The sequence below is a fragment of the Episyrphus balteatus genome, chromosome 1 (genome assembly GCF_945859705.1).
Source record: "Episyrphus balteatus chromosome 1, idEpiBalt1.1, whole genome shotgun sequence".
Taxonomy (NCBI): Eukaryota; Metazoa; Arthropoda; class Insecta; order Diptera; family Syrphidae; genus Episyrphus; species Episyrphus balteatus.
Window position 1 is genome coordinate 160,700,982 of NC_079134.1, and position 144,179 is coordinate 160,845,160.

A 144,179-nucleotide genomic window follows, 5' to 3' on the forward strand; every position below is an offset into this window, starting at 1 on the left:
TCTGTTGAATACAATTGAATACGTAAAAAGCAATATAAAAAGATTAAAAAAGAAGTACATACAATTAAAATATTAGTGTCGTGTTAACATAATTTTTATAAAACTTATTCGGAATTAAATATTTTGTTACCATCGTGTTGTTGTCGTCCGAAATCGTTGTGCGGTCGCGTCTCGATTTTGATGTACGAGAAAAGGAATGTTTTCTCGGCTAAAGCTCATCAGTCCAATATCATTAAATATGGAACTTGCTCTTTGTCGTTTCCTAAGACACAACAAACAGCCCCAACAGCAACAATATCAACAGATGCAACCAGCCTAGCCCCATGTTGTAACTACGAAAAAGCTGTTGAAAAAAAAGACGAGGCTCTCATAGTCATCTGCGGCTGGAGTGGATTCCAAATCAAATTTGATTCATCACATGTCATATACATATGTTCGCTGACCTTCATCCAAGAGAACTGCTACAACCAACACATGGAAACACATAAGTCGCAAACACAAAAGAAGACCACCTCTTCAGTGTCTCTAACATGAACTGATTCAAGTGCGGGTGTGAGCAAAACATGGTCCAAATCATCGCCGAGAAAGGGTACAAGTGAATCCAGCGGCATGGTAATGAGCTCTAACAATGCTAACAACACAGTATCAATATTGGAAGCAGACATTGAGAGCATTTTTGAAAAAATGCATTCCGATAAGTCTGAAAATGATGTTGGAGGCAAAGGACAAGCTTCTGGTGGAGGTGGAGATGGAGCAGGAGGTGATAATCTTGTGATTACAAGGCAGGAGAATGCTGTCGGTGGAATTACCTTCAACATAATTATCCCACAACCAGATTCCGCTGAAGCAGGCAATAAGGTGAGTTTTTGATTTAAATAGTTAACCAAGATTTCTTATAAAAATATGTTTCTCTGTCAGGGTAATGCCAAGCAACAACAACAGCAACAAAGAAGTGGATACAATTCTTCAGCACCTGTATGCATTGACATGCCCGTATTAGATCATCCGGATGAAGGCGTCGATAAATCAGCAGATTGCGTCTGCTGAAATTACATTAATTTATATTTTTAAATTGAATTCTTTAAATGTACTATACTGAATGCTGTTACCCAGATTCAATTTTAAATTTAAATATAAAACCTTTTGCGATTACGTTAAATTTAATTTTTAGTTTTTTTTAAATTTGATTTGATAATTGAATTTTCTAATTAAATTAATTGTATACCATATGGATTGTTTTTTTTTTTGCATAAATTGTTATTGCATTGAGGTCAGTGGTTCTTTCAAGGAAAACTTGCCAATGTTTAAATGCACCACTTGAACTTGAGAGCAGATAATACTTACATAGATACTGCATGTATTTTAGGAAATAACCAGGAGCAGAAAAAAAAAATTAAATTATTTTGTACGTACATACAAATGTATATACCTACATTTTTATTTCAATGATTATTTGTATAGGTAAAGCGATATTATGTCTTTCTTCTTATAATTATAATTAATTATTAATATAACTTCTGCTACCATTTAATCTAATCGTTAGACTTTCATCTAGGTTCTAGGAGGTCAGATATGATATTCTGAAAGAAAGAATAAAAACAGAAGATTTTCATTTAATAAAAAATTCTTTTAAATGTGTAGCTGTGCAGGCTGCAGGATAGTTTAAAGCTCCATTGGCTTTATGTTTTTCTGACCAAATAGAACTAACCTACCTAGTATATGAGTTTATCTTTATTCCCCTGCTGCTGTTGCTGGTGATGACACTGCTGTTGTTGGTTAATTTGGCGGTTCTGCTTCATGTTCAGCCTTCTTCTTAGATCCTGGTTCGGTTGTTGTTGTGACTTGCCGCCAGCAGTTGGAATCATTTTGTTGTCTTTTTTGGTCTTCAACTTTTCACGCAAGGTTTTTTGTTTTTTTTTTTTGGTTCGATTTTGCGCAGCCCGAGATGCGACCGACAAAACGACTTCGAGATTGCCAAACACAACGGGGATAGAGACCGACGACAGAAATAACGACAAAATGTTAACTTCTGAATACCCTTTCTAAAATATACAAATTTATGCAAATAACACGACACCGCACTTGTTTACTTGAATTAAATGAACGTTTTTTTTTAACATTCTGATATTTAATTCACTTTTTATGAATATAAATGTCTTAAATGTGACTTTTTTCAAAAAATAATCGACCACTGTAATGTGAAAGAAAAGTGTTTGTTTACAAAAAAAAAAAAATGTCAGGCTTGACAGCTTGACATTTCTGTTGTCATTTCTCACAACAACGCGGCGCTAGTTCCTTCCGTCCTGTTTATTTGGTTGCAAATGTTGACCACCGGTAGCGCATTTCAACTTAACCAATCCCCAATACAATGTCAAATTGTAGTTAGTTTTAAAAATTCAAGTATAGGTGGCAGTAGTTATTGTAAAAAATGATGGCTGTATCCGGTAAGATATATATCCGGTAAGTGAACGTTATTTTTTGAAAATGAGTATTTGTTCCAGCATTTTGCATGATAAACGTGTTAAAAATTATTTTAACCCTACTACGGTAAAGCCAAAAGGATTCTAAAATACTTATTGTAATTTGACAAAATGGAGTATCGGTGAAAACGTCTTGCTCGTCCGCTTAAAAAAGGCTATGTGACGGTGAATGAAATTTGCCAATATTACGTAAGTCGTTTGTACTAAAATGATTAGAAAATCAATTGCTCTAAGAGCGCCAATTTGTGTTAAATTTGAAATTAAACTTAGCAGTTCCCTCCGCTCTTCGCCCTTATTCCCTATGCAGGAATGCAGGATAAATTGCTTCACTCAAACCTTAATTTGGGCGTCCAGAGCGCGTCGTTTTCGTGTCGTTTTAGTACAAACGACTTACTTAATAGGGGTGATTGATTATGTTGTTCTAAGTTCAGTTTTCAGTTAATGATTTTTTTTTTGTTTTGTTTTAGGGTTTAAGGCCTTTTATATGTATAGATATGTAGAAGTACAGTCAAATATGGCGAAAAAAGGAGTAAAACTCGGTATGGGTGCTAATATCTTCGTTTTTGTATTCTATAGCTTGTCTCAAAATTCTAGAAAAATAACATGTCGGTAAGAGTCGCAATTTTCAAAGATTTCCTAAACAAAGTGCAACAATGAAGAAATTCTGTATATTGTATAAGATTCCACCTTTTTGCCTTTTTTTACTGAATTTGCAATATTTCTTATGTCGAATTCCTTTTAAAAAATTTATCGATTTAAAATCGATTTTTTTGCTCAGTAAAACATACTCCCAGTCCGCACATTGTTTACGACACGTTAAACGCATTGAGATCGCTTTTAATTTGATTTTTTTTGGTGAAAGGAATTTCAACATTAAAATTTCTGTCAAAACAATCAAATTTGTGGTGTTGAAGAATTATGTTCTTAATTTGAGTTTGCTTCACGAAATAATTTATTTCGAAATAATTTTTTCACAATTGACTATTTGAAGAAAGTTGCAGTTGAAGTGTTGGATTTGAAAAAAAAAAAAAAATTGGATTCATGTGACAAACTTGTCCCACAAAATTATGCCCACTTTTCACGAGTCGATTTTAGCCACACGATATGTCGGTCGACTAGGATTTTTCTATGGGCATTTCACCTGAGACTGAGACTTACGTTCACACGAGTTGAAAAGCTTCTCCGCACGGCAAAAATCGACTCGTGAAAAGTCCTCATTAGCATTGTATATATATTTTTATAGTACTATCATGAAGTCGAATTTAGTATTAGTTCATGTCGCCACTTTGTTGAGGTGGCGCTCAGTGTGTTTTTTTCATACAAATTCTGCTTCTTCAAGTCACCACTAGAGTTCCTAAGATCGTTTCACTTCATGAAATGATAGTACTATGGAAATATATATACAATGCTCATTAGTTTGCTCTCTTTCAAAATGACATTTAACCCTCAGACATTTTTTCTTTGTGGGACGCGTTTATTGGGCACGTTCAAGCAGTTAACATAAAGCTATCGGATAGCTTTTTGTTGTTGTAAACAATGTTAAAAATTAGCAAAGAAACGAACCATTTCCTGTCAAAAAATAATCTGTACAGTAAATTTGAGCAAAAAAAAAAAAATAATAAAAAAAAACGCGTATGGCGTATGAGTGCTTTTTTTAACCATAGAAAAATATAATTCTTGCGTAGAAGATAATATCAGACAATTCTTTTTAAATTCAGCAAAGGAACTTTAAAATTATATTGGATATAAATGCAGAAGTATGATATTCTAAATTAAAACATGATAAACTATAAGAAAAACAATATTTTAATGTATATTAAGTATATTTAGGATACACTGTCCCCATCTTTCCCTTCCCAATTCCAGGAGGCTAGGTAAAATTCTGAAATTAAGCTCAGCTGCTTTTACCCACCCTTTATTCAGATGAATTAAGTTAAGTTAATGCTTAAGCTGCTCCACTTCTTTTTTTTTTAAATAAAACACCAACTATCCTTTTTAGTTCTTAGAATATTTTAATTGTTGCATCAACAATCAATTTGTCCTATACAAAAAAATATCAATACAAAAAATTATCTCATAAATTAAAAATTAAACATAAACATAATTACAATGTAATTTAATCAAAATAAAATAAAGAACTGAAAAATAGTAAAAAAAAAAAATACAAGAAAGATTCAAGGATATAATATTTAATAAAAATAATAAAAATTAAACAAAATTATACATTTACAATCATCATTAATTTTACGACTAGATCCAAAGAAATTTAATCATATTAATGTTTTTTTTTTATTGTTTTTCCTACTTTTTTTTTCTGTTGTTGTTTGATTATATTGATTTCATCTGTTTTATTTTTGTTGAATTTTCTTATAAAAAAATTTTCCATTTTATGAAAAAATATTTTTAAGAAAAAAAATTACAAAAAAAATTAGTTGCCCTTATTTATGATTTTATAAAGTATAAATTAAAAATTAAAAAAAAATTATATTTACATCAGTTTTTGTTTTTATCTGTTATGTACTATTTTCAGTATGAGTTTTGCAAAATACATTAATTGTAAAACGGAATTTGTTGCATGGAATATTTTTTTTTTGTTATATTATATTTTACAAAACAGAAGAAATAAATGGGAAATATATTTGAGGCAATTTGAAGCGTTTTTGAAATTTAAATAACAGAAAAAAACAATATATATTTATACTTAAGCTTTATTTATTTTTTAATTAAATTAAACAATAAAGTTTTGGGAAAAATATACAAAACTGCAAAGCAGTGAAAATAGTTGCAAAAAAAGTACCATTTTTAATTATTGTTTTCTATATTTTATTTAGCGGCCAAAATTTAGAACATAAATTTAATTTAAAAGTTAAATATGAATAGAATATATAACCACAATTTGATTGGGACAACATATAAAATCTGTTTCTTTTTATTTTCTTTTGATTTATGTACACAATTATGTCAAAAGTTTACATGTTGTTATTTTTTTTTTTGTTATATTTTTTGTTATATTTTATTCATACATACATTTATGTGTATAGTTTGCATATAGATGTTAACAATAATAAATAAATAGATAAATACATGGATTTTCATTTTTTCCTTTTTTAATATTTTTATTATTTTTTTTTTCAATGGTCTTTCTAGTTTTTATGATGTCATCGTTTTTTATAAATATTTTTAATTGAAGTAATTTCTTTATAAATTCGTTCGTTTTTTTATCCAGCTGGTAATGGTGATGGAGAGTTTGGAAAGTAAGATTTTTTTTAGCTTATTTCTTTCCAAGTTGATCACGCCAGTCGACGAATTTATCCATTTCTTCGTGCAATTGTAATGCTTGAATGCATGCCTCGAAGAATTCAGTACCAAAGCAGTCTTGCCTGTAAATTTTAAGAAAACAGTGTTAGAAAATTTTTAATGATATAGGTTTAGTTTAGCCCAAGCAAAAAAAGAAAACACTTTTCTTGGTCTACAAAAAGGTGTTAGAAAATTTTTTTTATCGATTTCAATTTGAGGTTCAAAAATTTCAAATTTCGGTTTTGTTGTCAAAAAATTGCAATTTTGCTTCCAAAATGTTATCAAAAATGAAGCAAACAAAAAAAGTATTTGAAGTGTAAAAAATTCCAAAAAATTAAAATTAAAAAGAAACTCTCGTGTACAAAAAAGGGACACTTTAAAGTTTTAAAATTAAAAAAAAAAAACAATAAATTAGCTTACGAAATAAAAAAAAATGTATTAATTAAAAAATAAATTTTTATCGATTTCAATTTGAGGTTCAAAAATTTCAAATTTCAGTTTTGTTGCTTCCAAAATGTTATTAAAAATGAAGCAAACAAAAAATGTATTTGAAGTGTAAAAAATTACATTAATTCCAAAAAATTAAAATTAAAAAAAAAACTTTCTTGTACAAAAAAAGTGACACTTTAAGTTTTAAATTTTTCAAACAAAAAAAAAATCAATAAATTAGCTTACAAACTAAAAAAAAATATTAATTAAAAAATAAATACAAATAAACATACCAATAAATTGAACTTAAGTCAAAATGAAAAGTTTAAAAATGAATGTATTTTTGTTGTGATAGTTGTAGGTAAAGTAGTGTGTTGTATATTGTTTAACTTCTTGAAATTCAGTAGCCTTCTTAGTTTCATTTTTCATCACCATTGCACTTTATCATTTAGTTTTTTTTTTTGTTCGCTATAACATCCGTAGACATTTTTGAAATTCGTTTTTTTTTAATTATAGAGTTTTTTTTATTTCTTCCGAAAATCCATTGAAATCCTTATGTTTTAGCTGCCTAGCATGTGTGGATACGCCATTCCTTTATTTTTCGTTTTATTTTTTTTTATTTTAAATTATATTTAAAAATCTCATAAAATTTTTTAAAGATTTTTATCAAGTTAATTAGTCGAGTAGTAGAGAGTAGTTTTAGTTTTTAGTGTTTATTTTTTTTTTTTTTGTAAAAATATAGAAGTAGTTATATCACTTTGTTTTCGTTTTAAACTAATATAAAAATACAATTGAATATTAAATAAAAATCATAAAAAGTAAAATCATAAAAAAATCATTTTTCGTATAATATAATAAATCTAAAAAAAGCTATAGATAAGTATAAAAATAAATACAGTTTCATTTTTGTTTGTATAGTTATATAATATTTATATATAATATGTATATACCCAAAAAAAGAATTATATAAATTATGTATCTAACAACAATTTAACAAGAATGTACGTTTTTTATTTTGTCCTTTTTCTTAATTTTCACCGAAAATTTTTTGCCTTTTCCTTTTTTTTTCGTTTTAGTTTTTTTTTCTTTCTTTTTTATTTTTTTTGTTAAGTCTACACTTAGTTTTTTGTGTGTGTTTTATTTCTGAGACACAATGCACTTAAAGGAAACAATTTTAAGTTTTATATATTTTTTTAAGTTTTAAACTTTGCACTTGATTATAACAAAAATAAAATAAAACATTATATAGAAACAATGATTTATTATTAAAAAAAAAAGGATTATGATTTTTTATAATAAGGAAAATTTAGTTTTTTTATTTATAAATAAATTAGAAGAATATAATAATTATAGAAAGGAAGCGGAAATATAATAGAAAACAAATAAAAAAGATCTAAGAAAATAAAAATAAAATAAAATAAAAAAAAAAAAACAATAATTTTGCTTTGTATTCTTATACCAATTAAACTACTGATTATATTGAATATGGCGTTGGTGGTGGCGCAGCACCATTTATTGTTTTAACATATGTTTTAAGTGCTTCAACTTCTTCGCCTAGATGTAGCGCTTCCACACATGCTTTAAAGTAATCCGTTGTAAAGCACTTTTGCCTAAATTGACGAAAATAATTAGGAAATAAATTAAAATAAAAATCAAAATAAAATAAATTATGAATAATAATAGAAAATTTGATTTGGTTCGAAAAATATTAAAGGACATCAAAAGGGCAACGGCCAGACTATGAATCTTTAATTAACTTGTAAATTATAACGATAAACATAAACATAGCCATAGAAAATAAAAATTAATTTATTTTTACTTTGCTTATTACTCATTAAATTAGAAAATAGAGAGGTATACATTTTCTGAGAGAATATCTTGTAAACATTTGATGGATTATTTAAATACCATTTAGTACATTTTTCATTGTCGATTCATCATACAATAAGTTTACTTTACGATCAGTTTGATGAGGATATTTAAAGAATTTCTAATTTTAAGAAATTCTTATAGCAGAAATCACATTCTTCACAAGAAAAAAAAAAAATAAACAACGATATTTTTTAAGATGAACAGTTTAAACATGCCAATAAATTCACAAATTATGCCAGAAAATGATTGATGGATATTAATACTGGTGGTCTAATTTTTTCTACAAGTGTGTTACTTGTACATTCATTCCGATCAGATATTATTTTTATGAATAATTTTAAAACGAACTTTAAAATTTAATATTTGCCAAGGTTGTACCTAAATATCAACGTGTTTAGTTGTCAAAATATGTATAAGTGATTGAAATAGTTAGAGGCTAAAAGTATTAGTAATACTCGAATCGCATCCCACTTGAATAAGTAGGCTGTTCAGATAATTTAAATTGTTTGTCTTTTTTTATTTGCAAAAGTGGCAGCTCTGAAATTTGACATTTTCCACTAGAATACTCATGAGTCATGAATCATGAGTAGAAGATAAGTAGATCTAGTACCACAATCGACACATAATCTTCTGGTCGTATAGATTAGAATTTGCAAATGATAACAAAGGAACACGGCTATAGTTGGTTTCATAAGTTAATGTTCTTAAAGCGGGGTTCACATTCACTAAATTTCTGGACAAAAGTATCGAATCGATAGTTCTGGTCATTTGGTCTGTCCGGTAAATTTGACAATGAGACCCTTAACTAAAGGGTGGACAAACATTTAAGAATCTTGAATATAATGGTCCGATTGCAGTACCAAGTTTTTGACGAATGTGTAATACATTGTTGAAGGCATAAAAATAAAAGTTCGGGTTATTAAACTTCTTATAAGTTTACTGTTTACTCAAATGAGTTCGCTCGAAAAAATGTATCATGTTATGGAAACCGGGAAACCGTTTGACATTAACGGTACAATCCTTGTGGGTCTGGCTAAATGGTCATAAAATGACACAGTGTTAATTAACTGTCATAAAAGCAAATAAAACGTCATACTCGTATGTCCTTCAAATTTACCATATTCACAATAAATGCTATACGCCGTTATATATTTTTTAATAAAAACAGTTTGTGAATCAACAAAAACATGACTATGTTCAAAACGTGATCATTTTTCAAATGGATGCATTGAAATTTTTCATAATATTTAATTGCATCAATAATGATAAATCTTAGGTATGGCATGGAATTTGAAAAAAAAGGAAGACAACCAAATCAAATATTATTTCATACTATTATTCACAGTAAAATTCTAAGAATAAAAACAAAATTAGTAATATTGTTTGTTTGGTTTTTTTTAAATCTTTACTCACTTGCACAATCGATGCACAGTCGTCTCCCGGAATAATTGATAGCAATCTTCACAAATACGATCCAGCCGGAAGAACATTGATTTATTGTAGACACCTTTACAATCCAGCTCGAAAAATGTGTTGCTTCTCTTAGACAAACTGTGATTGTGTGGCAGGGTAACGATAAAGGGGACCAATAGTAAAATTAGCACCACAGAGATCTTTAAGTTGCGGGAACACATCTGTAATAAAAAAAAGAAAACAAATTAAAATAAATCGAATATTGATGAATTTTGATGGGTGAAAAATTAATTTTATTTTAGTTTTTGGGTACCTACTGGAATAGAAAATTGATTTGACTGTATTCATTCAAAAATGGTTACCTCTTAAGTGGTTAGCATAGAAAGCTTAACGGATCGTTTTAAAACTTGAGTTTAGGGTCGGTAAGGTAGTACAAACGTAAAGATATGAAGTGTTACTTAAATTTTAATACTTGGCAACTTAATTACTGTCAAACTGGCTCTAAATTACAATTCATATTTAAAAAGGTTTTGTCTTATCACAATGGTTTAGGTGTAAAAGTGAATCTTTTTAATTGGCCCTAAATAAGGAAATCGTAGAAATTATTGCTTTACAACTTATTTTTTAAGGTGTGAATACGCAATACAATAATTTATTAAAATTCTTGTGTGAATCATTTAACAAAGAAATCTATCGGGTCATTTTATCGTTATATCGCACTCACGTAAATTGAATAAATTGATATAAATCTTTTACTGCCGGAAAAAATGTGTCTCCAATAATAATTTCTTCTATCATTTAGAAATGGGAAAGTTTTTATATACCTATGAATCATCATAAAATGTTTCGCTCATTTCAACTTGTTCAAAAGAAGAGATTCATTTTAAAAATTACATCATAGAAAATTAAATTTGATTTGTAATTTTAAGGTAGTAACAATCCAATTATTCACCAACTACTACTCCAAGGAACGCAGCTAATCAATGTCCAAGCAATTAATTGGCATCATCTGTTAAAAATAGAGGAGACTTCTCCAAATAAGCCGGCATACAGATAATGCAATTATGTATTTAGAAATCTAGTACTATTTTTTTTTTTTTTTAGGAATGCTTAATATCTAAACGTCAGAAAAATAATAAAATGGCAGGAGACAAATCTAGTACTACCAACTACAAGTCCTAACTACAAGAGTAGTAGATCATGTGTCAATCGCAGTATTAGATTCACTTATGATCTTAAAAGGAACGCGGTTATTTTTTGTTTTTTGTATAGGCCTATCTGTTTGTGATGCAAATGAAAATTTAATGAAAGAATTCAGCCTACCATCAGAAATTGTCAAAAACTGTTATTTTCCACCCATTTTAAAATTTGTAAATTTTCCACACACAATTAAAATAAAATCTGCTGCATTCCAATCAAATAAAAACCTCAATCATGTGTCATTGTAATTATTTTTTTTTCTGAAGTCGAATACATAAGTATACCAAGAGCTACTTAAATGCGATATGTGCGGCTGGGGCACTTAATGAATAGCTCAGTACATTCTTTTCGTCTTTGTTTTGTTGTGTTATAAGATTGATCAAAAAGGATTTTGGTTTTTTATTTCTCGTTGTTTTTGCTTCTGATTGACAGTCTAAATAGTTGTGATTGAACGTGAAGGAACACACAGTGTCTAGGCTTGTCCGCCAGTGCTGCCATATATAAGATAATTATATTTAATTCAAACATTTAATCGGCCCATTATACTTTGTCTACATCAACTACTACCTGTTAAATGGAAATTGGTTTATTAAAACAACAACCTAGGTAAACTAAAGAAGAAAAAAACAAAAAAAAAATTACAATCGCAATTTGCAACATGTGGGAAACAGCGATCAGACCTGGGCAAGCACATTTTACACGCACAATTAATGCCCACCCGGTGCACATGCGCACAAGCAAAGTGCACAGAAAAAATACATATAAATGAGCGACAATGCAACGATTCGCCATTATGATGCCTTCCTGACTGCTTTACTCTACTCTACTCGACCAACAGCAGCCTCTCCACTCAAACTCTCCTCAACAAGATCTTATCAATTAAATTTCCACCCAGAATTAAACATTTTGCCCACCGTGAAGTTGTATTAACAACTTTTTACTGACTCCCGGTGCAGCAGCACGCCACCTGCATTGCACTAAGTGAAGTTATAGCTGCCTACCTACAACAACCAGCTACAGCAGGCAGCACCAAACATCATGGTGGTGATAGCCAAGCTGGAGCTGTTTGGTCTTCAGATCTGTCTGCCGCAATGTCTGTAGAGTGTGTACATGTTTTAGACCCGATGGCATCATGAATTAGCAACCAGTTGCTTTTGAAAAGATACTAGATTGCCGATGGTTAGTTTTTTTCTTCTTTTTTTCTTCTTTTTTTTTATTTTTTAACTTTTGTTTTTTAATATACACCAGCACAGAGGAGGATGCGAAACTTGATTCCTGATGGGTTATGCTATTAATAACGATGTTTCTTCTAGCCAAGCTGCCGCTATTTTATTTGATGTTGCCTTCTGCATCAGTGCATTGATGTTCGTGAAGAGTGCATAGTTAGTTAAAGGCTGAAGTATAGCCTGGGGGGGAACTCGATCACACAAGAAACTTTGCAGGTCATAATTTAACAACTTTGTTTAATGACATTCTAGGAGAACTACTAGGTAATTTGTTTGTCAAAAGTTGTAAAAGATGGTAGGGACATTATACAATTTGAAGGAATATGTTATTTTGGAAATATGATAAAAGTTTCTTATAGAGAAGGAATTAGCTGAAAATGAAACCATTATGTGCACTTTGGTCAAGCTTGGATGAGTAGCTTAACCAAAAAAAGGTTGGATAACCGTGTTTTTATTGACATTTAGCTTAGCTGAAATTGTGGAACACGCCTAGAATAAATTCAAAGCGACACAGCTCACTTACGAACTTAAACATTTTTTTTATATCCATCTGTCAAATGCGACTATTGAGCAATTTTATTTAGATAACCCATATGTCAGATATGACCTTTGGACAATTTTAAATTTTCAATGCAGTTGTACTACTCATGATTAAAAATCTAGTACTACCAAACACACTTTCTATCTATTTGAACAGAATATCATTTGTCGATTGTAGTACTAGATCTATGTACTTATCATTTACCAATCAAAAAAGCGCAGCTAATAAATCAATCTCATTTGACAACTACATTGGATTAAAAATGATAACAACGATAAAATTAATGAAAGTTTAAATAAATCAGTTATAGAAACCGCAAAAATGGCGCGCAAACACTAATCAGCAATATTTTTAATCTTAATGGTTATTACGTTTTTGTTTAATTCGCATTGCACAAAAGATTCTGTTTTTTTTTTCCATTGTACTTCAAAAATTCCCGCCAAACTTTCACTCACATAATATTTATGAAAATAATATTGTTTATCTTTTGAATAAACAAATAAAAATTACTTTGCGGTTATAAAAATCTACATTAAATCCAAGACACCTCTTGAATCTGTTTGAAGGCCAAAATCTAAACTTTCCATTTTTGTATTGTAAGTTCAAGGTTGTATAGATTCTGAAAAATTAATTGGGAACCCCTTTATTTTAAAGTAGACACAAAATCAATTGAACCAGTTTAGGTGTACTTTTTACTTTTTTTTTTTAAATTTGTAAACATCTAATTATTACGTACAAATTGAATGAGTAAACTGAAATGAACGATGCGGGAGAACTGTTTTAAGTGCATTTTAGCCTATAAATAAAAGATTAATTGTGGGTTGCCAATACATCCATTTGGTGCATAGCTTGTTTTTTTGGAAGAAGTTTTTATTTCGCAAGAGTGGCCAATGTGCCAGTGCAGTAGTGCAAATTTCACTTAAAACAACCTGTTTCACAAGCAACACTAAAACGGTAATATGCTAGGGCAGTGCACATTATAAACAAAGTAGTGTTACTTAAGTATCCTCGCTTTAACCGTTAACCGTTAAGTTAAAGCCTATTCACCAGTTATAATACTAAAAATTTCCGCACTGCCTTAACTATTTTAGCCACGTTACTATGTATGATCTGATGATTAGAAGATCTAGTACTAAAATCAACATTATGATCTTCTGCGCGAGTAGATCGGAGTGTAAACTACACACTTGTACTAGATTTTTACTCATGAGTAGTTATCACCTCCAAAGAAACGAGGCTAGTGTTTACTATGTCTGCGTTCCTATGGAGGTATTAGTCTGCCCATGAGTACAAATCTAGTACTACAAACCACAATCTCTCTACTCGAGCAGAAGATAACGCGTCAATTGTATTACTAGATCTACTAATCATCGACTCATGAGTACTCCACCACTTCCAAAGGATCGCGGATTATGAAACTATACTTTTAAATATTTAGTAAAATTAATACATCTAGCTTGAATTATGTCGTCCAACTCTATGTGGTTAACTTTGTTGAACGACACTGTGAATCTTTATTAGCTCTAAATTAATCCTTATATTCTCTTTTCGTCCTTCTATAGTCTTTCGCCGCATAATATTTTCATATCTGATGAAGCTTACTTCTGGCCGGACCGCAGCATCAGAGGATACACAAATGTATCATTGTATTTCCCGTTTCCCTTTTGAAACTGTGTGTGGCAACAACTGTCAAATGGGTCTTTCGGATTCGGTTTCCATTTGTTGTCACAGAGCTAATGCTCGATATATCTGTAGCTCTTTAGTCGTTCCCATCCAAAGGTGGATATAAGTGAGTTGTTATTGCAATCAAAGCGAAGCTTTACAGCATTCGATACTATTATGTTTGCCGATCGTACGAAGGAAGGATGAAAAGATTGTGATGCTTCCACAACCACAGCATAACCGTTTAATATGCCTACAATTGCTCCATTAAGCGGGTCGTATAGAATTGCGCAGTGTTTTTTTTTTGATAGATTTTAAAGCTATAAACTTGTTATTTTAAGAAGACTACTTTAATTGAAGGAGACTACTCATGAGTAGATGATTAGTAGATCTAGTACTACAATAACGACATGATCTTCTGCTCAAGTAAATAGAATGGTTAGTTACTGGTAGTACTAGTCATGAGTTATCACCTCCAAAAGAACGCAGCTTATATACACAATTTGTACTGACAGCTGTCAAACTTATATACACAATCCACAAGCTACTCGTATGTTTGATTATAATACTTGACCCCTTAGCTAAATCAATCAACTATTCTCTATCTACTCTACAGGTACACATAATCAGTGCAGTGGCGGCAACTTCATATTGATGTTGCGGCCAAAACGTACTAAAACAAAATGCATAAAAACTTAACTACACACAATATAGTGTCCAAAGCTGAAAACATGAGTTTTTCATTGAGACTTTCATGTTGTCTAAAAATAGATTTTCTTATATGGTTTTTGTTGTTGTTGTCATTATTTCTGTCTTGCAGTCCTCGGTTTTTGTTTTCCAAAAACTATTTTTAACTCTCTTCTCTGATACTATTCCAAGGTGGGAAACGGCCAAACCATTTTTGCATGTGAGGTCTTTGAATTTCTACATCCAGAAGACGAGAGCAGAGCCCACACACATCTGGTGCATTCTGTATTATGCTATGCTTTGAAAATCTCCATCGCGTGTTTCTTTCCCACCGGCTTTAATGGCAAAAAGAGAGATGATGGTGGGAGGGGCACAAAACATAGGTTTCTTGACTTGAATTGGCTGGTGGTGGGGGTTGTTCTGGTCTTCTCTGATGATGTGCGCTGAACATGATCTCCCATGGGAATCTTGGCTCACTTATTGGCGCTGTGGTTTCTTTCATCTGGTTGTGGTTTAACTCCGTTGTGGTCGCAGCTGGAGAAGCCGCCTCCACTATTATTATTATCGGCACAACTGGAAATGAAGAAACATTATGCACTCGCACAAGGAGCACACTCTGATGTACACATTACAGAGTGTATACCTTTACTCGTAACAAGCTATACTTATGTGTATAAATATAGCTTAAAGGAATATGTGATTGATCTTGAAAAGCTATTTTTGTTCCGCGCGGCAATGTAGTGTATTTTTATGTGAACATATCTTATCCGCCAAGTTGATATCTGGAAAACGCGTACTACCATTAACCATCACCAGTCAGGCAGTCACCATCACCACCACCGGTTGCTCATTGTGCGGTGGTTTTGAATTGAATTATAGTCATGATGTGTTCAATAGAGAGGTTGGACTGTATCTTGGCCCACTTCCTTGGTGGCAATGCGCATCATGTTCAACCGAGCTAAGATATAGTTCTTAAATTAAATCGATGTCGTTTCGTGTTCTTGTTATACTCTGATTTCTGTATAAAGCTGTTTAGCTGTTTACAAGTCGGATTGTTTACGTATGGTTGCGTTGCGTTGACTCTTATAAATAATATTGAATCTGATGTAGTAACATAATCAATGCGGTAGGTAACATAATTATTTTCTTGTAATTAAGATATCAGATTTTATTCCATTGAATAAAGGAGAAGGAAAGATTCTTTTTTAGTTTTTTTCTCATTATTTTTAAAATACCACAAAATGTCATATAGTGTTCAATAGCTGTCAATGTCATTTTGTATATTGCTACATGGGAACATAACTTCAGGGCAACATTATGTAGTCGTACGAAACTATACTCTAGTAATTAAATGAACATGCCTAACGTTTTTTTGACGTTTCGTGCAGTATTCGATAAGTTTTACTTTTACACATTGTCCTCACTCAAGTCAAAACGATTCGGCGGAGTGAGGTCAATGGGCACGTTCAAAGAGCTAACATAAAGCTATCGGATAGCTTTTTGTTGTTGTAAACAATGTTAAAAATTAGCAAGGAAACGAACCATTTTCTGTCAAAAAATAATCTGAAGGTATCCCAGAATTTCTGGTATACCTCAGGTATCGGAGTGATCAGCTGATATACATTTGGTTTTTTTTTTTATTTTGATTACTTTTCGGGCTATTATTCAGCTTTAAAATAAAAAAAATTGCAAGAAATAAAGTCAAAGCGATTGTGCAAGTACTTTTCAACAATAAAAAAAATGTAATTTGCTCAAAAGAAAAAGTTTCCTCTTCTCAATATTTACATATTTTTTTAGTAGCTGCTTGGGCAAGCTATCTGGATACCTCTTTGTTCAAAAAGATATTCCAGATACGGGTATCCCAGATAGCCTATCCGATAGGTGTTTGAACGTGCCCAATGTAGACAATCTGTCAAAGTCAAAAAGAAAAATCTGAACTGGAGGGTAAACTAGTGTCAAAAATGAACGAAGCGTTGCGTTGACAGATAGTAAAAGTCGGAGTGCGACGAAACCCAGCGCACGCAAGAACTTTAGTGAAGTAATCAATACGGCCTATTTTTTTTTTTTTGTTAAATTTTCGTCCACTTACGTTTTCAACATCTAACAGGGCTGTCGACCAAACATTAAAAATTGCAAGGTGATAGCAATTATTGTTGATTTACAAGCAAAAAGATTTTTCATACTTCGGAACGCTACTTCTTTATTTGTTTTTTTTGGCATTAGCTTCCACACACAATCATAAAAATATCAAGCTGAACTCGCATTTGCTTGGAAAAGTTGCAAATAAAGTATCACTCATCTCTAAGTTAAGTGCATATTGATGAAAACACCACTTTGCTTTCGCAAAGCACACTTACTACTTACTCAGTAACAACAAAAAAGACTAAGAAAATTACACTTAAATAATTAAAAAAAGATCTACAATTTTCCGGTAAAATGTTAAGAAAAAAAATATTGTAATTGCGAAAATGTACTTCCGCTCGTAATCCTTACTCTTAACCCCTTTTTTTGACTTAAAAAATTCACTTGCTTGTTGCGCGCTACCCATATTCACACATTGAAATTTATAGCATCGAATTTGTTTTTATGGGAAACCATATATTTTCTTTATACAGATGGCGTGCGCGGACGTTATGTTAATTTTGTTTTTTTGCTTCATATATTTATACCTCAGTTGCGTATTTTTTCGCTAGTCGTCTTGTGAGGGAAAATTTAAAAATTGTATTAAAAAAAAAAAAATTGGAAAATTCCTAACGATGAAAAATTATGAAGGTAAACTCAAATTGGTTGGGGAGGAACCTGAATGATATTTGCATGGTCGGTCGCTTTACTAAATGAACAAGCAAGTATAGCGATTATTGTAAAAAAAATATACAAATTGCGAAGAAAATATTTAAATGATTTAATCGATGGTCGGTGCGAATAAAGTGTTCAAAGCTCTATCTTAGTCATAAGCATTTTTATAAAGATAAAGATACAAACACACTATAACTACTTTATAGAAGCTATAAGAAAACTTGTTTCTCTAGTTCCTACGGGGCACATCACAGGATCCAATTATTATCGCCTATTAATTTTCGCTGCGAATTTTATTAAAATGAACGCGGATCGGATGGTGAAGTAGTTTGGTACCAAGCAGTCTCAAGCAACTTGTGATACAAGTTTTTTTTTTTTATTACATTTAAATTTATAATTGCCACACAGAAAGGGGGCCGAGTGTCGATCGGATCGTTGGTTGGTTGGTAGCAACAGCAGCATGTATTCATCGCGGGGAGAATCTATCGCATATAGACGTAAATGCATGCATCGACTCAATTTAAAGACTTCGCACGCAACAAAAATTGCCGATAAAATAAGAGTGTTACAATAAATTATAAGCAAGTCAGCTACAGTTCAGAACGAAGACAGATGTGATGTATCTAGAATGTTTTTCCATTAAATCTTATATGAATTAAGTTTATATAGTGTAGCATGAGCAAGCATATTTGATAGCGTTTGGTGTGGCAAATAGGTTTGTTTAGACTTTGTTTTGAAACTGCCAGTTTGATGAAGTAGCTATTAGTTTAATTAGTCGTCGTGTGACGGCAAGGCAGTTTGAAATTATAAAAAAATATATACATATATGCAAACAGTTACAGCTTGTTGTCATATAAATAATTGAAGCTATATATATCTACTGCGGTCAGGTTGCATGAACGAAAAAATCCATAAAAATGTAAATTCAAAATAAGATAGTATGATGAATAATAATTTGAGCGCAAATTGTGACAAACTAATACTTGTACGTATAATGATGCAAAATATCAAACAACGCTCGTTTAACCAGTATAAAACCGACTCTACTTTAAGCGTTTGTTTGATTCGGAACCGATTTGGCCCTTATACTTTTATTTCAACAAGAGTAAATAAATAAATAAAATTTTTATTTGAACGCGCCTAAATCTGGCAGATAAAAAGTCAAATTTCAAAAAAAGTTTCTGTCAAATGCTGACAAATCTCACAAATTGACTTCGAATGTCAACACTGAATGTGATATAATTAGATCTGTTTGGGTACTGCATAAAACGGAAATAATTATACGTTTTTCAACATTTTTAAAACAATTCCTGTTTGGGTATTCTGGAACTGTGTAGTTTTGTACTGGTTGGGGTCAAAATTCTGTATGTTGCTAAATTCTGTATTCAAAATACTGTATGCCAAAATACTGTATGTCAAAATTCTGTATGTGCAAAATGCTGTAGGAACAAAATTCTGAAAGTCAAAATTCTGTATAGCTAAATTCTGGTTGGTCAAAATACTGTATTTCAAAATTCTGTACATCAAAATTCTGTAAAAATGCTGTAAAAAAATATCGTTTTGATAATGTAAAAAAGTGCGCGCGCACTTTGACAAGCAGAATTATGACCCGCTCCCGTTTTGTACATTAATTTTGACAAAAGAATACCTACTTATAAGAATTTGATCTAGAACATTTACTACAAAAACTGCCCTGCTTTTCTGTGGGGAGCATCTGGGAATTACAATGATTTTATTGAAAGTGGGTTTCGTTCGAAATCACTATAAGTGTTTTTTGGAGGTGTTACTTCTCGTACTTTAATAGCAATTTTATTTTCAATGCAACACGCTTTCAAAGAAATCAATGCAATTCCTATCTACTCAGGAAGAAGAGCATAAGTAAATGTACTAGATCATTTCCTTTTTTCTTCTATTCTTGTTTCAATTTTTGTTGCAATTGGATATAACATTTTTCGGTTTGTTCGAAAATAAATTCAAATTAATAGAAAGAGAAACATACACAAATTGGTTGAATCTCAATTCAATTAAAAAAAATTAAAAGTCGCATAATTTATCATCATATTCAAAAGCAATCACTGAGGCGGTATCTTTTTGTATATTTAATTTCAGTCGCAGGCGCCATCTTACTTTTTTTAAGAAGAAGTTTAAGCTGGCGCTCAGTTATTAATTGTTTTTTTTTTATCAATCAATTAACCAGTTTCAAATTTATTAAAAATATCGACCTTTGAGCACAATTTATATCTGTCAAAAATTTATTACTCAATAATGTAAATTAAACGTCATTTTGGCGCTATAAGCGTTTTCATGCATACAATTATTTTCAAAGTTCAACTCTGAGATTTTTTTTGCAAAAAATTACTGTAACAATAACTAACTGTAATTTTCATGAAATGAACACCTCTACCAATGTTATTTTATAATTTCTCGAGAGGTTTGTTTGTTTTTCGCTAAGTTAGCTAGTTTTTGTTCTGAAACGTAAAAAAACAAGAACATAATTTTGTTTTAAATTTATTTTCACTGACAACATCAATTGGTTAATTGAACAGCGTAGGCTATCAATCAAGCATTCCAATAATAGACTGTGATCGTCTTATTCTTTTCTGCGCCATTCTATTTGGTGAAAACGCATTTATTTCTTAAGATAAAATTTGAAGAAATTTCTTCAGACTAACTTAAAGATATATGAAAATATTTATATACACAATACATTTCCAGAACTTTCAGTTCTCAATGAAAAATTTAAATTGCCATCCAAAGATAAATGTATCGTGGTGACAATCAAAACAATTATAATGCTTTGATTCGTTTTATTAATTCATTCATTTTTAACAGACTGACGACAACGCACGTTCTCAAAAAAAAAAAAAAAAAACTCCCGTCCCTGCATCGTCTCCTTCAAATAAAATTCCTTTTCAATTAAAACGATATTCCTTGCCATTCACTATACCTACCTCTTATTCTCCCCACACGTTTGACAGTTCTTGGGTGAATAAACGCGTATACAATCTTCAAATCAAGTAACAGCACAATGAATGTATAGATATAAATTCTTTAGCGTGTGCTCTTGAAAAGTATACCCCAACAATACGCATAAAACAAAATCGCAAACTATAGCGCGATAAACAATTTGTTCTCCATTTGATTTTTAAATGAATGATGACAATTCAGTGTGGTGATCATCAATAAAATTGATAAACCATTCGTTTACGTCAAAAGACCAATGTCTAACTGGTCAGTTCGTTTTTCTGAAGTTTAGCCGACACAAGCAGTTTTAACTCACCACAACCACTACATTCATAGTCATACAACTTTTATAAGAACTGCCATCACACACAGCATCATCACCAGCATGATATTTTTAGGCCATTAATTTTGCAATTTGAAACCAATTAGCGGAAATCAATACCATGATACATCTTATTTCGACGGAAAAGAAACTGCACGCAAAAAAATAGTTGAGAAAGAAGTTAGAGGTGGATGGGAGAAGGAGTTGGTTAGTTGGTCTTGGTTTATATGGAACCCGAAGAAAAATAATTCGATGATGCTATCGATCTATAAATAACGAAAAAATTAAATCCCAGGATGGCAGTTATGAGATGCCGACTATATACGGACGCCGCCATCATTTTACTTTTTTTTTTTGTATTCCTCTTCCTATTTCTAAGCGGTTCATTCCACAAGCCGACATTCTTAGAATTTTGTATTAAAGAAACATACTCTGTATATAGAAAAAATTAAAAACATAACATGTTGGACACACGAGACAGATAAAAAAAAAAAAAAAACAATAAAGAAGCTTGAAAAAAATATCGGAAAGTTGAAGAAATAAATGAAAGCAACTTTGAGTTTGAAAGATTTCTTAATAAAACTGTTGCTAGGCAATGAAAATCGTAACGATGCGCAGTGCTTGTGTTGTGTGACAAGGTATCGGAAGCGAACTTTTGGTAGCAACATAGTTTAAGAATAGTAACTGAGTGAGTATTTTTTAGGTTTTCACTGACAGTTTCTTTAATGCTTGCGTATAGAGTTCCGATATTATACATATAGTATCAGCATTAAAGGACATAAGGGGTACTCATGCAACGGTGTAATCTCTGGTAAAGTGGTAAATGTGTCAACATTTTGTTTGGATTTGACAGTTTGTTTACCATATCTACTATTTTACCAGGTTTAATCAGAGTTTACACCATTGCGTGAATACCCCTATTATGTAAGTACATAATTTATCTGTCATATTATTGAGGATCCTGCTCTCTATATATGACTGATTACAAGATTTAGTTTGACCTCATGTAAATGAACAAACAGGTCTGAATGCACTAAGGGAATTTTCTTCTGTCAAATCCAAAAGTGACATTTATTGCTTTTGTGAAAATGACAACAACACAGATTCAGGATTATTTAAACAAACAGACCTAATATTAGCCCGGTTCGTTTGGGAGGTGCCAGAGTACTACTAGTACTTTACAAGAGATCTTATATGGAACGCACTTTCGATAAAATTAATGCTTTTTCCCTCAACTTGGCATAGGAGCACGAATTGTTCTAGTGGTAAATGTACTAGATCATCTATCCATGAGGAGTTTAAAACCTAGAAAAGAACGGAGCCATTACTATTAGCCGCGTTTCTTTAGAGGTGGTATACTACTCATGTATATTTTATAGTACTAGATCTACCAATAATCTACTAATGAGTATTTTACCTCCTAGAAAAAACGCGGTTATTAAAATCAAAATGTTAGTAAGATCTTACTTTTTTATTTTCTCTAAAAAAAACTTTTTTTTTTTAAAACTATTTTTGGAATATTTTGGCTATAAAATTTTAATTAAATCAAAAACAACAAATTTATAAACAATTCCCGTGTTTTTCAGATCGTTATATTTAACGCGCGTGCTAGCAGTCAATTTTTTTCAAAACAAACATTTTTTTGTATAGAAGACCAGCATTCTGTCACTTTGCTATTTAAAATATTCGCCCACATCATTAATCTTATAATTTATTTTTATTTTAGATGAATAGCTCAGGGCAATTAGTCAAAATATGGGCATGAAATCGCATTTTTCGCGGGACAAAATTTTTTTCATGGAATGTGTTCGGGTGGTTGTCCTTATCATAAAAGTCAATTTGTTGGGAAAATTGGAGGTTGGGAACAGCCGCCATCTTGGAAAAGAGATTGGTAGCGTTTTTATTGAATAGCTCCATTGTTATTCATTTTAACAGAAAATGACAAAGGTAGGACTTATTAACAATAAAATTATCTAAACAATGATATACAAAACAATTCCGTGAGTTGATTAAATAAAATTTTATAGTTGGTCAAAGTGCGGGTTTGTATCGCAAGGTTGGGACAAAATGACATTTTTTCATATATCTGACGAACTTTTGATTTGTTTGGATAATTCTTCAAGAATGAATTATAGTACTTATAATTACCTATAAAATGAGCCCACAATCGTTATTGTCACCATCGTATTGTAGAAGTAATCTAACTCCGAAACTCTCCATGTACTAGTCAAAAGTGAGAAAAAAGCTAGTTTTTTGCTAGTAGGCCGAGAAAATTTTGGGAGTAGAGGTATAACCAAAATATAAGTACGCAGTTTTGCTGCCATACTCGTGTTAATGTCGATTTCAAAGGTCTGACAACTCTAATTTTGGGCTTTATACGGGTTTTGGGGGGTTAAATAACGTAAGTTTTCCAGTTAACGTGAATGGGCTAAATTTATACTATTTGAAATTATAAATATACAAGCTGATTCCCTATTATTTTTCCTAAATCTAGACACCCCAATCTTGAGGATGTGACCAATAGAACTCAAGATATAAGCCGTTTATACGATTATGTTTTAGAGGCTTTTTTGTTTCGATTTTTGTTTGTTTATTTGAATTGAAAAGCCTGATATGGTTAGTTAAAAAAGCTTATATCGTGAGTTCTATTAACCCCATAGCCGAGATTAAGGTGTCCAGATTTAGGAAAAATAATAGAGCATCAGCTTTTATATTTATAATTTCAAATAGTATAAATTTAGCCCATTCACGTTAGCTGGAAAACTTACGTTATTTAACCCCCCAAAAACCGTATAAAGCCCAAAATTAGAGTTGTCAGACCTTTGAAATCGACATTAACACGAGTATGGCAGCAAAACTGCGTACTTATATTTTGGTTATACCTCTACTCCCAAAATTTTCTCGGCCTACTAGCAAAAAACTAGCTTTTTTCTCACTTTTGACTAGTACATGGAGAGTTTCGGAGTTAGATTACTTCTACAATACGATGGTTACAATAACAATTGTGGGCTCATTTTATAGGTAATTATAAGTACTATAATTCATTCTTGAAGAATTATCCAAACAAATCAAAAGTTCGTCAGATATATGAAAAAATGTCATTTTGTCCCAACCTTGCGATACAAACCCGCACTTTGACCAACTATAAAATTTTATTTAATCAACTCAGGGAATTGTTTTGTATATCATTGTTTAGATAATTTTATTGTTAATAAGTCCTACCTTTGTCATTTTCTGTTAAAATGAATAACAATGGAGCTATTCAATAAAAACGCTACCAATCTCTTTTCCAAGATGGCGGCTGTTCCCAACCTCCAATTTTCCCAACAAATTGACTTTTATGATAAGGACAACCACCCGAACACATTCCATGAAAAAAATTTTGTCCCGCGAAAAATGCGATTTAAATTACTAATTTCCCTGGGCTAGAAAGGAATCGGACAGAATAAGATGAACCGTACATCTTTTGCCCGACTGCCTCTGACTGTCTTAATTATTAAATACGATTGTGAAGTCTGAAGTTTATTACTTTTCATCAATGGGGATTTCTAATTTTATAAAAAAAATATAGGCAATATAGCCATCTGTCGGGTCTGACGGGAACTCGCCATCCGCACGTTTGTCAAAGTGACAAGTTGAACAATTTGTTATGCATTATGGGTTTCTATGTTTTTTCTTTTTTGTTGTTCTATGAACTCTACAACAACATGCAATTGTGTAGACAAGGGGTTGATCATTTTATTGTTGTTGTTGTTTTTTTTTCTGTTTTTTGTTTTATTTCAATTATATTATGGCTATACCATGGCATTATAGAAAAAGATGGCAAGATATAAAGATTACATAAGATTTATCATTTTGATCTTCCATTGATATGTCATATTGTGTATTTTATAGCGCATATCACATGACATGTTGACTCTGTTTTTCTATTTAATTGAGACCACAATTAGAATATTTTCTATTGTCATTGCGTTTGTTGTTGTTGTTTTGTAAATTCTCTACGGAACATTGATTCTTTAGAAGGATGGTGTCATTGTATTATGACACACATATACAACACCTAGCTAAACATTATCTCATAGAGCATGAAGTTGAATACCAATTGACTGACAGTTCTCAATTTAAATGTGATTCTTGGGTATTCACATTCACCAGACAGCTTGTCACCGATCTCTATTGCCCGTTCATAGAGTATTCAGCGTTTTGATCGTAAAAAATGTTATTTTTTTTATTTTAATGTATTTTTATTGGCTGAGACTTTGTGCTTGGGTAGGTTATTAATTTGTATCAAAAACAATGGTTTATTATGTTGGATTTTTTTGTTTATTGATTCGTTACAAGCATGATACAAGAGAATACTGACGTATGTATCTACAGATGGGGTATAATAATTATGGTAATTGTTTGAGTGTGCTCAATAGAATCGTTGTTTTTCGATGCTTAATGATTATCAATATTAAGTTTTCAATTTCTATGCGTACATGCACACATGTTAGAGGTAGGTATATCGTTTTCTAATTGAACATTTATTCGAAAAACGTTTGTCAAATAAAAAAAAAAAACAAAAATGACATCATGAAAATTAAATAAATTGTTCTTTTTTTGAAGCTTTAATTGACTTTATTTCTTCGAAAAAAAGGAACGCTAAGTTGAGAATTTATGTCCTTCTTATGAATTTTAATCTATATGTTTCACTTTGTGGGACGTGCCTATTTTGTTATGCTTGAACTGTCAAAAAATATTTTCTGACTTCCATTAGCCGCGTTCATTTGGAAGTGGTAGACAAATCATGAGCAGAAATCTAGTACAACGACTGAACACTCCCATTTGAGCAGAATGTGTTGGTTGTAGTAGTCTTCTTCGTTCTTTTTCCAAAAGAACGCGGCTATTATTAATACTGCATTTGACAAGTGAAAATCTAAATACGTTTGACTTAATACGTTTCCACTCAGGGTTGGATAATCGAGTTGCTTTATCTCGGATTTGTATTTGAAATTTTAACGAAATTTCCATCAAAATTAATGAAATTTCAATCTACTCTAAGAGAAAATGTAGTATTAAATGCACCAGATCATCTACTTATGAGTAGTTTTGAGTAGTTTGCCAAGAGCAAGTTACTTGTCAAAACTTGGAAAAATTCACAACAAAATTGTATAATGTAGTAGACTACTCATGAGTAGATGACTAGTAGATCTAATAATGCAATCAACACATAATCGACTGCTCGAGTAGAAAGGAGTGGCAGTTGTACTAGATTTCTACACATGATCAAGGAACCCGGCTATATAGTTAGAAAAGTAATAATTTTGATCATATTATTGGCGTGTCTGAAATTTAGGAGCGATGTAGTTATTGATCGTGAACGCATCCATCATGGGATTATTTCAGTATGGCTCACACTTACACAGTTATCCTACTTTTACTACTAAAGCTCCATTTGTCAATATAAAACACAAATACAAAATAAAGTGTGTATGTCCGAACTTAGATTTGAAGATAAATAAACTAATGATTCAAATACTTAAATGAAAATGAATGTCATAAATTTTGTGCTCGATGCGGAAAATGTTTTTCATTTTCATTTCCAATCTCTTTTTTCAACTTTTTTTTTTTTTGTATTTAATGTTATAAATGAGCTTTTAAATGCTTATTGATTGCAAAATTAATTGTAATATAAAAAACAATGTATGCCGTAGGCACACATCATGAGAAAGAGAAAGTTTTTATTTATTTTTTCAAAGAGTTTCTTCCGTCATTTGAAAAATTACAATGTCTCTCAGAGATAAACAAGTGAATCTATTTTTAAAATCTATGCTTTTTTATGTTGTTAATAATAATGTTAACAAGGCAGGTGTTATTTTTATTTTTAAGAAAAAATGTGTGAGAAAAAACAAGATTAAAAAAGAAAATAAACAAAATAAATATTTGTTTTTATTTCTGAAACGTAAGCAGCTATTAATCTTTTAATAGAAATTTATGACTGCAAACTTCATCACATGCCGATGTTAATTTTCACAGAGATTTTATTACTTAGTGTTCGTGGTAGAATGCACACAATATGCCTCTATGCGAGAGTGGGCGATGTTGAAGAGTCTAAAATTAACGGCAAATCACATTAAAATTTATTGTGCTAATTACTTATATATTCACCGTTTACATTTTTTACAAGAACAAGTTCTAGGATAATATTTCGCCCAATGCGAAATATCATTTTTTCTCTTAAAACAACAATCAAAATAAAAACGAAGTTAACCTTTATCGAAAGCTCACAATAAAACGTAAGTTGGTGGTTTTCAATTGTTCAAATTGATTGTATAAAAACGAGTTCATGGTCGCAGACATCGCAACTAATTGGAGTTCAGCGATGCTTATTTCACCGCAAATTAGCGGTGGTATTTCCTTGGGCTAAAACAACTGCGCGCGCAATGAACATATATAATTAAATCAACTATACGTGATCACAATGACCACAACTAACCACTTTAAAGAGTACCTACCTATAATCTGCTGATGCAATATTGTTCTCTGATTAAATCAATATAAAACCAAAAAAAATACTTAACATTTTTGTTACAAGACTTTACCTTAAATTAGTTTTTTCCCAAACTAAAAATTAATTAAATTTTGTTCAGCTTTAGGAATGCACTCCAAAATGCATTTTATATATCTAAATCTATACAGCTTATAAAATTACCACTCAAAGCATACTAACGCTCAAGAGTCTCAGTCGCCACATTGGCTGCAAGCAACAGAAATGCAGCACCATCATGTCTAACCAAGCTGACAGTCGGCCATTTTCAAAAAATTGCTATGTGCGCGATCACCTTGTGTGTACACCGCAAAGATATACGTTCTATGGCTGCTCGGCCAAAGACTCGAACAGAAAAAAAAAAATGATGAAAAATGGAAAACCCTGGGCTGGAAAAATAATATATATAAAGAAAAAATTCCAATAAATTGCCAACTGCAATTGTGTCTGCATTTGCAATGTTACTAAGGTGCGCGCGCCAATCAATCTGATGTAGCACCTCAAATTCAACATCGCGCTGCTGATACTGCCGCGCGTCGTCGCGTCGGTCGTCGTCGTTGCCATCACCACCGCGCGGCTATGCAATAAACGAAACGTCACGTTTATACTGATCCGCCACCTTCCGTCAGGAGAGGGGAATGGGTGCGGAGGGGCCTACTACATTATCATACAATGCTACATCGGGCCGTGCCTCCTCGCTTTGGTTACTGTATGAGCTACTCTATTCGATACCGATAGTAACGCAAAGCAAACGCTGCCAGGCCAGGCCAGCCACACCAGACTCTCTGTCGTCGTCGTTATCGTGTTTGTTGGTGTGTTGCTTGCTTGCTTTTGCTGGGTTGTATTTTTTCGCTTCTGCTGGCTTGCTTGCTGCTGTTGCCATAGTCGATGTATAAGTCGTCGCAATTAAGACTTTCATGTTGCGATCGTAAATTACATTTTAAACGACATAGAAAAAAATACGAGCCACGTATCTCTAAATTTAGCATTTTTCACATTGCGTTACGACGGCATTTTTTTTTTATTCAGTCTTTTTTTTATCTTAGCCTTCTATTTGAATTCTTTATTTAATAGATTACTGTATATAAATCTGCGTTTCTATAAGCACTTTGATTTTTGCTTGAAATTCGTTTAGCGTTTAGCAAAAAATACAAAAAAAAAAAAAAATAAAAAGCTTTTGGCTGACAACACATCGCTGTGGAATGATCGATTCAACTGTGATCTGAATGCCTAAGCAACAAGCCCATATTGTTAAAGAGATAAAACTCTGATATAGTGCGCAGCAGTGTGTTTCAATATACCTACCCGTCGTAGACATAAAACAACAACAAAATAAGAAAGAGATAGAAAAAATACCATACGTCAAAGTAGGCTGTAAAAATAATGACTTGGCAAGGCGATTGGAATTTTTTGTCCATTAAAATTGCTTTTTCAAGTAACCGTGTCGCGCGCCCTGTCACCATAATCAAAACCATAAACATTAATGATTTAAACATTTCGTAATACAATAAAAAATACAGAAAAAAACCCAACAGGTGGAGTTAATGTATATGTTTTTTGTCGTCACTTAGTCCGTTTATATCCTTGAATTAATGCAAATAAGCTCATGGTTGTCTCTCTCTTTCTTTCTCTGTCTGTCAATCTTTTTATTTGATCCGTCTATTAAATATCAAGTTATAAAAGGCTCTCTGTTAGGTAGCTGCTTAACTACATACTACAAAGTTCCATTGACAGAGCTATTGGTTTTCGTTTGACATTCCAATTGATTACACACAATACCTCCAATGACACCCCCTTTTTAACTGCAATTCTGGAAATAAGATATGTCTGTGGGATAAAAATAAATAAACGTGTCATCGGGAAAGTCTGACGTTTTTATAGAAACGGTAATGTGTTGATTTGAAATAAGAAAGGGTGCTTAACCGAACAGAGTTTATAACCAGCTTAAAGTAGTTTCAGCTTTTCTAAAAACAAATAAGGGCTGATTTAAAGGCATTTACTGCTATAAGCTTTACTCATTCAAAGAAGAAAAGGGGTCTTGACTTCCTGTTTTAAAGTGAAATGTTTTTTTTTTTCACCACGTTAAGGTGAAACAATAAATCGTTTGATGCTTACGGGGTCTATGATTAAGAAAGACAGAAAAGAATTTGGATGATAAGTTAAGGTGGTGTCCAATTTCACCAGTCAAGTCAAGTTAAGTGACACTTTCGATGTAAAAACTCTGAACTGCAATTCCTGATTTTTAAATGTTTCCAATAATAAAAGTGACGTTTCCGAAGGCACATCATAACTAACAGTTATTGTACTTCTGTAAGACTAAACAGAAGCAAAAATGTCAGTTCGATCATATTGTACTTGAACGAAGGAATGGTAGTAGAATTATCAACACAGAGACGTCAAAATGAGTCGGACGGCGAAGTCTAATGTGAACACCGTCTTTCATAGAACTCTAGTATTTTCTCTCAAAAAAATGAACAAACGTCAGTTGTGACATTTTAAAACTTTTTGGATTTCTGACACCTGAATTTCTTTGATATAGAAAAGAACAAATTCAAAAATTACATGTGGCAACAATCTGCCAAAATCCAAATCATAACAATACCCTGCCTAGGAACCTTTAATATTATTTCCACAAACTGAATGAAACCCCCAACATAATTAAAAGTACATAAAGGTGTATAGATCAAATTTCACCATATAAATTACCTTCATAAAAATATCATAAATCTTTTGTATTGCAAATATCTTTTTGAAAAAACCAACAGTAAAATAATGCAAAAAAATATTTCCAAATAGACAGACATAAGATTGACAGGGTCAAAGAAGAAGCCAGACAAAACCGCACAAATGTAAACAAAACAAGTTATACGCGGTGAAATTGAAGCACTTGTGCTTAGCTGACCATGATGCCTTGACATCTATTCTCGACTAACTCTGCGGGATGCTATTGAAACTATCACTTTGGATTAGATAAATAAACAAACATTTATAAACAACCATAAAGTATATATAAGTAGATAACATAAGAAACGGAAAAGTCAAGAGTTGAGACAAAATGAAAGAAAAAATTTATCTAAGCAATGAAATCCATCAAGAATTGAATATGCATGTGTGACATTTTCAATTAAACAAACTTAGCAATTGGCATCACTTTTTTTTTTTTTAAACGACATACTCTCTTGTCAGTTGTATATCTCAGTTTCAATGACGTTTCACCAACATGCTGAATTTTCCCCTTTTCTGATTATGAAATATTATTTTGTCTTTGATAATATTTTTTTTTTCTTTCTTTATATTCTGTCACATACTCATACTGATTGCATAATTTCACTCCATTTAACCGTCAAAGTGAGAGCGAAAAACGCCATTGCGGATTTCCGAAACCACACGTCATCCAGTTTTTTGGCTTGACACACAGGCTGCGCTCGCCATGCCTTGGATATCACATCACACAGAGATGTGATAGAGGGGGACAAAACTGCACACAAAACCAAAACTACCGAACTGACCAATTTATATGCGGTCATTAAGTTTACGTCGGTATAATTGAAAATGATATTGCCATCGTTAAAATTAATGGAAAATTAACCATAAAACAGCCATCATATTATCCACAGAATGCATATATACACTTTATATATTTGGGAGAAACATGAAGAGAGGGCGGGACAGTGGATTTAATTACACTCCGAAACTCTCAACAAGAAGATCATCGCGCAAAAGAATCACTGGTTGACTTTTATGATCGTTTATGAATGAAAAAGATGGGAATACCTATGTTTTTTGTTTTTGGTTGACGATGTTAATTTGCAGAATACAGAGGGAGATGGAGAGTAGACCAGAGAGCTGTTATGCGAGAACTTTTTTTTTGGGATGATCTAAATGGGTTTTTTTTTGTGGTGAAGCAACATAAATTATGTGCCATTGGAGTATGCAACTTTTTTTTGTTTCTTTTTTTTTTGACAGCCGGCGGCGAATAATTTTTATTTTAAGTTTTACCGATCAATGAGGGTCAAATTCATAAAGTTCCAGATTTATGTAGTTACTTTTATAATAATTGAGTTTTGGGCTCTCCGGATGACAAGCCACTTGCAAGTCATTATGTCAATGATTTGCTGTCAGTTGAGAAACATATTAAACAAAAAGGAATACGAATATAATATAATGAGTGCTGTGGAATGAGTATGGAGGCACGACAGGAAACAGGCTCTTTTTGTGATTTTAAGTTTTCTTTTCTGTTTCTTCTTCCTTTTTATGACTATGGTTTTTTTTCGTTGTATATTCACTCTTACAGCAGAAATTCAGAAATATGTAGATATGATGACGCATTGGGGTTTCTTAAGAGTTGCTGAAATTTTTAATGACTGTGCCGCAAGGTAGACGAATCTAATGGAATTCTTACAAAAACAACTTCAATTGGATTTAATGTTTTTTCACAAAAAAATCTTTAAGCTATTAGATTTTATTGTTAAATATGTATAAAAATAAACAATTAATCCGACAGCAACTAAATATTTCAACAAATACAGACATGAATACAGATTGTATTGGTGCCTTTATGTCTGCAATATAAATTCTCGATATAGTCATTGCAAACCTTGAACCAAAAAATTCTTGAAAACCACCGCCATTATCGAAACCATCGACTAATGAACTTATACATTATAGTTTTTAGTCGTGTGCTTTATATTCGACCATGTTCTCTCGTTCTTCTCAACTCGCGAAACGCGGTCGAACGTTTTAGAGGAAATTCTTGAACATACCCATAGCCAGCAGCACCAGGTGTGTTACAGTTTTAGTTTTATAAATAAAACTTAAGAACAAATATTCTGTATCTATACAATTAAACAAAACAAAAAAAAAAGAGAGCAAAAACTACAATATCTATTGATAAATTTAAGAATTATGTGGTAAATCATTATTATTTTTATCGAGAACGATCAGTGTTAACTTTTGTCTAGCATTAAAGTGGGTTGGGTAGTTTATTGTTAACCACTACCTTACCTGTTGAAAATGCGAACTATCTACGTAATGGAACTATAGTTACTTTTTTTTGTAATTTCAAGGCAAAACAGAAAAACCTTCTTGCAAAAGCCATAATTAAACTTCTCAGAAATCTGATGAAATAAACAATGAAAATCATAAAATTAAGTTAATTTCTTAAATTTACCAAGAAAATTAACAAGTTTTTTGTTGTGTGGTTTTCGTTTTTGACATTACGCCATTACGAAAGATGTGTTAAGTATATCGTTTTTCTTTAAAGACAGATACGTATATAAGATTTAATGGTTTACTTCTTTTAAAAATATTAGGTTTTTGCGTAATTTAAACACCCGGATTCTGGTTTTGGGTATTAATGAAATGAGGCATTTCTATTTATTTTTTTTTCTTGAAGTAAATGACGTTGGAAAGAGATATAACAGCATTTCTGTTTAAAAAAAACTTCTATTACATCGACTTATTTTCTTCAAATGTCACAAATGACCATACACAAAATTAAGTATAAAGTTATAAGTCATGAAGATGAAATAAATCTAAATATTTATGTGATGGGCAGCAATCATTTCATAAAATCGAAAACAACAAGAAAAGTTGTCGAATTTGATAAAAATTTTGTGTTGTAATAGTTTTTTTTTATAGATTAACCAAAACATTTAGTAGACTATCACCTCCAATGGAACAGGGCTATTATAAAAAAATGGTAGACTACTCATTAGCCCCGTTCCCTATGAGTAAATAATCTAGTACTTTACTACTAGAACTACTCATGCTCTTCTGTCCAGGTATATAAGAATTGCATTGATTTTATTAAAAGTGTATTCCATTAAAAATCCCTTGTAAACTACAAGCAGTAGGTACTTTGCCACCTGCCAAAGAAACAGAGCTTATTATGAGTAAAAAGTAAACAGATCTAGTACTAAAGTTAAAATATGATCTTCTGCTCGAGTAGATAGGAATTACATTGATTTCTTTGAAAGGCTATTGTCTTCACCTCAAATCCATTCTAGTTCTGGTATGGTTGTCAAAATTAATCTTCCTATAACTCTCAGTTTTTTGTCAAAAGAAACACCAATTTACATATACATACGTCAAACAACAAACAATATAATTTAATGTCATAAATCATAATCTTACACAAAGAGTCGAGTATTCCTCATTTCTAATTCCACTTTAATAACTTTGGGTTAAAAATAGAATCAAAAATATGATTTCTTTTATAAATAGAAAATCCACTTGAAGCGACGCACTGTTGTCCAAAATGACTTATCTCGTTGCAAAAATCATAACTTTTGAACGGATTGAGGTAGCGGTACAGTTTTTTTTTTAATTTGAAGGAAATTTCCAGGGCTGTTACACCAATGAATTTCAAGAAAATGGTTGTACAGGGTGTTTAGGAATCATCGGCCGAAAACCGATTTTCTTAAAAAAAAAAATATTTAAATTAAAATTGGTATGCCATTTTGTAGAAATCACTAATTCACATCTAAAAAAAGTTCAGATTACACTTTTCCATGATATTACGATTATAGAGAATGCCAAAAAAGTTGGTCCCGGAAGTCCGTCTGTCTGTCTGTCTGTATAAGGATCTACATCCTAAACGGATGGACCGATTGACTTCAAATTTGGTATGTAGCATTTTTTGGAGACCCTCCAGAGGTGTTTTTGGAATTAATTTTTTTGGGCCAAAAATAACGGTACTTGTCATACACCAATTTCAGTAAAGCTGTAATTGCTCAAAAACGGCTCCAACGATTTTGTTTAAAAAATTCAAATGTAAGTTTGAAAACAAGGTCTATCTTCTAATGAAAAAAATTTTTTTGGAAAATCATTATTAACGGTACCTGCCATAGAACGGTTTTTTTTAAATCCGATATTCTCCGAAACGGCTTATTCGATTTCAACGAAACTTTTTTTGAAGAAGCACTTATATAACTCAAATATAAGCCAAAAATAAAATTTCAAAAAAAATAATTTTTGGATTTTTAAAAAAATTTTGAAATTTTTTTTTGAAAAATAAAATTTTCGAAAACGGGACATTGTATTTTTTTGAAATTTTGTTTTTAGATGTGGATTAGTGATTTCTACAAAATGGCATACCAATTTTAATTTAAACATTTTTTTTAAAGAAAATCTGTTCCTTCTGCCTTCATTTTTTTTCAAAGTACAAAATCTCGGCAGTGCGCAAGCATGCGCAGCTAAATATTTTTATTTTGAATCAACAATTGATTGGTACACATACCCTATTCGGCTTAATGAATGGAACCGAATGGATTTTTTACGGTACCTGCCATAAAACCGTTTTTTTTCAAATCCGATATTCTCCAAAACGGCTTATTCGATTTCAACGAAACTTTTTGTGAAGAAGCACTTATATAACTCAAATATAAGCCAAAAATAAAATTTCAAAAAAAATAATTTTTGGATTTTTAAAAAAATTTTGAAATTTTTTTTTGAAAAATTAAATTTTCGAAAACGGGACATTGTATTTTTTTGAAATTTTGTTTTTAAATGTGGATTAGTGATTTCTACAAAATGGCATACCAATTTTAATTTAAACTTTTTTTTTAAAGAAAATCTGTTTTTGGCCGATGATTCCGAAACACCCTGTGAAATAATTTTATTGAAATTCATTGGTATAACAGCCCTAGAAATGTCCTTCAAATAAAAAAAAAAATTGTACCGCTAACTCAATCCGTTCAAAAGTTATGATTTTTGCAACGAGATAAGTCATTTTGGACAACCGTGCGACGACACACGGCTTATGTAAAACGTATTCATTTCATATTTATTGTCTGTCATATATCAAACAACCGTTAATATTGACTCATTAACAAGGTTCTAATTAAAAAAGACGTCAACATTGAACATTTCACTCATTCCAATCGGCATTGTGGTTATTTGCATTTGCACCCACAACTCAATTAGTTAAAATGTAACCTCTTGTCAGAATATGTAGTTTGGAATCACCAAATTCCACTGTCATTAGGGTCAGCCAACACCTACCTAGTTTTCAAAGAATTTAATTGTGTGTCGGTAAAGTAGGTTCATTTTTTCAGTATGTGCATTCTTCCGATCCAATTATTTTGTGTGAAACACATCTACTCAAAAAAAAAAAAAGGATGTAGAGGAACTGACAATTACACCTGTTGAACATTTTCCTTTAGAAAAAAAAATAAAACAAACCCATTGCATGACTGAATACCACAGCTAAAAAGAGAATTCTATTCATGCTTAACACAAAGTGTGTACGAAAATTAATTCTTCATAGTGTGTGTAGGTAGTTGCCAATTGCTAATTATTGCATTTCTTCTCACTCGGTTCAATTCAGTACTCACTCGCCACTTCACTCAAGTGGTAAACGTCAATGTATGCTTCTTGAAAAGAGGCAAACAATAATAATACAAAAAAAAAAAAAAAAAAAAAAACAATTATCGAATACTTTACGCTTCTTAGCATGGTCTTGTTAATGAACTTGAAAAAATAAAATTAAAATTCAAAGAACAAGAACATGAAAATAAAAATGTAGACGTCTGCTTCTGGCTTTTCTGCTGCTGATGGTTTTCTGTTCAATTCTCTGTGTTCTGGGGAAGTGTTGATTTTTTCAAAAAGTGATGTTTACTTTGATATCTACTCGAACGGAACGGAACAAGCCATACAAATAAAAATATATATTACTTGTTCATCTTCTTTACCGAATGATTGAATGTATTTTTAGAAAATACAAAAATGAATAAATAAAAACTTATTTAACACCATTAAGCCAACGAGTGTGAAGCTTACGTTTATTTAACTCATTGAAAGATGCAATGCATTTTTTTGTTGCGTTAAAGGAAATAAGTGCGAAGTTTTCTTATTGAATTTTTTTCTTTTTCGAACATCAAAATGTGAGTGTGCCAACATTTTAAAGAAGAAAAAACGTAATAATAGCGAATCGGATTGTAAATTAAATTTGAATGAATTTATAGGAAAGTTAAGTAAAGCAGACGATGTCTGTTGAGTTTGTTTATAAAGAAAAGTATTAAAATATATTTAAATCTGGGAACACCTGCTATTATCGAATTAAATTTTGCGTCATAAAAGTTTGAAACACGACAAATATCACGTAATGAGCATTTCAATGGCATTACTGCTCCATATACCTTATTATTTCGATCATATAAAAGAAAGGTGTAGGTTTACAATAATTTTTTATAAAATCATAAGCTTCAAGTTTCTTTCTAACGGTATTTTTTGTACTAACTAATTGTAACTAATATTGAAATTTTAAGTGACACTGTCTTACAGTCTTTCACTTAAAGAGTTGGCTTAATCCGAGTTTTAGTGCCATATTCACAGAGGACTAAAATTTATTTTCACAGCTAAAACTTGAGCTATGTGATGGTAATATCCTTTTTATACTAGAGCAAAAGCGCGGTTTTCGGCTAAAAGATTTCGGTTTCGGAATGGTGTTCACTAACATTGAAAGGCCACTAATGTTTTAAATATTGGGAACTTACTGATCTGATCCTAAGCGTCAATTACAAAGCCAGTATGTTAGCTTGATTGATATTTTAATTCTTAAATTCAAGTAGTATCTTCCATTCCATCCTTTTTTAGCTGCATAACGGATTAAGGTGACGGTAAAACCGGAAAACTTATGAAATACGCTCAATGCTTAACTTACTGACACTTATGCCGACTTTTTACAGGTAGATTTTGGCGGGAAATATGGCGCCCGACAAAAGTTGAATTGTATTCTTCTATAGGGAATTCAACTTTAGTCAACGACTTACGTCGATCATAACTCAATGATGTTTAACTATTTTTAACATCAAGAGAAAAAATTATATCTGCTCGAAAAACTTGCTCGAGGCCAGTTCTTCTTCAGTCCATAACGAAAAGTAAATAAAAAGATAAGGGAGAAGACAAAAAATCTTATTGGAAAAAAATATTGACCTCCGCCCGACAATTGGAATCTTTTTCCCAAACAAACTGTTTTCTTTTTTTAAAACTTATATTAAATAGTAGCCGTGTTTTATTGGTACTCAGTATTTTACTAAGTAAACATTTTATGCTGCAAACAACAAAAAACGATAACTTTTATTTGTTTTTTATAATCCTATATTGTTGAAGGGTCAAAAATGTATAAGTCTATAAAAACATTTTCTCTGTAAACCAACAAATACAAAACATTTGTTTATCCTTAGCAATCATTTGTTGTTGTTTCCTGTGTAAAATTTTACTGAGCTAAGTACTGAGTTACCAATAAAACACGGCTAGTGTTGTGAAATAGGATTACAGCGGAGGTGTCCTTGACTATACAAAAGGAAATGGCTTGGTTTCTTTAGCTCGATATAGCATATAGGTTTAGTGATTTGTAGTGGTTCTTGCACCTTAACATACATCAAGAAACAAAAAAGTCATGCTGGGACAGTTTTCAGACAACGATAACCGACGGAACTGTGGTCCTAATTATTTGATCACTTTAAAACAGAACTTGTTTTTTTGTTCGATGTTAATCTTTAAACCTTTTTCAAGCAAGCATTTCGCTACCTCTTCAAAAACGATTGTATGAGTTTCAAGAACTAGAGAACAAATCAAGAGGACATCGGGTTAAGCAAAGGCATTTTTCTTCTTACGAATAGGAATAATTTTGTCCATTAGCTTGCACATTCTTTAAGTTACAATACTTGTTTTAATAGTATACTCGGCACTGAACTGATACAATAGTCTCCTAGGAACTGTGAAAACAGTTTCTTGTTCTTTATTTGAAGTCTAGATATATTTTTGCTTAAAAGCTTATAAAGTGCTTTTCAAAATCCTATAAATGGTCAGAAGATGTACAAACTTGTTGCTTTATTTTCAGCGAATCCCTGTTTAATGCATGACTTCTGCAAAAGAAGAACGGGCTGGATGTCTATGTACTTTTATTTTTTTCGATTTCTCATAATTCTAGCTCAGCATACACATTTTTATCTTTTGTACAACAGGTGAGATCGGGTAATGTCTTTGTTTGATAGAAATAAGGTGGTTGTCCTTGTCAATGACATGTTCTTTCACCGAACTCGATACGTTCGGGAATTTCGTCCCCGAAATAAAATTATACTAGATCAGGCCTACAAAATTGATCGGATTAGTAAAAGACGGACGGATTATGCATATCACAAGGGCACTGCGGATTTTGATGTAATGAGGCCATTACCCTCCTAAGCGTAGCAATCTTCGGCGGTTTTTAGATTCATCCATTAAGGGGAAGATTAACATTTTCAGATCATACCATCTTTACCGAAACTCAGTTACCGTGGAAATCCTATAAAAAATGTCTTAAAAAAGATATGTTTCATCTACCACAATAAGAAAATGATAGATTGTCAAGAGTACTGATTTCTTTTGGAGTAGGTATTGGAATTCATATTTAATAGATCTTAGATCTTATTTAAACCCTAAAAAGCTAACCTTATTTTGTAGTACGTTTAAGCTAACACACGGATTACACTAGTTAAAAATGCAATCGGAAGCTCCTTTTTCCGAAAAATCAGAAAAAATAAAATTGGTGTTCGTCAAATCTACGAAGGTTAGCTTTCTAGGGTTAAATTTTTAGTTGTAAGTTTAATTATAATTTAAATTTATTTATATCTTTAAGTTTTACTTACATTTGGAGTAAATATCGTGTGTATATTTTAAGTAGTTATCCAAAAACGATTAATTTGTATTTATCAAAAAAAAATTGAAAATACTTGTTGTATTAAAAGAGTTGATGTGTTTTTTTAGTTTTTAGTTTTGTAGCTTAATTTAGCTTTGAATTATTGATGATTTATTAATTTACGATGAGTAGTTAAATAAAAATTAAGTACAGAAGCACAGTCGTTGTTTAAGTATATATTTTTTTGTTAAGAATTTGTAATTTAAATTCTCATTCGTTTTTTCTTTACTGTTTTTCTTGTCACTTTTTATATTAAAGTTATCACTGTTTTTTTATGAATATATTCGATTCACATTCACATGTGGATTGGGGTTTATGATATATTTACTTTATGATATACATTTTGAATGAATAGGTGTATATTTCTTTAAGTTAAAATATTTAAAAGTCCAAACTAAAATAAAAGAGTTAGATTTTCATTAGAAAAATATAATACATTTTAAAAAGTTTTGTTTTTTTCAAGATAGAAGAAAAAAAAAACTAATAAAAATGTGAATAACGTTGCTATGCAAGATTATAGTCAATCAAATTGGCGTTACCCAGACGAAAACTGTCGGAAGTAGTTCGTATATTGCAAATCGAATTAAAAAAAAAAAAAACTGTAGATAAAAAGTATTTCCTGATAAGTTGTATATTTTTTTTTTTTATTATTTGTACTTTATGTTTAAAGTTTATATTAATGTGTATTTATTTTTATCTTATCGAACAAAATTTGCATTCAAGCTCTGCCGCATAAATTCATTAAATACATATGCAATGCACATATGATAGGAAATAAGATAAGTATAAAATCATTTATTTATTAATAAGAATTTGTAAAAAGAAAAAATATCTTGAAGATAACAAAATCCTACCTCTACTCATTTATAAAAAAAAAAACTGAGTACAAAAATAAAAACCTAGTCTGTTGCGTATGTGCAAGCATGTCTTCAATCAAAATTTATTGCAAACGGAAGTTATCACATTAAGACAAAAAAGGAAAATGCAAAAAAAAAAAAAAAAACTCAAAAGCGGCAGAGCCAGCCAGAAAAAAAATAAAAAAAGTAAAGTTTCGACGAGTCCGGGGTAGAAAAAAAAATTGCAAAAGTAGGCAGTAGCAGTATTAAGTACAGTATCTTTTTTATTGCAATTTAAAATCCGCGTGTAAACACTTTTTTTTTCTTTTATGCACTGTTATTCCAATAGATACACTTTTTAGATACAAAGTTTACACAATGTATGATCATTATAGATCGTACAACAATGATCGCAGATAATACAACAACCAACCACAGCCACCATCACCATCATCACGACCGTCGTCGTCGGTCGTCGTCCACCTCCACCAAAACCGGCACCTTTTTTTTTATAATTCACAGTAGCTAGATTTATTGCTGCAATTTGTGTGTGGCTATATTGTTGCAGCAGCAAGAGTTCAAGATATGTATTGTATACACGTCCTAGAGTACAAAATTTGTCGCATTAATGGTCTCACACACTTTACAGTTATACCGCTGCTGTCGTTCCAAAGAGCCGACAAAAAAACCACTCAGTCCACAATCGAATTAACTCGAATGAAATTACATTTGTTTATTTAATTTAATTTAGTTGGATGGTTATAAGAAAATAGTGGAGGATAAACCCAGACGGTCAAATGATGAACTTCACTTGCATAAATTCACAAAAAACACCTACAAAAAAGGTGATTTAACATAAAAACACTCAAATTGAGTGGGTCTTTGAATTCAATCTCAGGATACACTATCTAATTGTACAATGCACAGGTACAAGTGTCCAGACGGATTAACAACACCACCAAAAAACTATTGTTCTTAATTAGATTTGAAGAGACCAAACAAAAAAGAACGAATCTGATTTGACCTTTTTTCTTTGGTCTCGTTTTCATTGAAAAAAAAAAAAAAAATAATAAATAAACCGCGCGCTTTTCATTCATTAATTAAAAAAAAAAAAAAAAATAAAGTGCCGCGCGATACAAATTCATAATAATAGAAACAATTTTTTTTTATAACAAAAAAAAAAAAAATACACAAAGTGTAAACACACCCTCGGCGTAAAAGTAATAAATCCAATGAACAAGTAGATTATAGTGTAATAGTTTTTTTCTTAAACCAAATTCACACTTCTTCGTTTATTAACTCAGATATAAATTTTTTGTTTTATTTTTCTTTCTTTTATTTTTTTTTTGTTTGCTGAGAGAATAAAGAGAGATGCTTACTTGTTGCTTCTTATTTAAGGACTAAACAGAAAATTACTGAAACGAATGTATTTGAAGAGTACATCCCCACTCTATGAAGCACAATAAAAATGTGAATGAAAAAGAAGAATACAAAAAAATTGTATACGAACCGAACAAACGATGGCCGGCGGGTGAAGTGATTTTTTTTTTTATTCTCAATATATGAAATTTTAACTCAAAGCAGCAACACTCGGATGGTTGTGTGGTGGCGTGGCTAGGCATTTGGCATTTACCAGCAACATAATCATAGCAGATTCCTGCTTGAATTACCAACCTTACCTACTTAGCAACATTTAATTTTGATGATGCAACATTCTTTAAAATTGGTGGTTAACGGTTTTTTTTTTCAACATTTATCCAATTATGTACTACCACAAAAAGTGGTTTAAGATATTTTAATTGGTTATTCTGCAATCAATTTGAAGTACTTCATCATCTTTCAGAAATTTCAGTTACATCGTGTTAGTTACATGTTGCTAAATCGGAGAACATTGAGTGAAAAATTGAGTGGATTTTTTCATTAGAAAATGTAGATAAGGTAGTTCAAGTGTATAGTGATCATGTACATGTTTACTCTCACTCTCTCTTTCTCTCTCTGTATCTTTTCTTTTTTTTTTCTTGATTAGTTAATGTTGCAATTTTACTCTCTTTGAATTAAGAGAAAATTCTTGGAAAAAAGAGTGATGCACCGCACAGACAGTAAATGGTATTTTATCACTCAACATTCAATATACGAAACCAAACAACAGGTACTTTGAAAGAATCGAACAAGTGAATGGATAATTTTGTATATGGCAATGACGATTAAAGAAATGTGGATTTGGGGATTTTCTTTATTCAACTTAGTAATGACGTTCTTAATTAGACGTATAACAGCTTGAGTTTTTAGTGTAACCAGATGTGTTGAAAAATAAAATTTCTTGGAATATTGAATTTTGATTTTATTTAATAACAAACAGTGTCGTTAAGGCGTTTTACAGTCGAGTACCTATACCAGTTATGTGGCCAATGTTCGATTGCTAGTTCAACATTTACAGGATTGGCTACTTGCTGGTTTGGCTATTAAAAAAAATTTAGGTAGGTACTTCGTGTAATTGCTATGTCATTTTGTATAAATCCTGTCAAGGCGTAGGGTAGCAACGCTTTAAAGTTCATTTTTTGAGTTTTTTCTACTACGCCAAACGCCACCCTGATATGGTAAGTCTTAGAGGTATGTACATTGTACAAGTACATATACAAAAATATTATGTCAGAAAAAATTTAATTTGAAAATTTGAATATTCAGGATTTTTTGAAATTTGAAATTTTAGTAGGGTTAACAAAGGTGAATTTAGAAAAAGGTCAAAACAAGATTGATATTGGAATCGATAAATACATCGCAATAAACAATATCCGTTCTATACAGCTTTACAAGAGCTACATTAACATCTGTAAAGCTTTATAGAAGCAAATTTTCGGGATATTGTAAATATATTAAAGTCACACATACAAAGCAAAAATGAAAAAAGCTGCAACTCGAGATATGGACGTTTGAAAGTCAAAACAGTGAAATTCGATGTTTGAGAAATAATTTGCCAAAAATCAGCATGAAAGGTATTGGAAACGGCTTTTATGTTATTTAAATAATAATGCCATTATGAGTTATTAATTAAAGATATTTTTGACATCGAAAGTTATTTGTATTACATTTTATTATTTATAGAATTACTATCAGTGCATTTTTTTTTTGAGCCAATTTTTTTAAGTATTTACATTCATATACATAAGTTAATGTCAGGGTTCAACGCAGACCAACTGAACTTAAGTTCAGAATTTTTAAAGGCTTTGATTGGTCATATGTATGTCATAAAAAGTTAGGTGTGGTTCTGTGCAATCAGAGCCTCCAAAAATTCAGATCCATGAATATACAAACTTTTTGGATAAAAACAGCTTGACCAGCACTGATGTCCATTGTTCAAACAGTTTTCAAAACTGGTTGCTTTCCATCGTTACAAGCGAAATGCAGAAAAGTTACTCAGTTTCTACAATGCAAATGCACACTAATGAATACATATAAGATGAATCAGGAACATTCCGCTTAGAAAGATAATAAACAGCACTGGGTTTTTGTCCAGAATTATTTGAAAATTAGTTTTGAAAATATCAAATGGCTAGTGGCGGTTATCGTTTCATTGATATGATTTAGCAAAGTCATAAGTCACGTTTTTCGAAGAAAACATAAAAGAGTTGTACAAGCTTCACAACTTGAATTCCGAGTATTGATATTTTTAGAATTGACGAAACAATTCAATTGTCATTCTAACGAACCACCCAAATCTTTTATGCATGAAATATTAAATCACCCGTTTGTTTTTTTTTTTTTTAGAGAAGTGAGTAGAAAATAATTTGGGCTCAACTGTTTCGTCTACTCCATTTTTGTATAACTTATGAGACAGACAAATAATTTGGAAATAAAAATGAAAATTTTTTTTACTAACGTCAACATTTTTGAAGAAGACACGCAGTTATGAATTAAGCCTTTTCATGTTCCAAGAAATCGGCATGATTTTATTTCATAAAATTATTGCATCTGACAGATATTTTTTTTTTATATAAAATAGAAAAATGAACAGACACCATGCCTAAAATTATATCCCACTTACATTTTGTTTTATATTGTGAAATACTTTCTCCAGCATAGCTGGAAACATGACTGGTAATAAAGATTTTAGGGAGGTATGTACATATTTAGGTTTCAAAAAAATAAAATTTTAAATGTCAAAATCGTTAATATGAACTATTAACCTTTATACTCAGCAGCCTTTGTTTCTAATTTTAGGTGACAAAATTTGAAAATTCTCTTTCTGTTCACAAACACATAATATGCAAGCCTAAGAACGATATGTAAAGAGAACTGTGAGTGGTGGCGTGAGTTGGTTTTTTTATTCGAGGATAACTGCAAAATATAAGGACAATACAAAAATATATATATTGGGGAGCTACGTTTTGTATGTATTTTTTATTTAATTTTTTTTATACGAAAAGAGGTGGTACAATCCATCACTGCTTACTTTTTGTTGCCGGTTTCACTGGAATAAGTGATATTTAAGATTCCAATAGGTACTGTAAATTCCATGTGCACTACCTTACCATCTCTTAGCTTTTAAATTTATTATTTTGAATAGTAAGCAAACAGAGCTAATGTCAGAGAACGCATAAGTGGATTTTCAATTCGAAGACATGTTCAAAAGTCTGAGTAAACAGATTTTTGTTATGTGAAACAACAAACAACAACTGTGTTCAGATTTCTGAAAATGTATATAACGAGTATCTTTCTGAAATTTCTGATTCACGTATCTCAAATAATTTAATTCTGAAAAAGTTAAGTTAAAAAATTCTGATCAAAATAAATTCAAATTTAACAGTGATGTTAACTCCTCTCTTAATACAGGTTTAGGTTGAAATATGTATATTAAAGAAACATTATCACAATGATTCAAAATTTTGTTACTGTTTAACTTGCTTTTATTTAATTGGAAAGTCATCTCTTTACAGACTAGTTTTCATTCCCATCGAAAAACTATTGTGCTGTGGGTGAGAATTCTTCGGAAACAATTAAAACACAAATTTTCCATACAAATTTATTATACCCGAACACTATAATTCACTACTTCCGTTCTCATAAATTGAAAACAATCAAATTCAATAGAAATAAAAAATCCCAAAGATAAAAAAACAAATAACTCATAGTTGCTGTTAAAGTTGCTAAATCATCTAAACAAAACTTAACAAAAAATGATATTGATCTATATTATCTCATCTTTATTCCTATATCTACCTGACTAATTGTTTTTTTGTTTTTGTTTTACCACCGACTAATTAGTTAGTACAGTAATTATACTAATTAAATATGTTAATATGACATACAGTGATAGTTTATATATGCAGTAATTTTTTATGGTTGACGTTTGCATTAATGTTTCTGTCACCGTTTAGTAGTTATTTTTAATTGATAAACAACTTGCGGCAATAAATTTAACAAAAAAATACAAACAAAAATTTTAACCTTTATTTAAGTTGACCGCTAGCCATTGCAATGGTTTAAGTACGTATTTAGATACAATAATAGTAAAGTATTGTAACAACTTCTTGTTCTAATAAATCATTTAAATGATGAAATAATCGCAAATCAAATCATGACGTGATTGATGTTATGTAATAGTTTTCTGTACATTTGTGGGATTTTTCTTCTATGATTTCTGACTTTTCCCTAGAATTTGATTTGGTTTTGTAAAGAATTGATTGTTGTTTGAATTTGCACCCGTAAAGCTATGATTACACGGTCAAAGAAATCGGCCAACGCGTTGACTCTCTGACGTCACGAAAAAAATCATACTCTCTCTGTCATCTCACCGTCAACGTTCACCGTGTCAAAGCATAAAACATTGACGATCACACGAATAACACTATTGGGTCAATGTTGTCCCAAAATACGTTGACGCACAGGAGTGTCAAGGGCCCGACCCATAGAATCCGTTGCGTCGAAGTTTTAAAATAAAATACACACGTTCTTATGGGAAGCGACCCATAAGCGACGGATCGGACGGAGACGGACTTCCCATAAGAACGTGTGTATTTTATCAAGCTGTCAGTCAAAAACTTCGACGCAACGGACGCAACGGATTCTATGGGTTGGGCCCTTCAACGTTACTTTTACTTATCACCGTCAAAACTTTGAGGATCACACGATTTGACACAAAGTTAAAGGCAATTTTTTACTTGCGATATAGGTACTATATATCAAGTTATGCATTCGTACAAAAAAAAAAAAGTTGAGATAACATTTTTCCATGACATTACGATGGTAGACAATGCCAAAAAAGTGGGTCCCGGAAGTCCGTCTGTCCGTCTGTCAGTCTGTCAGTCTGTCAGTCTGTCAGTCTGTCAGTCTGTCAGTCTGTCAGTCTGTCAGTCTGTCAGTCTGTCAGTCTGTCAGTCTGTCAGTCTGTCAGTCTGTCAGTCTGTCAGTCTGTCAGTCTGTCAGTCTGTCAGTCTTTCAGTCTGTCAGTCTGTCAGTCTGTCTGTATAAGAAGCTACAGCCTAAACGGATGGACCGATTGATGTCAAACCTGGTATGCAGAGTTATTTGGCGACTCTCCAGAGGAGTTTTTGGAATTAATTTTTTTGGACCAAAAATAACGGTACTTGTCATATACCGATTTTAGTAAAATTGAAATATCTCGAAAACGGCTCCAACGATTTTGTTTAAAAAATTCAAGTGTTAGTTTAAAGTTTAGGTCTATCTTCTAATGAAAAAATTTTTTTTTGAAAATCATTATTAACGGTACCTGCCATAGAACCGTTTTTTTCAAATCCGATTATCTCCAAAACTGCTTATTCAAATTCAACGAAACTTTTTGTGAAGAAGCATTTATATAATTTAAATATAAGCCAAAAATAAAATTTTGGAAAAAAAAATTTTTGGATTTTTAAAAAAATTTTGAAAATTTTTTTTTGAAAAATCAAATTTTCGAAAACGGTACATTTAATTCTTTTGAAATTTTGTTTTTAGATGTTGATTAGTGATTTCTACAAAATGACATACCAATTTTATTTTTAAACTTTTTTTCCAAAAAATTATTTATAAAAAATTAGTTTTTTAAAAAACGGCTCTAACGATTTTGAAAATTTTTTTTTCTAAAAATGCATGTTAATATATCAATCAAAACTGCATACTTGTTTTGGAGGGCAATTTAATTCCAGATTTTATTTTATTTTTTTTAAAAAACGAATTTTATTTTTTGTTTCCAAATTTCTATATAAAAAGTCTTAAAAATTTAAACAACTTTAACTCTAAGAGCAAGTTCGTGCGACCCCAGTCGTGCATTTTATTTAAAGGTGCATTAAAACAAGATACTGTAAATGGTAATTTTGGGAGGATGCAAAAGAAAACCAAAGAAGCTCTCAATCCGTCAATGCGTCCCAATGGCATTGAAAGAGAGATATCACAGTCATCGAATACAGTCAATGCGTTGACCCAAAAATGTGTGTCAACGCGAGTGTTCCCGTCAAACGACAGCAGTTTTTGTTGACGATCACACGATGTGGCACAGATTGTGACGTCATTTTTACATCAGAGAGTCAACGCATTGACCGATTTCGTTTGCTGTGTAATCATAGCTTAACTAAAACTCAAAAACTGACAATATTAGGGAACTCAAAAACTGACAGTGATAGATAATATGGTATTATTGTTTGCCAGAAAGACACGTTGTTCAAATTATCCGGTAAATTAGTCAACATGAAATGAACCATCTGCCACCTGCTTGCAGGGTCGAATTTTTAAAAGATTTTATGTTATTTGATAGCTCAACGAACAATATTGCTTCTATAAAACTTTACAGAAGCACCTGTAAAGCTTTAAACAAGCGAAATTGTTTGGTTTGTTGTGAGAAGCAGTCAAATAATTTCATTCTCATCCTTTTCTTCTACTGAATTAAAAAATCAAAATCCGAATTGACATGCAAGTAATAGAATTTGCAAGTAAAAAAGTTTGAGTGTACCTATGGCGACTTATTGTTAGTTAAAAAACCTACACGAGTTGCCCCGGTTGAGAAAAGTCGAAGAACGTCTTTAATTTGTACAAAATTAAAATGCACAAAAATATAAACAAATAAACGATGCTTCGTAGATTTCAATGTCGTCAGTCGGTTAAAAAAATTCAATGCCAATCCAAATTGGCAGTTTTTTTTCCTATACTCTTAAAGGCTTATACCTACTATCGGCGCACTTATTTATCATGACAAAAATATAGCAGTAAATTAAATTTATAATTCTTTTTACAACTCATTTCATCAAGACTAAATAACATTCTATGAAATAAAATGACTTAAAACAAAAACCGTTTAGTATTTATGACAAATGTCAAGTTGTCATCAAAGCTATAAGTTCCTAATCTAAATAAGTATGCAGCAGTACCTATAAATTCCATATAAGATCATCTATCCCGCATCTAATCTATAGAAATCAATAAAAAAAAAATGTATAATCTCGTTTATAAAGTAAGATCGTAAAAGTTAAACGATATTAAATAAAAATTTCTTTTTTGGCAAATCCACATTATAAAATTGACAGTAGTTACGCAAAGAAAACTCTCGTGTTAGACAATATTTTTTTTTTTATTTCAATCTACTCTAGGTATATTATGCGAATAGAAAACAACTAATTGACAGCTCTATACGTAATTTTCCATCCATTTACGAAAATACAAAAAAAAAGACGAAAAAAAAAAACAAATGAAAAGCGAATCCAGTTCAAGCTTCAAATAGACGACAAATAGTAGATAGACCGATGATGATGGTGGTAAATCAGCAAACAGAGTGAATACAGCTTAACCTGACTATATCATAAAATGATTGTATTACAAATGTCATTACTATTATTCAATTTAAACTCGATTCTCTGAGGGATGGTCGGAGAAAAGTGGGGTAAAATCTTGAAAAAAAAAAGAAAAATGTACTAGATGCAATTATCGTGCCATTGCATCGTTCTTATTCGATGGAATTTTCTTAAAGTGGAAAATTTGTTGCCCCCCCTTAAATAAACTCTGTAAATACAAACAATACAGCGGTTGTTTTTTTTTTTTAGTTTTGCGAACAAGCAAGTTGCAGGTAAAATTGACGCTATACGCCTCCTCTCATACCAAGGTCTTTACCACTCAACGGATAATTACATCAATCAGTTGAGGTTGTGTGTATAATAGTCGTAATAACAAAAGTGGAAAAAATTATAATTATAACTGCATAAACTGCATTTGTACTCGTATAAATCATTACATTCTCTGTGCCTACCTACAATTCCTTTTGGGTGAATCAGTTTCACTTGTTTGATCAGATGGATATACTAAAATAGGGAATTGTCTATAGTTTGGAATTTCTATATAAAAAATAGAGAATGGTATGGGAAATTTTCCAAAAGTGGGGTGGTTTAATATAGTTCACATTCACATAATATTGATATAACTTAAATGTTATATAAAAAATTATTGAAGTGTTATGCCATCTTAACGGTATGATGTTGTTATATTGTATGGAAACATTATGAAAAACCCAAAATGAAAACATTTTGGTAGAAAAGACTGACGTAAAAATTATTACGTAGTTCCCGAAAAAAAAACCAAGGCTGAAACCAAATTCTAAGAAAGATATTTTGAAAGGATTTGAAGGTTAATCTAAATTAATTGAAACAAATATAAGAAGAAAGTTGAATTATGAAACAAAGAAGTTACTTGTAATAAATGGCACAATTTTTATTTTTTTTTTTTTTTGAAAAAGAATATATACGTAAGACATTATGGTAAATGCTGAAAAAAGTTTTTTTTTTTTTTGTCTACAAAATAAAGATACTGATTAGACACTGTATACTAAAAGAGCCAGTTCTGTTTGGGTTTCTTACTACATTCATGCGTCATTTGGTAATTAGCACCTTGGTAAATACTTAAATACGTCTCTAACACCATTTGTACGATTTTGATTAAATTTTGTGAAGTTCTGCGTAAGTCTCTGCATATTTAAATAGGTTACTGAATTGCAATTAAGGTGGAGTAAGCTTTCATAAAAGATTCTCTTTTTGACACGACTAACTTATTTAAATGCAAAGTGAATACATATCAAAGAATATTTTGTGAAAAATTATTCAGACAAAATTAAAAAAATAACCACACACAAAGTGCGCCAACGGGTTACAGCGCCTTACCCTCAGAGTAAAATAAATACGCCATTGTTTGTTCTGGCTGTAATTACATATACATACATACATATATAGACACTAGAATGACGGTTCTGGCTTTGATTTTAACATTTTTGATGCCGCACTACCAAAAACTGTAGCTGTAAATGTAATTTATGCACCTATTCCTATAAGTGTGAATGACATCAGGCAATTTTTTCACTTTGCTTTGGAGGTAGTAGAAGTTCTACTACTACAATGTTGTAAGTTGGTAGTACTAGATTTCGACTCATTTTTTAAGTGATATGGGCTGTAGTTTTTGGTAATTCTACTAATAGATGTCATGTTGAATATTAAAGTGAACCCCGAAAAAGTCTTCAACTAAAACAACTTTTTTTGTTTTCTATAAGCCATTAGAGGCTTTAGGTTAGATACTTAGGGCCAGTAGTACAAATACTTAAACCGTGGTTCAGCCACTTTTATCATCTGAAACAGGTGTTGAAGGTGCAGTTTAGCACTGGTTTAAGGTCCATTTATGTTAAAATTGCTAAAGTTATGCTTGAACCAAACTTGGCTCACAGTTAATCCGCCGAAATCGGAGAGTTAAATTCCTGATCCGAGGCTGACCCACGTTTGTACAACTGGCCCTTATAACATCACTATTAATCAAAAATGGCTTCCACACGAATTTAACACAAAAAAAAAACAAAATGGCGGATCGATTTAGATTTCATTGCTCAACTGTCACTACTTGACGATAAATACAAATTTTCACAACCGGAAGTGGATTTTAACTTTATCAATCTTAAACGAATAAGGCAGGAAATTATTGAATTTAACAAATTTCAAAAGATAAGCCTGGGTTCAAAAATTTTAGTACAAACCAACTCCATCATCGCATACTAAATGGAAACGTAGATAGTTATACTCTTTTTTGTAAAAGAAATACCATTTTTTGTCAATTGCTCTTAGAAACATTTGGCATGCTTATGAAGGCTACAAAATGACTTTAAAAAAATATGGACATTTTCATCAACTCTAAGGTTTTCACTGTTTTTCGAAAAGATTCAATAATTCAATTTCCGTATTCTGTTAATTGGTGCTTTAAAATTTCAAATAAAAAAAACTTAACGAAAGAAAATAACTGTCAAATTCAAAAGAGATCAATTGATTGCAAACTGTCAAATTATATTCGAATGAAACTTAGCTTTGTTTTCAAATGACCATCAAGTTCCTGCATTCATTGAATATTTGTTATTATTTAATCTTAACTTAACACCTTTCCTAATAATTCTGAGAAAGCGTAACTAAATCAAACAAAAATCACACTACCCAACGACATAGCAATCATTTTACAACATCCGTCAAACGTGATGAAGCTGTTATATAGGCATGTTTATTATCTCTGTCTCCGAATTCTACATAATACCTATTAGTCGGACATAATTTTCAATGCCAAAGAATCACATTTAACACGCCCATTAACCATAAAACGCGTAACAAACAACACTTGCTGCATTCATCCGTATAGCAATATTCACTCCATTTGTGAGTAGACATTTTACATATATTTCACTTCAATTTTAATACATGATTTCCTCCTGCAACTACTAGTCACATACATTTGTTGTAATGTTTCTAAAAAATAAAAATAAAATGACAAATAGTTGTTGGTATATTTTGACAATCATATATCTAAATGACAGTACAGACAGACCCGCCACGGGAAGGCCTTGTAACAAATTCATCTTGTAATCTCTCAAATCGCAACTAGTGTTCCCACTTTTCGAAAAATGTCAATAAACTAAATTTAGGCCACCCTTACACTTTCTCATAAATGCAATGTGTAATGTATTTGCCCCTAAAACAAATTTGAAGTAGAAAAAAAACCCCGTTGGTGATTGAATACATTTGATCTTGATTTTCAGTTTTTTTTTTTTTTTTTAATTCTAGAGGACAAAATCCAAAGATCAAAATAAAAAAAAAAAACTTAAATTAAAAAAAGAAAAAAAAAAATAAATACTTACCTTAAGCACTTTATTGGATTTTTGTTGCTGTTGCCAATTAATGGTAATTTTATTTGGGTGGGGTTGCCAGAGGTTACCCAAATAAATGTTGTGTGTGACTTAAATGAATTAATTACGCCGAAAATAATTAAATTTAAAATTAAATAATATCTATGTGGATGTGTGATGGACATTTTCTGTTGTTGTTGTTTTGATGGAAAAATGATTCAAATTTAAAAAATACAAATTCTCTCTGCACGATTTAATTTTCTCCATTTTGTATGAATTTTTGTTAGATCTTTATTTACTCGATGATCTGGATACATAGATAGGTTTTTTTTTTTGTTATGGTTGTTGTTTTTTTTGTTTCTAATAATTCACAGTGCACTATTCACTTTTTCATCTACTTCTTTCTTCTCTATTATAATTTGCCAAATGGCTAGGGCTATGGCTAAGGCCGGTGTGGAAGTAAAAAAAAAATTCACTCACTTAAACGAACTTTGTCGCCGTTTTTTTTTTTATCTTGTTGTTGTGGAATTTGCATTACTCATATTCTTGCAATAGATATAACCGAGAGGGGTAGTGCAATACTTGAGTTTACACGCATATTTCAACCGTTAATTGGATGACACCGCCATCTGCGAACAACACATATCGTTTAACTTGCAATAGAGCTTATAGAAGACTTGCAGAAATAACAATAAATACAAAGTGAGCGAAAAAACTGAGCGAAAAATATTGTAAGTTGTTTAGTTTTGAGTGTAACTCTCTAACACAACTCGAATATCTATGTCACTTTCGATGATGAAAAAAAAGCAGCACGTCACGTTACTTGTGTGGTATACACTCTGGTTCGTTCTATAGATGAGGAAGCAGACGAGACTTGGTTCGGTACTAGCCAGAGATGGAACGGAACAATCCAGTCACACGATAATTTTGACCCAAACAAATAAAATTGAAAAAAAATAAAAAATAATAATAAGAAGAAAAACCACACCAAGAAATAAAAATGCGTATAAATCACTGATTTTCTCTTTCCGGCAGTTACATATACAATTTTTTTTTTCATACAAATACATAAACTAAATATCTCGAGAATGAAGTGTATAGTATAGTACGTATATAGTTATAATTCGTAGGATATAAAAAAAAAAAGAATAAGTATATTCGTATTCGGCTTTGGGACGCGCAGTTGTCTTATCTAAGACAATATATACGGTCAACCGAAGAAAAAGAACTAAAGGCAGGCAGAAGCGCTCAAAACTCAAAGCCCACCAGAATGCACATTATAAGCAACAACAACAACTACAACAAAAACAACACAAGTAACAACAACAACGAAAAAAACGAATTGTGTTTTTGTGTTGTATATTGTTGGGGATGATGTGCGGCTGAAACATGGGGCTTCCATACCGGAGAGAGTCTGATTCACAAATTGAACATATCCCCCCATTGAATTTATTTAAATTGTGCGTAACATTTTTTAGTTGGTTAGTTTTTAATTTTACTTTGAGTTGAATTTTAGGAGATTTTCAAAAAAAAATCAATAAACTGAAGCCATTTCACACATAGTATCTTTAGACGAACATTTTGAAATCGATCTACTTTAATACTCAATGTACATATTGGGCACGTTCTAGAAAAACACTTTTGCCATAGGTATTAAGTCGTCTAGTGAGTGATACTAGCTTTTTCAAGGCACAAAAATGTGTATGCGGCTTGCATAGAAAAATTGTCGAACACTTGCACAGATTGACTGGAAGAATTGATGATTAGTAAAGCTAAAATTCCACTTACTTTTGCCACGAAAATAATAACAGTACAGTTGGTAATTCCACCGTCTTCAAGGAGCAGAGACTGTAGTCCTTAAAAAAGAACAAAGTAATATAAATTTGATGTGCCATAGTACTTATCAGAACCTTATGTGACAAGTGTAGATAGTTTAAAAAAAAAAACAATTTTTTTTTAACTTTAATTTATAAATACCTCAAAAACCAAATATCCTAGTAACATCTCAAACTCATTAATTTTGACCAAAATATATCCATGAAAGAACTTTAAACACAATCCCAAACTAATGCAGTTCCTTTCCAATCATAAGAATTATCACTATCATCATAGAACAAAATTAAAAAAAAAAATAGTACGTATACACCACAGTGCACCAACAATTTTATTTTTGTTTTTTTTTTTTAGAAAGAAATGAATTGAATACAAAATATGGATTACTTCTACAAAATGTATTTATTCAACCCATTTCGAAGGTACCTTTAAAACAACTAAAGCATAGTCTAGTAAGACCTTCTGAGCCGAAACAAGAACTTAAAAACGAGATTTGGTAACGAAAAATTTTGTTTTTCCCTTTGACTGTTCGCATTTTAAGAAACAATTATTGTAATTGTACTAGATTACTTAGTGGGTTATTATTATACAGTGGTATTTTAGGCTTGGCTTTTTCATAATTAAATGAGTGTGAACAATAGTGCGCTCTTATTGATTTTTGAGAAGAGTCACTTCACTTAATTTAAACCATCTAAATAAAAACTTATCTCTACCACATTGCAATGAATAAAATATAAAAATATCAAGAAAAACATATTCGAGTTTGAAGTGATATAATTTATAAACGGTGAGTGATACAAGAAAGCTATGACAATTTTTTGTAAAATAACCTCAGCTACAATTTTGCATACTATAATATTTGTCTAAAACCTACCATTTTAAAAATAAAAAAAGGTTGTGACCTCTGACCTCTTATAATGGGACTAGCGGACAGAGGAAACTTCAGGACTTTTCATAGATTGTATACCACCCTTACATCAAGCTGTGTACCAAAAATCAGCCTGTTACATTTTTTTCCTTTAATTGCTAATTTTTCGTCTATTCTTACTGGATAATTCTATGGTAGGTCTGAATATCTTTTAATATTCAAAATCTGTATAGCTTTTACTCATATTCATTGATTTATTACTCTGGTGTACCTCAGGGTAGTCACATGTACCTGTACTGAACTGCATTAATATCGGCAAATCTATAAAGATGTTAAAATACCAATATCTTACTACGAAAACACTTTTCTTCGGATTAATTGCTTTCTCAAGAAAACATTTTTCGAATGCTTATAATGATTATTTAAAAAAAAAACAATTTCCTTAAAACATATAAGAAAATATAAAAAAATCGTATTGTCCACATGAGGATGGTTTCTGTTGGAAGAAAAACTTCTTTTGATAATAGCAATTTTTCAATTTTTCCACTCCATCCCAAATGTCGAGTCATTTAATATGCAGTCAATCATTTAATGATAATTTTTTAAATAAGTGTGTTAAGCGTTTTGCATTCGATGAAACATACTAAATTTATGAGTAAAGTGACTGTCACAACCCAGTCACAATCCAGTCACTCTATTCATTGGTATTATAGACATTATGGAATTTTTTTATAAGTTTTACCCAAAACAAAAATTTCCACAAACCTGAAGTAGAGCTCTCATTTTTTTTTTAAAGATAATTATTGTCATTTAACAACAAAAAGGGTGGTTCGCAAAGTCCACTTTTTTTTCATTACAGTAATTAAAAAATACATCTGGCAAAAATTTATTGCTTCAGTGTGGATGTTGTTAAGTTTTGTGATCATTGTGAAATGGATTGTATGCGACACCACTAAATGGGATTCCCCATCTGGATTACACTTTTTAAACTTATACTATAATTAAGTTTGATTGAATTGTGCTTATGCAACAGGTGGATGAATTTTATATGGATGCAAAGCAACACAGTTTTAACTCGTTATACTTTTGATTTAAGTACAGGCATAACGGAATTCTGATATTTTATAGAAGAAAGAAATGTTTAGTTTAATTTACAGCAGCTTCAAGAATTGGAATTACTTAGAACTGATATAGATCTACAATAAATTAATAGAAGGATATATTCTCTTGTTCTGTATTAATTTTAAATATTGAAGGTTTCCTTTTGAAAAGGTATACTTTTTTTCCAGAGGAATTTCGATCATTTTAGTGAGATAACGATAACTTGCATATTTTCTAAGTCTTCAAAAAGCTTGAACTGTGTAGTTTTGGCCAACCAAGAAGCGCAAACAGGTTTTTATCCCTCTAAAAGGCATTTTAGTTGCAATTGCAAAGATCTGATAAACATATAAAAACAAGAATTAAAAAAAAAACACAATTTCGCATTTGAAACACATTCATTTCCCTTCAGCAAAAAAGGACTGAACGTTTTCATTAGGTCTGTTTATTAACTTTTTCTAGCAAAATCTTAAAAATTTGTCAATGCCAAGTGCATCGATAGGGGTCGCTCCGGACGCTTATCCATTTTCAATGATCGACGAGTTATAGTGTTTGTCAAGTGTCAATCGTATTTTTTTTTCAAATGAAAAGGATCCAGTAGCTCATCGAAATTAGCGGAAACTAGCGCCCCCTATAAAAGCTTCACGTTTGGAATTGCATAAGCTCACCATATTATATATTATGCTCCATCTCCACTGACTTTAAATCTATATTTAGTGTAGGAGATTTAAATGGTGTTTCCAATTGCATAAGATGATTTATAAGATTTATTTTGACAGTTCTACAAAAATCAAATTGGAATTTCAAACCTATATTTGATTTATTTAACGCAAAAAGCTTTCAATATTTTGCAAAATCGTGAAAAATTACACAATAATTAAAATTTTCCATTTTAAAAATGAATGCATTCAGCACACCAAAATCGGTATGTTTGGAGATTTGTTTTGGATCTGACTTTGCAGGTATGATTTTCGTTGAATAAAGGAAAGTCTCATTTTAATCTACTGAAATCGGTGGTATATCTGAGGTTAAGCTCTGGTTCAACATATAACATATTGTATAATAGCCAAGAAAAATACTTTTTTAATCAAATTAAGAAATAAAAGAACCATATATAGAATAGTACATTAAGTTGAGTTGCAGCTTAAACTAAATCAAAAGGAATTCTCAAATAAGCATACGTGATTGTTGTGTTGTGTCACATGCAAAACAAAACAAAATAAACGTCTCTCTATTCGCACATGCATATAATAATGTAGCATGTAGCTACTTATATTATGGCATACTACTAAGAAAGACAGAAAAAAAAAATATAAAAAACCTTTACACTAAATCAGTTGCGCCATTGCTCCGCACTTTCATATTATAACCTACAGCTACAACACACTACATAAATGATGACAGATGATTCGTATAAAAATAATTAACCCAGGTTTAAGGCTACGAACGGATTATTGCCTTTTCAAATTAAATTATGGTTACATTTTAATTTAGAAAAGTCATGTGAGAAGGTAACATCAGTCCACATAAATATGAGTAAAAAATAACGAAAAAAAAAAAATGAGAACAAAATAAATTACAAAAAACCAAACAAAATAAACAGTAGCAGTGTGCGCCCAGTTACCGCTATATTATGTTTATATATGTACCGATACATACTAATACTACATCTACTTATAAGATATTATTATTTTTATTTAAAATATAAATTCACTCTTCATTTCACCTCGCCTCTGGGACAACGGTGAGTTAGTGACAGTGAATAACACACAAGAGAGCCCCAACCCAACCGATGACATGTGACGAGACAAGTCTCAAATGTCAGTTATTTAATTCAACAGGTATTGGATTTCTCTTATCTATTTTTAAACTCTTACACTGCGGTTACACTTGGTTGCAATGAACTCTGCTATTGATTTCCTGGTATAGTGACTTCGACTCTCTGTGTGTGAACTGCTAGCTAACTTAACCTCTATACAAAACGACGACGACACAATACCCAACTCTTCCCGTTAGTCCAGCTCTCCAAAAAAAAAAGAACACAGAGATGAAGACGGACAGAGATAAAAAAGGACATGTGAACTGATTATTATAATGAATTCAAAGCAACTCTAAATGAGAATGTGAGTAATGGGAGATTAAAGTTTGTCTTCAGTTACAAAATGTTGCTCATCATAACGGTTTATTTTGTCGCCTAATTCTACATTTCACTAACAAGCAAAACTACCCACGTTCATCTTTCACCTGGATGCTAATTTATTACCGAATTTCTTTTGCCAATAATTCTGTTTGCGACTTAAATTTTATTTTCTTAATCTTTTAACTCATTCACAGACAATAATAATTAGGAGAACGTTACATGCGTATCTTTGGGAAAATTCCATTGGTGTCCCCGTTCAGGGAAAAAGAAGAAATTAAAAAAAAAAAAAAAAAACGCATGAACAACGAAGAAGAAAACGAAGTTGCTTGGGTATAAACAAAAGTGCAATAAACATGTGTTTGCACCTGTGATGCATATATGCAATAATGTTTACATAGCCCACATGGTAGGTATCGTTGCGTCTTGATATTTCAAGGTGCTTCTACTTGCCGGTACCGGTAGATAACTATAATATACAAATGTATGAATGTTGAGAATATATTTATTAAAATACCGTTTAACGTATGGAAAGGTGGATTTAGGTATATTGAAAATGTTTTAAGCGAATTTTGGTTGCATAGCTTTAAGACGTAAAGACAAAGGTATGTTAGTTGTATATGTGGATATACAAGACGAGGAGTACCATACTTTCGGAACTTTTATTATTTTATGAAAAGTTTCAAAAGCATATGTATATACCAATAAAGCACGTGGAATTGATTTCTTAAACTTTGTGTCCTGCAAATGCTTGGCTTCGAAGTTCTTTCAAACAATTAATTAAATTTGAAATCAAACAAAGAACTATTGACATCGATGGAAGGGAAAATTGATTGTGTTGTAAACAATTAATTAAGAAATAAAAAAAAAAAGAAATTCTTAAAATTAAGGCTTGGACACAGTGTCTGGACATAAAATTAGTTCTATTTTCATTCTATTTCCATGCTGTGAATTTAAAAGTACATCTTAAAGTGTTAAGTATGCCACTATTTTCCTTTAATTTGTGGCCAGAAACTCTGCATTAAATATGAGTTAAATTGCTAAGTATTTCAATTTTTTTAATAGAAGAAAATGTTACGCATACGCCACAGTGACCGGTTTCGATATTATTGATCTGCAATGGTTTTACCTTATCGGTTTTTATAACTGGTTTCTATAGATTTGGGCTACTAATTGCGCGAAAAATATATAAATAATTCCATCACGTCAGGATTTTAAATATATTTAGCATCGTTTTATGTTTGCCAAAACTACTTGGCCTTCCTACTCATTAGTTTAAATGTAATTTTAGGCCTTCTTTATTAAGGGGGGAAATCCCTCTGGACGACGGGTTTTTCAAGAATTTTTTTGGAAAACTGAAAGCATTATTTAAAGTTTGGAAAAATACATGATATTATTGACATCATGAAGTGTTAACACAATTTTTTTAGAAGTAATAAAAAAACAAAATAGCCGTTTAAAGTTGATGCCTCACATTTGCGCCGTGCAATGCCCAGGTTCAGTTAATTATTTATAATCAAAAGAGAATATTTTTCCATTAAAATATATTTATACGCATTGCATGAACCTAAATTTAGCAAAAAAAAAAGTAAAATAAAAATTAAAGATAAAAAAAACGAAAAAACACAATTTTTTTTATAAACAAATTGTTAAAAAAAATATTTGTTGTGAAAATTATATTAAACTTTTAGGTTCATGCAATGACCAATGAGTTAACGAGTAATTTGCACTTTATTTCAAGTCGATAGCTTCATTAGTTTTTGAGTTACGTTGCACGCCGCGAAAAAAAAAACGTGTTTCGAGAAAAATTCGTTTAAAGTTTTCATTTTTGTACTGTGCTAGGCTCGGAACCCATGGGTTTCAGGACTATCTGGGGATTTTTGAGGCTTCATTTAAGGCTAAGACCACTAAAATAGTTTTTTCGGTTGATAAATGATTTTTTTAGGCAAAAAATTAATAATGCAAAAATAAAAAAATTCCAGAGGGTTTTCCCCCCTTAAGCAAAAACACAAATATCTAATAAATATGTCTAACTAAATTAAGCAAGTGACAGTCATTTAAAGTCAAAAAGTGGTGCAATTTCCAGTAATTTGCTAAAATTCTCATTTTTCTTAGGCTTTTATATGCTTTTAATAGTAATTAGGTAACTGAAATCATTAAAAGATAGTTACTTTTTTTGTACAAACTTCATCATGATTTTTTAAACTAAACTCTTTGGAGAATATTTATTAGATTTGTGTAGAGTTTATGCTGAAAAACAGCATTTCGGCCAAAAAAACGCCAAACAAGATAAACAGTGGTTGCCACATAAAGTTTGTACGTACTACATGTATTCACGGACCTCGAAATTGCTCAAAAGGGAAACACAATTGAATGAAAACCCTGAAGTCTAAGGGAATTAGTGTCATACTTTCTAGGAAAAACCTCAAAAGTCTAAATAATAAAGAAATTTTGAACAAAATGATTTAAAATTTGGAAAATATTGGACTTTCGATGAGCAGACTTGTCAGCAGATCAAAGTTTTTTTGTTTATCAACAATTTCCTTTAAATAAAGTTTGTATTTTTTTTTTAGAAAAATGTTTTGACTTGAACTTAAGCTTTTTAGGAAACCCAGTACCAGTTTTAGTGTTTTTATCTTATTTATTCAGAAAACTTTAAAATGTTTTTCCAGTTCTATGGACTTAGATCTATACGAAGAGTATTTGTATGTTTTTGTGAACCAATATTACTGATTGCTGTTTTGATGTTTAAAAAAAGGACATATAGTTCAGTTTTTCAAAACCAGCTAATTCCTCGGAAAAAAATTGAAATCTGGATCTTGTTGTTGAGTTTTTTTTTTCTTTAAATAGAATTGCGGAATTATATTGAGGATTCCTCTTCAGGTTGGTGAAATTTTCAAAAGCTCTGAGATTTTTGAAAATAAATTGGCTTTATTATGTTTTCTTGGACATACATAGATTATATCAAATTTGTCAAGCACGCTATAAATTATAAAACTTTATTTAAAAATCACTAATTCCGACTTTTCACGAGTCGATTTTAGTCGCACGATATGTCGCACGGCTTAAGTCGACTAGGATTTTTCTATGGGGATTGTCACTTTAGTCACCTGCGGCTTACGCAAGGCAAAAATCGACTCGTGAAAAGTCGGCATAAGACGTTAAATGGTTTTTCCTTTGAAAACGATTAAATGAAATGAATTTCATGATTTTCTTTGCAAAAAACTAATAATATATGATAGAAAACAAAGGCCCTTAGTAATAGACCCGAATTTAGCAAAAAAAATTTACAAAAAAATTAATGGTAATAAAACGTGCATCAAACTTCTAAACTTAGAATTGGCTTATAGGTAGTTCAGCTATAACTAAGTCGATTTTAAAATCATAGTACTATTTTAATTTGGAAGTAAGATTTTCCAAGTGGGAATCTTGTTTGCGCGAAACTTACAAAAGGCCCGAATGTGAAAAAAATTGAACTGTTCTATTTTTCGATTTGGAAACCACGATGTTTATCAAAAAAGTGTGAATCCCTTACGAACTTAGAACTTAGATTTTTTCACATCAAATAAAGCAAATTATCTTCTTTATATAAGGGACATCAATGTCCAAAAAGTGTGGTATTCGAAAAAGTTACATGTTTGTCATATTTTACACATCAATCGTCGTCGGTTCAAGTAGTCACATTTTCATAATTGTTACAGTTATTATAACTTATAGACATTTTAAATATATCACATACCTTCTTTGAAGTTAATTCCACTTTATTCTTTAAAATCAAGGTAAGACAAAGATACTCTTTATCCGTTTTCGGTTAGATTAACACTGCACTCAAATTGTAACTGGACTGAAATGTATCCTTCTTAACCTGTTGACAATCTTAGAGAGAATAACTATGTTTCTTATTCAGCTTTGGCTTTTATTTATACCTATTCAAAGAAATCCCCAATAGGGTGGAATTCGTTTTTCTAACCCTTTGAAATGTATCCTTATAACAAACTATATGTTGTCGTACATTTGTCTTTCAATCAGACAAAATCGACTTGAGACCAGTTATTATACCTCAATAGTAGAAACATCCCACCAAAGTTTTCTTTTTTTTTTGTCATCATTCATTCCAACCTTTTGTCAGTCAGATGAAAGTGACAATTCAAAATGTATATTTTGTTCAAAGCTATCAGCCATCCCAACCGATTGTCCTTTTCAATATTGTGGTTGTAGCCTTCAAAATGCTTGTTACTAAGAACTATATTCGAAGATGCATGAACATCCTGTTTCTAACCCCGCAACTACCGCTAAAATGGATGCATGTCACATTGCACGGTTGGTGGTAAATTACAGACCTACTTTGATAATAGTCGCGGATTATAATTTTCTTTATCGCCAAATAAAAAAAAAAAAACATCGCACATCCTTTTCATTTAGAATTATGGTTGTTGTCTATATATTTGTGTATATGCAATGGAACCAATTAGAATTATAGCATCGAATTATAGCATTTGAAGAAAACTACTAGTGTCTGACGTAGGTTCTGCATCATAATTATTGGCATTAGGTGTTATGTTGATTGCTTTGTCACAGCTTCCAGAATGAAGTGTATGTTTTTTTTTTAGTTTAGATTAAGGTTGGGGTTTCTTCTGATCAATTTTTTTTTCTCTTTGTAAATACATAACATGAATAAGTTAAATGCATACTATTCATCAAAAGAATAAGTTTCAAGCATATTATTATTTTCTATAAAAAGATTTTTGGAAGAAAGTTTTCGTTGAAATATTCTTAATTTAATCTTCACGCAAAAATACTTATAGCTCTGATTCGGGAGAAAATAGAAATTAAGCCGAAGAAATTCAGGAGAATGTGCTTGAAATGGAATAAAATACTGTAAATTGCTTATTTAAATTTTTTTTTCTGTATCGTTTTCCTTATTAGTCTATTTAATAGACCGGAGCTCCAGAGCAGAAATAGAACAAATTCGTTCTTTACTGCTGATAACGATTTTTACTGCTGATAACGATTCCTTGGCATAAAAGAATACTCCAGCTAAAAGTGCTACTAAATCCATTGGTGCATTTCTGAGAAAACGGCAACACTGGTCGGTTTTCAGTTTTTTTGATTTAACTCGAAAACCAAGCCTAACTTTGAAATGGTTCAAAGACACTTTTCATAGCAAATAAAATTTTCTGTCAAATTAAGATGGTTCCAAAATTTTAAAAATTATTTTGGACTAAAATTCTAACTAATTCTAAAAAAAAGTTAAAAAATTGACGATTTTATTTTTTTTTTACTAAATCAAGAGGCATTTTGTATATGTAGCCGGTACGTCCAAACTTTGTACAAATGATATAAAGTAGAGGTAAAATCCTCAATCCGTTAGGTTGCTTATACATTATGATGGTTACAGTTACGATAAAAGGCTCATTTTATAGATAAATAAAAGTGGTATAATTCATTCTTGAAGAAAATACCAAACAAATCAAAAGTGGTTCAGATATTTGAAAAAAATGTCCTATTGTCCTAACCTTGCGAGAAGAACCCGGACTTTGACCGACTATACAATTGAATTTAACTAACTCACGGAATTCATTTGTATATCATTTTTTAGATAATTCCATTGTGAATAAGTCTGTGCTTGGACATTTTTGGTTTAAATGAGTAAAAATGGTGTTATGAAATAAAAACGGCACCGACCTATTTTCCAAGATGGCGGCTGTTCCCGATGTCCTATCATCCCAAATAATTCACTTTTACGATAAGGACATACACCCAAACACGTTCCATGAAAAAAACTTGTCCCGCGAAAAATGTAATTTGATTTACTAATGTGCCTCTTGAACGAATTTGTCCTATTCAAAAGGGTCTATTCAATAGACTCTATCGCTAAAACTGATTTAAATCAGTCTTATTGTGATTTTGCATGGAAAAAGATTCCACCCTACAAAAAAGCAATGCATTGCACTTTCTCGTATCTATTGTAGGTTTTTTGCGAAAAGTTGATCATTTCGGATGAAATCGGTCACTGTGGCGTATGTGGAACATTTTTTTTTTGTTACGAACAAAATTGTTTAACTAATTTGCCAACTTATTTATAATTTATGAGGCAGTCGAAATTTTACAAATAAATACTGGTCTTTGTGGACTTTTCAGAATGATTGCCAAAACAAAATTTATTAGAAAAGGCCTGTTTGGAAGTATATTAATGGTAAAGATTTATAAATGGTAATAAAAATAAATGTTTCCTTTAATTTTAGCATCGACGAGCAGAAACATCCAAAGCACATTATTGCAATAATCAAACATCGCCTATCTAAGATGGGTTATTCTGGTATCGCTTGGAATTGGTATTGTGGAAAACACCATTAAGCAGGCCCAAAACAAAAGGAGCTTGGGAACGAATAAGTTCGACGAATATTGAATTTGTTTTGAAGGTTAAAAGTTACAATACTTATGCACAAAATGCACGTTGCCCTCAATAAACATGTTATAGTGTTATTGGGCTACAGGGTGATTTAGGAGGAATATGCCCAGTGGCGGATTTACACATTTTCAAGGTGTAAGGCTGTTTAGTTTTTGCCGCCCTTGCCCATACAATTGTGATATCCTAATTTTTTTTTTTTTTACAATGCAACAATTTCGTTGAAACTGCACGTAAAATCATTTGGAATAGTTTTGAGCTAATCGAAGCTCAATTATGTATTAGCGGGGTAATATGTATGCTATTCGCACACTAATGTACATTTGGTTAACGTGAATAAACAACCTATATTGATTTGTCACAAGTAACCCCAGTTACTGTGGGTTTGAGTTCCCCATTAAAATGATAGGTTGTCGTAAAAAAACAGGAGTCCCCTCGTTTAACCTACAGGCTTGTTCCTAAAATCATGAAAATCTAAAACCACAGGTTCCTCCTTCTCATTGCAAAAACATCGCGAATTACTTTAGTAATATTACATATCTCTTCACTTCACCTGTGTGTCACTGCCGTAAAATTATGTTGTTTTTTTTGTCTAATATCATCTTTTTACCACGCATTGCTACGGAAAATCACGGGTTGCCGCAAAAAAAAAAACCACGTATAGCCCAGTTAAAATAAAGGTTATCGTGAGTCGAAGGTTTAAGCTTTAAACCAAGGCCATTATTGGTTTATTATTTGGTTGCCCCTTTAAAATCACATATGGCTCATGAAAAATCACGGGATTCCTCTTGAAAAATGACTGTTTGCAGTGATATTCTCGAAAATCACAAGACATTTTTGGATCTGGTTTTCTGTTATTGTTTAAAAACAAACAATAGCATCAAAAATTATAAAAACTAAATCAGTATTTAATTACATACAATTTTGAGAAAAATTGGTTTGAAATTTTTGTTTCCAATTTTTTTTTTATTTTCAAAATTTTAATTTTGTATAAGTTCTCCCGGCATGAGTTCCATAAAAATCGCCTTTTGGAGTTTCTTAAGCGAACAACCTCAAATTAACTAAAACCTTTATAACGATGCGCATGCGCAAAAAAGGAAACCTAAAAAATGTCCTACTAAAAAGGTGGTTTTCTCTTTTCTGTCAAAACTTCAAAACTTACATACAAAACATTTTCCCTTTTTTACGAGTAATCAAATCTTAAGTTAATGATTAGTATTACTAAATAAGACCAAAACATGTAGGGAAGCTCTTGAAACAAAAACTTCATAACTTGAGCAAAAAAAAAAAACATATTGTGCGTTCATTAAATGTTAGGGACTAAATATTTAGTCAACGTCATTTTCTGAACGGAAATTTACATAGGGAGATTTTTCTTGCTTAACTTTTCAATACCTAAATTACAAGGAATTTTTTTTGGCAGCTTACCAATCAGAGACACGAAACTTACCTATATATTTAGTTCCTAACTTTTCTGAACCTGCCCAATCTGACACAATGTCACCTGGGCCTAATATGTGAACTATCAGGGGCCTGTTTCAAAGCTTACTACATCAACTAAGGCTATTACGGTTGTCAAATATCAATTGATAGATAAACGATAAACTTATCAATTGCTAGACATTTTGGCCCACCAACGACGTTTTTTTAGTAAAAAAAATATGATGAGAAAAATCTATCGGGAAGAAATTTGCTATTGATGGAAAATTTGATAGATAGCAAAATTTTTGACATCCATATCCATTATACCGAGTTTATCAAAAGAACTATTCACAATAGATCTCAAATTTATAGCAAGGACACAGTTTACCAAATTAATATCAATCGTTAAACTTTTTTTTTCATAAAATGTAAAAACTAGTTTTAAGGTCCCATTGACCCTGGGAGCTTAAAACCAGGTTTTCGGGAAAAAATACAGCTTGAGCCAAAGCCTATTTCCTTACTCAGCTTAAATATGACTGTTTTTGTATGGTGTTGGGTGTGAGAAATCTAGCTGTGATGGTAGTTTTTGCGAATTCCTGAAATTTTATAAATAAAATTGAGCCTTAGAAAGTTTGCTGTTGCATGTATTCGTGCAATTCTGTTGAAATGAAGAAAGTTAAATATGTTGCGAAGAAATGTGTTGGTAGAAAGAAATCACTCTCATATTAATTTTGGGAATATTTTATTTTTCAAAGTCGCTTGGGAGGTGTGACCAGTGCTTAACGTATTCGGTAAGATTTTATCTTCATATTAGTAAAAACAATATTATAGTTATGGAGAAAAACTAAAAAAGAAAACAACGCAATCATAGTTTGTTCAATATCTATATTTTAATATATTTTTTTTTTGAATCGTTAGAGTTTTGTATGCCTAAGATAACAGTGTGTCAATGAAGATAATTAATAGTTAGATCTATAACTAATTAAATTGTGTTCACAAGAAGAACAAATACAATTTTGAAATTTGTTTTCTATTTTTTTAAGTCGTAGTTTGGTTTGATTAGATTACTTCTTTTTTTTACCTCTTTAACTCTCTCAAATAAATTCACTCTTACATTCGAATAAATATAATAATAATCTTTTCCAGATAATTCATCAAACTTAAATCCAATGCGCTAACAATTTTCTATTGAAAATACAATATTTATATGGATATAAAAAAAAAAAGAATAAGTAACATAAAAGAAAGAAAAGAAATCTTAAACTAAATCCTACTTTGTCCAGAATATAATAACAATTAGTATATCCGTTAATCCATTCATGTAGGCTCTTCTATGAGTTAAAGTATTGATAGCTTATTTTCTAACAATAAAACTGATATTTTTTTTTTCAAAGTTTATAATAAGATTAGAACTAATTGCCATCCAAGCATTGATTCACATGAGTTTGTAGGATACACAGAGTTTTGAAAATTTTACCACATATTGGACAGTTGAAGTTATTTTCAGGTGAATAAATCTAAAAAAATAAGAGATAGAAATTTTATTTACTTTTGAAATTAGAATTGATTAAAAAAAATACTTACACTTGGTCTTGGAGACGCCACTGGCTGAGTTCTGGTCTTTGGAAAAGCTCCTGTTTGGGTCATAACTTGTTTTGTGTGTTCCTCAAAACTAAAATCGGTTATTTGTTAAAAAAAACTGTTTCTTCCCAAACTTAATTAACTAGAAACTTACTTCTTTTGAGCCTCTTGAATTAGTTCTTGGTTTTTCTTCTGCATTTCGCGCAAATCAGATAACAACTGATCCTTTTCGTTTGCTAGATTCTCTCGTGATTCTTGTTCGGTTTTGAAATCCTTCGAATAGATTTCAAGTTGTTGTGTCAAAACATCAAGATCAATTCGAAGGCTTTTACGTTCAGCTTCGAATTTATTAAACATTTCACTCTTCTCCACGTCACTTGCTTTGAGGAATTGTATGTCGGCATCGGATTTCTTTTGCAATTCTTCAGCAGCAACTAGATTTACTTTGAGGCAATTGATTTCGTCAATATATTGTTGTTGCTGGAAAAAAACAGATAGATTAGACTTCCAAATGATAAATGCAAAAGCTCTTAAGAAAACTTACCATATCTTTAAGTTCTAAATTTTCAGCAACTATAACTGACAGTTGTCTTTCAAAATCTTTAATGACACGTTTATGTTCCATTGTGGTAACATATTCAGTAGCAGCAGCTGCTGCTCCCTCTGTCGCTTCAATTGCTTGATTACTGGCCGTCTGTTCGGTTGCGTTTTTGGGAATAAATTCAAAAGAAGCCTTTTTTTAAATCAAAATATAAATTTTTTAAAAATCATATGAAAACAAAAATTAAAGAATATTTTTTTAAGAATTTTAATTACCAATTGTTGTTGTTCTAGTTTTTGAATTTGTGAACTCATATTTTCAATTTTAGCAGTTTTCTCAGACAAACTTTGGATGAATTCTTCATGTTCTTTGCGTCTAGCTTCTTCATTGATGTGGATTTGTTCAACTTTAAGATCAAGATCTGCAAGGAATACTGAATGATTAGGAGAAAGATTGAGGATGCATTTAAGCAAATCTACTTACCACGACGCAATTCAAGATTTTCGTTCCGAAGCTGTAATAAAACCAAGCACAGAGAATAGAAATTAGTTAAAATGCAACTGTAGATTCATACAAGGGTCTCTTACAGGAACACACTGCACACTCACACAAACTTCTCCAAACTTAATAGAATCAACTTCTGAATCATGTTGGAAGGTCGTGGGTTAATGTAGGAAAGGGGAGGCTATGACCAAATTGCAAATAATGGCATAATTAGATCCAAGGCATGCCTGGGGGCTATACAAAATTAAAATACCCCAAATTAATTTCTACAAATATAAGCAGCCAAAAGTGCTGTTCGTTTTAGCAAGGTTGACAGCTAGAAACAGAACTAAATGTGCCCATGATTATGAAAGTGGACTAAGTCACTTTTTGCATTGTTTGAAGAAAAACTTACATAATAATTTTCTTATAACGATTTAATTATATTTCTTTTATGAAATCACTAGAAGAGCAATAAAGAAGTTAATTTACTGCAATTTAGCTTTCAAATAAACTTTACCCTTTAAATAATAATTATTTTTAGGTTAGATTTGATGCCATTTTTAGGAGTGACTTAGTTCACTTTCATAATTAAGGGCACATAATAGAGGATGGCAGGTTTTAAATAAATATACGGGAAATATTTATCTACGCACAAACAACATAGCACCCACTTAGATTTGTATAAACAATTGAAGTGGAAGTTTAGATTAGGTTCAAACTTCCAAACTACAAAGCATCAACTTTTCAGACAGACTCAATTTTCAAGATCCTACTCAACAACCACGAATGAGAGAAAGATAACGCTTTAGAGCTGTGCCTGTGTATGGCCACGATACGACCGAGAAAAAATATAACCCGATAATAGCGATAATCTAGCGATTGCGAAGCCGACAAACAAGGAGACTTTCAATGTATTAATTTGCACAAGCAGCATCACTGCAAGTATACAAACAAAACATATAAATTCTTTACTAACGTCAATCTCTTTACAATCGTAGTCGACAAAAAAATTACAAAGATAAAGCAAAAGCGACGAAAGAGTACGTTCGTTCAATACTTTATACACGTTATATTGTACGTTAAGCTTTTAATAACCTTTTTAAATTAAACTGAACCCAAATTTTAATGAATTTCATACAAAACTTTTAAGTGAGATAAAGGATAGCTATTGAAATTGTAATCCTGCTATGGGCTATAGTAATTTTTTAAATAGCCAAAAGGAGACAAATGTTTTTATTTATTAAGCTTGAAAAAATGCTTTTAGAATTTGTTCTTATCGCCATAGTGTTTAATTTTTTTTTTTTTTTTAATTAGTAAATAAATTGTCTAGTATACGCACTCACTCACTCAGTAAATGCACTCACCGACAGTGACGTGGAGGATTTCAATTAAAGAAATAGTGTACGGCAATACATTTTGCTTATTTAATATCTAAAATCTTAAGTTTAACATATTTTGTACATACATACAATTCTTAAATGACAATTTTATAATCACAGACACAACGATTGTGTCGATCTAGTCTAGAACAATAAAAGCTGGCAAGGGTTGCCATGTCCTGAACTAGTTAAATAGCTCAATTTCAAATTTTAAATTTTTGTAGCCCAAAATTCAAAATGAAAAAGTATCCCATTACCAAAAAAAAAAATAATTTCTTTAATCTCAATTTATACCTCAGCAGAATTGGCATTTTCATCCTAGTGGTCATTGTTATCACATAATTTTTTCGAGAAAAATATCAATCTGGCAAACCCTGCTTTCATCAGCAAAACAGTGAACCTGATTTGAAGTCTCAGAAAGATCATTTTTATAAAATTTTTAGAGAACATAGCTCTGGCACAGCAGCGCTTATTTGGTGACATTTTAACTTGAAGTCCTTTAATATGACTCATATCCAAGATTTGGACAAATGATTGGCTTTTCAAAACCGTTCTTGATTACCTGCTCGAAGGCAAAGTGACGGACCCAAAAGTGCATCAGTTATTCTTTGCTGACGATGGAGCCATCATAAGTGAAGACCCGATATCCCTGCAACGAGCACTTGATGTATGGGTGGATGTTCTAGAAGGTAGTGGGTACCGCATAAGCGCGAAAAAGACAGAATACCTATGCTGCCCATTTTCTGATCCACACAGGCCTATTCCTGACATTTATTTGAATGGTGTAGTGCTTCCCAAGTGTGAAAAGTTTAAATATCTGGGGTCTATGATAAATAACGAAGGTACTTGTGATGACGATATCAATCATCGCGTAAGCGTAGGGTGGATGAAGTGGCGGGAAAATTCTGCTATCTTCTGTGATCGAAAAATGCCCCCTAAGCTGAAAGGAAGGCTCTACACCGCAGTTGTGCGTCCAGCACTCACATACGGTTCACAATGTTGGACAATGTACAAAAAGTATGAGAGTAAGTTAACGGCAGCTGAGATGAAGATGCTTCGCATGACAGCAGGAGTAACAAAGCTTGATAGAATTAGAAGTACAAAGATCCGAGGAAGCCTTCATGTTAAAAATACCATCTCCCAAAAAATTGAACACGGCCGACTCAGTTGGTATTGCCATGTTCAAAGGAGAGATCCTGAGAACCCCGTCAAAAAAGCAATATCATATAACGTTCCAACACGAAATAAAAAGAAAGGTAGGCCTAAAAACTCCTGGTACAAGCAAATGCAAAAACACCAGCATTCAGTTGGCCTCAGAAACGGAACAATAAAAAACCGGGAGGCTTGCCGCCGATTTCTGAGGTCAACCCGGCGAACCCCCCAGGCGGATCACTAGTGTGAAGCAGTAACGTGGGAAGGTTATGATCCCCTCGACATCGAGATCATAACAGCGCCGAGAAAAAGGAAGAAGAAGAAGATTGGCTTTTCAAAAGGGATTTAAAGCACTTTTTGTGATTTCTCAGAAAACCAAAAAAAAAAAAAACTTAAAACCAAACCTGTGATTTTTCAACGGTTTTGAAAGCCCTATTTGTGGAACCAATTTGCTGTTTTATTTGCATATTAACTGCATATTTGGTTTATCAAAAGTTAAAGGAAGTACCTGATACCCAGCTGTGATAGACATAAGTGTTGATTAGTTAGATTTGATTTTTGTCGTCTCCGGGAAATATGCAATAGGAGCAGAAGGGAAGCAAATTATGTGTTATATTTTGAATAGTTACATTGAATAAATACCCCTGAAGAAGTAAGAAACACTTACGAAACGTTGAGAAAAATAATGGGATAGAACTTTGTTTTATTAGCATTTTGTTAATGTAAACCAAAACCGCCTAATAACAGTTGAAAAAGTAAAAACTATTTTATTTCCTTTTGAAAAATTACTCCTCAAATACACTTAGGAGCAAAAAAAACGGAATCAAATAAATTCGGATATTAAAAACAAAAATTTCAATGGAAAATATATTTTTCCTTCAAAGTCGCATGGTCTCATTGAATTTTTTACTTTGAATTGTTGGGAAAAAACATAAAAATGCATACGATAGTATTAGCGCTATCTTCTTCATTTTTGTTTGATTGTTAATTTTCCAGATACTCTCTTTTTTCAAATTTCAGTCTTTTTTTCCTTACAATAGTATTAGCGTTATCTGTCAATAAATTGCACTTCATTTTTTTACGTTAAATTTTCCAGAGGAGGTACACTCTGTTTCAATTTCAGTATTTTTTAATTACACACTTCATTTATGTTGATTGGATCTTTATAAAGTGAACAGATTTTTAAGGTAATTTCTTAGTTTTTATTTCAAGCTTTTCAATGGTACCATTAACATTCATGTATGTCAATTATACCTGATCAATTATCGTTTTTACAAAACGCAGTTTGAATCCATTTTGTTTGCTCCTAAGTGTATTATCAAATCCATATTAAGCCAGGAAAGAAAGTTCGTCTTTTTTAGATCAGCCGAATTTCTTTGTCAAGACTATAATAGTTCAAAAGAAGATTTGGTTGTATACGTTTAGAAGTATAAGGGGAGTGATGTTGTACACCAAGTTCTAATTTGGATTGAAAGATGTTTCAGAAGACTCGCATCATCAAATAATTTTAACGACTACATGAGAAATATACATTATGTACGAGTTTGTTCAATGCCCTTGAAAACTTATAACTTCGCAACACATCAAATTTACAGTCTGTTTGCGGACAGAGAACGCAAATATTCTCAAAGAAAATACACCTCAGCCAACAATGACCAGAATTTTAGGAAAAAAAAAAACGGATGTCATCTATAGACGATTCGATTATTTAAATATCAATATAGGTGGTCATCTTTAAGGTCCAAAGATTGAGAAGTTTCGGGGAGAAAATAACATGCACATGTCCATTTAGCACCCACACATTCTCTTTAAGGAATTGCTCTTCATGAAGAAAGTTATTTTGAATAGAGTCTATTTTTGACTTGGAAATCTTTAAATCTTTCGGCACATCATACTAAATAATAAAATAAAAGACACGAATTTAGCGAAAGCTCGATTTACTCGTAAACACAAAATAAAATATACATTATGTACATCTCACTTCTACATAAAAAAGTTCTATGATTTTAAAATCGAAGCCAATTTTATGTTTTTATTATCATTAATATTTTTGTGTTAAAATTGAGTTTTACTTAATTCGGGTCTATTACTAAGGGTAAATTGAGCCTTCGTAATAGACCAGAATTTAGCAAAACTCGATTTTAAAACATACACTCAAATTTAACGCACATCCTATTTATTTTAAAGTGAAGTCCTGCTATTACTTTATGCCACAGTATCATGGTTATTTTCTCAAATGAGACAATAGTGATCTTAAATTCAAGGTATGGAATAAAATGTTTGTCGGGAAGATTTGGGGAGAGATTTGCTGAAGTCTGTCTGTTAACCCGCGAACCTTTTAAAAAAGAGTCATAAAATTTCATGGAGTTAAATCGGCTTTACAACACCTACGGAGTTAGCGAGCCTTTCAAGACCTAAGTTAAGTACCCCAAAATACTTGACTGATGCCCTCGAACAGCATCCGGTTCCAATCACCCCTAGATCTGGTCCACAGTTTAGTCTGATGCACGATAATGCATGCTAGAGTAGTTTGAGAATATCTTCAAGATTTTAATATTCCAGGCTTCGGATTAAAACTTAAGTGAAAGAAGTGTTACAACAAAACCTTCAAAAGTTATTTAGTGGAATGAACAAACGACTCCAGGTTGTCATATGCGCTAGAGCAGGCTTGTAAAACTCAATGGCATTCACGGGCCAAAATAGCAGGATCTAAATTTCTATGGGCCGCAAAAAAAAAGAAATCATTAGAATTTTTACGAAACAGATTTATTTTTATAAAAGAACAAGAACAATATGTAGTAATATAAATGTTTTCTGCCTGAAACTTGGCATCTCTTTTCTGTACCATCTTCTCTACTTGTGATGAAAATTTTATAGAAGTTATTACTTTTAAAACAGACCCAAGGTGAAGATCTGTTATTCTGGATTTAACAGGTGACTCATTTCGATTCATAAGTGAAAACTGCTGCTCGCATCGATAAGTGCTTCCAAACATACAAATGCTTTCATATGCCAATTTTCAAGTGTTCTCAAATCTGCTTGTTAGATACTTGTAAAATTCAGGCATCCCAGCTTCATCGAATTTATATCTTTAAACGGAGCCACACTGGATTTCGATTAGCTCCATTTGCAAATGATTACGTACTGATTCTGTATTTATAAACCCGTCTCAAAAATAGATTAAAAAAGGATGGATTTTTCGGGAAAAAGTAGAGAAAATATTTGCATTGGTGTTCATTTAAGAAAAAAGTAGCGACTGCAAGTCGACTGCAAATCGAATTTTTGGTTGCTTGGAAGTCGACTTAAATCTTTTGTACAAATAAACAAAATGAGAGCTTATTCCCGAAAACTCACTTAGGATGAAACAAATCGTATGGAACTTTTTCACTGCTTTCCCATTGGTCAAACTGCACTCACTAAATACAGCAAAAAAAAGCTTGTTTTCAATACAAAAAATGTTTGTTTACCTTTTCACCCATCAAGAACTCATATAAGCTGGAAATTCTCCATTGCGACATAAATAGCAAAAATTTAAAATCTCTGCAGTAAACATCGTGTTGAAATGGAGAAATTCAAAACAATTTTATTGGATTCCCCGGTTTGTTCGTGTTCATTAGAGACATTTAAATTTTATTTTTTTAAACTAAAATTGAATGTAAAAATTGAAAATGCAAGTTGTACCTAAATTAAGCTTGGGCCGCACAAATATACGATGTGGGCCGCATGCGGCCCGCGGGCCGCAAGTTTGACATGCCTGCGCTAGAGGATACTATACCAAGTATTGCATCAAATTATGGTAAAGAACCGTCACCCGCTTCCATTTTTTTAAATTTTTCTTCTTAAAAACCAAAATTAATTTATAATCAGTTTTCAGTTTGGTTTATCTTTTTTTTTGGTTGATAATACTGTTGCAGTTAAGCATTTTTTCGACTTGCTAAACAATAAGAAAACACAAAAAAATGCACCAAAGAATTTTAAAGCCTTTAAAAATAAGATGCAGGGGTATAATTTCAGAAGAAAAATGTGTGCGTTAATTTTGAGCAGGAGTTTATTTCAAACTTCTAAACTTAGAATAGGCTTAAAGGCAGTTCACTTACAATTAAGTCAATTTTAAAATTAAAAAAATAATTTGCAAGTGAGCAATTAAATTGAAATCTGTACGATGGTCATATGGATAGAAGCAATTTCCTAACCCAAATGAAAATGAAATCGTTGTCGAATGAAATTTTGTTGTTATTCAAAGATCATCCTAAATCGCAACTGATGCGATCCTGTCTTACGCATTAGATTAGATAGGGAATAGCGAAGGTTAGACATTTCTGTTTATCCTACTCGTTTATGGTAGACTTAAGGCTAGGCGCACACATACAGCTGTGTTCAAAATAATAGTAGTGCCTGCATCAAAATAACATTTTTTTATAATTACGGTGCTTCTACGGTTAAAAATTTAGTTTCTTTGATGTCAAAGTTTGTAACGGTCAATTACTAATAAATGTATCATAGTTTTAAAATGAAAAAGAAGGTTCCAAATAATTTTTCATTGACTTTTGGTTGTTCTTTCTAATTTGACCTGTTCAAAATAATAGTAGTTAAAGTTATTTTTGAAGAATTTAAAAGCGGTTTATAATATAGAATATTTATTTTTGGTTTAAAAGTAAGTACTCATATAATAGGAACAATTTTTCAACAAAAAACGATTTGTTTCGGTTTTAATCTATTTAAAGTTCGAAGTGCAAAACACTGCAGTTCGGATAGCGGAAACTTTTACGAAAGCTGCTTGAAGAAGGGAAAACCTACTTGGAAATTCAAGGTTTTATGAGGATGCTCCCCTGCAATGGTAGCCAATGCAATAAACTCAACGAAAAACCCCAAACGCGCGGTAGAAAAAGAAAAAAGACCGTCGTAGATGACAGGCGTACTGTCCAGATGAGCAAAGCTGAGCCTTCAGCATCGTCGTTTCGAATCCAGAAGGCTTTAAGCATTCGGAGGCGACTGTTAGAGACTAATTTGTACGCTTGAAGTCCACGAAAAGTTCTGTGAAACATGTTAAAAAGCGTATCCAGTTTGTAAAAGATTACATAAACTGGCCAGCGAAGTAATAGCGTAACATATTGTTTACTGATGCGAGCAAATTTGTCCTCTTTGGTGGTACTGGATCTCCAGAATACGTCCGACGTCCACCCAATACGGAATATGTTCCAAAGTATACGACGGAAAAAGTTAAACATGGAGGGTCGAAAATTTTAGTATTTTAACATATTTCTTTGTTAACAGCGGTACTTTATGTGAACTTCAAGCGTACAAATTAGTCTCTAACAGTCGCCTCCGAATGTTCACTGCACTGCAATCCAGGGTTAAAGCCTTCTGGATTTGAAACGACGATGCAGAAGGCTCAACTTTGCTCATCTGGACAATACGCCTGCCATCTACGACGGTCTTTTTTCTTTTTCTACCGCACGTTTCGGGTTTTTCGTTGAGTTTATTGCATTGGCTACCATTGTAGGGGAGCATCCTTATATAACCTTGAATTTCCAAGTAGGTTTTCCCTTCTTCAAGCAGCTTTCGTAAAAGTTTCCGTTATCCGAACTGCAGTGTTTTGCTCTTCGAACTTTAAATAGATTAAAACCGAAACAAATCGTTTTTTGTTGAAAAATTGTTCATATTATATGAGTACTTACTTTTAAACCAAAAATAAATATTCTTTATTATAAACCGCTTTTAAATTCTTCAAAAATAACTTTAACTACTATTATTTTGAACAGGTCAAATTAGAAAGAACAACCAAAAGTCAATGAAAAATTATTTGGAACCTTCTTTTTCATTTTGAAACTATGATACATTTATCAGTAATTGACCGTTACAAACTTTGACATCAAAGAAACTAAATTTTTAACCGTAGAAACACCGTAATTATAAAAAATGTTTTTTTGATGCAGCCACTACTATTATTTTGAACACAACTGTACGATTTTGATCGCGCGATTATTCAGTCGCAAATTAGATGACAAGAGTTTCAATGACTGTGGACACAATTTTCAAATTTTTAATCGCGGGAAGCATGTGTGTTCACATGCATTGAAATCCTTGTGATCCATTTTTGCGACTGAATGCGCGACTAAAATCGCATGTGTGCGCCTAGCCTAAGGAAAAAAAAAAACCACATTTTAGTTTGACGTCAGTTCCTTATCAACTTAAACTTGAGTAGGTAGTTAATATTGCTCAGGTAGATTTTTTTGAAATTTATGAAACGGATCTCAGGTACCACAACAGCAATGATTCATTCAAAATTAAAGATAAACAAACAACAAACAAACTTACCTTAGCAATTTCAGCTCTGCGATCATCTTCCATTGCTTTAACATCAGCTTTCCATTTTTGTGTTTGATCATACAATTGTTTCATTGTTATATTTGTATTAAGTAAAGTTTCTATAAAAAATACAAATACTCTATTAATTAAAAACCAATCTCCTAAAAATTATAATCTTACTTTTCAATTCCATATATTCGGACATCATATTTTGCAATTTGACAACATCCTCCGGACAAGCACTCATCGAACAAATACTTGGAAATTGTGAATAAACACTTGCTTTTAAAACGTCCGAGTTTACTTCTCCGAGAATAAAACTTGCTGCCAGCGAAGCCTCTGGCTTGGCAGAGTTTGTCGAATTCATTGAATTATTATCTGATCCATTTGAATGACAACTTTCAGGTTTGCCATTTTCACAAGCTTCAATTAATTGCTTGGAAATCGTACTCGAAGTGAGTATTTTAGATGGAGCTTGCGATACACAGTCGGCAATTAATTCTTCATCGAATGCTTTTGTCATTTTTAGTAGAGCAAGTGAATCGTTATTTTGAACAATACTAAATTGACTTCCTTCGGATGAAGTCGATGTCAATAATTGACTTACAGTGAGTCCATTAGTTTTGACGACTCCGTTGACTAAATCACCACCAGCAACGATTGGTTCCTTCGTCACTGGTGAATTTGAAGCCATTGGCAGCGAATTAATCGTGTCCATTGACGATGTCGGTGATGTACCCAAAATAACAAAGGATTCCTCGTCAGACATTTTGCAGAGAATTTAGATGATTTTAGAAAAAACTTGTTTGAAGAGAAATTCACAGCTAAAATAATAAGGAAAAAACAACGCAGTTAATAGTTTGACTGTGTCAAGAAAAAATTTAGAACGGAAACACTTTTTTTTTTTTGTTAAATAATTTACCCGAGAGTGACTCACTTTGATAAGAATATTGTTTAGTAAATCGTTTTTTTTATGATTTTTAGAATAGATAATTTTTCGTAAACAATTTTTAGGGAAAATTGCAGTTTGCTGCTGCAGTGTATAAAGTTTAGAAGAGAGAATTTTAATTAAACAAACGAAGAAAGATAAAAAAATTCACCTGCGGCTATGTATGTAGTATGTATGTACACAGAGTATGTGTAGTTTTGGAATTTGTGAAGTGCACTTCAAAACACATACAAGCGAAAAAATAAATACAAAATGACAGCAAACATCTGGCTGGTAGGTAGTACCGGTTTTTGAAAGACAGATGGCGTGGAAAAAAAATATGGCGGATAATTAATACTGAAGGTGGAAACAAAATGTTAAATAGGTTTTAAAACATGCTAGCATGCAAAAAATATGATTCGCGCGATTTTTGTGGCGTTTGCTGGTAGGAAAAAGCGAATTTGCTTAAGAGAACTGTTCTCTGTAGAAAATCAGGGGTGGAATCGGCTAATGCGATGGTCGATAGTTGATAGTCAAAAAACGACAATTTAGCTCCATAAATCCACAATTATTTTGATAATCAATTCATCGACTATAGCGTTAGCCGATTCCTCCCCAAATTTTTCAAATAATGATTTCTTATATTTTGTTGCAAAGGACAAAAGAGTGGAATAAAAAATGCCACGTGATAAAAAAAAAACAAATGAAAATTGTCATTGGAAATTTCGTCGATGATCAGGTATGAAAAATTTTAATTACTCAGTTTAAAAACAAAAACGCTGTCAAAAAAGTGTTTTTTACCGCCGGAAGTTGCGTACGCCTAGTACGCCTATCAAGATAAATTTTAGCTGACATTTTTTTCCACCGTATTGCTTGACTTTTAGCTCGTCCGCTAAGTTGTGACTTTTGGAAAACATACAGTTTATAACGAATGTGTGACTTTCTCTAGCTGAATCTTTTATTGCTATATGAAGCAGATTGTCTAAATTTATTTTTTTGATACAAAATTAAAAAGAAAGACCTTATTGAAAGACCTACATTATATGATTTGTTCAAATTTAAAAATAAGGAATAACTCAATGGGTCATATTTATCGTCATATATTAAAACCGAATTGGTTCGATCTTAGGCATGAAGAAGAAGAGAAGGTATGACCATTAGAGTCGCCATTTTAAAAAATGGAATAATAAGTTTTTGACGTTTAATTTGTTAATTTGGCAAAGTCAAAAGCAACAACAATTTCCAAGACAAATTTGTTAACAGTAACAATTTCAATGGGGCAGCTGTCAAAAACTTAGGAATCCATCTTTTCTTTCTTTCATCAACGAGTATCAATTTTATAATTGTAAGATGATATGTGTTTATATCTAAATCAGGTTTAAAATATATCAAAAAGTATAATAATACCTGTGTAATTTGTCTTCAAAAAGTGAAGAAAATCGCAGGAAAACAACAACAAATACTACAAAAAATAAAAAAACTCTTTTGGTCCAATTTTTTTTTTCAAAATTGTTGAAAATAAAAAAAAGTGCTTACCTACTATTATTTGTGAAAAAGCAAAACAAATAAAAGAATAATTTAATAATTTCTATATTTTTTATGGTATTTTTTTTGTTGTTTTCAGGCGATTCACTTATACTTTTTGAAGACAAAATATACAGGTATTATTATACTTTTTGATATACATAATTTTAAACCTGATTTAGATATAAACACTTATTATTATCATTTTACAATAATAAAATTGATACTCCTTCATATAAATTTAATTCGTAAAATAAATGTTTTTCAAGGTACTAACCCAACATTGTAAATTTTAACCTATAATAAAACGCTTATTTTTAAAAAATTCAATAAATTTATTATTTACTTAGTTATTTCGATATTTAGTGAATAAAAAATTGGTTTGAATAATTTATTTTTGTATACAAATGCAAAAATTCAAACAAAACGCTATGGGTATCTAATATTTATTTTATGACACTTTCCTCAAATTCAAAAATAAAACCCCTTTAGTTTATCCAGAAAAACTGATTTTTTCTGAATTTCATAGTTTTTACACAAATTTGCTTATTTTCAAAAAAAGCCCAACTTTCAACATTAACTGCCAATTAAAAATGAATGGTGCCATTTATTAGAAATGTGGAGTACTATTTCGATAAAGCAATGCTTAGATTCTCTTTGAAGCTTCAAAAAAAAATACAGCTTTTGTGCGATCTTTATCGGTTTGTTACAGAAATGTCAGGTGGGGCTACAAGGGGTTAAATGCCTTAAATATATTTTAAAGAAATGACGTTAAGAAAGTTTATATAAATATGTAGTTAACGATCTGTCGGCACACGGGTGCGAATTTGGCAGGACAAAAATTAAAAGTGGTCACAAAAAAGTGTCTTTATAAGGGTGAAAATACATTTTTTTGAATTGTGAATACAATATTCGAATTCCTCGGAATATTCTACATCAATTTCATATATGATTCTCTACAAGATAGTGAGACCGAAAAAAGTTCTAGCGACATAAAAAAGTATAAACCAAATTCGCAAAGAAGAGGTGTGCCTACAGAGGGTTAAATGTGTTAAAAATGCATTTTACCCATTTTCTTAACTGCATCATTTGCAATACATAAAACTGCACAACCAACTTCCGCTTTCCATACAAATTTGACCATTCTCTTTTATTAAGATTCCTTTTTTTTTTTGGATTTGTTTCAGGGTTGTCGAGATTAGTTGAATTTGAAGATAAAATGTTCCTAATCAGAATTCTTTAGAATCTACACTATCAAAATGTCCATATGTGTGCTGTGACCCACTGTACACAACTTCCTTGTACTTGAAAGGTTTGGTATCAGTACTATTTAAAATTATCAAAATATAGCACTTGATAATGCTTAAATATTATTCAACTTAAGGTATATCATTTAGACAAGTGATGGCACAAGGCACAAAACTTTATATTTTCTCTTGCGAACTATTTACCTGGAACTGGATGAACAAATTTTTTTGTTTACAGCCACAACACTTTATTAAAGGTTCCACACTTCAGTTATATTATTGACTAGTTAAAGTTAATTCATTAAATTAAGCAAAGTTACAAATTATAACTCTACGAACTAAATTTAAAAAAAATACAAATCAATTCAACAGAGTGTTAAGACACTCTACGAGGACTATCGGGTATGTTTTCGTTTCTGAATGTGACAACAAAATAGTATTATATTTTGGTAATGTACAAATCGGGGGTTTCCCTCTTTAACATGAATGGTTTATTTACGAACAACCGCACGCAACACGCAATCAATAGAGTGCGAGATTTTTTTTTATTAAAATGTTTTTGAGAATTGTTATTATAAACTTAAAAAAAAAAATAATTATGAACAAAAAAATGGTTTTAAGACTGAACATTTTGCAAAAAAAATTATTTGGAATACTTCAACAATTTTATAAAAAAATTAAAACCATTTTCCTAAAAGTATACTACTAATAAAAGTATGAATACGAAATTTGGGTTGTTCATTTCATTGAAATCTCTGCAAATTCTCCAAGTTCTCATCGATCTCATTGAATCGGTGAATAATGACATTTCTGAAACCTGTCAAAGTTAAAAAAAAAAAAAAAACAGAATTTGATGAACCTGTTAGATACAAGCTGCGAAGTAAACTAAATACGAAATTTAAAATAAATTTGGTATGAAATTATTAGCTATGTTTCTTTGGCATCCATAGCTTCATTACACTAAAAAGAAATAGGGGAAGGTGGCCTAAAATGGCCCCCTAAGGAAAATGTCCTATATCTCGAAAAACAGTAGTACCTATTCAAACTTAAATGCTATATACTTTTCAATGTTTAATATATTACTCTCACATTTTTTTCATTTGCGAGTTGAAAAAGTTCCAAAAAGTATTTAATTTTTTTTCATTTTCAAGATGTCTACAAATTTCACTGATCAAATTTACCCGGGTAAAATGGCACACTGTCCAAACATACGTGATTTTAAATGCAAAATTGAGTCATAGGGCTTCTTTTCCATTTTCTTGGAACAAGTGGTGCTTAGTCCCCCCAGATCTTTCATCGAGTCATTCAAAACCCAGTTCATGCTGGTTGCTCGTCTCGTTTTTGTAGTTTTTGCAACTTTGAGTGTTTTGGATGCTTTTTTCCAGGTTTTTGACGGAATTAAGGGCTTTCCTCAGTCCAGGACTTCCTCTCTGTACATCGTTCATAAATAGCAACTATTTTTACTTTAAAAAAATGAAAATGTGAAAAAAAATTTTAAATGACATGTGAAATAGGTATGCCATTTTACCCGAGCACTAAGTAGGCCATTTTGCCCATTTTGAGTTTTTTTCAATTTAATTTTTATACCAAAAAATTTAAAATCGTTTTAAATCAACTTATTTCAGTAAATTAATAAGAAATACTTCATGCGTACACACATTAACTTCTTTTTCCAAAATACAATGTTTTTTATACTTTTGTTTTGCAAAAAAAATTTCACAAAATTTTAACGAGCGTACTTTTTGATGTGCATAGAGACAGTTTGACCTGTCAAATTTCAAAAAATGATAAACTAAAGAATCGCGTTCATAAAACTTTCTAATAATTTTCGATTCTACGATTTCTAGCAAGGGGGCCATTTTACCTTGGGGTGCCAGTTTAGGCCACTTTCCCCTAATCACCCCGATTTTATTATTAAATCCTTTTTCTACTAAAGCAAATGAAATAATTTCGATTAAATTTGCCAAATGAACTGAACCTGTTTTCACTACAGCCTAAATGTGATAATTTACAAAATTATCTTATTTGCTTGTTTTAACTCTGGTTCAAGAGCCAAAGTAAGTAATTGTTGCTGATTATTATAGCTGCGTTCCTTTGCTCTCATTTATCTACAGCTTATTACTTTAAGGTGCTTTCAACTACCATAACACTTTTGAAAGCTGCTTTAAGTACTTAGCAATACATACAGTCACTCATATAAATATTGGGCCAAATGCAAATAAAAAAAAAAACAGATATTTACAACAATATACTGATAGCAAATAGATGTAACCTATAAGACTTTTTTTTTGGATGAATTTAGTTTTGTGGTTGTATTGTGGATTACATTTAGGCTTAAAATTCAAAAATTTACCGTTATTTCTGCAAATACACTAAATATTGTACAATAAGGAAAATCGGATAAAAGCGATTATTTGGCACGCAAACCCTGGTAAAAACATTATGAAATGGACTAAAAACTGTATAATATAAAAGAGTTTATCAATAAAATACTGAAACAGAAGTTAAACTGAAACTACAGTGCCCAAACTCGATTTTGGATTTTTGGCCCAATAATTTTGTGGTGTTTTAGACTGCGTTTTCCAATTATTTCTTTTAGGAAGAAATATTTTTTGTTTGATTTTGCTTGTCAAACTAACGGTTTGAAAAATATACAAATATCTATGCATTTTTCAAAACATTTTATGTATTCCTTCTTCATTTTTTTTACGACACTTAACTCAAGACAAAGATTTGGCCCAATAATTTCGTGACTGACTGTAAATGCAGCCAAATGATCGCATCTTAAATAAAATTACATAAACTCACGCAAGGTCTCTATGGCGTGAATAGTGAATACTATTTTTAATTCCTTAAATAATATTATTTATTTAAATAGTTTATAGCTTAAAATTATATGTACAAAAGAAGTTCTTTGGTTTGCTTTGTTTTTGTTTTTTTTTTTTTTTTACAAATTACACTAAAAATACTTGTTTGCTTCACTAAAATTGCGGACCTTTAACTTTTTTCGACACTGATACACGATATCGAAAAACTGGTCTAAACACATTGACTTCTGCCAACTCCAAGTCGTTAGGGTTTTCATCATATCCGAGATCATCTGAAGACACCTTGTTTCCCAACAGTGCAGTCGTTAGTACAAAATCTGAGTTTTCCTCCAGAGGGCGTGTCAGTAGTTGAACTCTGAGACTTTCTCCTCCATTTGATGAATCGGTTTCAAATTCACTTAGCGGATATGGATATCCATTAACCAATATCAAAAAACAAAACAACCAAATCAGCTTCTATAAGAATACAAAACGGTGTTATAGAATGATGGTAATTTGATAACAATAGAAAACTTACAAAAGCAACTTTAAACAACATTTTGGCACGAATTTGTTATTATTTGTGAGGTATAAAGAACTCCTACTCCGAATACAACTTCTTCACAAAGAGTTAAGTTGAGCTTTGTCTAATAATTTTGTAATGCATTTGGCTTTTATAGGTTAAAACTTACTCGTGATAAAATGTAAATTAGCCTTAGAGAATTGCCCTCCTGCGCATTAGCATCTGAATGTGAATTGGAGATATGCTCTCTTAAACTATTGCAATTAACAAAATATTTACACGACGGAAGTGTGACTTGACTAATTGGTGGAAATGCAAAATAGGATCTTCTGCTATTGGTTAGGTGCATTTACCGAAGATAGAAAAATCTGTTATGTTCTAGCTGAATTGGTAAAGTAAATCTTTACGAGTGATTAGCAAATCAGAAGTGAGTCATTATTTGAAAGTAGTAAAGGTAAATAAGTATGAGGAACTTGTGACAGTGAGTCAGGTCAAGTGTATTTAGGAATATCACACGGAAGGTGGTCGTTGCGGGTTTTTGAGAAAATGTTATATATTGTTGATATATCTAATACGTACTAGGAATTACGAGAAGATTTATTATTTATTTGCTGATTGAATTATTATCAAGATAGTTGAATATTGATTGAATTGTATTGAATAAAATGAGTTAAATAACTATAGTAACACGCGCTGTTTAGTAACTATTATGTCAACTATAATATCAAAAACAAAATATTGTTGGATAGTATAAAAAAGATTTCTTTCAGTTGTTCTGTTTTATGAACCAACACCAAAATTGCTCATTATGTATCAAGATAAATCTGAAACCCAAAAAGTTGAACATTAGGTTTCCTTTACTTTAAGTCCTATTCCTATATTTTTTTCGTATTTACTATGTTATAACTCGCCTTAATAATTTTAGCCCTGTTTTGTTCTATAACTCATTTCTTGAAATCACACACTTTTCATGAAAAAAAGCGAAACAAATTTATCGTTTTTTCTTTATACATCATATTGTCAATATTTTTACATGACAAACTATAATAAATTTTATATCATTGAAAAGCTTATCATTTTACCTTTAAAAATATACATCAACCATATCTGTACGACATCTAAAAAAAAGAGTTACAATTTTTTAAAGACAACCATGTCAAAATTAAAACTGAGATTACGGCACTTCGCTCACTGGTGGCTGGTGTCGGCATACGATCTCCTACAGGTGTGAGTAGGTTAGGTACTGAGTATTAGAAAAAACACGTCTATTGTCTCATTAGGTTGAGCACAAATAAGCTGAGCCTGTTTTGATACTAAAACTAGGCTTTTTAGCTTAGTTACTAAAGAAACCATTACATATACATAGGTACACTTGGGTGAATTTGGGGTATAGATTTCGTCGATACAAGTATGAAAATTTCTCTCAACAATTTCCACCAACATAATAATTGCTGTTAAATATTTTGTAAGGGTGTAAGAATTCTTCTGACGTATTCAGAGAAAATAATGATCAAGCATTTTTTGGAAGAAATTTAATTATAATGAACGATTTTGTGCGTTATGTGAAATATCAAAAAGAGAAATCTTCATTGCCTTAATGTTACAGAGCTGTTGGGACTAAGAGTACGAGTTTGTCCTGATGGATTTGAAGCCAAAGGAAGTTATAACTCAGAAGACAAGTTTTTCTTTTATTATTTTCAGTGGTCGAAGTTCTAATTCTCCACTTTGGATTTTGTTCTTAAAACGTAACTTAAACTTACTTACTGAGCGAGTTATAGCTTAGTTATGCTATAGATATCATATTGAAATTAAATGGTACCAATCAATGCAACATTAAGAATTTATATGAAATTATAATAAGTAGACTTTCAAATAAAACAAAAATTATGAAAATCCGTTGGTTAGTTAAAAAAAGAGAGAGACAGAATTTCTGCTTATCTACTGTACGAACTTAAGATTTTCATTTGTAATGCATTAAAAATATATAAATGGCAGGGCAACATGTTTGAAATGAGAAATTACATTACTAGTGATTGTGTATAGAAACAGTCGGAAAAAGTTCTAAATTTGTACTATAAAAAGAAAACGTGTTTACATTTCAGCCAATGTTATTTTTTCTGACATTTGTACATTAAAACTTGGCAGATCAAAAGCCACTCTGTTTATTTTGCGTTATGTTATACATATTTTTAACTTGTGTAATGACAAAGTGTTCCCAATAGACTTTCGATAGCGCAACTTTCTTCTGTGTTTGAACTTTCAATGAAAAGAATTCTAGTTTCTAGAGAACACGTCATATTTTATTTCGTTAAAAAAATCCTGCTTACATTTTCATCTAATTAAATGCATTTAAAATGAGAAAAAACAACTTTTTTATCATCCTTGACGAAAATATCAAAATAAATCTAAACAGTTTCATTTCATATTTGATGAGTTTTTGTTTAATGAACAGAAATAGTTGGAACGTTGAAATTATTTACCTCTTATACAATAAAATGCAATTTTTTAAGTTGACGAAAACTTTTTATCAGTAATACAATTTTGATTCAACTAATTACTAGAGTAAAAATTGAATTATTTTTAACTCTAAAAGTTAAAATAAATAACAACTGAAATTATAAAAATAGAATTTTACACTTCTTTGCCAAGAAAGAGGAAGCATTATTATGACACTCGTACAAATCGGATACGTGATCTGATGTGTTTTTTTTTGAATTTACATTTGTGATTGACGTAAGAACATTTAAAAAATTAGCTTAATTGTGTTATCGCTCTTTTTTTTTCATTTTTATTTTGACCTTATACAATCAAAATTATGTTAAGTAGATATATCTGGATTAATCAAATCTCAATGTGATGATAATTTGAAGTGTGACTGCAAGATTTATGTTAAATTTACTCAAGTTGAAAATTTGAATAAAAAAATGAAAAACAATTTGATTTTTAGCAAGACTTTTATTTTCCTCAAAATTCAAAAAACTATACGGACAACAATCACAAATTCTAAAACCGACTTATTTTCGAACCGATTTTATTCGTTTTCTGAATTTTATTCAAGTTTTGTAATAAGCAATTTTTGATCTTTATGATTATGATGGTGCTAAACATTTTCTTCATATGGTTTCACTTCTATCAATTCAAAACACACTTTACAAAGTAAGGATAAAAATATAATTTGTTAAAATTATTTTACTTTATACGTTCAATATTTAGCTCCAAATGATATAGCGTACAAGTTGAAGATATATTTCTTACTGAATAAGTCTATAAGAATATTCTATAAACAGTGTCAATATATTTATCATTTACCTACGTTTGTTTACTTTTGAAGTTATTATTTTATTATCCCCTAATTTGCATAACACTTATCAGTGGAATATGCCTTTGAATATTCATTGAAAAATTAACATTATTATGCCAATATTTCGCACATTTCAGGAATTTTCCAATTTTTTGTAGGTAAGTCAAATATTCAAAACATTCCATTAATGAATCGCGTCGTAGTGAAAAGTATTAGAACCTGCCTTTATACTTCCAATTATTATCTGTGAACAATTATTGTAGGTACATATTAACTTTTTAAGATATGTTTTAAATAATATTTCAAAAATATTTGACTCCGTTTTTATTTAAATAAAATATTATTCTTTATAATGTACATACATTTCTACCGCAAAATGTGTCAAAGCCAAAATACTTGTAAGAAAAAAAAAAAACAAATATGTTTACAGTTTTCATAATATTTGTCCCTTTAATTAATTAAGTCAATTTCATATTATATGGTCGAATTATATTATTGAAATGCATTTAGTACTTTCACGGAAAATAAAGTTTTTTTTTAGTACGCAAAACAAATTATGTTAATTAAAGTGTACACTTCTCCATAATTATTCAATTTTATTGTTTACTTTAAAACAAAATTGAACAAAATATTTAGGTAGGTAAAAGTAGTCTAGACTTTAAATATTTGGTCATCTCCGTTAGATTTACGAGGTGCGGTCCAAAAAGTTTGAAGAATGCAGGGAAAGAAGAGGTAGTTTAAGTTTTTATGTTTTTGTTTTTCCCCAAACCAGGTGTTTGGTTTGCTTAATCCAAAAAACTAAGAAAAAGAAAAATTTTCTCCATGGCTTCTTTATGACTTGCATTTTTAAACATTTTCTAATATAGTTTTAATTCAAAGATATTATTATCACTAACACATTTGAGGAAATGTGTTTCTTCTTACATATTACAAGATACAAATTCCTACCTTTTTTTGAGTCTCTATTAAAAAGACTGAATTCAAGAATACCTTGAACAATATTATGACACAAGTTTGTAAATTACAAACAAAAACGAAGAGTCAACATAAAAATTAAGAACGACCTTATTTAATAATTATATTCAGTAGGTACCTAATAAAAGTATTTTAAATTTTTTCATCTAATGCAAGGATTTTTAAATTTACAACATACCTCGAATTTTAAATTTAATGTTAAATTAAAATTGTATTCCGAAATGACCAAGGTAATTACTATTGTCGTGTTCTAAATTTTGGAAAAAAATTGTGTTTATTTATTGAATAAATAAACAAAAAATTAAATTGTATGGGTCACTGGGGTGTATGAGTAACATTATTTTACTAACAAATTTACTGCCTTAGATCTCTCCCTATTTTAAAATCTTTTAAAGAGTTTTTAGTAAAATATATGTACATATATATATTATAAATATTGTGCAATTTATAGTATAAAAAGCAAAGTGTGATAGGGTTGCGAACCCAAAATATTTTGCACAGCTGTGATACTTATTGAAAATTTAATTTTAAAATTTGCGTACAAAAGCATACGTGCCATATTTTTACTGATTTGCCACTTTAATCCAGGGATATAAAACGACACTGTAGATCGGTTTAAAAAAAAATATGTTCCATAAAGAGGCGTGATTTTGTTTCAGATTTAGATATTTTTCGCAGCATACACTTTCTAATATGTATATAAAAATCTCATGTCGCAGTGTTTGTTATCCAACTCCTTCGAAACGGCTAGACTGATTTTTATGAAATTTTGTACACGGGTAGGTCTGAGAATCGGCCAACATCTATTTTTCATACCTCTAAATTGTTAGGGTGATCCAGCCAAGTTTTTTTTTATATTCTTGGAACGATTTTTTCGAAATTTTTTGTGAAGTCTGAGAATCGGCCATTCGACCAACATGAATTTTAATATCATTAAATGGTTACAAAGTTAAGAAAGAAAAATCTGATGTCGATCTCTCAAGATTGGTCCTGATAAAGAGGTGGTTTTAGTGGTTAAGAGTCCCACACTACTTGGTGTCGAATACTGCCAAGTGTCTTTTGAAGATTTCCTCCCGTAAAAAAAAAAAATTAAATCGTTAGGGTGGTCCAATCAAACAAATTTATATATTTTATTGAAATGATTTTTATGAAATTTTGTAGGTATATCGGGTAAGTCTAAAATCGGCCAACATCTATTTTTATACCACTAAATATTTAGGGTGGTCCAACCAAAATTTTTTTTTTTATATATTTTTGGAACGATTTTTATGAAATTTTGTGGGTATACATCGGGTTGGTCTAAGAATCGGTCAAAATCTATTTCCATACCATAAATGGTTAGCGTGGTCCACTTCAAATTTTTTTTGAACGATTTTTTCAAGTTTTGGCTTTATGTTGTTTTCAAGGGGTTCAAAAAAGTTAGCTTTCCAAATCATATGAATAGCCTAAATTCGTCATATTTCATATTCTAAATATAGAAACTTTAAGCCTACACACATCAATCTTGATAATGCGATCAATAGAACTAAAAAAAACACATTCTTTTATTTATAAAGACCTGGGGTTGAACTACGGCAAACGTTCGTTAACGTTTTGACTATTGCTCTCTCTCTATTTAATCAGAAGAAAATGATAGAGACATAAGGCGTCAATACGTTAACGAACGTATGTCGTAGTTCGACATATATACTATATTTGATGTTGTGACCCGACTTTTTTTTTTTGGAAAAGTTTGACACACTCCAAAATTGGAAGTAAATAGCCAAAGAGACATAACGAAATCCACCGGGTCAGCTAGTTTTTAATAAAATGTTTGAAGGTTTTTATTTTTATTAATTTTATTCATTTCTTTTAAAAAGGGTAATAACTTTTTCTGTGTGACGATTATGTGATGTTATTGAACTTGCAGCTGCAGTCTAAGACTTATGACAAAAAAAAAATAACTAAAACAATGCTGTTTTAATTTTTTTATTTAGAAACAAAAATCGGCATATTTTATCTGAGGTTATCGAGTTCTTTTTTTTTGTTTCAACTTTAAAAAACTTTGTGGATCTGTTACTTTGTTATTTTATTTTTAATAATATTTCTACCCTACCCAAGGCATCGCACTGACTACCCGAAGGATGTGTACTAGGGCGATCGTTATTTAGGTTTTTTTTTCGAGAATCAAGTTCCTTAGTGGAAAAACTGTTTTAAAAAAAAATTTAAAAAAATCCCCTAATTTTTTTCAGATTTTTATTTTGACGGCCATTTTCTTAGATTTAGCCTTAAATCAAAAATGTTTGATGAGGTAATTGTCTACATTAAACACCGTTTTCAAAAGGTATAAGCCATTTTTCTAGGTTTTAGTCAAGTCAAGTCATGCATGTTTTTTTTTTTTAGATTTGATTTTATTTTTCATTGCTTTAATAAAATCAAAAAAAAACATTCATGCCCTGACACTCTCCAAAATGCTTTTTCTCAATTTTGTTTCATGTTTCTACATCTAGTTATATGGAATACGATTAAACTGAATTCAACTAGATAAACCATGTTCCGATACAAAATGAACTGTCGCCATGCTGTCTGCTACCTTTTTCCTATGCCATTATCTATGAGTTGCAGAGTGGCTTTCATGTGTACACTTTGTACATACGTTTAACAGATTTTTAAAGCTTAAGATGGATATGACTTGAGAAACATTTCCTCTGTATTTTCAGATGTTTCCTCATCAGCATCATCACTTTATTTCTTCTCATATTTACTCTAAAAAATCAAAACACTTTTTTAGTCATCGCCGAATTAAATAAACAAATTTGTATTTACTCAATTAATTTAACCAATTGTTTGATTATCAAAATAACATGGTAAACACATTAAAAATGCATCACATCACATACAGAATCATCGAACTTACGCATCAACTTCCTACATCACATTTATAATATATTTATCCATACAATCAATTAGAGCATTTCGACTGATCTGACTGAATTTCACTCTACTTGCTTAAACACCAAAGACGTAAAGAGATACGTTTTCGTTTAGATACAAGAGAAAAAAAAAGGAAAAACAACATGTGAGTTAAAAGCGTTAATCGATTTTTGTAAATCAATAGAACTTCGACTATAAAAGGAAAAGATTCTCAAAGAAATGGTATCACAATTGGAATACTTCCAAACAGAACAGTTCAAAAAATCTAGATAATATATAAAGATTTAATTTTTAAATTAATTGGATTATTTGAAAATCGATAAACATGAAAATAACGGTAAGAACACAATTTGATTGAGAATTTTCAAGGTTACTCAAAACTTTTGTCACATTTTTCTTTCTACAGTTCGTTATACTTTTTGCTTTGATGTGCATGATTGCGGATTTGGCTGCCTTTCCACAAAGTTATACCATTGACCGATTTGATAGGGCTTACCGTGACTTTGATGACCCACATCATATCGATGATTATAGAAATAGCCGTCTAAGAAGAACCTACTACACCGATGATGATTTACACCGTAGCGGTGGAGGTTACTACCCATCGTACCAACACTACAACAGTGCCCCAGCACCTGTGCCAGTTCGCAGAGAAGATACCAATATCGATAGAGCATTGAAATTCACACCTCTAGTTCGGTATAAGTCAACACGTACCAAGCGCAAGAAGTTGTTCGTTCCAAATCTTTGGGGTTAAGTAGTATCTTCAATTTCCACAACAAAAAATTAAAAGTTCGATGAGAGCATAGACTGAGATGTACGCGATCACTAAAAAAATGAATTGTTGAAAGTGCTTTGGAATTCGGAACCTGTGTACCTATACCTACCATTTTTTTTTTTAAATAATTTTTTAATATCCTAAATGTTTTACAAAAATTTATTATTTATATTCTAATAAAAAGCTAAAAATCAAATTAAGACTGCATTTATGATTTACAACACTTTAACAGTACCTACATTAAAGCTTATATAACTTCTCGCTTGAAAACAAATCTTCGAATTTCCTATTTAGTGTGTTCAAGATTTTAAGGTTACAGAATACTTGAATAGTTTTGAAACTATTTACTAAGAGTGAAAAACAGCTAACTTCACATTTACACTCCTAAAAAATGCTTTCTAAGCTGACGATATGGATTTCTTATGAAGTTCTGTCTAAGAGAAGTTATAAGCACAAAATTTGGAAATATAATTGTTACAAAAGAGTGCAAGCCGTTACCTGTCTCAAAACTCAAAGTCATAAATTACGTTAAGATATAAGCATCTTCGAATAAAAATAAAATAGAAAAAAACTCAGACCTAACAACATGTTTGAACTTTGAACATGTAACGACTTTTTTATAAAAAAAAAATTGACTTTATTTATAAATTGTGTTATTTTGCAATAGTAAATAACTTTTTGATTAATATTATTTTGTTTTAAAGAAGGTATTTTGTCGTTTGGTGAAAGTTATATTGCTTTTTTCTTATAACTACACATTCAAAAATGCATTAGAAAATGAGCAATTTTGATGTTTTTCAAGAAAAGGTTATTCAATAATAGGGCTCAAAATCAAAAATCCGCTTAGACCATGTTTTAATTTTATTCATTACCTGCAAATCGACATAAATATAAAATGTGTTTTCCACTTCAATTTCTCACAAACTATGTAAGAAAAAAATAGTTTTGGTCTATTTTGCAAAAACTGTTACTGAAGTAGGTATTAAAATAAGGAACGAAAAAAATTAAAAAATAAAAATGTGACTAGATCATGTTCTAGATTAAATATCAATCTTTTATTAGCAAATTAGTTTTTTCCAGTTGGTGTTGTGTATACCTCACTAACTATGCAGAAATTTTCCCAATTTCTCGTTTTTCTCAAAATTTTTACTTTATAAAGCAAGTATAGGTTTCGTATCATCACACAAGTTTTGAGGTTTGAATCAAAACCAAAATTACGATGGAGAAGTCCGAAAAAGTGGTTTTCTGACTGTGAGTCAATGCGACCATTAATAAACAATTCCACAGCTTAAACGGATGGATTTTCTTCAAATTTTGTACAGACGATTTTTATAGAATTCGGAATGTTGGTTTTTCTGGCGGGTCTAGCAATAGCATTAATATACAATGTAGTGAATATTGAAATTAACTGACGAATCAAGAAATATGAAAACAAAAATTACGTTAATTTAAGAACTGGGGTCGAACTACGGCATACTTTCGTTAACGTTTTGACTATTGCTCTCTCTTTTTAATCAAAAGAAAATGATAGAGACATAAGGCGTCTATACGTTAACGTACGTATGCCGTAGTTCGACCCCCTGTGTGGCAACCCTAAAAAGAAAAAAATCATTATAACTTAGGTACATACTTTACCTGGATTTTTTTTTTAATTGTATTTTCATGTCACTTTTGGAACCCATTTTTTTTTGTTGCTATATTTGCTTCATAAATATGGCAATGTAATACATACCGCCTTAAGTATCGCAAAAAGGTCATAGGTTAAAAAAAAACAACTTTCAAAGCTTCACAGCTTAACCAAAATAATTAATTAAGATTAAGTCAATAAATTAGATTTCAAAACGTTCTTATGGCCTTGACAAAAAATATGTTAACGAATGGCACGTTTCTCAAGTCATGTAAACTATATTAAACAATTAAAGTCACGTTACAATTTGAAATAAGTGTGCGAAGAATAAAAATCTTGTCCATTTTTTTTTTTTTTCAAACACAAATCTAACATCTTTAATAAATAGTCATTTATTGACGTCATATTGACACCAAAAAATTATCATCTCTTGCACGCTTTAATTTTGATGAAAAGTAAACAGAAAGAAAATCAGAAACGCGTGTGGATATACCGCAAATGTGAAGTCAAAATTAACCAATAACCAACGTTTTTAAATATCAGGAGTGTAGATGCAAAAACTATGTTTAAATTTTTACTCAAATGGAAAAACACTACTCCTTCCTAAAAGTATTCTTTTCAACATATTTTAGAATAGTTTGAGAAGCACAAACATTTATTTATTGCATTTTAATATTCCTAAAAGTATGTAGGTACTTCTTGGGCTTAAAATTCAAATTGAAAATTAATTCAAAAATGTTTAAAAGGCTTTTAAAATGACTAGTTTTTTTTTTTGAAATTTGTCTTGACTCTTCCTCACTCATAGCTGCATCCTTTTTAGAAGAAAAGTCAGGACACCTGCCTAACGGTTTTTAAGAACTATATAGCTTTGTGTATTGCAAACTTGAAACCTAAAATTCAATACAAAATTACAGAATCAAATATTATGAACGAAAGCTTCCGATCTGCTGTCGTTGTCCAGTACCTTGTAGTTTAGAACCGGAAGCTCAGTCCTACTAGTATATCAAGACTATAGGTCACTTACAAAACATTTTCTTTCCTTTCGAAATCATAATATTTTGCTCTTCTAGTGTTGTTGTTTTTTAAGTATCAATTTTTTTTTTTATTTACATCAATTTTAAATTTAAATCTGGAATGTTTGTATGCAAACTACGATCAAGTCTATCATGCAACCTGGTGCGTTTGTTTTTTCATTTTCATTTTTGTTTTTATTTTTTTAAAAGTTTTGTTTGTTTTCTATAAAACAAACCAAATCATTTCTGCTTCTTATATCGATTTAATTATATAATTTTGGTTTATGAATTAAGATATGTAAAAAGCTTCTTTATTTTTGTCTAACATTTTTTTTTTCTAACACACCTTAGTATTTTTTTCAGTTTTTTTTTTTTGTTTTCTTTCTTTTTTTTTATTAGTTACATACATTTATTTTTGGGTTTTTATATTTTTTTGTTTTTTTGTGCAATTTGTTAACTTAATCATTGATATGACCCTTAAATAACATTCGGCATAATTCACCGCCACCAGCTTCTTCACACAAGAGTAACTGTCGAGAACGTTCTTCACTTTTCTTCACATTCCCCATAATCCGTCTAGTTCTAGTCTCAATCCACGCCTCATTATTTTCACCACCACTCGACGAAGATCCAACCGCAATTTCCCTCAAATTAGTTGATGAACTTTCTGAATTTTTCACTCCCGGTGTAGCTCCAACTTCACTCAACTCCAATTGTGATTGAAAATTATCATTGTAAGGAGATGTTGGTGAATTGCTACCACTGTTGGTGAACATTGCTGGGACGAGCAGCTTCTTACCTGGCGACAAGGGTTCCGAATAGTGAATTGTTGGATTTGTCGGATATGAAGATAGCTTTTTAAAATTTCTCTGATATGACCAATTTGATGGAATATCATCTTCGGATGACATTGTTGAAAGTGGTTGTGAAGATGAAACGAATTTATCACCAACTCTGATAAATACACGATGTTTCTTTTTCCTTCGTAAATTATTCATTTTAGATGATTTACGGTAAAGTTTTTCCTTTTTATTTGGTCGGGTATTCAATTGTTTTATGAAGACTTCATTGACTTCAGTATCGTCGAAAAAGTCTCCACTGCCACTTCCGGCAGTTTCAATCTCTGAATCATAAACATCATCATCTTTTCTCAGTTTCATCAACTTATTCTTATCCCAACGACGTTTGTTGTTGATTCTTGGTTTCAATTCACTTTCATTGGCAAGACTACTATCTGAAGACTCGGAAATAATTCTGGTCTTGTAGATGATTGAAGGTGAAGCTTCTTCAATTTGGACACTACTAAGTTTCTCCACCGATGATGGGATTTTAGTATCGACAATCTTATGATCGACCAAAATTGTATCAAAATAATCAATATTACCCAATTCACCTCGACTCTTACTACTATAAGTTGGTCTATCAAAATCATCAATATAAATTGTATCGGAAGAAGCATCTTTTAGTCCTTTCGAATTGATAGTCTTTTTTGTAGAAACAACAACATCTTTTTGTTTCTTACGATCACTTTCAAAATCTTGTGCAGCTTTTAATATTGAATTTGTGCTATTTTCAATACGAATTTGTTCATTTTCAACATAATTCGAATAAATACTCAATAATTCTTGATCAGATTTGTAGTCATTATTTTTGTCAACGAGTAAATTTTGTCGATATTGTTGACTTGGTTTATCATCGACATAAACTGATTTTAATGGTGTATCAAATAATGGTGTACTGTTTTCATTGAAGAAATATATTAAGAATATTGATCCAACTGCACCAAGTGTAATGACCATGCAAAAGAGTATTAGCGCTAGAGTGCGTCGAGGAAATTTTGGGTAGAGCATGTTTGCGGATGTTGATGCTGATTTGTTGTGTTAATCCGAAGTTGAAGTTTTTATCATAAATTTTTTTTGCTTAAATTGCAATTGGTGTTTTAATTTTTTGGACTGAAAAGATATTCGAAATAAGAAAAAAGGTTAGATTAAGGCTTATAGAAAAATGTCAAAATTTTTAAAGAATTCAGAATAACGTTAAACTGAATTTTTTTCTGCTTAACTACTAGCCGGTATAAAAGGAGACTTAAGGTCTGTTCAATGAACCTGATCCGCACAACAAAGAACAGAAAAGATCCAAAAAGTACAGGTTTGTGTGTTCCATGAAAGAAAACTTTGCCCCACACTGTTCTACAATCTGTCATTTAGTGTTTCAAAAAGTTGTCAAGCACTTTGGTTCAAGTTTTTCTGCTACTAATTTTGAGGAAGAGCAAATGAGTGAGAAGTGTCAAATTAATTATAACAAAATTTGAATTTTTTTAGAATCTTATAAATATGAAGAAAAAAATTTTAAATGTGGATGAATATGCTAATTAATTTTAATTTATTTGCCATTACAAACAACTTTTTTTATTAAAATTTCAAAATTGATAGGTAAAAGTCAAACCTATAAAACTTTAAGTTTTACTTATCTGATCTTTTTTGTTCTGACAGGTCTGACGTATTTGTGCTGTTCTGATCTGTTTTTCTTCATTAAACAGACTTTTAAATAAGAAAAAAAAAAACAAAAACAGGAAAACTTTTGCAAAAAGCTTATACGAAGTTGTTTAATGATTTTTTCGAAGTGATTGGTTATCTTCACTACATCAACGCATCGTCGACATTGACAGTGTCAAAATCTGTGACAACGACAATGTCATCTCGCAGGTCGTTCTATTCCCTCCACGTTTAGTCAAATCAAAATTAAAAAAAGATCTATTTTTTTTTTCAAAATTAGGTATATTTATTTAAGACCTAATAAGTTTTTTAAAATCTAATGATTTATTTGTTTTTAATCAAAAACAGAATACGGGATGCAAAAATATCTTGTCGTTTTCGATAAATTAAGAATAAAAACAAAACTACTTTTTCAAAAAACCGTTTTATTTTGTTTACGTGATTGGACGTGATGGTAAATTATTTTATGGTAGATTAACTTTTCTTCTTATATTTTTAAATATTCAAAGTTGACTATTTCATAAATCATAGCTAACTTTAAAATGTAAATATGGTTCACTGTGGTGTATGTGTATCATTTTGTTTTTACATTTCCTCTAGGAGGGAATCTACGGGAACAACGGAACCCAATAGTTTTGTAAATTCATCGCGAATTATTCAAATATTTTAATTTTCCTATACATATGTACGTTTTTTGTTTGTATTTTTTACTTGCTCTATAGACTATAGGGCAAGTATTGGTTTCGTGTCGAAAAAAAATTTGAGGTTTTAATCAAAACCAACATTACGATGATGGAGAATTCCAAAAAAGTGGGTCTCGCAATTCCGTCCGTATGTCTTTGCGGTTGTGCGTCCATCTGTAAACATTTCCACAGCCTAAACGGGTGGACGGATCTTCTTCAAATTTGGTACAGATGATTTTTATAGAATTCTGAAAGTTGGTTTTTTTTTTGTTTTTTTATATCTCGCTTAGAAAGTGTACCTCCCATACAAATTTTTCAATTCAAACCAAATAACTCGAAAACGGCTCTAACGATTTTGATTAAACTTTGCAGACGTAATATTTAAAGCAATTTCAACAAAACTGCATTTTTAGTTTTTCTCAAAAAAGTCAGAAAAGTGTACCTCCCATACAAATTTTTCAAATTATACCAAATAACTCGAAAACGGCCCCAACGATTTTGATTAAACTTTGCAAACGTAATATTCAATTGCAATTAGACTGCATTTTTATTTTTTTTTTTTTTCAAAAAAAGTCAAATAAAAACATTTTTTTTTCATTTAACAAAATTTTTCTCTAAATGTCGGCTCTTCCTCAACATCAACAAAATTTCTTTAATTTTATATAGAGGCAGCTCTTAAAATCTACAAGCAAACTAACATAAAAGTGTTTAAACTGCAAGAGCAAGTACGTGCGACCCCAGTCGTGCATTTTATTTTAATTCGTTTTAAAAATACGTTCTTTTAGAAAAAAAGAATTCAGAGTTAAAACAAAAATAAAAATTGAATGGTGATGTACTGATGTACCTTATACGACAACAAAAATACCCAAAAATTGTGTTTGTGCAATTTTGTGCTGTTTGGTTCGAAGTCGATTTTTATTGCAGATCAGTGTTATTATTGGAATGATTTGAGCATTGGAGGTGCATAATATTTTTGGAATTCAGTTTTTTTTACACTGTGAAAGCTCGCAGGTCAACTTAAATTGCAATCTTTTTCGAGATTCCCTATTATATTTTTTAGAGCTTGAAATAAAGTTAAGTAATTAAGTAAACTTTTTGATGATAAACAAAATACGCTACCTTTAGTAATCTGGAGATTATAATCAATCAATCTCTTTGGTGAACGATTCAAAAAGAACGAATCAATTGCGATTAACACAGTTCTAGAAGATACCAAATCTTTCCTTTTTCTTACTCGCAAATATTAAAACCAAAAAACAGCCTTATGAGTGGAACTTACAAAAAATTGGCAAGCCTTTCAAGTATCTCTTACAGAAAAAAAGGACCGCCTGTGAGTCCTTTTAATTTCGGTACATTAAAAACATACCGAAGGTAGCAGTTGCATTAATATTCTATTTATTTGAAAACGAGTAGTCAACCTTCGTTAGTGAAGGACTAATTTCTTCTTTAAAATAAAAATGGATCATTGGCGGCAAAGAATTAGGTAATAGATAGTAGGGGAAGGTGGCCTGAAATGGCCCCCCTAAGATAAATGTCCTATATCTCGAAAAACAGTAACATTCAAACTTAAATGCTATAAACTTTTCAAAGTTTAATATATTCCCCTCACATATTTTTCTTTTGCGAGTTAAAAAAATTGCAAAAATTATTTAATTTTTTAAATTTTCAAGACGTCTACAAATTTCACTGATCAAATTTACCCGGGTAAAATGGCACACTGTCCAAATATACGTGATTTTAAATGCAAAATTGAGTCAAAGGGCTCCTTTTCCATTTTCTTGGAACAAGTGGTGCTTGATCCCCCCAGATCTTTCTACGAGTCATTCAAAACCCAGTTCATGTTGGTTGCTCGTCTCGTTACTGTAGTTTTTGCAACTTTGAATGATTTTGATGCTTTTTTCCAGGTTTTTGACATAATCAAGGGCTTTCCGCTCATCTCTGTACATCGTTTATATTTAGCAACTATTTTCACTTTAAAAAAATTAAAAAGTGCAAGAAAGTATAAAATAGCACGTGAAAGTAAATATGCCATTTTACCCGAGCACTAAGTGTGCCATTTTGCCCATTTTGAGTTTTTTCAATTTAATTTTTACACCAAAAAAATTAAAATCGTTTTAAACCACTTATTTCAGTAAATTAATAAGAAATACTTCAAGCTTACATACATTAACTTCTTTTTCCAAAATACAATGTTTTTCATACTTTTTTTTTGCAAAAAAAATTTCACAAAACTTTAACGAGTGTACTTTTTGAGGTGGATAGAGACAGTTTGACCTGTCAAATTTCAAATAATGGCTTGAAGTTTCTGAAATTTCGTAAATGTTGGTTTTGCTAGATAAACTAAAGAATCGCGTTCACAAAACTTTCTTATTATTTTCGATTCTACGATTTCTAGCAAGGGAGCCATTTTACCTTGGGGTGCCATTTTAGGCCACTTTCCCCTACCTATACGTATTAAGTTTAAAATAAATATAACAATTTTATTAAAACTAAACACTGCACGTAAAAATCAAAATTACCAGAAAATCACTTATGTAAAAATTTATTTGCAACCAGAACCAATAATAACAACAACAACCACTGTGATCTACGACTATTATACTCGTAGCCTTGTTATTAAATTAAATCAATATTTTGATATTTGTGGTGCACCAGAATACAATACATCTCTAAAACCTACCCACCATTCCTATATACCCAACATCAATGGTACTCGTACATTGAGTTAATAATCTAAATACCTAACCAAACTTAATCTCATAGGTACTCATTGTTAGATATAGAAAAAAGAAATATAAAATAAAATAACAAAGTTCATTGACTTTCTATTTAGTTTGAAAAAAAAGAAAAATAAATAAAAAAAGGAAAATAGAATAAAAAAAAACTATTTGTAAGTTCAGTGATGCAACAAACTATGCATACATAAATACTTGGTTGAATTACCTACACATCTATGCAATTTTAATTGATAAGGCGCCATAAGTAAATGAGATTAACTAAAGTTTTTGTCCTTTAAAAATGTTGATACAAAATCAAAACCGCATTGACATTAATCTGTATTTCTTATTTTTTTTAGTCAAATTAACTTCTTTCATAAAATCAATATTTATAAACAGAATTTAAAGGATAGATAAACTAAGAATTGCATTTTTTTGTAATTTATTAAATTTTGTCTACCTACCTAAATATTTAGATTAAAGTTTCGAATGAGTAAAAAAGGATAATAATTCTTATATACATACATTAAAATATATACAGGGTGTCCCAAAAGTAATGGATCAAACGAAGTATGCTGATAGGCCAACTTTAGGGCTCTCAGAATTTGGTAACTTGTTCATCCCAAATCCTTACGGTTTTTGATTTAATGCAGTTTTTGTGAAATTTCTATAAATCCCGACTTTGCAACAGTATTTTGCTTCCTCCGCTCATAATTGATTTTTGTTTTTTACAATTCTTTCACTAAAACATTGCCTAATAAAAAGAAATAATTAATTAATCTAAATATTTTTTATTTCATTCGCCATTTTGCTGCAAATTAATTAACAGTTCCATGTTTTATGAAAACTCAATTTCTCACTTTTATTTCAGAGCAAAACCCTGAAAAAAATTTGTATGGTGTGGCACTGGTTTATTATTTTTAAAACTTGCCGTGTTATTGCAGATTTCAAAAATGTATAAAAGTTTCCAAAGTTGAAGTTAGAACTAAAGATATTACAATTTAAAAGCAACAAAACAGGTTCTGTCAGAGAAAAATAACAAAGTAAAATAAACAAATTTTCTCGACTGTTGTTTGTTTATTTCTTTTTGAATAAAAGCCTCGATTTTTGTTTGTTATTTTGCTCTGAAAACCTCCGTTTTTTTGCATTCAAATTGTAATATCTTTCGTTCTAATTTCATCTTTGGAAACTTTTATACATTTTTGAAATCTGCAATAACACGGCAAGTTTTCAAAATAATAAACCAGGGTAACACCATACAAATTTTTTTCAGGGTTTTGCTCTGAAATAAAAGTGAGAAATTGAGTTTTCATAAAACATGGAACTGTTAATTAATTTGCAGCAAAATGGCGAATGAAATAAAAAATATTTAGATTAATTAATTATTTCTTTTTATTAGGCAATGTTTTAGTGAAAGAATTGTAAAAAACAAAAATCAATTATGAGCGGAGGAAACAAAATACTGTTGCAAAGTCGGGATTTATAGAAATTTCACAAAAACTGCGTTAAATCAAAAACCGTAAGGATTTGGGATGAACAAGTTACCAAATTCTGAGAGCCCTAAAGTTGGCCTATCAGCATACTTCGTTTGATCCATTACTTTTGGGACACCCTGTATACGAAATGGATAGGTATATATAGGACTATTTTTATGTGAATTGATTAAAATGGTTATATTCGATTTATTATCATAGCAAAACATAATTAAAATTATTTCTTAAAAAAAAAAATATTTTGGAAGAAATGTATCATAGTTTCTAAATACTTATTCAATTATGTATCTTAAATATACAACAAAAATATATATATATTTCCCCATAAATCATTGCACAGAACACTGCATATCCACTATATTATTATACCTACCAATAAAAAAAAATTCTTACCTTTACTTAAATTCACTGGCTACACATTTTTTCTCCCTGGTTTGAGATTGTTTTAATTTGAATTATATTTATTTATCAATTCAGGATATCTTTGAAATTGTTTTTAAATAAAATTGTAACTTTATTTTTATCATTTTTCTTTAAGTATTAAAATTTTTATTTAATATGTTTTTCCTTATTTATTTTTGAAATTTTTTTTTAAGAGCAGAGTCGCGTATCCTGGAATTTTCTTCGAATTAAATTTTCAGCTTAAATCACAAATAAAAAAAAAAACAAACGCAATGACTATGCATTCACAGACGAAATGATTTAATGCGATAGAAAGAGAGACACAGATTTTCAATTATTGATTTATTCGAAGAAAAAATAATAAACGCAAAAAAATATCCTTTTTTCACTTGAATGATTTAGTTTTGTTTTAAGTATTTTATCGAAAACTGATGATAATTGTATTTTTTAACGTTTTACATTTGTTTTGAAAATAAGTATTTTTTATTGTTCGGAAATAGTTTTTTTAATACATCGTAATCACAACCCAGTTTTTGTGTTAAAAGGTGAGATGATATGTATTTTGTTTACACCATTTGGGGCTGTATACTTTAATGCGCAGGACATAATTTTTTTTGTATCCAGAAATTTGTGTGTTTGTTTGTTAAGGAGCACAAAATTTGTTCTATGGCTAAATTTAATTCTCTATAAAATACAAACATGCGCAGTATTGAAATAAAAATTTCAAAATTATATATTATTGCGCTTTTTTGTGTAGTAAAAACACAACTGTATCATGTAAACTGTTTTATAATACACTGGGGCTTGAACAATTTTATGACATACAATTTTAATAGTAAAATTCAAAGTTTGAATTTATTTTTTTTTTTCATACTTTTTAAAAATTTTGTAATTTTAATTAAGCTTTTTTGAATACTTTATTTTTGTTTACTTTATATTTGTATAATTTATTTTTAAATACGAGAAATAAAAGAATTTTTTTTTTTTTTTTTTAAGTATACTAAAACGCGGGATTATACGACAGATATGCGGGTTCTATTAGTAACTCAGTAAGTAGGTACTAAGCTCAGTAAACATTTTACACTGTAAACAACAAAACCAATTACTTTCCTTTATGGTACATCCTTGTTGAAGGGTTTCTGGATTTCTTCCAATTGATTTAACCGATTTCAACTTTTATTATCGTTTAAGTATCCGTAGGTAATGTTTAAATTTTTGTTTTACCTATACAAAAAATTACAATTTTTTATTTTAAATTTATTTACGTCCCATTAAAAGAAGAAATAATTACTTAAGCAAGTGAAAGCATAGCCCAAATGGAAGAATTTGTTCGGCTCACAAAACTTCTCGAAACAATGCCACAAGAGTTCTGCATAGTGCTAGTTATAACAACGGTGTATACAGGGGGGGGGAGGTCATGGGGTTTAAGCAAGCTTAGGTCACTTAAAATAACCTTTGAAAATCAATTTAAGAAAATCTATTAAATATAACTGAATATGTTTTATATTTTAAATCGCTGATAAATACCTGAAAGCTGACGAAATTAGAGGCGAATATTGTAAAATCCTTAGTAAGTGATCTAAAGCATTTATTTAATTAGTTAACTTGTTTTTTTGTGTAGGCTATAGGTCGTTTTTGATATTTAATTATTTTTCGTCGACGTTTCAAGTGTGAATACACTCTTCTTCAGGACTATAATAATAAAATAATTCTAAAAAAATTATAATATATTTATAATAGATACTTATCTTAAACTTTTCTTTTCTTAAATTCTTTGTTATGGTTCTCAGTAAGTTTTTTAGATTTCTTAAATCGCTCAAATATTTTAAAATTCAATAAAAATGTCTTGAAAAAAATGTTTCAACGATATTTGATTTTGAAAATGAAAAATTTGAACAAGGTTTAAAAAAGAAACTTTCTTCAACTTCAAAGAAATATCATTTAAAATTACTTAACATATCAATTTCGTTGAAACAATCGCAAATTAAATCCCAGCAGAGATCACTGATAGTTTTAGAAAGTAAAATTAAAGATAGGTTATTAATAAATGAATATACTGATTTCTTTAGTAGTCAGGAACAAACAAAAAATAAAATTAATAACAGTACAAAATTGTCACAAAAAAGAAAACTTGAATTGCTCAAGTGTAAACTTAGACAAGAAATGCGAGTACATTTCCACGAAAATTGGTTTGTGAACAAAACTCAAATAGATTTTCCTGTGGATATAAAATGGCTTCTGTCATTAGGACCTAAATTTGCATTGCCAGTTTCTAAAGAAAATTTCCCATTATTTAAAATTATTGCAGATGGGGAAGAAATAATTAAAAGTAAGGAACAAAGTGAACAAGAACCTGCACGGTCATGTTTTACACAAACACTTCAAAATTATCTTCGATGTGTATCTATTTCCCCTTTTGATAAATATTTGAATAAAATATTTACTGATACGAAAAAATTTTTGAGAAGACATCCAGAAATTTATATTGTTCCGGCTGACAAGGGTAATGTAACTGTGGCTATCTTAAAAACAGATTATTTTAATAAAATGAATACAATGATGGCTGATGGGAATACTTATTCTATTTTAAGGAATGACCCAACAAACAAAATTCAAAGTCATAATAACAAAATTGTTAAAGACTTATTAGCCCAGGGAAATTAGTAATTTAAATCGCATTTTTCGCGGGACAAAATTTTTTTCATGAAATGTGTTCGGGTGGTTGTCCTTATCATAAAAGTCAATTTGTTGGGATAATTGGAGGTTGGGAACAGCCGCCATCTTGGAAAAGAGATTGGTATCGTTTTTATTGAATAGCTCCATTGTTATTCATTTTAACAAAAAATGACAAAGGTAAGACTTATTAACAATAAAATTATCTAAGAAATGATATACAAAACAATTCCATGAGTTGATTAAATAAAATTTTATAGTTGGTCAAAGTGCGGGTTTGTATCGCAAGGTTGGGACAAAATGACATTTTTTCATATATCTGACGAACTTTTGATTTGTTTGGATAATTCTTCATGAATGAATTGTAGTACTTATAATTACCTATAAAATGAGCCCACAATCGTTATTGTCACCATCGTATTGTAGAAGTAATCTAACTCCGAAACTCTCCATGTACTAGTCAAAAGTAAGAAAAAAAGCTGTTTTTTTGCTAGTAGGCCGAGAAAATTTTGGGAGTACAGGTACAACCAAAATATAAGTACGCAGTTTTGCAGCCATACGCGTGTTAATGTCGATTTCAAAGGTCTGACAACTCTAATTTTGTGCTTTATACGGTTTTTGAGGGGTTAAATAACGTAAGTTTTCCAGTTAATGTGAATGGGCTAAATTTATACTATTTGAAATTATAAATATACAAGCTGATGCTCTATTATTTTTCCTAAATCTGAACACCCCAATCTTGAGGATGTGACCAATAGAACTATATATAAGCCGTTTATACGATTATGTTTTACAAGCTTTTTTTGTTTAGATTTTTGTTTGTTTATTTGAATTGAAAAGCCTGATATGGTTAGTTAAAAAAGCTTATATCGTGAGTTCTATTAACCCCATAGCCGAGATTGAGGTGTCCAGATTTAGGAAAAATAATAGAGCATCAGCTTGTATATTTATAATTTCAAATAGTATAAATTTAGCCCATTCACATTAACTGGAAAACTTACGTTATTTAACCCCTCAAAAACCGTATAAAGCACAAAATTAGAGTTGTCAGACCTTTGAAATCGACATTAACACGCGTATGGCTGTAAAACTGCGTACTTATATTTTGGTTGTACCTGTACTCCCAAAATTTTCTCGGCCTACTAGCAAAAAAACAGCTTTTTTTCTTACTTTTGACTAGTACATGGAGAGTTTCGGAGTTAGATTACTTCTACAATACGATGGTGACAATAACGATTGTGGGCTCATTTTATAGGTAATTATAAGTACTACAATTCATTCATGAAGAATTATCCAAACAAATCAAAAGTTCGTCAGATATATGAAAAAATGTCATTTTGTCCCAACCTTGCGATACAAACCCGCACTTTGACCAACTATAAAATTTTATTTAATCAACTCATGGAATTGTTTTGTATATCATTTCTTAGATAATTTTATTGTTAATAAGTCTTACCTTTGTCATTTTTTGTTAAAATGAATAACAATGGAGCTATTCAATAAAAACGATACCAATCTCTTTTCCAAGATGGCGGCTGTTCCCAACCTCCAATTATCCCAACAAATTGACTTTTGTGATAAGGACAACCACCCGAACACATTTCATGAAAAAAATTTTGTCCCGCGAAAAATGCGATTTCATGCCCATATTTTGACTAATTTCCCTGAGCTATATTTATACAAAAATTTATAAATGAATCAGAGAAAAAATGTATGACGACTTATGTTGCCAATTGTCCAAAAATTTATGGTCTGCCTAAAATACATAAACCAAATGTACCTCTAAGGCCAATCTGTTCTTCTTTAAAAGTTCCATGTTATGAGTTATCCAAATATATGGTTAAAATTTTAAAAAATGTAACTATTAACTCTAAATACAATGTTAAAAACGCTTCATCGTTTATATCAACAGTTTCACCAGTTATTTTAGAACAAGATAATATTCTTGTTTCATTTGATGTTGTATCATTGTTCACTAACATTCCTATTCCATTAGCACTAGATTTGGTTGAGAAAAGTTGGGATATTATTAAAGACCATACCAGAATTCCAAAATTAAAATTCTTAGAAATATTACGATTTTGTGTAATAGATAATAATTATTTAGAATTTGATAAAATATTTTATCAACAAAAACAAGGAGTTCCGATGGGCAGTCCTGCATCTCCAATTTTGGCAGATATTGTAATGGAAGCTCTATTGGATAACGTCTTTGATAATATTCCTTATAAACCTAAAATTATTACAAAATATGTGGATGACATTTTTGTTATACTTAAATCTAGTCATGTCAATTCAATTCTAGATGCATTGAATGGTTTTCATCCAAAAATTCAGTTTACAGTTGAATATGAGAATAATGGAAAACTTCCATACCTTGACGTGCTCGTTATAAGGAAAAATAACCATTTGATATTTGATTGGTATAAGAAAGCAACATCATCAGGTCAACTTATTAATTATAATTCCCAACAGCCAAAACAGATTATTGTTAATACAGCCAAAAATTTTATTAGCAGAGTTTTAGATATTAGTGACATTGCCTTTCGTCGGAATAACATTAGTAGAATCATGGATACTCTGCTTTCAAATTCTTTTCCCATAAGTATAATAAAAACATTATTAAACCAATATTTTAACCCATTGGTTCAACCAAATTTAGTGAATAATAGAACGCAGTTCTCTTACAGAAGTTGTTTGTACATTCCTAATCTTTCGAATCGAATTTTAGATGCTCCTATTAGAAACAAAGATAGTGTTCGTTTAGCTTTTAAGTCAGTAAATGTTTTAAGAAATTCACTTTTTTCGAATTTAAAAAGTGAACTTTCAAAAAATGATAAATCAAATATAGTTTATAAAATAAAATGTTTAGGTGATGGAGCAAACAATTGTCCATTAGTTTATGTAGGTACTTCCATGCAGAAGCTCAAAAATCGCATAGCTGGTCATAGATCGGATATTAACAACGGACATTCACAAAAAACTGCTCTAGCTTTACATTGTGTAGATGAGGGACATAGGCCAGATTATAACAATGTAGATATTTTACAAACAGAGAAGCATTTTAATAAAAGAATGGTTTTAGAAATGCTACATATTTTAGATACAGACAATACTGTAAATAGGAGATCGGATTGTGAAGGGCTTAGTAGTATTTATAGTCAGTTTGTTAAAAGGAACTATTTCTCAAGGTGAATTTTATAATCAACTCAATTTCACTTAAATTTGATAACGAAAATTTTTTTGAATTTCTTATCAATGAATAAAAAATTTTTATATTTTGAAAGTTCAATGATTACAAACGTCTTTTTCAAGACATTTTTATTGAATTTTAAAATATTTGAGCGATTTAAGAAATCTAAAAAACTTACTGAGAACCATAACAAAGAATTTAAGAAAAGAAAAGTTTAAGATAAGTATCTATTATAAATATATTATAATTTTTTTAGAATTATTTTATTATTATAGTCCTGAAGAAGAGTGTATTCACACTTGAAACGTCGACGAAAAATAATTAAATATCAAAAACGACCTATAGCCTACACAAAAAAACAAGTTAAGTTATTTAACAAAGGTCACGAAGAAAGGAATAATAGTTTATTTAATTAGTATTGCCGTTTGAAATTTCGAAAAAATATCTACCCTAAAACTAGCATAATTTTGTTTAATATTTTCTGTTAACGCCAAAAATATTTTTTTGTCTTTACTATTTTGACGGAGGTATTCGAATCCTGTAACCCCCTCGTCTTAAAAGATTAAAAACATTAGCGTAAGATTTTTATTTTAACTTGTTTAATAGTTCTGGACTAGCGGAAAACAATGCAGAGTTGTTTAAAGGCAAATTATTAAATCGAAGTATTGTACTTGTATCGGATTTCCATGCAAATGCTTGTTTTTTTTTTTTAGGAACGCCTTGGAAGCATGGCAACGAATTATGTATACGAATCAGGAGATTTCCTTTAAAATGGCATTCAATCGTTGGTGCATATTTTTGCATATTTAGTAGGTATAAATGCATATTTAGTAGGTATAAATGCATATTTAGTAGGTATAAATGCATATTTAGCATTTATTTGCATATTTTGTGCATGTTTTTCGTGCATATTTTCGAAAAAATTGGCAAATATAACGAAATTACACGCTTGAAATTTTTGACTAAAAGTGACTGAAAGTCAATTGGAAAAAAGTCATAAAAGTAAGCAAATGCTGTACAAAACTGACAAAATAAAGTTGTCTAAACTCATAAAAAACACTATCAAATGATAAATTGGATTTTTTAAGAGTAAATTTTGGGCAATTTAATTTTTATTTTTTTTTTTTACCCCAATATTTCCAAAAAATTACATCTTTGAACTCGGAAATGGTTTCGTATATAGATTTCATAAAAGTTACGTAAAATGTCTTTATATTTAAAGAAATATTGATATTTTATAAATTCATGTGGCTTAAATGCATCTTTTCTATTTTACCGACTTCCAAAAAGGAGGAGGTATTCAATTCGTCTGTATTTTTTTTTTTTTTTTTTTATGTTTGTTACCGCATAACTTTGGACTGAGTTAACCAATTTTGATAATTCTTTTTGTATTGGAAAGCTGGTGGCTGCAGTGTTATATTTAGTTCACTTTTAGCCATAGGAACTATTTTAAAAACCATAACCTTCCATGGAAGTCGGTTTTGTTTTTTTGCTAAAAATGATTATCAAGAGCATATTTGAAGTGCATACTTTTCGTTTTTAAGTGCATGAAAATCCTATCCCTATACATTACACAGTATTTTAAGGACAGGATCGTCTTAATTGGTCAGACTTAAGGCTAAACCCTAAACAAAAGCAAACGAATCACACAACGTTTTTGTTTGTTTATTCCTAGAACTCTTCGGAACTGTTCCATTCGAAATGCAAAACGAACAAACTTTAATATTTTTAATTCAAATAGCACATTTTCAAGTTTGTACCTACTATGAAAACTTTTGTAAACATTTTTTGGCATACAATTCTTCTAAAATTCTTCACCATACAGTTTTTTTTTTTTAAATTGTCAATAAGGCTTTAAAACCTGCATATCGACACACTGCAAAAGAACGAAAAATTATGCAGTTTTAACAAACAAACAATTTAATCATTTTAGATCTTCAATAGTAATTAGAATCAAAGTGTTAATTAATACGAGAGTAATTCCGTCTTCCTTAGAGTCAATGGTACTTCCGTTATTAAGTCTTCAAATAAGAAAATGTATTAGTCACAATCTAGATTCTGAGATATGACAGCTTATGGAATTTTAGCAATTTTTATTGATTCATTTCTTTGTGAAACCAAAAACAATCATGAATTCAAATGAATTTATTTGTATTGATTCTTTGAAAATGGAATAGTAATGAGAATGAGAACTTCATTTAGCACCTTTATGCAAGTCTTATAGGTAGAATGACTCATTTAAAGATATTTTGTTATTGTGTTATTTTAATGCTCGAAGTCTTTAAAACAGTTTAAAAATAACTTTTAATTTTTAATGAATTTATGAATTTTTTATAACTGTTCCTTAGTTTTCTCAAAATGTAGAGCTGTCTTTATGACTTTATCATTGATGAACTTCTTCACATCGATTGCCCAAGTGAAATCAAAGTGATTCCAAGCTTTCACAGGAACATTGTAATTCTCGACTAAATTTGGCAACATTTTTTCAATTCTTCTAATATTTTCCAATGATGACAAAAAATCATTGTCTCCATAGTAAAGTCGCACTGGAGCTACAATATTTGACACATTGTAATTCGGTGGTGAATCCTGGCCATAAAATTGATTATTCTTCTCTTTTCCATGATCGTATCTTCGAAAAAAACCCGATTCATATATCTGGAAGAAGTGAATTAATGCATTTGTTGAAGTACCAGCTGTGTGAGTCTCCAAAACAAATGGCAATAGTGTCTACGAAGAAAAAAGTAAAACAAATCAAATTATAGAAAGAATCTTATCGAAGTATACATAGTTTAAATGCTTCGAGTCCCATCCACCGTTTATAAATAAAATATCAGAACATAGCCACTGCAACCATGACCCATCAACACAAATAACCGATCCGATAATAGTAGAACGATTCTTATTTGGAAGTATTTCTTGATTTGCAAATTCGTCACTTAAAATTGATGGATGACCATAAAGAGGTCCTCCGATAAGTACAATTGGATTCTTGACTTGATCCATAAAAGCTACCGGAGCCAAAAGATGTGTGGTCTTAATTTTCGAGTTGTAGCTTGGAATTTCTGACATGAGTACAAAAAATTGGGTAGTCCCTTGAGAATGTCCAACATAATGGAGTTTTCTTGGTTGGTTGTTTTAAGAACGTAGTCAATCATTGCTGGCAAGTCTAGCATTCCAAATTCATTGAAACTAAAATTCCAAAATTTTGTATCATCCGCCGAAATATTGACATGCTTTCGGCTATAACTGTTGCCTCGATTGTTTCCCAACCAAACGTCAAAACCTGCATCAGCCAAAAGATAAGCTAGGGCATTATCTGGACCGTTTAGAATGTAAACGTCAGAAGATGAAAGGATTCCATGTTGAAGAAAGGCAATTGGACGTTGATTGTTGATGGAATTCGTTTCCTTTTGTGAATGCGGAATACGAAACATTGTAAGTAAATATCCATCGTTGGTTTGGACTTTATGTGTTTCTACTGGATATTTATAATTGGCAATCCGTTGAGCCTATATAAATTGTGTGCTTTTTATTAATTAATATCGAAAAATTATCATTATTTGGCTTACAGTTGTGTCAAATATATCCGAATTGACTGAGCTTACAATAGAAATTCCCGAGGCGAAACTTATTAAAAGAATTTCTATCAAACATTTCATTTTATAGGATAAATAAATATTTGTTAGGGTAGAATGCATTTATATAGCAAGAGTTTTATAATGATTAAACAATTATTTTTATTTAATAAATATAATTAAAAATTAATTAAGGTTTTTGAAGTTTGTTTTTCTATGAAAAGTATCTAATTAATACCAATTTTATTATACTTGCGCGTACAAAATATGGTTCATGATTTGTTTTGAACTTAAAAATGTTTGCACTTAAATTTTATTACTTTATTTTTGTATAGAAAATGTAAACGTGGTGTACAAAACAACTGAGGCAAATAAGTCAGCTCTGAATTAAGCTCCAGAGGTCTAATGTATTTACAAAAGAATAAACACATTTTTAGAAAGTGAATTTGTTTTGTTTGCAAAAGAGTGAACTTTCCTTCGAAATTCATGTATGTACTTAATTTTCAATACAATGAAATTTATTTGAATTCAGTGAATTTCATTTGCAAAAGGATTCATTTTAATTTCAAAATAAACTGCACGACTGGGTCGCATGTACTTGCTCTCATAACTATTAAAAGTACATATGTAAATATAAGCTTACCAATGAAATTTTAACGATTTGATTAGAAATAAAAAAAAAAAACAAAAAATCATGAACAAACATTTTTTTTTAATTTAAAATTTTTTTTTTTTTTTTTTTAATTTTTTTCACTTTTAAGTGATAAGAAATATTTTTACTTGCGTTGCGATATAGGTACTTATGAAGTTATGCATTCGTACGAAAAAAAAAGTTGTGATAACATTTTTCCATGACATTACGATGATAGAGAATGACAAAAAAGTGGGTCCCTGAAGTCCGTCTGTCTGTCTGTATACGAAGCTACAGCCTAAACGGATAAACCGATTAACATCAAACTTGGTATGAAGCGTTTTTCGGCGACTCTGCAGAGTGGTTTTTGGAATTAATTTGTTTGGACCAAAAATAACGGTACCTGCATATATCGATTTTAGTAAAGTTGAATTTGCTCAAAAATGGCTTCAACGATTTTGTTAAATAAATTCAAATGAATGTTTTAAGACAAGGTCTATCTTTCAATAGAAAAAAATTATTTTTTAAATTATTATTAACGGTACCTGCCATAGAATCGTTGTTTTAAAATCCGATTTGCTCCAAAAACTACTTATTCGATTTCAACGAAACTTTTTGTTAAAAGGCATTTATATAGTTTTAATAAAAGCCAAAAATAAAATTAAAAAAAAAAATAGTTTTTGGATTAAAAAAAAATGATTGTTTTTTTGAAAAATCAAATTTTCGAAAACGGGACATTGAATTTTTATAAAATTTTGTATTTAGATCTTGATTAGCGATTTCTACAAAATGGCATACGAATTTCATTTTAAAAATTTTTTTCCAAGAAATCATTTATAAGAAATTAGTTTCTTACAAAAGGGCTCTAACGATTTTGAATTTTTTTTCTAAAAAAACATCTTAGTAAAACAATACTACAATACCTATATGTATATATATATGTCAAAATGCATTTCGGATCTTTTCCCAGACCCTCATATAGCAAAATCTAACTTTCCCGTACTATTGAGATACCTTTTAGGGCGTCTGGCAGAGGGTAGGCTGAAACAAAACTGGCTTAAACATACATTTTTTAAGTCAGGAAAAGGCAGAGAAAGTTAATATTTGGCCATCATATAGTTACTCTAAACAAAAAAATATTATTTAAATTTTATAAGAAAAAAAAACAGAAACTAGGTGTTTTTTGTATGGAAAAACCGGTTTGGGAAACCTTTAAGGACGTCTGGCAGAGGGAAGGCTGAAAAATATCTGGCTTAAACTTATATTTTCTAAACCAGGAATAGACATAGAATTTCAATTTGTTATACCCAACAGAAAATAAGCTATTAGGTTTTTTATTAGAAAAATGCATTTCAAAATGCTTCAAAGCGGTCTGGCGATGGCGGGGCGAAAGCTGAAAAAAAACTTCTGGTATCCACATTTTTGAAATCAGGTTATTTTTTATGATTTTTTGGTCTATCATTTATTCGGTTAATACCTAGCAAAACGCCAAAAGTTGATTTTTGACTGCACTTTGGATGCGTCTGGCAGAGGGAAGGCTGAAAAATAGCTGGCTAAAAATTATATTTTCTAGACCTGGAATAGACATAGAATATTAATTTGTTACCATCATACGGTTATACCTAACAGAAAATAAGTAATTAGGTTTTTTATTAGAAAAATGCACTTAAAAATGCTTTAAAGCGGTCTGGCGGGGGGAAAGCCGAAAAAGAAACTTGCGGTACCCACAGTTTCGAAGTCAGGGTATTTTTTATGATTTTTTGGTGTATCATTTATTCGGTTATACCAAAACGTCAAAAGTTGATTTTTTGCTGCACTTTGGATGCGTCTGGCAAGGGAAAGCTGAAAAAGATCACTGCCAGACTTGTTCCGTTGACATACTGTGGTGCATATCTAGATATGTGCACACTCGAATTTCGGTTATATCAAAACTGCCAAAATATGCTGCCGGCTCTCGGTCTAATACCTACCTACAATAATTACATTTACTAAATTTCTATATAAAAAGTCCTAAAAATTCTAGCAACTTGAACGATATGCAAGATCGTGCGACCTTTAACGAGATATGCGTAAATAACCAAAATGTCAGTTTTTGCAAAAAATGCCAACCCATATTTCTGAACTTTTTGCGAAATACTAAAAACGCAGTATACCTCAAAAAATTAAAAACATTTTATGGAAGGTACACTATTTAAGCGAGATATTAAAAAAAGAAAAAAAAAAAACAACCTTGGGAATAACGAAAAAACCATTTCTAGCAAATTTCAAGCAAATCCGTTCACTCGTTTACTGCAGCTTACATGAAGCTGATGGAAGTGACGACGCACAGACGCACAAACCGACGCGACGAACGTCATGACGAGAACCACTATTTTTGACGTATTGTTAATTTTGATTAAACCTCGAAATTTTTTTGATACAAAACCAATAGGTACTTACCATATACTATAAAGCAAGTAATAAATTGTTATTTAATATCGTTCAATAGTAGGCCGTTTCTAACAAACTACCCGAAATTTCTTTTCAGTGATTCATTCATGAGGGAAATTTGCTCAGAAACAAGAGTTAAAAGTCTTGCATTTTGAAGTTGTACATCCAGATACAAATGAACTGAAGTTTGTAGACATTTAGCAGGCAGGTCATTAAAAAAATTACAAACAAGAAATGGACCTAAAACTGAACCCTGCGGTACTCCTTAAGGAACATATTTTTTAACCAACTAGCGTTTCTTTGTAACCGCTCTTTAATTCTTAATTCTTAAGATTCCAACAAAAAATCTTGTGGTCAACTTTATCGAATGATTTGTAAAAGTCAAGCAAATAAAGAAGCGATAAACGACCTTTTTCGTAATCTTTGCGAATTTCTTTAAGAATATTTTCCAGAAAAGCAACTGTGGCCAGATCTAAAACCCGATTGTTTTTGATACACTTACCTTTGGCTTAATATAGGTACGTATATCATGCTTTTAAATTTACGTCTTTTGTCATATCATTATCTACTATCATATAGTATTGAAAATATTTAAAATCATTTATTTTTAATTTTCAATATAATGCTAGGATGAATTTGGACACACTTAGAAACAACAAAACGGTTTTCACATTCTTACAATTTAATCATTTTATAACTTCAATATTAATAAGAGTCAAGGTGATAATAAGAACGTAGTAGTAGAGTTCCGTTTTCTTTAGAGTCAGTAGTTCCTTGGATATTGATTGAGTCTTAAAGATAAGAAATGCATTAGTCACAATCTGGATACTTACAGCTTATGGATCTTGTGGATTTTTTTTATAAATTCGGTGTAGATTATGGAATAATGATGAGAATTTCACTTTTAATCCTTATGTGAAATGTTATTTATTTTAGATGGTTTTTGGAACCTTAAAGTGGACTCATAGAAAAATATTCAACAACAATAATTTTGCTATTTTGAAATTTTTTGTTTTCTATTTTTATAACTGTTTCTTAGTTTTCTCAAAATGTAGAGCTGTCTTTATAACTTTATCATTGATGTACTTCTTCACATCGATTGCCCAAACAAAATCAAAGTGATTCCAAGCTTTCACAGGAACATTGTAACTTTCTGCTATATTTGGCAATATTTTTTCAATTCTTTTAATATTATCCAATGATGAAAAGTAATCATTATCTCCATAGTAAAGTCGCACTGGAGACACAACATTTGTCAAATTGTAATTTGGTGGTGAATCTTGGCCATAAATTTTGTTATTTTTCTCTTTTTCATAATCGTATTTGCGGAAATAACCTGATTCAGATAACTGAAAAAAGTGAAGAAATGATGTCGTTGATGTACCAGCTGGATGAGTTTCTAGAGCAAGTGGCAAAAGTGTCTACGAAAAATATAGAAATACAAATCAATTTACACAAAGATTTTTTTAGCAATTAGGTATACGTAATTTAAGTGCTTTGGGTCCCATCCACCGGTAATAAATAATGGATCCGCACAAATCCATTGTAACCATGATCCATCTACACAAAAAACTGATCCGAAAATAGCTATAGCATCATAATCCGGAAGTAATTCATGATTTGCAACGAGGTCACTAAATATTGATGGATGCCCAAGAAGCGGTCCACCGATTAAAGCAATTGGAGTTTGTGCTTGATCCAAATATACAACCGGAGCCAACATGTGAGCGGTTTTAATTTTTGAATTGTAACTTGGAATTACTGACATGAGCACAAAAAAGATGGTAGTCCCTTGAGAATGTCCCACATAATGGAGTTTTTCTTGATTGGTCGTGTGAAGAACATAGTCAATCATTGCTGGCAAGTCTCGCATACCTATTTCATTGAAACTAAAATTCCAAAATTTTGTATCATCCGCCGAAATATTGACATGTTTTCGGCCATAAGTGTTGCCTCGGTTGTTTCCTAACCAAACGTCAAAACCTGCATCAGCCAAAAGGTACGCTAGGGCATTATCTGGACCGTTTAGAATGAAAACGTCAGAAGATGAAAGGATGCCATGTTGAAGAAATACAATTGGACGTTGATTGTTGGTGGAATTCGATTCTTTCCGTGAATGGGGAATACGAAATATAGTTAGCAAGTATCCATCGCTGGTTTGAACTTCGTGTGTTTCAACTGGATATTTATAATTGGCTATTCGTTGAGCCTGTGAATTGTATGTTTTTAAATTGAAAAAAAAAAAAAAATAATAATTGGCTTACAGTAGTGTAAAAGATATCCGGTCCGACTGATATCACAGTAGAAATTCCCGAAAGAATAATTATAATTATTATTACAATAGTTTCCCCAAACCATTTCATTTTTATTCAAATATTGGATTAATTCATTTTTGTTAGGGTAGGATGAATTTATATAGCGCAAGACTTAATACAATTAATACACTATTAGTTTTATGTAATATATATAATTAATAATATATTAAAACAAAATTAAGAAGATAAAACGCATTTTAGGGCTTAATTATTATTATTATTTCAAATTTTTTAAATTGCTTTTGAGACCATAGAATTATTGGTGCTTTGTTTTAAACTTTATTTCGTTGTTTTTAGCGTAGAGCTGTTGCAAATCCTGTGTATTCGTTAATGATTAATGTATATGTATTGTTAATGATTGTTAAGTATGTATAATCAGAGTCGTAAAAATATCATTTGAAAAACAATGAATTTGCATTTAAAAAAAATATTTATTGCAACTAACAAAAAACAGAAAAAAAAAAATATTTATTGCAACTGAAAAAAAATTGCATTAAAAATGATTTTTTTATTGCAATTGAAAAATATTAGCACTAAAAAAAATAATAATCGCAACTGAAAAAATAAGTATTGCATTAAAAAAATAGATATTATTGCAACTGACAAAAAAATTGCAGTAAAAAAAATATTTATTGCAATTGAAAAAAAATTGCATTCAAAATAATTTTTTATTGCAACCGAAAAATATTTGCATTAAAAATATATTAGTCGCAATTGAATAAAATTTGCATTAAGAAAATATTTGTTGCAATTGAAAAAAATTTGCATTAAATTTTTTTTTTATTTATTATTTTTATTTTATTGCAAATAAAAAAAATTTTGCATTAAAAAAATGTTATTGCAACTGAAACATATGTATTTACAATGCAAAATAAAATTTTTATTGCAAATTTTTTTGATTGGAAAATATTTTGCATTAAAAAAAATGTTACTGCAGTTGGAAAATATTTTGCATTAAAAAAAAATGTTACAGCAATTGGAAAATATTTCCATTGCAAATAAAATTTTTATAGCAAATAAAAATATTTTGTATTAAAAAAAAAATAAATTTATTGCAAATATAAAATTTTATTCATTGAAAAAAATTCAATGCAAAATGTGTGCATTACATTTTTTTTTTTTTATAATATTCGTCAAATCTCTTACAATTTTGACTATTTGACCATACATCAGCTCTGTCAAATATAACATTGAACCTAATAAACTTTTTTTTAATGCAAAATATTTTTAGTTGTAACAAAAATTTTATCTTCAATGTAATTTTTTTGTCAGTAGCAATAACTTTTTTTTTTAATGCAAAATTTTTTTATTTGCAACAAATATTTTTTTTAAGCAAATATTTTTCAGTTTTTTTTTAATGCAAATTTTTTTTCTGTTGCAATAAATTTTTTTCTAATTTTAAATGCATTGTTGTTCAATTGATATATTTTTTAATGCAAATATTTTTCAGTTGCAATAAATTTTTTTTTTAATGCAAAATTTTTTAACCCTTTCGGACCCAGCGTTACTCTCATGTAACATTTTTTTAAAAATTGGTAAAAAATATTAAATTAAACAATTTTTGAGGTTACTATGGCTTAATTGAAAGATAATAATGCCTAGTTACTGGATTATTGCAGAAAGTTAGTCAAATGTCATACCTTTAATTTTTTTTTATCGAAAAAGGGACTGAAGTTCATATTATATATGGTCATAATTTTGAAAAAAAGATATAAGAAATGTTAATGCAGAAAGTGTTTTGTTTTTTAGCTTAAAAGAAGTAGCATACATTATAATTTCATAAAAAGTTATTTTCTCAGTTCTCAGACTTTTTTTTGGTGGTCATAGGCAGTGCATTAGTTTTGCTATTTATTATTTTGGAAAATAACTTTTTGCTATTCATATTTGTTAGTTGTGATGTTTTTGACCCGATAATACCGAAAAAACATTTTTTAATATTGATTTTCATAGCTTGGGTTCGAAAGGGTTAAGTTTATGTAGAGAGATAATTTTTGACGCTTCTAAAGAAAATTCATTTGTAAAATTACAATAAGTAGTTTAGAAGTAATGATTTCACATATTAACATACATAAAACCTTAAAGTTTACAAGATCATTGAGAAAAACAAAATCATTTATTATGTAATAGGTACTGATTCATACTTCAAACTTGAGGGTTATCCAAATAAATTAATTTTCGATATGATCTATTTTACGGTTCTTTCAAAAATTAATTATGACAGCAATTTTTGTAATAACGACTATAATTTAAACTAAATTTGATTTTATCTAAAATGATTTAACAGAATTCTGGGAATTCCTTTCGTAGAGTTTCGAAAGGTAATTAATTTTAACTGTTCATTGTTTTTATTCTATATAAAGCGAGCTTTTTATTTGACTTAATATTCAGTTTGAGTTACATATCTATACAAAACTATTACTTTTAATAAATAAAATATGAAAAATTTAAAGTTTTTAATAATTTGTTTGGCTATAGTCCTAATATTTTCGACAACTACTTTTGCTATTGAAGATAAAGGCTCAAAAACAGAAAAGGATATTCAGCATGGAGGAGGAGGAAGTCCTGGTCATTATCGTAATGGCCATCATCATAATGGTCACCATCGCCATCATCACTATAGCACAACTGAAAAGACTATCCTTTCGTCTTCAAAGCCTGATGAAGATAAAAATAAAAAATATAAAAATTAAAGAACTTTTATTAATCTGGACACAAAAGTATAAGTTTATCAAAGTTTTTAATAAATCTGTACCTAGTTGTTTTAATTTTGTGTTTATACATTTTTAATTAGAAATTAAATAAATATTTAATCAGATTAAATATAAAATAAATAAAAATAATATGTATCACTCTTTAAACTAATACATCTTTTGTTTTGTCTTTTAAATCAAGTTATAAAAATACTGACTTATAAATTTGTATTAAACAAAATCCAGTTTTATTAAATCTAAATTATGTTAACGGTACTTGAGTGTACCTCGTGAGATGCATTTGTTTTTATATTTTGTTTTAGAGTTAAAAAATTGATAAGAAATTTTATTTGTTTAATAAGAATTCAAAGTGATATAACCAGTAGCCAGACTAAACCACCTTATTATCATTTATTTTGAAAGTCAAATGAAAGTTCAATAATTTTATGACTCAGTTTCTTTTTTTTTTTTAATTTGTTTTATTTCAAAACGGAAATGCAAATTTCGTTTCAATAATAATTTATTAGTGCTTGGTACTGTTTTGTTTCTAATGTTAAACCACTTCTGCTAACAAGATTTTTTAAGGAACTCGTTGATATGAAATATACATTCCAACAACAAAAGTAATTTTGAAGTTTAAGTAAGAGTTAGAAACTTTCCTAAATCAATGTCAAGGACTTTTTAATATAATTTAAAGAATTATTTTTTTTTTTGTTCAAATTTAGTTTTTATTTAAAAAAAAACTTCAAAATTGTGATCTTATGTTTAGTTTACATTAATATACGTGAACACGAATTCTGTTCCTCCTTTTTTAACATGGTTTCCCTACTAAAATTCACTTTTTTGTTTATGTTTTCATTGTTTATGTTTATGTTAGTCAAGTATAAAGGTAGATTAATAAATAATACGATTCCTTTCCAATTTAGCACATTTTGTGCCTCATCACACCGTCACGTCGTAGGTCGAATTTTAGTATTTAATACAATTTATATTTTCGGACGGAGACTACTTTAATATTCGACAAAAATACAAAATTGAACTCCTTCGGTACTCACTTTTAAGAAATTTAGTAAGATTTAAACAAACAGAGAAAGTCAACTACAAAATTATACGGGGGTATACAACTTGTACAGAGAAAAAAAAATCATTTTTAGCATTACACTTTTTTTTAATTTTTTAATTTTGTGAAAGAATTTATCTTTTAAATTTAAATAACATTGAATAGAAAAATAAAAATAAACATGAAGGTGTTTAATAGTTATGAGTTAACATTTTTTTTGTCCTTAAATAATTATTTTATCAAAATATGTTATTTTTTTTTTGAAAAATCATTTATGTTTTTGTACTTTCAAAAAACCAATACCTCGATTTTGAAAAATATTTCCACAATTACATTTTTTGTGTTTAATATTGATTAAAATTCCGTCCACTAGAATTGTTAAAATTCTAAAAATTCACCACAGTGACCGCTTTAATTTAAAAATATTTAAAAAAGCTTATGGTCTTTAGCAGGTAAGGGTGTCTTTTGGGGGAGTAAAATTTAACAAAAAAAAAAAATGCAAAATGGTTTTAATGTACTTGCCTGTACATTGTACAAGTTAAAATTCATATTTCCACTGTCCATTCCATAAATATCAGCAAATTTAAAAAAAAAAAAACAAAATACCTACTTTTTTAAGACGTTTTTCCATACAAAAAGTTACGATTTTTTTAAAGCTCTTTTTAACGAAAATCAAAAGTCTTATACAAAAATGTATGAGGTATTATTTTTTGTTAATTGTCTCTTCGTTTTAAATAGGTATATAATTTTTTTTTCTTGCAAAAAGAGCTCACTTTTGAAATACATAATACCCCAAAATTTGTTTAGCAATTTTTTATAGTTGACGAGAAATTTTTTTTGGTCAAATTCAGATTCGTGTTTAGGACCCCCAAAAAATAACAGGATTACCCGTTCTATGCAATTACACCAAAACTTTGACTTTGACTATGATCGTAATCTTGAAGAGTTTGAAAAAACTTGACTTCAAATTTTGTCTTCTTACTTTCATAGGCAATTATATACCTTGTAGCTGAAGCCCTACAAAAACTATGCAAGAGTGATAGTTTCTTTAAAAATTAAACTATAAAATATAAAAAAACGATTTTCTTATCCCTCCAATTTTTCTGTTCATTTCTTTAATAATTTTATTTCTATTTCTATGAATCATATAATATAACTTTCTTTTGTTAATGCTCCAAAGAGATCGCAAAAAAATCACCTTTTTTTGTAATTACACATTAATGCACTTTTTTCTTACAATATTTTCTTGCTGCCCTAATTATTGCAAATGCATTACAGCCTCTAACACCTGTACCAATATAAAAGTAAATAAACAATCTTTCTTCACCATTACTGACTCAATCGTATTTAAACAAAAAAAAAAAAAATATGCAAAAAAATTAACACCCCCAAGCGAACTTGTAATTTCATTGTATCCCACCCAGTCATCTTCATAGATCAGAAGAGAAATAGATAAATAGAAAAGATAAGTATCTTATAACTTGAACTTCATCATCACAATATTTTTATCTGACATCAACATTTTTTTTTTTTTTTTTAATATTTCGTATAACTACGTCATCATCTGATCTGTCTTGAGCCTAGAGCTTACAAACTTGTTTATAATAACTATATCGCTGATCAACAGAATCATCATCATCAACAGCAGAAGCAAAAGTCACATCAGCAGTTGTTGTATGACGATTTTATTTCTACAAAAAAACATACATAATCTTGCAACGATCCAAATTTTTATATAAATTCGAATTTGTCAACGTTATTCTTGACAGTACTGATTAGATACTTGCCAAGTTCAGAGAGATACAGATACAAATCTGAAATTTAAAACAATAAAATATATTAAAACAAAGGACATTTGTATAATTCAATTTTAGAACAAAAATTCTTGTGAAAAGACAAAATAAAAAAAAAAAATATGGGATCGTTAGTCAAAGTGAGTGTGTTTTTTGTTGTTGTTGTTTTTTGGTCATTTCGACTTTATGTGGTGTTAAATTATTTTAAATGTTAAAATATTCAAAACCCGTCTCCAAAAAGCGTCAATTTATATCAAGGATGATTATTTGACAGGTTGTTAACCATAAAATTGTGTGTGAACAAGTATTTGGAATTAAAGCTGACGAAAAAAAAAAAGAATCTTCAAAGTGACTTTGCAAAATAACTTATTCATTAAAGTGGTACTAATTAACTTCGAAACACACAGATGGTTGTGCGTGATATAATTTATGAAAGATATACCAAGCTATCCATTAGAAGATGATATTTACAGACACCAATGATTTAAAAAAAAAAAAAACAGAATTTGTTTATGCCTTTAAAATTCTAGACTTGTTTGAATAATTAACATTGGCTCATAAAATGCTAAAGTGAAAGTGTTCTTTCAAGGTGCACAAACCCAAGTGTCAATAAACTGTTAAAATCTCAATTAAAAGTCAAACTTAAGATTTAAATCAATCAAGACAAGACAATGCTGATGGAAGTTTTTTATTTGTCAACAAAATTACAATAAATTGTATTTAATGATTTTATTTATTAGTTTTTTATTTTCACAAAAAGTATTATAAAAATCTATCTCATACCTATACAAATTAATAAAATTTGATTGTATTATAAAAAATTACAAATTAGAAATTTTAATCTTACTAAGAGAACTTTTTAAATAGTTACGAGTCCTCAATCACCGAAATAATGATGATACATAAAAAAACAATATTCCAAAAATTCTCTAAAAATGTTTATCATACGATTTATTTTTAAAAAATTAGTTTCGAACAAATTTTGATTCTAAAAACATATATTTGAAAAAAAAAAAAAATACTGTTCCATGTAGGTACTTTTTATAGTAAACTATTAAACCATTGAAAAACTTTTTTCGAATAAAAGTCTTTGAGACCCCTTTAAATTGTTTTTAAGCAAAAATTATGGAAACATTTTTATTTATTTTTTTTAAATCAATTTGAGTGTTTTGTTTTTCTAAAAAATCCTTTCATAAAAAATCGAGCCATCATAGATCGCAAAAAAATTTTAAATTACTAATTTATTGGGATGTTGTTAAGATAAAAACCAATAGATTAAAATCTAATTTGCAGCTTCGAAAAACCTGTGCTGATTGTGCACAAAAAACAGTGGTATTTTTGGGATTTTTTTTTTATTTTGGCTTAGGTATATTTTCAAATAAAGCATAGACAAAAATCAAGAGGAACCTTAATTTGAGCTCAGGCACAACTCTGTTACAAAACTTCTTGAAATCACTCCAAAAGTTGTATATCGGAGTTGGGTAAAAGTACTGCAGCATTAAACACTGGTGTCAAATCAAAGCTGAATGCTGCTATCCCATACATACTGGCAATTTTTTTGAAAATTTTATGAGTGGCTATAGAGAAACTATACCGCGGTAAATTTATATTGAAAAAAAAAACATTTCCCATTAAAAGCATAATCATATCAAATTAAAGTTAATGTCCATAACTTTCGTATGATTCACAGTGCAAGTTTAAAAAAAAAAATTTGAGACATGTGCACTGTTGACTGTTTCCCCCTATTTCGGACCTGAGAAATCGATTGTTATCATTAGTTTTTCGGTTTATCGGTACAAATTTCTTCAAAAGTTTTTTTTTTCAATAATTTTAAGCATTTTGTCCGGTTTAAGTCATCTTTCTTGTTTACATTGCTATTTATTCTGCTCAAACGTTATTTACTATCAGCATGAGGACAATATAAACAATTTCGAGCAATTTATTTACCAATCTAGCGATTTTTTTTTTTTTAATTAAGAAATTTGGATTTTTTTTTTGCATTTTTATCGTTTAAGTGGAGTAACAAAAGTAAATTACAGATCCTATTTTGATAATTTCTGTTCTTAAACGTTGGTAAAGAAAATTACTTTAACCTCTGTGGGTTAAAAATTGACGGTGTTGCAGTTCGAACCCTGAACAATAGCTACATTATTTCTAAAAGTGTTCATAAACAAATAGTAAACGAAACAACAAGCTCTTCAGTCAGTCCTAGAAACATTTTTATTTTATTGCATTTCACTTGATTCTTTAATAAATTGTAAGACAGGCGCCAAATTTTATTTCCATAAAAGGGGTAAAAATTTTGTATTGTGTGGTCTTATTGGACTTCATGTAGTCTCATTCGATTCAGCATTCAAAAACACCTTGAAAGAATGGCCGAATTGCATCAAGATAAATATTGCACATTTATCAGCCCTAACTTTTCAGGTGCAGGGAAATAATTCCACGGGAATCTGCTCCACATGGGAATTTATTCCACTCATGTGAATATTTTATTTCGTTTTATTTAAGATTAATATGGCCAAGTTGGCCTTTTTTCTCAAAATAAATTGTTCAAAACTTGCCTCATTTCTCTTTTGAAAAGTCAAATAAGAACAATTTTTAAATGTTGGTCTTATTTTACTTGGCGTTATTTCCTAGCATCTTTATCTTTATACTTGCTTATTTCCACAAGATGTAGAAATCAATCTATTTTTTAAAGATTTGGTGGGTAATAATTCCGCAAATAATTCCCGTGGAATTATTTCTCTGCACCAACTTTTCATCTACTCTTGCACTTAAAATGCGGTTTATAAAAAAAACCAGTGGGGGCTTTTGGAAGACTCTAAACCTTCCATATACACTGAGAGAAAAAAAGCAACGTAAAATGTAATATGGTCAATGTTGATTTAATGTTGAAAAAACTAACACGAAACATATTTTGCTCCTATCTAGCTCCTATGTTATTAAAAACATCTTTCGACAACATGCTCCTGTTGTCATTAACAGTGGAGTTCGTGTTTTATTGCAATAAACAAATGAACAAGTTCATTTTAACAGTATTTATTTTCGCTTTATGGCTTCGTATGTATTTTGGTGTTAAATCAGCTATTAAACATGCACACAAAAGATATCATTCGTGCGAAAGCTGACCCATTGAAGTAAAACTTAAGGCCTTTCGTGCCAGGCCTCCATTATTACTCGAAAGTAAATGAAAATAAACAAAATTTTTACACTTCTTGTAAGACATTCCTCAATCATCTGCCATCTGCATTTACAATGAAAAACCAACAAAAAATTGTATGAATCATGACCTTCCTCAAGACTTAATACGCTTAAAATATGGGTTGAGCTCATTTTTTTTTCTGTCACCAGCCATCACCCATCAGTCAACTCATGCACGTATTACCTATATTTATAATTTTCCAAGGCAGTAAAGTTAAGCTTCATCTATAAATCATACTCCTTTATGTGTGATGCAATAAATTAATAAATACATATTTGTGTTGCATTTTTAAATCAAAAAACGTGATTTTATGAATTTTTCCTTTTGTTGTTGCCTCTTAAAAAAAAAAAAAATTGGTCTTGAAAATCAAAAGAAATAATAACTATGAACTTATACGAGTATTTGGCACAAAACAAAAATAATAAAAAAAAAAACGAGTTTAAAATATCAAGCTTTCCACTCAAAATATAGTGAATTGATTTCATAATTTACATAATAACACCGGCGGCGACGAATGTCATTTTGCATTGGAATTTGGAATATTTATAACCTTTACTACAATCTAGAAAAAGAGGCATAATTTTTAAAATAATAGTTAGATAGTTTAGGAAGTAGGTACTCCAGACTTAAGAGCAGGTACTTATCAATATTTTGCTTTATTATGATTACCCAAAAATTAAAAAAAATAATGACATACAAACATTAAATTGCTGTCTGCCATCTACGTGACGTGACGGAGTGATAATGACTTGAACTTAATATCCAACTACCAGCTTACCTACTTTACTTACGGAAAGGTATTGTTTGTGTTATGAACTTGAACTTGAAGTTAAGTTACCTCTCTCACACCCAATAACTATGAAGGTTTTTGGGATTTCAATTATTGTTTTGGTCTTGATTTGAATTTTCCAATTATGTTTGTTTGTTTGTTTGAATTTGAATGAGTTCATTGCCTCGGGAGAAGTTATGAAATTTTTCGTAGTAAATATTCAAACCCTCTTCAGACAGAATACCAATGCCATAAATCTATCATTTCTGTTTGAAATTCTATGAAAACTGTTAACAAAGGGTTCATATCTAGTGACTCAACAGTCTTTGTAATGAAGCATTACCAAACCTATCTATTAACTTCTGCTTAAAATTAATATTAATTGAAATCAGACAACAATCATGTTTTATGTTACAAGAGTATAATAGCTCTTAGCTTACTTAGTACTTATCTTCTTTATAAACAACAAATCTTCAATTAAAAAATAAATGTTTAAATGCATTCATAAGTCATAGTTAACAAATTAATATTTCATGAAAATATCACTTACAATTCAAAGCAATTTTATTTAATACTTTCGCTTCAATAAATAACTTAATTAATTTTATCTACAACATCTTCCTTATAAAATGTAACCCATAATTAGTTTTGTTTGTTTATTATAGTCTGTTAAATTGAAAGATGATGAACTCTTGCCATTTAAAAGATTGGTATCTACCTATCTCTTATTTTACAAGAGTCGTGACAAACTTGTCAGATATTCATGCATCGCACTTTAATTTTTATGCCAAATACAATAATAACAATTACCATATTTATGTCCATTTAAACATATTTTTGAACACCTTATTTTGACAAGTTTGTGACTTGTATAGTTTGTAGTAGATTAAGATAGATTTAAAATGCATACGAAAAAGTGCAAAAATTAATAAAAAAATTGGCATTATTTATTTTTATTAAGATAATGTTTGAATTAAGTTTGAAATTGAAATTAATAAAACAAAAAGAAAAAAAATACATATTTTTGCAATAATGTAGGAATTAACACATTTAATTTTTTTGTATTTTTAAGTTCAATGAAACCTGTTATTAAGTTTTTATTTGATAAAAGTTAAAGTTGACACTAAATATTGTTAAAGTTATAAACTTATATTATAAATGGTATTTACTGACAACTTTATTTTCTTTATAACCAATATTATCAAATTTATTTATTTACATACGAATTAGAATATTTATTTATCAATGGAAAGTAACAAGAGGAAGTGTTTTTGTCACGAAATATTAATCAAAAAGAGTAAAACCACAAATATTTGCAAAACTAATTTGACCGTTTTTGACAACTCCTAATTGATGTTGATAACTTAATCAATAAATTAATACAGTAAATATTTTTTTTTCAGTAAGTCATTTTTAAATTAATAACACAAATATAATAACATAATAAAAGGTTGAAAGTGGTAAACAATAATTTTTTTTCAAAGAAATGCAAGAATTGAAATCAATATTATCTTTAAAATGTTGATTTTAAAGGCGTTTTGTTTTGCAGTGCTCGATTCTGAGCTGCATAATTAACATTTGGGTTGCACCTAAACTCGTGAAATTTTCTTTTGGCTCTTAAAATGTATGTTTTTTTCTTTTGACGTGATAACGTCTTATAAATCGATGAACCATGGCAGCCACCACAAAAAATCGACGCCATTTTCTCCCATTGCACTCTCGCACTTTCGCAGTGCGGCAAAAATTTCAATTAAAAATTAAAAATAAACTATTAGAGATACAAAAATCTTCTATAGTTTATTTGAAAGATAATAACCTGGGGCTTAATCATGAAGGATTTTTAAAAATTCCGTCACTTAATTAAAAGGGGTAGAACAAAATTGCAAAAAATTGGCTATTTTCTAAACGCGACAGTGTAAAGAGTTGAATTTTTTTTAATCGATAGATAAATTCATTGCAAGACTGACAATGGTATTGAAAAAATTTTAAAAAAAATTCAAAACTAAGTTTTCTAAAACTAAAACATGAGATAGACCTTTGACAAAGTAGTGATTAAAGGTAGGGGAAATTTTTTTTGACAATTTGAAAAACGTCATTCGAAAGATAATAAAAAAAAAAAGAATAAGGATCTTATACGGATTTTTTTTAAGTCTCTGCGTTTCGAAATATGAATTTTTGAAAAAAAAACCTACTTATTTTGGGGTATTTTCTGGTGAGTTTTTATTTTTTTTAAATTTTTCGTAGTGTTCAAAAAATTATAGAACATGTAGTCCATGACCGTGCCCATACATGTACAAAAAACTGGAAAAACAAGTTTTTTTGTCCCAAGTTTTTTGACCGTTTTTTATTTTTATCTTTTTTTTCTTCAACATACATATAAATGAATGAAATTTATATTGTAGATAGATAATAGACAGGACTATATTTGTGGGAAATTTCAATCAGTTTTGTATTCACAATTTTGAGATAACGGTAAAACAAAACTAGTTTAAAAGCTAGTTCTATAAAATTAGGATTTTGAACTCGACCTTCACCTTAGAAGTTGATTAAAACAAAAAAATTTATTTTTAACAATTTTTTTTCAAACAATAGAAAAAAAGCAAAAAATAAAAAGCTTGTCAACTTTTAAGAAGAAGAAAGTGTTTAAAAAAAGTAACTTGGTCACTTCTTGTTATAACTGTTAGAACTGTTACAGTTAAATGGACCTTGTTACCACTTCTAAGAAATTATTAAAAAAGTAAATAAACTTGTGTTTGAATTTTAATAAGTTTAAGAATAAATTATGAACTTTAGAAGCCTTCATATAACCAAAACAAGTCCCATTTTATAAGTCACCAACAACCAACCAAACAAAACTTGTCTGTTGATATTCTTTAAATCACTTTAAATTCGACCACATAAACGTCATAAAAGCCAATTGTTGTTAAATAAATATCGAAAAGCCGGTTTAACTTCCGAAATTTTTTGTCTCGGTTCTTTTTTTTTGGAGCGTTTTGATATTATTTTTAAGACCTTCAAAATTTACTTCCTAAATTTTATTAAATTAGTTTTTTTTTTTCTTCCAGATAATCGCACTTTGCTTACTGCCAATAGTAGCCTGCCAATATAGCGTAAATGTTCAACAGCAACAACCTCAACAGCTGCTACAAGCTGCGCCAGAACCACACGAATATTTAGACATTCAAGCGCCAGAAGTGTTTTCATTTACACCATCGCCATTGCAAAGGCCCGAAAGTCTACAGAGTCGACCATACTTTGATTTCTTGAGCACTCTTTATCGCCATGATGCCGGAAAGAAATCACTGTTTGTCCAGCCTCCAAGGAACAGGAGGGCCGTAAATGAACTTCTGGCATCTGCTCCAGTTGAATCGAGTCAATTGAGGCAAAAGCGTGCCATAGTATTCCGTCCACTGTTTGTTTATAGACAGCAAGAAATCAAAAAGCAGAGGATCCAAAGTGAAAATGATCTCAGACGTTATCGTCACTAAGTTAAAAAGTTGTGACTTATCTGATGGTTTAAAATACTATTTGTGTAGGAAAAATTGTTATCGTTATGTTAGATCAATGGAAAAATTGATCTTTGTATGATTTTTGTTTTTATAAATATTTTGTAGAATTTAGAGCGGAAATGAAGAAAGAAAATTAAAAACAGGAATTTTATTTTTAATACATTTTTATTGTTAAAGCTGTTATTCAATTTAATTAGATTCATGACTTAACTTAAATAAGGAAATATATTAAATTATTATTAATTATAGAATAAATAAAATTAGAACTTAACAAAATTTAAGTTATCTGTTGTTTTTTTTTTTTTTTATTCAGAAGTTGTTGTTGGAATTCAATCAAACCTCAAAATAAAAACTTAAATATCAACAAAAACAGGAATCAAATGTGCAGACTACAGACAAGTTGGTAACTAGCTCAGTAACCTTGTCGATTATGTAAAGGAAGACCCTGCATCAAATCTGGTAGTTTTGATTTTTGGTACAGTTATTTATAATAATGCCACAAAGGGATTCCTGAGTTTTCGGACGCAACATTGTTAAAACAGTAAACCATTTCATAAAAAACCTACACAAATTTTTAGCTTTTCTTGATAAGCTGGCAAAAAAATCCAATAGTTGGAGTCAGTTGACATCGAGAGAAAGCTTAATCTACTAAAATCTAAAGAACAAAATCACAGATCTAGCTTTCTCTCGATGTCGAAAAATTAAAATTTTCATAATAGTCAGTATCAAAACAATACAGTGGAACGAATTCACCTCTTAAAGGGTAAAATCAAAGATACACAAAATTGCATTTTATTAAATATCTCGGTACCAGTACATTTCAAAAAAAAAAAATTGGAAAAGCTGTATAAAATAAAACTTTTAAAATCAAGGGGCACGGTAGTGCCCAGCCAAGTTCTCTAGCAACTTTGGCACTACACCCTTATTTACAGGAAACAACTCAGGCCATTTTCGACCCCCCTCTAACTTCCACACCAAAGATGCTAGAATATTCAAACTCGCTACATTTATTGAGCTTGTCAAAACCAAACTCCTCACAAAATTTAAGCCTTTTACGATGAGTAGTTTCTGAGATATAGGGCTTCAAAAATCGCAAAAACCGTAACTGACTGACTGACTGACTCACTCACTCACTCACTCACTCACTCACTCACTCACTCACTCACTCACTCACTCACTCACTCACTCACTCACTCACTCACTCACTCACTCACTCACTCACTCACTCACTCACTCACTCACTCACTCACTCACTCACTCACTCACTCACTCACTCACTCACTCACTCACTCACTCACTCACTCACTCACTCACTCACTCACTCACTCACTCACTCACTCACTCACTCACTCACTCACTCACTCACTCACTCACTCACTCACTCACTCACTCACTCACTCACTCACTGACAGATCATCAAAATTATGGAGAACTTCCCGTTAACGTAGAAACTTGAAATTTTACACGGTGATAGGGCTTGTGGTGTATACAAAGGGAAAAATCGAAAATTTGAGATTTTCAATTCAGGGGGCGTGGCATCCGCCCATTTCCGCTGAATTATCATCAAATATTATAGAGCACTTCTGATTATCGTAGAATCTTGAAATTTGGTAGAATGGTAGAGCTGGTAGTTTGTACAAGGGAAAAAATTTAAAATTTGAGAATTTCAGCCAGGGGGCGTGGCATCCGCCCATTTCCGCTGAATTTTCATAAAATATTATAGAGCACTTCTAATTATCGTAGAATCTTGAAATTTGGTGGAATGGTAGAACTGGTAGTTTATACAAAGAAAAAATTTTAAAATTTGAGAATTTCAGCCAGGGGGCGTGGTAACCGCCCATTTCCGCTGAATTATCATTAAATATTATAGAGCACTTCTGATTATTGTAGAATCTTGAAATTTGGTAGAACGGTAGAGCTGGTAGTTTATAAAAAGGAAAAAATTTAAAATTTGAGAATTTCAGCCAGGGGGCGTGGCAACCGCCCATTTCCGCTGAATTTTCATCATATATAGAGATCTTCAATTCTACAGCCATACCTTGCAAAAAGTAGTGAAATCACAACAAAAACATTACTGTTAAAAAAAGAGCCAAGTTCTCCTATGTTGAAATTATGCTGGCACAAAAAGTACTGAGATGTAAAAGTGTACCAAGTTCTAAAGTTTGGGTTCAAATTCGTATCAATAAAATTTTGATTGTTTCCTTGGCAATTTTTGAAATAACTTTAAAAATCGGTAATGAAAAGAAAAATTGTCAAGAGAACAATCAAAATTTTATTGATACGAATTTGAACCCAAACTTTAGAACTTGGTACACTTTTACATCTCAGTACTTTTTGTGCCAGCATAATTTCAACATAGGAGAACTTGGCTCTTTTTTTAACAGTAATGTTTTTGTTGTGATAAGATCTACCGGAAAAGGCAATATCATGCAACTTTCAATACGACTGCGAAATAAAAAGAGAAGTGAAAATCTTGGCGTCATTTTGTGAAGTCAATTTATGTTAAAATTTTTACGCAATTTGATTTTAAACCTCACCTGATTGTTCTTTTTGGAGTTACAAGATTCGGAAATTTCACTTTCGGTCTCAATTTTGAAAATGTTAATGATCCTGAAAAAATATATTAGTACCTATACAAATATATGCAGATATGGCTTTCGTGTGAAAAACACGAGAAAACGTCAGTCAGTATATGCGTTCATCTGTACAATGAACTAGAGTCTAAAATTATCTTAAAATTTGGTACTGATATAATATACAGTTAAAAATAAAAAAAACTAATTATTTTTTGTGCATGAGTTTCTTTTTCATTTATCTTCTGATATTGAAGTAACCTGATTTCTCAATGCATTTGATTATGAATTATTTGAAAGGTCAAAAAAGATCAACTCACCCAGTTAATTTCTCAAGAACAGAACAATAAGCATTTACCGTTATAATTATTCTTCAGCGAACAAAATATTACACATACACCCCAGTGACCCTCCAAAAGAATTGTGTAATTAACATTCTCGGACTAACTTATAAATTGACTTATGCTGACCATTCACTGACTCTCAAATTTTAGTGTCTTAACCCCTTGTAGCCCCATGTGACATATCTGTTACAAACCAACAAAGATCCCACAAAAATTGCAAAAACTATATTCTTCTTCTTTTGAAGCTTTTATTTTTTAGATATTGCTTTATCGAAATAGTACACCATATTTTTAATAAATGGCACCAATAGTTTTTAATTGGCAGTTAAAGTTAAAAGTTCGGCTTTTGTTTTTTTTTTGAAAACAAGCAAATTTGTGTAAAAACTACGAAATTCAAAAAAATATTTTTCCTGCATAAACTAACGGTTTTATTTTTGGATTTTAGGAATGCGCCTGAAAATAAATATTGTATAGTTTTTTGCTTCAATTTTTGCATTTATCTACAAAAATATATTATTTTAACTTATTTTTGTGCTCCTTAAATTTCGAAATAACAAAGTAAATAATGAAGATATTGAAGTTTAAAAAAAAATACGTGTAATTTTTAAATTTGCGATCTTTTGTTACAAGGGGCTAAATCAAAATTGGTCTTAAATTATTATGTAAATTATTATGTACTGTTTTATGTACTAAAATAAAACTGTGTACATAATTTAATTCAATTCCGCCAACTACCGTCACCAACTTATTTGCTTTTGCTGATTTTATAAATGATTTCTAAAAATTCAAGTTGCAATTATGGAAGAAGAATACAATTTTGCCACACTGTTCAATTTTAGTTCATAGTACAGAATTTTTTGTGCCTAAACCATAAAAGTGTTTAAAAAAATCGCACGTATTTAAAGGCTTTCTGAGCTACTAAAATCAAACGCTGGCAAATATTTTATGGTTTTAGTGTTCTCATGGTAAAAATAAAAATACCAAAAAAGAGGTAAAATAATTTAAAGAAATGTTTCGACCCAGCGTGTTGTACAGGGACGAATTTGGAATCAAACAAAAGGTGGCGTTGAGTTGAGATATTTGAGGTTGAAGTTGATAATCTCAAAATTAAGATTTCGCCACCTTTCATTTTGATAGCAAACTCGTCCCAGGTACACTTGATTCCAAAGTAAAATGGACTTTTCCTTTAATATATCAATTTTATTTAAATTCAACAGATTGGAATTGGACTTTGGACAAAGGTTTTTAAATAACGAATTCAAATTATTAAATTGAGGACAAAACAACCTTAAGCCAAAGTAAACAAAAAACTAAAATGAAAATTCACTAAACAATTTCTCGGGCTTGTAATAGAAAAAAGAAATGTGCGAAAAACGAAACAATTATTGGCATCATCAAAAATAGCCCAATGAATGAATTCAAAATTTGAAATGAAACTGTCAAAAAGCGTTCAGTGATTTATGTTTCGAATATATTGTAATAGTAACCATATCATTGCATACTTCTAGTCACAGTGGCTAAAGAGGTGAGTTCAAATCATTCCGAAACCGTTAAAAGCCTAGATAAAATTGCAAAGCTTTTGTAACTGTATTGCTGAAGCGATGATTACTTGGTTTAAAAAAAAAAATCATACATATTTAAATATTTGTATATTTGCATTAAATAATATTCAACATTAGAGTTCTTTTATGGAACTTTTATTTGACTACTTGCTAAAAAATTTTAAAAAGTTGAAATGAAAAAAGGGAAAAATAATTTCTTTAAAGTTACTTTTTTATTTTGTAATAAATTTGACAATATTTTAGTTAAAATTATTTTATCACTTATAAATAACTATGTACTAAAAACTGTTATAAGCATTTAGTTTGCTGGAACACCATAAGTTTCGTGTGGTTGGATAATATCAGAAACGGGGTAGTACTGGCTGCCCGAATTATTTTCAGGAACCAAGCTATCAATTACAATAAGTTAATAAGATTAATGCATAAGTTTATACTGTCAAATTTTTACCTATAATCATTGGTATAAGTTCGAGGAGCATCTAGACCACTCTTATAATAATGACTGTTTGCTGGAATGTGATGTTGTGCTTCTTGGTAATTTTGTCCATGTCCAGGATATGTATAAATATCAACCACTTCAGTATGATGACCCAATTCAGAGTGTGTCACAGGTTTAGGTTTAAGTACAGCTGGTATAGCTGCTACAGCTGCAGCTGGAATACCTGCTACAACTGCTACTGCTGGAGCAGTTTTTTCAGCAGCATAACCTAAAACTTTCTTTAGCTTAGCAGCTTTGTAAGCTGCCAAGGATTTGATACCTTCAATTTTTAATAGAGCTGCTTTCTTTCCCAGGACAAACGGAGCCTTAGCAAGTGCTTTTAATGCTACCCATTTTTTAAAAGCAGCTAGTTTTATTTTAGCTGCAACACCTTTAGCAATGGCAAGCTTTTTAATAACTACAGTCTTTTTAGCATCTTCTAGGTCATCTTTTATGTCGTGAATGCTTTTTCCTTGGGAAGATTTGAGAACCACTGCAAGGACAACCTGACAAAATAAAATACAATAAAATGATATAAAATGTTTTTTAATTTATTGTTGAAATACTTACCAGAAAAACTAGTGCAATTTTGCAATTCATGATAGGTTATTTACTGGATATATTTGATTATTTTGAAAGTGTGTTTCAGGTTAAGAACAAACAGTGACTGATAATAATTTCGGAAGTATTACGAGTTTTTATAGTAAGAGTGCATTTTAGGTTTAGGTAGAATTTGCAATTGAATTTCAAACATAATTTGAAACTAATGAGGGATTACAATTCTTAATCATCTTCAAAACATTCTTTGAATTTTTCAGTTGTTAGTAAGTTTGGATATTTGACCTTTTTTCGGTAGGTAACTTATGGATAGATTAATTATACGCACTTTAGGTTTTATATTTTTAATCTAATGATAAAGAAATTGTTCAAATGTTACATGATTCATTAAAATGGCTGGCAGTATTCAACTTATTTACTTCAGAAAATAAGAAGAAAAATTATAACTATAGTATGATTTGTGTCGAAGCAAATTTTCATCTCTATAACAAGTTCAAAGTTCTTTAAAACCCTTCTATTGTTTGTTCTTTTTCAAACTGCATTTAAAGTGCAAGAGGTAAGAGGTAATGATTGATTTAGCTGGAGAATTGATTTTGATGCAATCTATCAACATGACTCATTATTTCAGGGTATTTTTGAACTCTGAATCGAATGAAACTGAAAAAAAAATCACTTAAATCTATAAACCTAAAATAAATCTTGTATATTGATTAATAGAGGAGGAGTATTGGGGGGTCGAAATACCCCAAATCAATTTTAGCCTACTTCCAATTATCGTATCGAACTGAAACACTGAACTAAAATACTATTTTACTACGAAGTTTAAAATTTTCTTTAATATTATCTTTATAAATAAAAAAGTTATATACAAAAATTATTTGAATGACTGCATGCTATCTCGCTCCACCCTCCAAAATCATGCCACAAAAAATTAGCAAAGGTTGGCTCTGAATACAATACAATCTGACTTTGTCTATTAAGACAAAAAAAAAAAAAATTAAAACACCACAGACCACATCCAGGGGCGGAGTGTACCTACAACTGAACAAAAACAAAAAAGTAAATAAAATTAAGTGTTTCTGTGGGAGTATCATATTTCGCTATAAATAGGGCCTCACAACATTCACATTATTCAGTTTGGCCGTAGTCGTCGACGCATTAACATCGGAAATCAGGGACATGTCTCATGAGACATGTGTCTCATTAGACATGTGTATTTTAGTACATGTCTCATGTTAAATGTCTGATGGTGAATGTCTCAAGATAAATGTCTCACGGTAAATTTCTCATGATAAATGTCTAAGATAATAAATTATCGTGAGACATTTACCGTGAGACATTTATCTTGAGACATTTATCGTGAGACATTTACAATGAGACATTTATCGTGAGACATTTACCGTGAGACATTTACCGTGAGACATTTACCGTGAGACATTTACCGTGAGACATTTATCGTGAGACATTTAACATGAGACATTTACCATGAGACATTTACCATATGAGACATTTATCATGAGACATTTAACATGAAACACTTATCTTGAGACATTTATCATGAGACATGTACCATGAGACTTGTACCATATGAGACATGAAACATGTCTCATTAGACATGTACCATGAGACATGTTATTTCATATGTATGTTTCATTTAATATTAAATTCAATGTTTTTTTTCTTAGTGTACGTTTTTTGTAGTTATTATTTGCTTACTAACTACTAAGACTGCACTAAGTGATGAGCCGGATAACACAGTTTTGTCTTTGCAAATGGTCGCAAAACGGTGCTTGCTATAAGCGCTCTTCGGCTATGAACTGATAGTGTAAAAAAAACAGTTAAATGCTAATTTCTTGTCCAAAAATCAATTTTGTAGATATTATGGGTAGTTTCATATTTCAATTTTAAGTTTAAAAAATATACTTTCTATTTGCTGGGCTAGTGGAAATTTTTTTTTAAAATACTTTCCAACAGCTGAACCTAATGTAGACGAAGTACCCGACCTTACAGTCTAAGAAGTTAGTGTGGCGGTGAAAAACTCCAAGAAATTAAAAGCGATTGGTCCAGACGAAATACCCTCTGAGTTCTGGAAGAAGATGGGTCATTGGGTCTAAATGACTCACGATTCTCATCTCCAAACTCATCAGCGGTAACCAAATGAAATATTTAAGGTTTTATAAATACAAGTTAGCTTAAAACTTAAAAGTTAGCTTTCAAAATACGAAAAAATGCAAAAAAAATTTTGCAGATTTTGAAGTAATCTAGATCCAAATGAATCCCGATTTTGTAGAAAACTAATCGGGCTGCAAAATCGAGGTCTTACCATTTTATTTGGGTCTGGGTATCTTCAAATTTTTGCAAAACAGTCCAGAAAACTATACAAAACTGCGTTTGAAAATTTTCTTTTTTCAAGCCAATAATGTTGTTGAGTCTTAAATCTGTAACCAAGTCTAGGAGATGGAGGGGGTCTCCAAAAAAATGTGGATACAGGGCCCCAAGCTGCTAGCTACGCCACTGGTCATATGCTTTCTTACATAGCAAACAAAGTGAAGTTTTTTGGTATTTTTATCAATTTAACCCCCGCCCTGTTAAAATCGTTTCACACTGTCTTCGAATGACCTTATAAACAATCTATTACTACTTGCGTGGTTTTTCCTTTGAGATAAATGTAAAGAACTATGGGGAAATCCCAAAGTGCGCATGAAACCAAATATACTATTATTTTTACTTGCGATATAGGTACTATAGGGCAAGTTTAGGATTCGTAAAAAAAATCGAACTCGAGATAACAATTTTACATGACATTACGATGATGGAGAATGCCAAAAAAGTTTGTCCGGCAATTCTGTCTGTCTGTCTGTAGGAACCTCGATCTACAGCCTAAACAACTGGAGCTATTTTCTTTAAACTTGGAAGTTTACAGTTTTGGGTGATTCCTAGAGGACAAATTAAAATTTTTTGTTTTAGGACCAAAACTAACTGTTCTTGTCATATAACGGAAATAGAAAAGTAAATTTTTTTCAAAAACGTCTTTAACGATTTCGATTAAAATTTTTGTTTGTAGTGAAACACATAAAAGCTTTCTTTGGAAATAAAAAAAATATTTGTTGTACCTTTACTTACCGTACCTGCCATAGAACGGTTTTTATTGAAATATGAATTTTTCGTAAACGACAAAACAAAATTTTTATGCAGAAATGTTTAAACAATCATAATTTAAAAAATTTTAAAAATTTTTCAAAAAACAACTTTTTGGATTTTTTTTTTTTTGTGAAAAATCAATTTTTTGGAAACGGGTTAGTGAAGAATTTTGAGAATCCGTTTTTATGTGTAAATTAATTATATGTTCAAAATGGCATACCAACTTTTTTTTTGAAAAATGTCGGAAAATTTTTATATATAAAAAATTGTTTTTTTACGGCTCTAACGATTTTCAAATTTTTTTTTTCTAAAAATTCCTTTTTATACAAGAAATAAAATGGCATACTTACAGCCTTATTACGGTTGTCAAAGATCAATTTATTGACAGTTGAAAAAATTTGTCAATCAATTGATAAATTGGTATTATGAACGAGAGTTGACAAATTTTTTGATCCATTGTGAACAAAGATCAAAAATTTATTGTGAATGGTGCAAATCGACTTTTGATTTTGACGTTTAATGTTTCAATTTTATGAATTAAATCATTTTCGTTTTTCCATCACACGTGCGTCGCCGTCGTTGTTATTTTATTTAGCTTTTTATAATAAAAAATGTGGACATTGAGTACAAAACAAATGATGCCATTTATTTTAAGTGTTTTCTCAACGTAGGAGAAAGATTGTAAGTGACAAAAACAGCTTGCCTGAAGGAATATTGAGACAGATGCAAATTTTAATACGCTCGAAATGGTGTATTTTTATTGGTTTTAACTTTTCTTAAAGAGATATGTAAGGCTTCCTTCGGAAGTCTGAAGTAAACCAAAATTTAATTAAAGTAATGAAAAAAAAAAAAAATATTCATATGTTCTGCCAAATCCAGCGGGTTTGAAGCATCACGTAATTTTCTTCGAATCTTTGTTTGCTCCAAAGTATTTTCATTTTCACCGAAAAATAGACATGCTTCTGACTTTTGCGACTCTTAAAAATATTTTATCAACAAGGAATTTGTGATTGACTGAAAAATTGACAAATACCAATTTTTTTGACAAACGTAATACCGAATTTGTCGATGGGCCCATTCACAATAGTTCTTAAATCTGAACTTTTATCAAAAAAATTGATAGTTAAAAACCATAATACCGATTTATCAATTTTGTTGATAATAGTCAAATATCGTATTGAAATTTGACAACCGTAATAAGGCAGTTAGCTTTTTGTAAAAGATCATTTAAAGCGGTATTTAATTATTTATAAAAACAGATTTCATTTTTTTTTTTGCACCACTTATGAAATTCCGTGCAAATATCAAATTTTAAATTTTCCCTTATTTTGTTCAATGAAAAGCTTTAACATTAGAGTAACTTTTACCATAAGAGCAAGTACGTGCGACCCCAGTCGTGCAATTTATTTTGACCTGTAGTATAAAAAACATAAGTCGCCATCAAAAAATTGTTGTTAGATTGATAAAAACATCAAAAAATTTGTAGTAGGTATTTCCCAAATATCAACACAAAACAAAAATTTATATGCACACACCAAGACAGAGATGAAAACGTTAACTTATACACTTCATAAAAATTCTATCAGCAGCTTGATTTAGCTTCTATTCCTATCGGCAGCTGCGTGTTGTTTTTGTAATGCATGTAAACGAAAACGCCAACAACCAAAAACTCACAGCTATTATTGATAATTTAAACATCGCAATCTTTAAAACCATTATATCATTTCTTTTTGCTTCCTCAGGAAAATTCTTATCAATTAACTGACCTTAAACTGCCACCAGATAATGTTTCAAGTGCATAATATTTACTTTTTTTTGCCACACATAGACTTGGTTGTTTTGCTTTAGTTAGTTTATTTTTTTTTTATTTTATTGAGACCTCCAAAATTGCATCAGCTAATAGCCATCTTATGACATCTGTCACATCTTCTAATATGATGTACATTTATTTGTGTGTATGCGTTTTTATTATAAAATAAGAGTTGCGCTTACAAAAAAATTCCATAAGATTATTTGCAAAATTTCAATATTTGTGTTATTTAATTTTAGAATAAATAATAGGGGCAAGGGGTAATTTTATTGATTGGTGATATAGGTATTGCATTTGTTGCAATTTTGTTTCGTCCATTTTGTATAAAAGCAAGGTAAAGTATTGAATTTAGTTTAGTTGTTAGAATAAATATTGGAAGAAGATGTATAAATTACTGGTAAGTTTTTAATTTTAGTTAAACAATCAAGAGTTGTATTTCGTAACGCGGACTTTTTCACAGATTTGTTGTGGATTAGTGGCATTTTGTGCTACTGTCTTAGCCTTACCATATGGAGGCAGTCATAAGAACTCTATTGGATCACCAGATGGAAACGGAGGTGGCGGTGGTGGAGGAAATGATGGTGGAGGTTGGGGTGGTTCCAAAGGAGGAGGATTTGGAGGTAATTCAGATTATAACAGTGGTCAAGGAGGAGGTCATGGTGGTGGATTCGGAGGTGGATCAGGAGGTGGCTCAGGAGGCGGTTTAGGAGGTGGTTCAGGAAGCGGTTTAGGCGGCGGTTTAGGAGGCGGTTCAGGAGGCGGTCAAGGTGGTGGTGGAGGAGGTGTACACGGTGGTGGTGGTGGACTTGGTGGCGGCCGAGGTGGTGCCCACGGTGATGGAATGGATGGTGGTCAAGATGGTGGTCAAGGAGGTGGTGCTGGAGGCGCTGGAGGCGCAGGAGGTGCAGGAGGTGCAGGAGGTGGTCACGGTGGCGGTCGTCAAGGAGGTTTAGGAGGTTTTACTGGTTCAGGAGGTCACAATAGAAATCCAAGCTTTGGTGGCGGTAGTGGTGGATGTCAGCTTGGAGGTCCTTGCGGTGGTGGAGGCCATGGGGGTGGTGGTCACGGTGGCCACGGTGGTGGTCATGGTGGTGGTCATGGTGAACATTCAGGTGGTTATAAGAGTCATGGATATTAAAATTATTAATTGTTAGTCTATTTTTAAGCTTTTAACTGTAAATAAATACACATTTAAAAAAAACTTTCAGTCTTTTGATGTAAGTCTGAAATGGAAATTTGACCTATTTTTATTGGTATTTAATTCTGTTTAAATTCCGGTTTCTGCTTATCAGTTGATTGATAAGCTTTGACTTCTGATATAAATCAAAATTTCTGGTTTTTTTTTTTTTTTTAATTTTTACTTTGGTATACATCAAGACCTATATAATAGTTATTTTTTTTTTTAATTATCTCTTATTGATGAAAAGAATAAACCCAAACAAAAGAAGTCTTAGATTCTTACACATTTTTTGTATAAAAGCAACATTTTCGTGAGATAGTTTTAATTAATTGAAGTTAGATCATCATTTTAAGCACATCTTATTTTCAAAAATGAAATTCCTTGCGTTATTTGTTACACTTTTTGTCGTCATTTTTACTGTTACTGCTGTAAGGGGACACATTCAAAAAGGACATGATGAACAGAAAGGAGATAATCCAAAAACTCCAAAAAGATTTGGTGGGACATGGGGAGGCAGTGCTGTAAGAGATCGCCCTTAATTCGAACAGCAGCCTATACATGGAAAACAAGGGAACCACGGGCATTAATTACTTCTGTTATGACTCTTATTCAGATGTTCTTAGATTAAGTCGATAAATAAAAGAATTTTTTTTTTTGTACGTGATCAACTAAAAACATTTGCTTTTTTTTTTTTCTTAAAAGACTCCAGTTTCCAATTGACGATATTGTTTTAAGAAAAAAACGAGCGTGTAAAAATAATTCTAGGTCTTAACTAAAACCATCTGTACAATAAGCTGCAACCTAAAAGGATGGGCGGGATTTCTAGAAATTTTGTACAAATGATTTTTTCATAATTTTCGAGGTTGTTTGTTTTTTTTTTTTTTGTGCAATATTTCCTTTAGAAAGTGTACCTCATATACAATTTATTATAGTTTGCAATTTACTCAAAAGCGGCTCTAACGATTTTGATTAAATTTAGTAAAGGTAATGATGTCAGTAATTTTAATAAAACTGCGTTTTTAGTTGCTCTCAAAAAAATAGATGGTTCTGATAATATTCAAGGATATATGTACCTATATTTTTAACCTTATTAAAATTTTACATTTAAAATGGTTACTTACATAATTGATCTACAAGAGCAAGTAGGTACGATAAAGTCGTATATTTTCTTTAGTATTTTTTTTTTTTTTTTTCAATCAAAATAACACCCTTTAAATTATGATTTTCTTTTAAACCCTTAGATTCTTTGTTTTAATCTGTTTTCAAAAGTAAAATCAAGGCTGGATTTCAATAGGGTACCAACATAACAAAATTAAGAGTGTGCTCAATAGCAATTTTTTAAGAGCAGTGATAGCAGTGAGCATTCAAAAAAAGTAGCGATTAATAGCTGCTAATTAATCACTCTTCAAATAGCAGTTTAAGCCGCAAATTCATCTTTAAATTGCTTTCTGATTTGAAATATAATTTGAAACATGATTGAAAATATAAAGTAAGTTACCATTTTCGATTGTTTTTAATAAGAAATACAAAACTCCTTGAATGCTTGCACTAGAAAAATGGTAATTCGAATAGAACTTCTCTGTTCCGTTATCATCATGTTAAACTTTTCTCTACATCTTTGCCTTTTCCATTAGAACATTAGATTGGTTTGGATTTTTGCAAGGCTGAGGACTTAGCAGTGAGCAGCTTTATTGAAGAGCAATCGCAACTGTTCACTGCTCAGTGGAAGAGCAGAGTGATTGAAAACCAGCTATCGCGATAGCAGTCTCAGCTCTATTCCTAATTTTCATAGCAAAGACAACTTATTCAATAAAGCTCGTAAGAATACCATTAAATTTTTTGGGAGTTATCACAGATTTTGCTCATTTCCCAAAAAAACACCCTTTCGCTTAAAATATTTTTACAGGCTACTTAAATTCTTGGTGCCTATGGTAAATGAATTACTTGAACGTAAGTCGCAGGTTATAAAAGTGACAATCTATATAGAA

General features: G+C 30.5%; 8 protein-coding genes and 1 long non-coding RNA gene across 15 annotated transcripts; 3 read left to right on the forward strand and 6 right to left on the reverse strand.

Moving 5' to 3' along the window:
* Positions 1-4,977: 4,977 nt before the first annotated feature.
* Positions 4,978-81,302, reverse strand: LOC129913825 (NF-kappa-B essential modulator-like). 7 transcript variants are annotated; one of them, XM_055992738.1, is made up of 9 exons: positions 81,177-81,302; positions 77,454-78,097; positions 77,283-77,392; positions 68,431-68,461; positions 68,223-68,368; positions 67,951-68,139; positions 67,561-67,886; positions 67,410-67,497; positions 66,694-67,342 (listed from the first exon to the last, which is right to left on the reverse strand). In XM_055992738.1, the coding sequence occupies exons 2-9, from the start codon at positions 78,040-78,042 to the stop codon at positions 67,238-67,240; spliced, it is 1,584 nt and encodes a 527-aa protein (XP_055848713.1). In that variant the 5' UTR covers positions 78,043-78,097; positions 81,177-81,302; the 3' UTR covers positions 66,694-67,237. The 7 variants fall into 7 exon arrangements, with proteins under 7 accessions (XP_055848740.1, XP_055848731.1, XP_055848713.1 ...); XM_055992729.1 differs by lacking the exon at positions 81,177-81,302 and adding an exon at positions 78,374-78,465; XM_055992746.1 differs by lacking the exon at positions 81,177-81,302 and adding an exon at positions 78,211-78,357 and having other exon boundaries at positions 67,951-68,100.
* A 2,597-nt stretch (positions 81,303-83,899) lies between these two features.
* LOC129907320 (uncharacterized) lies at positions 83,900-84,865 on the reverse strand. Its single transcript, XR_008771007.1, has 2 exons — positions 84,318-84,865; positions 83,900-84,256 (listed from the first exon to the last, which is right to left on the reverse strand). It is a non-coding gene; the product is annotated as an uncharacterized LOC129907320 (long non-coding RNA).
* Positions 84,866-91,568: 6,703 nt separating this feature from the next.
* On the forward strand, positions 91,569-92,425 carry LOC129906869 (uncharacterized). Its single transcript, XM_055982824.1, has 2 exons — positions 91,569-91,828; positions 91,898-92,425. The coding sequence occupies exons 1-2, from the start codon at positions 91,817-91,819 to the stop codon at positions 92,246-92,248; spliced, it is 363 nt and encodes a 120-aa protein (XP_055838799.1). The 5' UTR covers positions 91,569-91,816; the 3' UTR covers positions 92,249-92,425.
* Positions 92,426-94,705: 2,280 nt separating this feature from the next.
* LOC129906166 (uncharacterized) lies at positions 94,706-103,016 on the reverse strand. The gene is made up of 2 exons (XM_055981829.1): positions 102,691-103,016; positions 94,706-96,861 (listed from the first exon to the last, which is right to left on the reverse strand). The coding sequence occupies exon 2, from the start codon at positions 96,757-96,759 to the stop codon at positions 95,368-95,370; it is 1,392 nt and encodes a 463-aa protein (XP_055837804.1). The 5' UTR covers positions 96,760-96,861; positions 102,691-103,016; the 3' UTR covers positions 94,706-95,367.
* A 7,831-nt stretch (positions 103,017-110,847) lies between these two features.
* Positions 110,848-112,229, reverse strand: LOC129907240 (lipase 3-like). The gene is made up of 3 exons (XM_055983346.1): positions 112,138-112,229; positions 111,353-112,077; positions 110,848-111,295 (listed from the first exon to the last, which is right to left on the reverse strand). Exons 2-3 carry the CDS (start codon positions 111,635-111,637, stop codon positions 110,897-110,899), a joined length of 684 nt encoding a protein of 227 aa, XP_055839321.1. The 5' UTR covers positions 111,638-112,077; positions 112,138-112,229; the 3' UTR covers positions 110,848-110,896.
* A 3,974-nt stretch (positions 112,230-116,203) lies between these two features.
* LOC129911656 (lipase 3-like) lies at positions 116,204-117,567 on the reverse strand. The gene is made up of 3 exons (XM_055989523.1): positions 117,469-117,567; positions 116,688-117,413; positions 116,204-116,625 (listed from the first exon to the last, which is right to left on the reverse strand). The coding sequence occupies exons 1-3, from the start codon at positions 117,565-117,567 to the stop codon at positions 116,227-116,229; spliced, it is 1,224 nt and encodes a 407-aa protein (XP_055845498.1). The 3' UTR covers positions 116,204-116,226.
* Positions 117,568-123,023: 5,456 nt separating this feature from the next.
* LOC129906206 (uncharacterized) lies at positions 123,024-130,826 on the forward strand. Its single transcript, XM_055981880.1, has 2 exons — positions 123,024-123,202; positions 130,102-130,826. The coding sequence occupies exons 1-2, from the start codon at positions 123,185-123,187 to the stop codon at positions 130,522-130,524; spliced, it is 441 nt and encodes a 146-aa protein (XP_055837855.1). The 5' UTR covers positions 123,024-123,184; the 3' UTR covers positions 130,525-130,826.
* A 4,460-nt stretch (positions 130,827-135,286) lies between these two features.
* Positions 135,287-136,244, reverse strand: LOC129907758 (uncharacterized). Its single transcript, XM_055984110.1, has 3 exons — positions 136,073-136,244; positions 135,473-136,008; positions 135,287-135,413 (listed from the first exon to the last, which is right to left on the reverse strand). Exons 1-3 carry the CDS (start codon positions 136,100-136,102, stop codon positions 135,323-135,325), a joined length of 657 nt encoding a protein of 218 aa, XP_055840085.1. The 5' UTR covers positions 136,103-136,244; the 3' UTR covers positions 135,287-135,322.
* A 5,034-nt stretch (positions 136,245-141,278) lies between these two features.
* Positions 141,279-142,866, forward strand: LOC129907065 (uncharacterized). The gene is made up of 2 exons (XM_055983107.1): positions 141,279-141,408; positions 141,472-142,866. The coding sequence occupies exons 1-2, from the start codon at positions 141,394-141,396 to the stop codon at positions 142,147-142,149; spliced, it is 693 nt and encodes a 230-aa protein (XP_055839082.1). The 5' UTR covers positions 141,279-141,393; the 3' UTR covers positions 142,150-142,866.
* Positions 142,867-144,179: the final 1,313 nt, after the last annotated feature.

What these genes read in the sequence shown, in the direction of transcription:
- LOC129913825 (XM_055992738.1), bottom strand. Translation starts at nt 78,042, where the DNA reads ATGTCTGACGAGGAATCCTTTGTTATTTTGGGTACATCACCGACATCG. An exon ending in GCAGAGCTGAAATTGCTAAG is followed by an intron (nt 68,462 to 77,282) that starts GTAAGTTTGTTT and finishes GTTTTATTACAG; the next exon opens with CTTCGGAACGAAAATCTTGA. An exon ending in ATTCAAGAGGCTCAAAAGAA is followed by an intron (nt 67,498 to 67,560) that starts GTAAGTTTCTAG and finishes AACCGATTTTAG; the next exon opens with TTTTGAGGAACACACAAAAC.
- LOC129911656 (XM_055989523.1), bottom strand. Translation starts at nt 117,567, where the DNA reads ATGAAATGGTTTGGGGAAACTATTGTAATAATAATTATAATTATTCTT. An exon ending in CGGATATCTTTTACACTACT is followed by an intron (nt 117,414 to 117,468) that starts GTAAGCCAATTA and finishes TACAATTCACAG; the next exon opens with GCTCAACGAATAGCCAATTA. An exon ending in ACCCAAAGCACTTAAATTAC is followed by an intron (nt 116,626 to 116,687) that starts GTATACCTAATT and finishes TATTTTTCGTAG; the next exon opens with ACACTTTTGCCACTTGCTCT.
- LOC129906166 (XM_055981829.1), bottom strand. Translation starts at nt 96,759, where the DNA reads ATGCTCTACCCAAAATTTCCTCGACGCACTCTAGCGCTAATACTCTTT.
- LOC129907758 (XM_055984110.1), bottom strand. Translation starts at nt 136,102, where the DNA reads ATGAATTGCAAAATTGCACTAGTTTTTCTG. An exon ending in AAATTGCACTAGTTTTTCTG is followed by an intron (nt 136,009 to 136,072) that starts GTAAGTATTTCA and finishes TTATTTTGTCAG; the next exon opens with GTTGTCCTTGCAGTGGTTCT. An exon ending in ACTTATACCAATGATTATAG is followed by an intron (nt 135,414 to 135,472) that starts GTAAAAATTTGA and finishes TGTAATTGATAG; the next exon opens with CTTGGTTCCTGAAAATAATT.
- LOC129907240 (XM_055983346.1), bottom strand. Translation starts at nt 111,637, where the DNA reads ATGTCAGAAATTCCAAGCTACAACTCGAAAATTAAGACCACACATCTT. An exon ending in ACTCGAAGCATTTAAACTAT is followed by an intron (nt 111,296 to 111,352) that starts GTATACTTCGAT and finishes TTTTCTTCGTAG; the next exon opens with ACACTATTGCCATTTGTTTT.